The 131,088-nt window shown below is 37.7% G+C and overlaps 7 protein-coding genes, 1 long non-coding RNA gene and 1 pseudogene across 8 annotated transcripts; 4 read left to right on the top strand and 5 right to left on the bottom strand.

The window, feature by feature from the left end:
* Positions 1–3,176: 3,176 nt before the first annotated feature.
* On the bottom strand, positions 3,177–4,178 carry LOC119799305. Its single transcript, XR_005282840.1, has 2 exons — positions 4,134–4,178; positions 3,177–3,352 (listed from the first exon to the last, which is right to left on the bottom strand). It is a non-coding gene; the product is annotated as an uncharacterized LOC119799305 (long non-coding RNA).
* A 2,689-nt stretch (positions 4,179–6,867) lies between these two features.
* LOC119771476 (zinc finger protein OZF-like) lies at positions 6,868–19,898 on the bottom strand. Its single transcript, XM_038267503.1, has 2 exons — positions 19,648–19,898; positions 6,868–8,673 (listed from the first exon to the last, which is right to left on the bottom strand). Exons 1-2 carry the CDS (start codon positions 19,730–19,732, stop codon positions 7,262–7,264), a joined length of 1,497 nt encoding a protein of 498 aa, XP_038123431.1. The 5' UTR covers positions 19,733–19,898; the 3' UTR covers positions 6,868–7,261.
* A 2,447-nt stretch (positions 19,899–22,345) lies between these two features.
* Positions 22,346–34,861, bottom strand: LOC119771472 (zinc finger protein OZF-like). Its single transcript, XM_038267490.1, has 2 exons — positions 34,567–34,861; positions 22,346–24,579 (listed from the first exon to the last, which is right to left on the bottom strand). Exons 1-2 carry the CDS (start codon positions 34,676–34,678, stop codon positions 23,168–23,170), a joined length of 1,524 nt encoding a protein of 507 aa, XP_038123418.1. The 5' UTR covers positions 34,679–34,861; the 3' UTR covers positions 22,346–23,167.
* Positions 34,862–43,599: 8,738 nt separating this feature from the next.
* Positions 43,600–53,862, bottom strand: LOC119771471 (piggyBac transposable element-derived protein 3-like). The gene is made up of 3 exons (XM_038267474.1): positions 53,660–53,862; positions 46,564–47,216; positions 43,600–45,620 (listed from the first exon to the last, which is right to left on the bottom strand). The coding sequence occupies exons 1-3, from the start codon at positions 53,742–53,744 to the stop codon at positions 43,746–43,748; spliced, it is 2,613 nt and encodes an 870-aa protein (XP_038123402.1). The 5' UTR covers positions 53,745–53,862; the 3' UTR covers positions 43,600–43,745.
* A 1,766-nt stretch (positions 53,863–55,628) lies between these two features.
* Positions 55,629–58,281, bottom strand: LOC119771470 (zinc finger protein OZF-like). Its single transcript, XM_038267458.1, has 2 exons — positions 58,109–58,281; positions 55,629–57,077 (listed from the first exon to the last, which is right to left on the bottom strand). The coding sequence occupies exons 1-2, from the start codon at positions 58,218–58,220 to the stop codon at positions 55,750–55,752; spliced, it is 1,440 nt and encodes a 479-aa protein (XP_038123386.1). The 5' UTR covers positions 58,221–58,281; the 3' UTR covers positions 55,629–55,749.
* A 3,111-nt stretch (positions 58,282–61,392) lies between these two features.
* On the top strand, positions 61,393–77,058 carry LOC119771456 (thiosulfate sulfurtransferase-like). The gene is made up of 3 exons (XM_038267431.1): positions 61,393–61,665; positions 68,436–68,868; positions 75,892–77,058. Exons 1-3 carry the CDS (start codon positions 61,513–61,515, stop codon positions 76,188–76,190), a joined length of 885 nt encoding a protein of 294 aa, XP_038123359.1. The 5' UTR covers positions 61,393–61,512; the 3' UTR covers positions 76,191–77,058.
* A 6,757-nt stretch (positions 77,059–83,815) lies between these two features.
* On the top strand, positions 83,816–91,549 carry LOC119771466 (annotated as a pseudogene).
* A 1,263-nt stretch (positions 91,550–92,812) lies between these two features.
* LOC119771451 (SUMO-conjugating enzyme UBC9-like) lies at positions 92,813–102,632 on the top strand. The gene is made up of 7 exons (XM_038267416.1): positions 92,813–93,120; positions 93,369–93,456; positions 93,585–93,668; positions 96,567–96,639; positions 97,362–97,471; positions 99,535–99,614; positions 101,472–102,632. The coding sequence occupies exons 2-7, from the start codon at positions 93,391–93,393 to the stop codon at positions 101,533–101,535; spliced, it is 477 nt and encodes a 158-aa protein (XP_038123344.1). The 5' UTR covers positions 92,813–93,120; positions 93,369–93,390; the 3' UTR covers positions 101,536–102,632.
* A 10,423-nt stretch (positions 102,633–113,055) lies between these two features.
* Positions 113,056–122,254, top strand: LOC119771442 (interleukin-2 receptor subunit beta-like). The gene is made up of 10 exons (XM_038267405.1): positions 113,056–113,368; positions 114,786–114,878; positions 115,017–115,152; positions 115,282–115,348; positions 115,543–115,636; positions 115,750–115,895; positions 118,396–118,561; positions 118,634–118,739; positions 118,831–118,900; positions 119,533–122,254. Exons 2-10 carry the CDS (start codon positions 114,788–114,790, stop codon positions 120,292–120,294), a joined length of 1,638 nt encoding a protein of 545 aa, XP_038123333.1. The 5' UTR covers positions 113,056–113,368; positions 114,786–114,787; the 3' UTR covers positions 120,295–122,254.
* Positions 122,255–131,088: the final 8,834 nt, after the last annotated feature.

Here is a 131,088-nt window from a genome sequence, read left to right as displayed (position 1 = left end):
TTTCTGTGAGTGCTCCTATTTTGGCATCAGAGTGAGCAAGGTTTGTACCAAAAGTGAGGACATTTTGCTAGTCCTCACATTTCTAACAATGGTAAGGTTAAGGACTAAGGTATTAACTGAGTTCAGGTTTAGGTTAGATTTAGGTAGCAATAGTAATTATTAGGTTTATGGTTATTGTCAGAAGAAGGAGTATGTGTGTTTGGGGTGGCTAGGATTTATTGTCTCTATTGAACCATATGCTCATACCAATATGCAGTTTCAATTTTTTTGTCGCTTTTATTCTATTCCAAGTTGTCATCATAGGTATTCTCTGTAAGCTTTGAAATTCTTAATATTATACATTTTTTATAACAAAGGTCTTTTTTTGATCTAAAAGTAATTCTAATAGCATAGTTATTTTTACATGGCCAGCATTGTGAAGTCACTGATGGAGAGATTAACAAATCTCCAAATGCCTCCAACCTCCAACAAAATTAGTAACATACAAATCCTGGGGCTTGATAATGAAGTCTTCTAGGAAAATATTAGAAAACTAAGAAGGTCCCTTGTTTTTGTTGTTCACTGGAGACATTTAGATTTAAAATAAAAAGATGAGCATGAGAAAAGGGTTTTGAATACCTGCTGACAGGAAGACTAGAGAGCTTTCTATAAAACAAAGGCAAGCCATTGTAAGGGTAAAAAAAATAATTAAAATAAATCGGAAGCATTCGACAAAAACTGAGCACACAAAGGCAATGTAGAACAATTTTTCTTTTAATTTTTCTTATTCATTCATACATAATATTGCAACATGACTGGCTTTTGCATCAGACTAGAGTTATTTAAGTGGAGCGATACAAGATGGCTTCCTGTGTGTTTTTGAACTCATATTATATGAAGGTGCAGAAAGGCATTCCCTCCTGGAACTAGTCTATCCCATTAACACTAGCCTTTTGAAACCATGCAGAGAACGGTCCGAGCACGGTAGCTGAGATAACTGTTAAGTATAAATGGAACTCAAGTGAACTGGACCGGGCGGAACCGAGCTGTGCTAAATCTATTACTAGTTCAGAAAGGCTCTGCACGGTTCATCTGTGGCTAGTTTTTTTTTTTTTTTTTTTTTTTTTTTTTTGTTAATAAGCCGTATAAGTGGATGTCCTGTTATTTTTTTAGAGGCTTTGTCAAGCATATTAAAGATGGACATATTGTACTCAGAGATGGGTAGTAACTAGTTACATTTATTCAGTAAATTTTTTTAAATGTATAGTGCAGGATGTTCTTTTCCCGGGTGGATCATCAAAATAATTGATCCTCCTAATTGTCAATGATTCTGGTGATCTGTTTACATAAGGCTGTACTACGTGCTCGTCCACAGCTATCCATCTTTTCCTGTGCATGCACTTTTATATGGTGAGCTACGGTTTCAGCCAGTCATTGAAGCTCACCTTTCTCACCGTACTTCTTTGAAAATGATCTAGAAACATGTAACTCACACAAATGTAAGAAACATGTTACATATAACTATTGACCACTTATTGTTACTCAGTAAAATTTACTGTTTTATAAAAACATTCTACATTTTGCCGCTTTATTTCAGTAAAATCCTCTGGAAACCTCCAACCTATAGCTGCACCTGTCCTCATCTAACCCTGACAGGGTTTCCTTTAATCTAGATAAAAACAGACCTTAGAATTGTAGCATAACCTACCAGCCTCCAGTTTGTTGTGCTCCAGCTCATAATCTTTGTCCTCATCTTTAGTTTCAGAAATCTCTCCCATTGATGCCATCTGCATCTCAGAGATGTCAAGCTGCTGTCTCCACATTTCCCCTCTTCTTAGTTTCTCTTCAATTTTTCATGTAAAGTTTACGAAGCATTTAGAGCTCAGTTTTTATTCTCTCTTTGTGAAATGGAGTTAAATTACTTTGTTCTTCATTAAACATATAAGCAACCTCTGATTGTCACTATCCGATCTGTCCCGGAAGCATGATCCGCACCTCACTTCCGGCTGGAACTTTTACGTTTTTTTGTTGTTGTTTTTTCTGTGCATAAGCGTTGCCGTTGTCGCCATAGATATCCATAATAAAGGCTAGATGTCTCGTCCGCGCTGCTGGCCAATGGGGGTCGACGTCCGCACGTGGCGGCCATCTTGCCACAGGCAGCTCGCTCATTCGTAACATTGTGTTTTAAAGGCGCATGTACTTAAATAACCATAACTTCCTGAATTGTCTAATTGTTTGGTTTGTTAAACAAAAGTCAGACATGTAGTTATGATACTGCGCACTTATGAATAATTATAACCATGGTATGTCATATGAAAAGAACATTGAATAGAACATACAGGTGCAATAAATATACACATGCACAAGGTATTTATGTTAAATCAATATATGCTAATAAAACTCAGTGTACTGAATGGCAACATGATATATAGATATATCTATAGATATCTATATAGATATAGATACCTATATATATAAATATGTGTATATATATATATATATATATATATATATATATATATATATATATATATATATATATATATATATATATATATATATATATATATATATATATATAAATATGTATATATATAAAATTATGTATATATATATTTTAATGTGTGTATATATATATATATATATATAAATATGTATGTATATATACATATATATATATATATATATATATATATATATATATATATATATATATATATATATATATATATATATATATATATATATATATATATATATATATATATATATATATATATATATATATATAAATAAACACTTTTATTTGGGTGTGATTATTTCACAGTCCTAATTTATTTATATTTACATACATACTTTTATAATATGAATATTATTGTTATAATAAAATATGGAATACTGACAGAAAAGGCTTATTGTGTGGCAACCTCTTGGTGTAGAAGCTTAATCCAGGTTTCGAATTAAAGGTAACACTTTGAAGTTTCATGTAGACTATTCGGATTATATATCAGGGGTAATTACACAAAAGTTCCTATTTTCAAACCATTATAAAAGTGACATTTATTTGCTATTAAAATTGGTACAATAGTCCCTTCACAAGTATATATAGATGTAGCATGTTGAAATCCCCACCTACACTACTGTGATGGTATACACATGGAAGACAGAGATTTAAAAAATAACCCAAAAAACATAGCTTGGCTAATGCCCTTTGAAAAGGACGGTTTTATTGAGCTTCTGTGTAATGTACAAGAGAGCGTTGTCCACGAGGCCATCAAAGCGGATAGGAAGGTAGCTGTGGTCATGTACTAGTGCAGGAATGTCAGCAAACGGGGATGGAACATCTTCTCCTCCTCCTTACACATTATATAACCTGCAGAAACAAAAACAAAAGTGACCAACAACAATTCACAGTGTATAAGATTGGTATATCAATATGTGATTAAATTTCAATAATACACATGCCCTTTGAAGATGAGCTGGAAAGTTGAAAATGTTTGGCACAACACCATCTTTAAGTTGTCCAAATGAAACTAATACAAACTTATAAAAGCTTTGAGTCAACAACAATCTTGTAATACTATTATGTCATAGAAAAAGTCTGGCATCTTCCTTTTAATAAACCCAGCAAATTCCTGTAACATAATGTAAGATGTGTTGACAGACCAAATCGATTGGAAATCATGTTAAATTCTGCCTCTTCCACTGATGTAAAGTTGCTGGTTAACGTTAGCAGCTAGCTAGTAAGTTAGGTCTCACTTTGCAGCTTCTTGTTATTAGACAGCTAACGTTAGGCTAATAATGAAAATACAACAACACTCAGATTATTGTTATTAGCCAACTAATAACTACAACCACATCCACAAAGATTGTAATTTACACCAAAGATTAATTGTCATACAATCGTTATTGGTGTCAGTAAAACCTATATAATTGACTAATAATCTCAGCCTTGATAACTTGCGCAAGTAGCCGTGATGCACAACTATGCTGCATGATTAAGTCATTTTTCGACAAGAAAATCTGCAATTTCGACATGTTCAAGCATCTAGAATTATAGCCACGTTCATAATGTTTGTAAGAAACCAAACTGTTTGTAAATCCATCAAGAATTCAGTGAGATAAGAGTATTTGTGTTCGTGCTGATCACTCACCTTACATTAGGTACCACAGAGCACAACAGAAAGCCTGCCTGAGGTAAGATGGCCGCCGGTGATGACGTTTGAGACTCAGCCGTAAGACATCTAGCCTTTATTATGGATATCTATGGTTGTCGCTACCCGATCCGTACCGGTAGCACGATCCGTACCATCAGCTCATTTGCGCCTGCGCGAACAGAATAACTTCCGGGTCGCCAAAAAATAATGTAATTACGGTACTGAAAAAACTTTATTTATATCCTTAAATAATTAAAGAATATTAAACTACATCGTAAAGACAATATTGAAGACTTTTCTGGAAGAAATGGATGCTTTTTAAATTCAATCCATTGTATTGCTTGACGTCATTTTTCTGAAATAAAAATCCAAATTTTCGGGAAATGTTCCCTTATCAATGAAAAACTGCAGGTCACGAAAGGTAGCAAATGAATCCATTGTGGGATCAGTACTGCTGGAGTGCATAGTTAAGTACAGAGTGAATCAAATATTTAACAAATTTAAATATATACGCTGTGTGACGTATATTTGCGCATGCTCAGAGCAGTCAACGTAACTATCACAAGGCGATTGAACTTTTTTATGTATTTCTGTTTTTTTTATTTTTAGAAAATGCAATATTGACGCAAATACAAAGATATACAAAAAGAAACCCATGCCTCTAAAAAATACAAAAGAATAAAAAAAGTAATAAAAAGGCCACTGGAAGTTATTCTGTTTGCGCACGCGCAAATGAGCTGATGGTACGGATCGTGCTTCCGGTACGGATCGGGTAATGACAGCCGTTTTTTGGTTTCACTATCATGTTTCACTGTAGTTGAATGAATAATGTATAATGTGGAGAAAGCAAAAATACAGAAAACCTACGCTTCCGTGTTGTGAGCATGCGCGGTGATGACGTCAGACGAGCTATACATATCGGAGATGACGGAACGTGGCAGGCCGTTTAGATATTTATTAGAAGCCCTGTCCACTCTGTTTTTCCAAGTATCTGTAATTTGTTACTTAACACCTCTGCAGATCACTAAAATAAGAATATTCTTGCTGGTTAAAACTACAGCACTACTACAGCACTACTACTTAGAGCTATAAATATAGAAATCACAAATTACGATTTTTTTTTCCCCATCAAAAATAAAATTTGAGGATGCAGAAAATATGATTGTATAGAAAAAGAAATAAAAATTGTGACCATTAAAATTTTTTTCTACAAATTTATATTTAGACTTCCACAGAGTTTTTTATTTTTAGATAGAAGTGATATTATTTTGGATATCTGAAAGTAACGGCCCAACACACATGAATGGGGAAAAGTGACATAAATTGTATTAGTGAAAATTTCCTTTCGGATGTCAAAAATGTTCATTTTAGAAAGGAAGAATACTATTGTAGTATTGTTCTAATACACATTAGAACAAGCAAATATATGTTACAACATAAACTTAATATGGGTAATTATTTCTACGTATCTTAAATGTAGTTCTTACTAGAATAAATGTGATTCCAGATTACTTAAAAGTTGATATCTATATTACAATTTTGACTAGGAAAATTGTAATTGTGACTAGGTAGAATGCTTTAGTGCAATCAATAATAGAAATGTTATTAGTCATCCTGCCTATTTTATGTTAAAATGGAGCCCTATTAAAATTCAGATGTATAGAATTCTAATTTAACTATTAATAAAAGAAGTAGTTTATATCGACATTTCTATTAGTTGAAATATATTTTTGATGTTCAAAATTGGATTTGTGAATATCTAGAATGTTGTATTTTCTATGTATTGTCATTGTCATTTATGTCATCGTCATAAAGAAAATATTTTTAGAAAGTCTGTGTTTTTAACTGGTGGGAAAAAAAATACCAGGCAGCCGCTCTTCCAGATACTGCTTACCACCATTAAACATTTTAACGGTGCTTAGTGCTAGAACACTCCAGCTTACTTTCATCTCTGACTGAAGCCCATTTCACAAAAAAGTTTAACAAACTCGGACTCAAATCCTCAACCCTGAGTTGATCTAGCCTAAGGTTGGATGCTCTGAGTTTTCATTTTCACCAGCTGCTGTCAGCTAGCTTAATCAACTCTGATTAGGTTCAGAGTTCAGCATGTGCATAAATACTATGGAAAGATATCATCAGTGAAGCAAGTCACCATGACAACAGACAACAGGAAGGGCCTAATTCACAGCAAGCAGCTAGAGGTTTTAATGCATAGTTGAAATAATATTGGAGAAAATGTTTAAAAAGAGCATTAGCACTACAGCTGCAAAGAATAGGGAGAATAGAATTACATTTTTGCAATCTGTGAATTTTAATATGGTAACAGAATCAGAGATTGAGTTAACTCTGTGAAACAGAAAACTCAGTTTTCCCTGATTTCAGGTTTATACAACTTAAGAGTTTTTAGTAAACCTGCTTTGTGAAATGGGCTTCTAGATATAGCCTGATATAGCCTAAGCTGTTCAATTTGTGACTAACCTAACTAAACCTGTGAAAGATTCAGATTTTCGTTCCACCAAACATACTGTCTATGGATCTCATAGTTGGAGATCCTTAACTTTCCCCGTTTCGGATTTCTTCTTGAAGATTATCTAAAATAATTTAGTCCAAATAAAGTTGACAGATTATATAAATTTCTTCTTCAGATATTCACTAATCACAGCCAGGTTCAGCAACAATCTTTATTTTTATTAATTTGCAATAAACATGCATTTCTTTTTAGATTTATTTTGTCATTTTGTAAACACAAGTTTAAACAAAAAGAAATTTTGTTTAGAACAGCTCTCTAGACAATTTCATTTTTTAAAGTAACGCCTTGATAACGTAAGTAGCAGTGATAAAAACAAAACCAAAAACATTGTGATATTAAGTCACTATAACTATAGAGCTCTGATCACCCCATTTCATCCGGTAACTTTGTTAAGCTAATACAGTAAAATGATAAAATCATTGTTTTGTAAGAGAACAGTGCAAATCAAAGACAACACAGGGAATCAACACATGACTGTAAGACTTAATAACCTCTGGAACCTTGGGGTGTAAATACCTCATGATTTAATGTATTTTACATCTTTTTTGATGGGAAACTTTACAAGATTTTTTCTTAAAGTGGCTTTATTGTGTATTCATAGCTTAGCCATTTTTCTTCCTCTGTGGGTTTTCGTGTGTTTCTTCAAGCTTGTGCTTTCAGTAAATCTTGCCCCACAAAGATCACAGCAGAAAGGGTTATGTCCTGTGTGGATCCTCATGTGTGTACTTAGATTTCCCTTTTCACTAAATCTTTTTCCACATATGTCACATGGGAAAGGTCTCTGTCCAGTGTGGATTCTACTGTGCGTCTCTAAATGTACTTTTTGCCTAAATTTTTTCCCACAGTCAAGACAACAGAAAGGTTTATGTCCCGTGTGGGTCATCATATGTTTGGTTAAGGTTGATTTTTCATTAAATCTTTGTCCACACAGATCACAAGAAAAAGGCTTCTGTCCTGTGTGGATTCTTGAGTGCGAGTTCAAAAGTGTTTTTCGACTAAAACTTTGTCCACATAAATTGCAACAAAATGGTTTCTGTCCTGTGTGGATTTTTATGTGTCTGGTTAAACTGTTTTTTAAGCCAAATCGTTGTCCACACAGATCACAACAGAAAGGTTTCTGTCCAGAATGGCTTATCATGTGTATTTTCAAAGACGATTTTTCACAAAATCCTTTTGCACATAGCTCACAAGAAAAAGGTTTTTCTGCTAAATGGATTTTCATGTGTCTGGTTAAATGTCCATTCACACTAAAACTTTGTCCACATAGATCACAGATATAAGGTTTATGTCCTGTGTGGATTTTCATATGTGTATTTAACTTTGTCTTTGTGCTAAATGTTTTCCCACATACATCACAGGTGTAGGGTTTCTGTCCAGTGTGGAGTTTCTTGTGTCTGTTTAAACTGCTTTTTCCTGTCAATAATTTACCACAGTCTTCACAGCTAAACTTTAATCCTGGCTCGACTTCCCTTTGTGAGCCTTCATTTGGGAAGCTTGAAGACTCTGTATCTGAATCGATTGAGTCGTTTTGAACAAAGGGATGAAAAAAATGTTCAATAAACATAGAGGAACTATAAGGTTTGTTCATATTTTCATCCAATGACAATGACTTCCAGTCATTGTCCATGTCCTTAGTCGTTAGCCCAAAGTCTGACAAGTGTTTCAGCTCAGAGACTGAAGGTTTTATATCATTGTCCTCATCCTCCATAGTGTCTTCAGTCTTTAAGTAAATAGAACCATCTGGAATCTCTCTGCCTGTAAACTGGTCTGGATAAAGCTGAGAGAGCCGAGGGGAATGGTTATCATTCACACTGTTATTGAGAGAAGCAGACACTGGAAAGCTGATGGCTTCCATCTCCTCCTTTGCATTGAGCTGCTCTCCCCCCAGACTGACGTAGATTTCTTCCTGTTCCTCCTTTATGTGTTCAGGCTTTGGGTCATTCAGGTGAGCATATGGTCTGTAGTCCACAGGTTCCTCTTCTTTAACAATCACCCCCTGCTGAACATCTGCAGAAAACATTGAAAAGCATAATGCATATTAGAAAGTAAGGCACTTAAACAGAAACAATGTTCTTCAATTATAATTACTTCTCTTATTTTTCCCATTCCTTAATTTTTTTTCTTAAATAACCGTTTTTCACATATCCAGTGATGATGTCTGAACTTATTCAAGCATATAACGCATTTTATTATTGTACTTAGCTTATTCAGAGTTCAGTACAGTGCTAGACCAAGAGTCTAAGAGTCCTTATGAAACTTCATTAAAAATTGTAAAATCGTGTAAAACAGACATGGAGACTTAAAAGGAGGGGAGAAAGAGGGGCATAAACTTAAAGATGTGTGGCAGTATAGAGAAAATAAAACAGCACAAGTAGACAACACAGGAGATATACAGTTAACTCCTAGTCTGCCTCCACACTTGTATGAGATTAGGGGTGGGGGGACACATGCGTTCACTCAGACGACCTGGTGTCCGTGTATAGCCCAGCCTTTAGTTAAATAACATGCTGTTGCACATCTCTGGTGTTTCTTCTATTTTTCACATATCCATTACTGTAAAAATGTCCACAGCTATTATTGTTTTTTTTTACTGTCCAGATACAGAGTATTTATATTGTAAAAATCACTGTACATTAAAATACTCAATTTGCTTTGTTTTTTTTCCTATCTGATATTTATTTTACACTTTCTAAGGTACACAATGTGTGACCACCTCTTCTATAACCTTCTGCTGCTGTAACATCACAGTTTCCTCATTGTGGGACAATAAAGGGAGGTTCTATTCTACTCGATTCTATTCATCAAGATTACGATCATGCCTTCAAGGTTTAATGGAGGATTTTCTTTTTACTGGTGGATCATCAAAATAAAGCCCTATTTACACTACCCTCTGAAAACCGATGCGTGCAGAGTTCAGACTGAGCTTGGATCAGTTAAAGCCAATTTTCGGGTCGATTTTCCAGTCGTGCGAGAATTTTCCGATCGGGCCGACTTTCAGCCTGATCGTGAGTCCTGAGTCATGTAGTGTACAGGGGGTTATGAGCAGTGATTAGTCTCTCACGACCACCTCTTGATCAGGAATCGTGAGATCGGGAGAAAATCAAACATGTTTGATATTCTCCCGACCGTCGTTGGCAAATTGCTCAGGGCGCAAAGAAGGATTCTTCTTTTTATTCTTTCTCTCAGATATAAACATAGCAGTGTGGCAGAAATGCAATGAGTGTAATGCAGTTCTGTCTGTAAAATTGACGAACGGTAGTAGCCACGTTTGTTCAGCCATGACTTTTTTTCAAATACGTCGTCGCCTTTTCTTTTCAGGACTTTCAGCACAAAATTGCACAAATTGCCAAGGCAGCACGGTTCACTATAGTGAGCTTAATATTCCCCTTCTATTTGTTTGGCTTCAGGATAGACGAGTCAGAGCAGCTCCATCTCAGTGTGGAGCTAAGTCCGACGTGGTCTTTAGTCGCACAGTGTGAGCAGGTAGATCGCATCAGAGCGCCGTGCTGCACATCGTGAGCTGTGAGCTCACACTGTACAACTAAACCCTGTGGTTAATCGTACAGTGTGAGCAGCAGCTAAGTTCAACGACTGAAAACAATCGCACAGTGTACGCCCGGCTTAACCACACCGGCCGTTTACACACCACGCTATCACGGTTCCTCTCCTCCTAGAGACGATCTAAGGTACTACTGCTCTTTAGAGGTTAACAAGCAAATCAAACTTGATTTTAGAAAAGTAATACTGCTGAAAAGTAAACCTGTAAAGTAGCTGGATTTAGTTTGTTAGAGAAAGAAAGAAATACTGAAAAGATATAAAATAATCATTAAATACAGAAATAGAAATAAGTAAACCTTCCTTTAGATTTTTTTGAATGATATTACATGTTTAGTATGTATTTTCTTTAGTTATTGCTACAATTTGAGGTCATTGTCAGGTGAAGTAATTTGTTTTCTAAAGTATTGTAAGCTATTGATGGCTACAACCAGCTCTGTATTAAAGTTATTTTGATCATTTAAGCGTAACTTATTTTCAGGTATTTTTAGTGTTTTGTAAGCTTTCGAGTGGCAGTTATCTCCTTAGAAGATACACAAGTGAAGCATTAACAAAGGTAATTTATATAACTGAATTGGGATTTCAGAAAACAATATATATATATATATATATATATATATATATATATATATATACATACATATATACACATATACCGTATTTTCACGACCATAAGGCGCACCGGACTAAAAGGCGCACTCTCAGTTATGTGTCCCATTTCTGTATTTAACACACACATAAGGCGCACCGGACTATAGGGCGCGTTTTTTATATACAGGTACATGTCCTCTCAGGTGGATTTTCTCACTTAAAAACATATTAAAACTACTTTATTCCCACTGATCACAGCAAATAAAGCTGCAAGGTGTATTTATTACAAAGTATTATTAAAACCTGGGAACCTGCCGTGAGAGACACATCGCTGATGACACAGGGCTGTGATTACTCCTCTGATACAGTTTATTGACGCATAAATTAACTTAAAAAATAGGCAGGATAATAATCTGGATGAACTGACTGCAATGATTAAATTTTCCGGTGGGCTTTCTCACTTAAAAAGATTTAGATTATTTAGATGAAAAAACACCTGCGGAGGTGAGTCCTGATGCGCCGCGCGGCCCACAGGCTGCTGTTGAATTAAGTTTTCAGGTAGAAAAATAGAGCGGGAGCAAAACTGAGTATGATTGTGCTTTATTCAAGTATTTATTACAAAGTATTAATCAAACCCCTCAAAGTCCTCATCCTCTGTTTCTGAATTAAACAGCTGCGCTAAATCCGACATGCCAGTTTCCCCTTCTTCTTCGTTTATTGACGCATAAATTAACTTAAAACATAGGCAGGATAATAATCTGGATGAACTGACTGCAATGATTAAATTTTCAGGTGGACTTTCTCACTTAAAAAGATTTAGATTATTTAGATGAAAAAACACCTGCGGAGGTGAGTCCGTATGCGCCGTGGACCAGAGCCTGCTGTTGAATTAAGTTTTCAGGTAGAAAAATAGAGCGGGAGCAAAACTGAGTATGACTGTGCTTTATTCATGTATTTATTACAAAGTATTAATCAAACCCCTCAAAGTCCTCATCCTCTGTTTCTGAATTAAACAGCTGCGCTAAATCCGACATGCCGGTTTCCCCTTCTTCTTCGTTTATTGACGCATAAATTAACTTAAAACATAGGCAGGATAATAATCTGGATGAGCTGACTGCAATGATTAAATTTTCAGGTGGGCTTTCTCACTTAAAAAGATTTAGATTATTTAGATGAAAAAACACCTGCGAAGGTGAGTCCCGATGCGCCGCGGCCCACAGGCAGCTGTTGAATTAAGTTTTCAGGTAGAAAAATAGAGCGGGAGCAAAACTGAGTATGATTGTGCTTTATTCATGTATTTATTACAAAGTATTAATCAAACCCCTCAAAGTCCTCATCCTCTGTTTCTGAATTAAACAGCTGCGCTAAATCAGACATGCCAGTTTCCCCTTCTGCGCTGTCAGAGTCACTTTCCGTGCAGCGCGGCTCCTCAGAAATAATGCCTGCTTTTGCAAAAGCTTGAAGAACAGAGCCAGCAGACACGTTATTCCTCGCTGCTTCTGCTGCACCTGCTGGGTCCGGTTCACACCGATGTCGAGCGGTTGAACAGCGAGCACAGGGTTAATTTGTTTCCCCATGTTTTTCACATCAGCTGTGAGATGGGCACGCATGGAGTTACATATTAATGGTGATGAGTGGAAAAAAAACAGCTGGTCTCCTTACATTCAGCCACTCTTTCATCATCTCCTCAATGAGGTGGTCTCAAAAGTCGCAGTTACAACACACATAGGGCGCACCGCACCATAGGGCGCACGGCACATTTTGAGGGGGAAAAAAGACGTTTAAGTGCGCCTTATAGTCGTGAAAATACGGTACATATATATACACATATACATATATATACACATATACATATATATACACATATACATATATATATACATATATATATACACTCACCGGCCACTTTATTAGGTACCCCATGCTAGTAACGGGTTGGACCCCCTTTTGCCTTGAGAACTGCCTCAATTCTTCTTGGCATAGATTCAACAAGGTGCTGGAAGCATTCCTCAGGGAGTTTGGTCCATATTGACATGATGGCATCACACAGTTGCCGCACATTTGTCGGCTGCACATCCATGATGCGAATCTCCCATTCCACCACATCCCAAAGATGCTCTATTGGATTGAGATCTGGTGACTGTGGAGGCCATTTGAGTACAGTGAACTCATTGTCATGTTCAAGAAACCAGTCTGAGATGATTCCAGCTTTATGACATGGCGCATTATCCTGCTGAAAGTAGCCATCAGAAGTTGGGTACATTGTGGTCATAAAGGGATGGACATGGTCATCAACAATACTCAGGTAGGCTGTGGCGTTGCAACGATGCTCAATTGGTACCAAGGGGCCCAAAGAGTGCCAAGAAAATATTCCCCACACCATGACACCACCACCACCAGCCTGAACCGTTGATACAAGGCAGGATGGATCCATGCTTTCATGTTGTAGACGCCAAATTCTGAACCTACCATCCGAATGTTGCAGCAGAAATCGAGACTCATCAGACCAGGCAACGTTTTTCCAATCTTCTATTGTCCAAATTCGATAAGCTTGTGCAAATTGTAGCCTCAGTTTCCTGTTCTTAGCTGAAAGGAGTGGCACCCGGTGTGGTCTTCTGCTGCTGTAGCCCATCTGCCTCAAAGTTCGACGTACTGTGCGTTCAGAGATGCTCTTCTGCCCACCTTGGTTGTAACGGGTGGTTATTTGAGTCGCTGTTGCCCTTCTATCAGCTCGAACCAGTCTGGCCATTCTCCTCTGACCTCTGGCATCAACAAGGCATTTCCGCCCACAGAACTGCCGCTCACTGGATGTTTTTTTTTTTTCGGACCATTCTCTGTAAACCCTAGAGATGGTTGTGCGTGAAAATCCCAGTAGATCAGCAGTTTCTGAAATACTCAGACCAGCCCTTCTGGCACCAACAATCATGCCACGTTCAAAGTCACTAAAATCACCTTTCTTCCCCATACTGATGCTCGGTTTGAACTGCAGGAGATTGTCTTGACCATGTCTACATGCCTAATTGCACTGAGCTGTCGCCATGTGATTGGCTGCTTAGAAATTAAGTGTTAACGAGCAGTTGGACAGGTGTACCTAATAAAGTGGCAGGTGAGTGTATGTGTATATATATATATATATATATATATATATATATATATTAGGGCTGCAACAACGAATCGATAAAATCGATAAAAATCGACTTTTAAAAGCGTTGGCAACGAATTTAATCATCGATTAGTTGTGTCGCGCGATTAATGCGTCATCCGCCGCCGCCGTCATCCGGGGGAAGAAAAAAAAATATGGCGGAGCGAGTCAGCGCCGCAGTTGCAGTGTTGCCAACTCAGCGACTTTTCAGACCCCTCCAGCGACTATTTTTCAAAAAAGCGACTAGCGACAAATCTGGCGACTTTTTACGGTGTCACTGGCGGCTTTTGCCTGCCGTGGGGCGCCTCCCCCATCCCAACGCCTTTCTCCCTCTCCCACAGGAATCCCTCTCAGCGCGGCAGTCAGAGCCGCAGGATTTTAGTGAGGAGTTTACCCTCAGCGTCCAGACTGCAAATGAAGCACGCATGCGCCGGGATTGACGGCGCAAATTGATCACAATAATTAAAATAGCCTGCGCTTTGTAAAGTGAAAAAAGTGATAACATGCAACTTTTTTCAAAAGAAATTAACATGGCACGGAAGCACCACTGTTATGACGCAGCACCTGAAAAGAAAACACTTTGGAGCCTTCGATGGCAGTGAAGAGAGCTGATCAGCAGGATGAGTAACCATGTTTGTTTGGTTTTAAAGTGGGGAAACGTAAGTTAGTTTCTCAGGTAGCTCATCTGATGCTTTCCTTACCTTGTTAGTAGGTTACAGACAGGGATAAGGTTGGCTACTTATTTTACTTTTAATTTCATTTACATTTGTTTAAGCAGCGTTTATATTTTCTTTATAAATAAATTAACTTGCAAATTATGAGGGCAGGGCTTTTAAAGTTTAAATCTTCTGGCAAAGATAAAGAAAAGAAGATCCTGCAATTTATGGAAGTAAAGCAGAACAAAATCCAGCAAGATCAGTAATATGTCAATTAATTATCTGCCACATTCCCATGTAAATATCTGTCTTTGGAGGATGTGTTTTTTTACCACCCCTAGTTCTCTCATTTTTATTCCAAATACAATTTATAATTTGAATCACAGGGCTATTTTTATCTCTATGGTTCAGTATTTTCTCAAGCAGCAACTTTAACTGCTATACTTTCCTGTCTTAAAAGGCAGAACTCTTCTAGTCTAAAAAAAACTAATTTCTTGAAATGGGGGGACCTATTGTTGAACCCCTTAGGGGCTTTAAAAAACAAAAATGCCTGTCTCTTTTTGCGCTGTATGAACCAAAGTAGCCTATATTTTGTGGATGTACAGCTACATTTCTCATGTAAGTTTGCGTAGTTTTTACACAAACATTTATTTTTCATATTGCACCAGTACAGTTAATGAGCAACCTGTACTTGTGTGCTTGTTTGTTCTGTCTAAAATGTTTATTTTGGAATAAAGAGGTTAATATAAAAATTTTTTTTTTGTCCGATTCATCGATTAATCGAAAAAATAATCGGCCGATTCATCGATTTTTAAAATAATCGTTAGTTGCAGCCCTAATATATATATATATATATATTTTTTTTTTTATTATTATTTATTTTAGGGCTGCAACAACGAATCGAGAAAATCAATAAAAATCGACTTTTAAAAGCGTTGGCAACGAATTTAATCATCGATTAGTTGTGTCGCGCGATTAATGCGTCATCCGCCGCCGCCGTCATCCCGGGGAAGAAAAAAAAATATGGCGGAGCGAGTCAGCGCCGCAGTTGCAGTGTTGCCAACTCAGCGACTTTTCAGACCCCTCCAGCGACTATTTTTTTAAAAAGCGACTAGCGACAAATCTGGCGACTTTTTACGGTGTCACTGGCGGCTTTTGGAGACTCTTACGTGAAAGCATGTATCGTTCCTACTCTTGTCCTCCAGCGGCAGCTGCTGCCGTGGGGCGCCTCCCCCATCCCAACGCCTTTCTCCCTCTCCCACAGGAATCCCTCTCAGCGGGGCAGTCAGAGCCGCAGGATTTTAGTGAGGAGTTTACCCTCAGCGTCCAGACTGCAAATGAAGCGCGCATGCCCCGGGATTGACGGCGCAAATTGATCACAATAATTAAAATAGCCTGCGCTTTGTAAAGTGAAAAAAGTCGTAACATGCGACTTTTGTAAAAACAAATAAACATGGCACGGAAGCACCACTGTTATGACGCAGCACCTGAAAAGAAAACATGTTGGAGCCTTCAATGGCAGTGAAGATAGCTGATCAGAAGGATGAGTAACCATGTTTGTTTCATTTTAAAGTGGGGAAACGTAAGTTAGTTTCTCAGGTAGCTCATCTGATGCTTTCCTTACCGTGTTAGTAGGTTACAGACAGTGATAAGGTTGGCTACTTATTTTACTTTTAATTTCATTTGAATTAGCTTAAGCAGCGTTTATATTTTCTTTATAAATAAATTAATTTGCAAATTATGATGGCAAGGCTTTTAAGTTTAAATCTTCTGGCAAAGATAAAGTAAAGAAGATCCTGCAATTTATGGAAGTAAAGCAGAATAAAATCCAGCAAGATCAGTAATATGTCAATTAATTATCTGCCACATTCCCATGGAAATATCTGTCTTTGGAGGATGTGTTTTTTACCACCCCTAGTTCTCTCATTTTTATTCCAAATACAATTTATAATTTGAATCACAGGGCTATTTTTATCTCTATGGTTCAGTATTTTCTCAAGTAGCAACTTTAACTGCTATACTTTCCTGTCTTAAAAGGCAGAACTCTTCTAGTCTAAAAAAACCTCATTTGTTGAAATGGGGGGGCCTATTGTTTGAACCCCTTAGGGGCTTTAAAAAACAAAAATGCCTGTCTCTTTTTGCGCTTTATGAAACAAAGTACCCTATATTTTGTGGATGTACAGCTACATTTCTCATGTAAGTTTGCGTAGTTTTAAAACAAACATTTATTTTTCATATTGCACCAGTACAGTTAATGAGAAACCTGTACTTGTGTGCTTGTTTGTTCTGTCTAAAATGTTTATTTTGGAATAAAGAGGTTAATATAAAAAAAATATTTTGTGTCCGATTCATCGATTAATCGAAAAAATAATCGGCCGATTCATCGATTTTCAAAATAATCGTTAGTTGCAGCCCTAATTTATTTAATTTTTTTTGGTGCCCTGTCTTCGGCTTATTGTGACAATTTGATGATATCAGCATTTAACAGAGAGACATCTTTACTCCAGTTTGTGTTTCTATTTTTCTAATTACAAAAATAAGAACATGATCTGAAAATTAAGAAGCTCTTTCCTGGTTGTGCAATATCTGTAAGGCCAAAAATAGGAATTGCCAGTTTGTCAAATATAGTTTCAACCTTGATTCATTGTTTAAGTCCCGGCTTTGACGCTGTGCATTTAAAAGGATCTACTGGTCCAAATCATGTTAATATCAACGAGGATCACAAACTCCTTGTTTTTTGGGGTTTTTTTTTATAATGTTTCAAAGCCTCCTTTTATGTTCATTTCAAATTTAATTTAAAAATAATTTATTGACCCAAAAGTGTAACTAACCATTTTATAACTTATCACAAAAAAATTACAAAAATTAGTTTTAGATGTTGATCTCTAAAGTAGTAGATAGTTTTAGCTGTAAGCATGAAGGATCTTTTATAGCCGCCGGCCTGATGAAGTATTTTACTAAAGACAATTGTATGGAGAAAAGATGACACCTTGAGGTTTATACTTAACAGGGGGCCATATGCCCAACTCCACTACTTCCTGAATTTCTGCCAGTTCCTTTGTTTCCTGTCTTTCATTACTGGACAAACTGTTTAATTCAGGTGCATCTGAACTTAGTAAGCATGATGACATTATAATTTTTGATTAACTGCGTGTGCATTGAGACAAAAGGGTATAATTAGAGGAGTAATTCCTCCTGGCAGCAAAGGCAAAGAAGCTTAATACACAATGTATATGGATGACCTGATCCCTTTTACTTACAGAAAACAGGCAAAAGTCCACAGCTGTGTGAAAAGTTTAGTTGAGCTTCAGAAAGATAATAAAAATGAAAAAGATTATATTAATTGGAAGGAGACAAGAGAAACAAGGGGGTCAGTTGAATAAAAGAGAAATCCAGATTTTAGGAGTACAAATGAGGACATCACAGATAAAGAAAGTTACAAAGCGAAACCCCCAAAAGGTCAAGGGGAATTAAACGAGTAAGGTTTTGGTTTTAAAACCAGAAGTTATAGCTTCACTGGCTTACCTGGCAGCCAATTTAAAATAATGATGAAATTATGGAAAATAAAGTTTAATTTTCATTGGGGGAGTCAACATGAAAAAGTACAAAGAGATGTCATATGCAGACCATTGAAAAAGAGGGAGGGCAGTCCAGGCTATTTAAATTAAATTAAAGGCAATGTTTGTGTCGACTATTTTAAAAACCTGTTTGGAGAGCTCCAATCAAGCAATTGGGACATTTTTTGATAGATTTTGGGAAGGGCGTATAGCACAGGTTTCAAACTGGTTCCAGAAAGGGCCGTGTGGCTGCAGGTTCTCTTTCCAACCAAGCAATAGCACACCAGACTCCATTCAAGTCATCATGTTCATATTGGACTCTTTTGATTAGATGACTGGAGTCTGGTGTGCTATTGCTTGGATGGAAAGAAAACCTGCAGCCACTCGGCCCTTTCTGGAACCAGTTTGACACCCCTGTCCTGGAGTGTTGACAACATGGGCTAAACGTCTGAACCTAACCTCTCCCTATTTCACAAAGCAAGTTTTAAAAATCTTCAATCCTCAACTTTGAATTGATCTAGCCTACGGTTGGAAACTGAGATTTCAGTCATATAAAAGCTGCTGTGGGTTAGTTCAACCAACTTTGAGTTGGTCACTCAGAGTGGGGAATGCGTAACTCATATAAAAAGCCATTTTTAGTGGAGCCCCGAGTCAATGAGTCACCAGGGCAACAGACAACGGGAAGTTCCTAAATCCCGTCACTGGATCTAGAGAGGTAAATGCAAAAACACAAAATGGAGAATGTTTTAAAAGACAGAGCAACAGCACTCCAGTTGCAAAGGAGAGGAAGATGACGAATGAGAGGATTGCTCTATGCCAGGTCGTTTTACCATTTATTAAGAGCACTCTCCTCTCTGTTGTTTTATTTGTATCATTATCATCATTAATCATTAAAATAAATTTGATCAAGGTCAAAATTACATTCCTACTTGGAATTTCAATAACAGATTTTCTAAATCACATTTTAGAAGAAACTGATATTCAGATGTAAAAAAACAAAATAGCTTTATTAAATGCGCTGAGTTAAGCTTGACTGAATATATATTTAGGATATCTTAAATAAATTTCTTGAAAGTCAAAATAATAAAAATGATGTTTATTCTTAATCTGTGAAGAGAATTGTTATTGTAATATTCCCATTTTTGTGTTAACTGTTAAATGTTCATGTTTTTGCAATTTATTTTGAAAAAGGAAACCAATAAAACTTTTGAAAATGTCGCTTCTAATCCAAAATGACAGATTTGTTCTGCGTGTTCCCTTCTCCGGCATCGCCGTGTTTACAGGTTAGCTTGTGTCTGTTCCTAACCTCGGGGTTCCACTCACAATATGGCGGACACGGGTCGGCTCAAAGGAGAGATGACGCGTATTGTTTAACAGTTCCATGGTACATTTGGGCTTAAAGAAGTCAATCCATTATTCACCTTATAAACGTACATTTGACATGAAAGCATGCAGATGTAATATGGAAAGGGCAATTTACCAGCTTCAAGGATGTTGTGTTCCGTCTTATATTCTTTGTCCTCCTCTTTAACTGTTTCGGGAATCTCTCCTATTGCTGCACTCATGTTTGCTCTTAGCTTATCTTTCAATGTTCGTTTAACATTTACTAAACATTTGGCGCTCAGTCTTCACCCAAACTCTTAAAAAATACAGTTAAATGATTGCCTTTCTTTACTAAACAGGGAGGAACTCATCTACAGGAGAGCTCTGTCTTCTTCTACTACTCCTTCTTCTTCTGTGTTTTTGTTTCCTTTATTGGCGGTTGGTAAACAACTTTAAAGGTGCATTACCGCCACCCACTGGAAAGGAGTTTGAACCAAATGTCGACCTAAAAAATACAAACAATAGCATAAATAACTTAAAAACCAAGAACAAAAAAAGAGAATCTTTCCTTCTTTTGTATTTTAGTGCTGGTTGGCATTAAAGGACCAACCAGTACTGAGTATAAATCAAGATGGCAGGCTCTGAAAAATAGATAAATATATAAACTTCCTATATTGTTTTAAGTAATCCCAGTTAACCTGGAATAACATTGATAGAACATAATAACATAACATAAATCTATTAACATACACCCAAGTGATTTGGCCTAAAATGCTATCGCTCTTTTTCCTTTTCAAGGTTGCTTATAAATGATGTTCGTTATTTCTGATATTTTCTAAAAATAGACATTACACTCTCTATTGTTTCACCTTTTTCACAAAACTCACACTTTCCTGATCCATGTTTATATGTAAAATTGCATTTCATTCTGAATGTCCCATTCAAAATATATTTATTATTCTTTCCTGCATTATTTTCCAACAGATTCATATCAATTTCATTCTGCTTTCTTTAGCCCTCTTCTCAGCCTTTTTATTTCCTTTAACTCTCATGTGAGAAGATACCCAAAGAAAGAAACAAAGAAACTACTAAATCCATCATCTAGATTCTAGAAAAAAGAAAGACTCCAGTCTGTCCATAAGACAAATTTTTATCACATTGCTCCCACCTTCTGAATAGAGGTGGTCCAGTATTTTCAAATGAAGTGTTAGGTTTATTCTTTATACATGATGTGCATTGTTACTTTGTTAACCAGATTAGACAGAGTAGAAGGCCTTCCTTCACATGGTGGATGTCACTGTGTGTACGGAGGTCATCTAATCAGGACAGCCTTCGTGTCTACACAGGATATGGGCACATCTTGGAGACGGACTGATAAAGGAGCGCCATGTGTAATCCTGCGGTAAAGAGGCAAGATACATAAAGGTCAAGGCATGGATGGCGTGTCAGTTTCTGATACGGACAGCTAACCATCCACCTGATGCAAAACATGGACTCATGAGGAATAGGAAGGAGGGAATGACCTTGTTCGGGGCTCAATCTTTCCCCCGAAATTAGATTTCAGAAGAAACAAGAACAAGCTGAAACCTATTAACATCATGGGAGAAAAAGTCTGGAACACAACTGTTAACCTTGTACAAGAAGGGGCAGAGCAGACTGTAGCTTCTCTGGAAGTTTTTGTCCTTCTGCATTTAATGCACAATGCTACGTATCTTCCAAAGGTCTGTCGTGGAGAGTGTGATCTTTCATCCTCTGGTGACGTAAGGGAGCTAATGTCTTAAAAACAACAAGCTAATTAATAAGGTCAGCTCTGTTCTAGGAACACCTCTAGAACCTCTGGAGATTATTTCACAAAGAAGAATTCTTCATAAAGTGAAGAACATTATGGACAACTGTGACAATCCTCTTCAGAAGATTTGTAAACAACAGCAGAGTGTTTTTAGTCAGAGGCTTCTCCAGATCTGGTGGAAGACAGGCCACTATAGAAGATCCTTCCTGCCTACAGCTATCAATAACTGCAACACAGCTTAAAAAAAATAATGTTTGAGTTACTGCAACATTTAATTTCTCCTTGGGATTAATGAAGTATCTTTTAATAGAATTTACTTAAGAAAAAAGGACAGGTTCTACACTGTACTTAAGTACAAAAGTAAAGTTTTCTGCTTAAAGGTTAAAAAATTACTTTAAAAAATAACATTTTCAAAAACTGTTTTATGTACATACAGTTGGTTAATTTTTCAATTTTGCTCACTGTGTCGGTGGAGAACATGTAAAATACTGAATCGGTCTACTTCTGTTTTTTTAAATTTCAAACAGCATCACTTAGATATAAGGTTGGGTGTATCAGGAAATGATTACTTTTTGAGATCTGGTATTCAGCCCAATTGAAATACATATTAAGACACAATAAACGTGTATATTTAAAATCTAAAAAGGAGGACAGATGGGAAATGTGTTGCATCTCAATGTCTCTTGGCTTCTTGTCTTCATCCATGTCACCATCAGTTGTTTTTCTATAAACAAACTGCTCCAAATGGACAGATTCTCTTCATGCTCTTGATTTTTCCTGTTTTTTTCCAGCTGTTACATCGTGTCATTAATAATTAGGGATGCACAGATCCACATTTCCTTTTCTTTCTGATTCAAATACTTTAGAGATCTACAAATTCCAACACTCTCCTACTAGAGCTTTGTTTGTTTTGGCATTATCATTATGGGTGCCAGTTTTTTAAGAGGTTGTCATAACCTACCTACAAGCAAGAATAATATGCATGAATGCAACTTGAGATTAGTGTAAACCTTCACTGAAGAAGCAATAAGCATTCAGTCTATTTGCTAATTTTTTATTTTTTTTCTCCACGTCAGTGGGGTGTCAGCTTCACGCAGCTGAAGTTCCTCTTATTCGATGATGTGGTCCAGGTTGTATACAGAGTATATCTTAAATGCAGAGCTGTGAACTACCTGCGGAGCTAATGTAAATCACTGCGTCCACCACGTGCTTCTAACTGCACCGTTAGAATGCAAAGGAAGCAGACTGCGCTTAACTCTTAAAGTTTGAAAAATATTGTCCCTTTCTAACAGGTCAGATACTCAGTGGCATCTCCCTCATATCTAGGGGGGGTTGGGCATTATAATTGTTACAAAGAGATTATCTTCATCTTTTCTTCACATAGTCAATTAACACAGTCAGGATCAGCAACACTTTATTTTTTGTAATATGTAATAAACATGCATTTCTATATACAACTCTGATCACTTTATTTCTTTTGGTAATTTCATTGAGTTAATACAGTAAAGTCAGAACAAAATCATTGTTCTGTAAGAGATTAGTACACATAAAAGATAATAGAGAGAATCAACATATGGCTCTCAGTAAGACTTAATAACCTCTGAAACTTCAGGGTGTCAATACTTTATGATTTAAAGGTATAGTGGAGGATGTTCTTTTTCCAGGTGGATCATCAAAATAATTGGTCCTCCTAATTGTCTATCATTCTGGAGATATTTTTATGTAAGACCATCCTATGTGCTTGTCCCGTTTCACTTGCCGGTGGTGAGCCTGACATAGTGGAAAATTTGCAAATCTTCTTTTGGAAAGTAAGCTTGTGTGAACGATGCAAGCAGCTATTTTTAAACAGAGCGTGCACAAGGAGAAACGGTCTTAACTTAAAGTGGCTTTATTGTGTATTCATAGCTTTTTTTTTTCTTCCTCTGTGGGTTTTCATGTGTTGCTTCAAACTTGAGCTTACAGTAAATCTTGTCCCACAAAGATCACAGCAGAAAGGTTTATGTCCTGTGTGGATCCTCATGTGTGTACTTAGATTTCCCCTTTCAGTAAATCTTTTTCCACATATATCACATGGGAAAGGTCGCTGTCCAGTGTGGACTCTACTGTGCGTCTCTAAATGTATTTTTTGACTAAATCTTTTTCCACAGTGAAGACAGCAGAAAGGTTTCTGTCCCGTGTGGGTCATCATATGTTTGGTTAAGTTTGATTTTTCATTAAATCTTTGTCCACAGAGATCACAAGAGAAAGGCTTCTGTCCTGTGTGGATTCTTGAGTGCGAGTTCAAAAGTGTTTTTCGACTAAAACTTTGTCCACATAAATTGCAAGAGAATGGTTTCTGTCCTGTGTGGATTTTTGTGTGTCTTGTTAAACTGGCTTTTAAGCCAAACCTTTGTCCACACAGATCACAACAGAAAAGTTTCTGTCCAGAATGGCTTATCATGTGTATTTTCAAAGCTGATTTTTCAATGAACCTTTTTCCACATAGCTCACAAGAAAAAGGTTTTTCTTGTAAATGGATTTTTATGTGTTTGGTTAAATATCCCTTGACACTAAAACTTTGTCCACATAGATCACAGCAATAGGGTTTATGTCCTGTGTGGATTTTCATATGTGTATTAAAATTTGGCTTTGCGCTAAATATTTTCCCACATACATCACAGGTGTAGGGTTTTTGTCCAGCGTGGAGCTTCTTATGTCTGTTTAAACCTCGTTTTGATGTCAATAATTTACCACAGTCATCACAGCTAAACTTTAATCCTGGCTGGACTTTCCTTTGTGAGCCTTCATTTGGTAAGCTCGGAGACTCTATATCTGAATTGATTGAGTTGTTCTGAACAAAGGGATGAAAAAAATGTTCAGCAAACATAGAGGAACTATATGGTTTGTTAATATTTTCAGCCAAAGTCAATGACTTCCAGTCATTGTCCATGTCCTTAGTTTTTAGCCCAAAGTCTGACAAGTGTTTCAGCTCAGAGACTGAAGGTTTTATATCATTGTTCTCATCCTCTATAGTGTCTTCAGTCTTTAAGTAAATGGAACCATCTGGAGTCCCTCTGACTTTAAACTGGTCTGGATAGAGCCGAGGGGAATGGTTATCATTCACACCGTCATTGAGAGAAGCAGTCACTGGAAAGCTGGTGGCTTCCATCTCCTCCTTTGCATTGAGCTGCTCTCCCCCCAGACTGACGTAGATTTCTTCCTGTTCCTCCTTTATGTGTTCAGGCTTTGGGTCATTCAGGTGAGCATATGGTCTGTAGTCCACAGTTTCCTCTTCTTTAACAATCACCACCTGCTTAACATCTGCAGAAAACATTGAAAAGCATAATGCATATTAGAAAGTAAGGCACTTAAACAGAAAAAATGTTCTTCAACTATAATTACTTCTCTAATGTTCATGTTTTGTTTCCCGACTCCTTACATTTTTTTCTTAAATTACCACATATCCAGTGTCTGATGCTGTCTGAACTTATAAACACAGATAACACATTTTATTATTGTACTTCGCTTATTCAGACTTCAGTGCAGTGCAAGACTAAAGGGCTGGTTATACTCCTGCAGCAGCGTGTTGTAGTGAGCTTGACGCAGACATTTTTGATTTATGCTAAATTTTGAGCATTGTCTGCGCTATATGCTGTGGGTCTAGATACGGCCGAGGCGGAGAGGAAGCAGGGGCAAGTTCGTGCGACAACGGAGGGACATGAGGGCGAAAAATAGTGGGCATTCAGGTGAAAAAAGGGTCCCAGCGTTCTCGCGCACCTCTCTCTTCTAGCTGGTCCAACGTCACGAGTTGTTTTCCGCAATTGCCGTCATACAAACAAATTTAGCTGGCCTCCTGTCTGCGGTCACTAACAAGTTGGGAGATGTGCAGCAGAGTGTCTGCGGAGGGGGCGGGGACGTCTTGTTGTTCACCGCGACACCTACGCAGACAACCTAATTTCGAAGTATAAATCAGCCTTAAGAGTTTAATGCTAAAGTAAAAGCAAAGGCCTGTATCACGAAGCAGGATTACTGGGTTAGTGAGACAACTTCAGGTTTAACCCTGACTTTCCTGTGAAGCTGGATCTTTTATTTTTGTCCTGTTTTGCCAGTTTGGCTCTGGGAAGAGATTTCCCAGAGCTTGAAGATAGTCCAGCAGCTTTTCTTTCACAAGCAGACCATTACTGCCTTTGCCATAAGGTTCCGCTTGATACTTCTATATGAAACTGCATTGAAAATTGTAAAATCGTGTACAACAGACATGCAGAGGGAAAGGGAGGTGAGAAAGAGGGGCAGAAACAACAAAAAGTGCATGAATATAGAGAAAATAAAACAAAACAGAAAATATACACAACAGAGAAGTTATAAATAACACCTAGAATCTGCTTCCACACCTGTATGAGATTAAAAGAACAGAAAACAGGGAACATAAAAGCAAAAATAAGACAAGATGCAACCAAAGTAAAAACCAAAAAAAGCTTCAAGAGCAGGGGCTATCCCATAAATATCCATGTGATTGGAATACAAAATCTATGGCGATTACACAAAATTATTATTCAGGATGGTATACATTTGTAGCTGCAGCTTAGTGTTTAGTATTAGCATGTACCCATGAACACCTGGAACCAAACTTTTGTGGTATGTATGCATGGGCATTCTCATGTATAAAGGATTTACAAAGCTTCCTCATCAGAAAAATATCCTTAAGTGCAGGTTTGGAAGGGCCAGATTTGACCTACAGGTCTCAAGACAGAAAAAGAGGCGATCCCGGCCCCAGATATCTAGTGGCACCCCAGATCACTGGGAAACAAAGAGGGCAGATATAGGGATGGCCGCACCCACCGGCTAAGGGCAGATGAGAGCACCCGAAGCCCAACCCCCGAGGGGCCCAACCCCAGAGGCCTTAGTGCTGAAGTCCCATGGGCTCGCTGCTGTGGGCCGGTCCCGCCCATGATGGACCCGGATTAGAGCTCCGGAGTCCGAGAGCCTGGGGTGCTCCAGCTCTTAGTGGGGACCCCACAGCAGATACAGGTACCTGGCACCTGTTACTGGTGGAGAGCATAAGAAGGGGGGGGGGGAGGTACGCCCTGCTCATAATTGGGACTGAGGATGTTCAGTAGGTGGGGCGGGGGAGGCAAACATCCAACCTTACAATTAAACATAAGTAGACAGAGCCTAACAGGGAATTTTTTTTAACAATATACTTGCAAAAATGAAGAGGGAATTATCCATTGGGGGCCAAAAATGGTAGATGAAACTTACTGAAATGCTCATACAAGCAGACTGGAATATCCATTGTTAGTTGCAAAAGTAAAAACCGCAGGATTCCCTTAAGAACCAAAATTAAATGAAAAAAATCATGGTATTGCAAAACACCACTGTATATTTTTCCCTCAAGGCGCTTTGCTGCCCCCTCAGGATGCTTTGCGGATAACAGAGCAACCCACTTAGAGCAGTAATTATACCAAATTTGTTAAAAAAAGATATATTAACATTTTGCATTTAATATAAAAATACATTTTCGTCTGTCAATATGTTTTATCCAGAACTCCTCAAGTGAACACGTTTAAGTGTTCCCCGGTTAAATTTCGTTTAAAAAAAAAAAACTTTTTAAGGAACCTTTTGCCATTCAGTTATTGATCGATTAATCGGAAAAATACCCAACAGATTAATCTATTTGTAAAATAATTGTTAGTATAGATAGACAGACCTTTCTCTCTCTCTATAGTTTCAAAATCAGTACAGATCTGATTTTTAATAGAATTTTAAATTAATTTTGCTTGGGGCCACCAAAATCCTTGAAATGGCCCTGCCCCAAAGAAACCAGAACAGGTAGCCAACCCGCCAAAGAGCCCACCATGCCTGCAGACAGTCATAGACATTCCAGGCCCCCACATCCATATGGTCCTCTCATACCAGTAGACCCCCCCCCAGGAGAAGTACGACGTGACTACACAGGTGCGGGATAGCCCAAAGCATCCCCCCACCCGACTGCAGGCACAGGCTGCGTGCAGGCTCAGGGCAGGCAGCAAGACAGCATCGGACGACCCACCATGGAGATGATCTTTTAACAAAGATCCTATGTGTGTGGTAGTGTGATAGAGTAGGTGAAGGGAAGCATCGGAGATGGGGAGCAAAGAACTGGGGAACGGGGTTCTCCCAGGGAGCCAGCTCCCTTACTGACCCCAATAGGCACCCTGTTCTCCACCCAACAGATCTGAGGATTGATGTAAATCCTAGAAAAAGCTCACCCCAGCAGCTAATCAGCTGTTCACAAAACAATAACGTCCCAATAAGGTTGAGAACTCTGAGTTCAGTTCCACAATGGCTGCTATGAATTAGTTCAATCAACTCTAAGTAGGTCCATTCAGAGCTAAGCACATGTGTGAGAAGTAAAAACACGGTCGTCAGTTGCGGCCCCAAATCGACAAGTCACCACGAAACCAGAAAATAGTAAGTGCCTATTTCACCCAAGTGGAACTAAAGATTTTAATGAAAACATTGGTGGAAAAAAGGAAAATGTGTTTAAAAGACAAAGAAACAGCACTACAGCTGCAAAGGAGAGGAAGAACTTTTGCCGCTGGACACCGGAACGTCAACTAATCAGAAAAGCTGATGATCTAGGAGCTTTTTTTGGGAGACCAACACTACATGCAAACTTCTGACTATATTGTACACACAGAGTGTATACAAAAAGACATTCTGCATATGAACAATATATAAATATCAAGGGTGTTAAACTCCAAAGGTAAATAAAAAAAGTTGGAACAATAGATTAGTTATGTAGAAGGAAAAGAGCAAGCTCTGATCATTATTGCTTCACTAAAACATGAACTATTGCAAAGTGTTTTAAATACCCAAACTAAATAGAAATGTTAAAACCTGACTAAGAAAAATATTCCATTGTATATTCTGGTTCTTGCAGTTTAACCATAAACCTTTAAAACTCTTTATATTCACTTCCAGCCGCTACAAACGGCAGCTGGAAGTCCCTCAAAGACTGGCAGCAGCTTGGAGCTCCCAGCGGCGATTTCCAGCGCTGCATCCCGGCGGTTTGTTGGAGGTCTGGTGCTCTGAATAAGAACTGCATATTTCAGCAGGACCATAAATCTGATGAATTGACTGCACAGAGGAAGTTGGACTTTCTCGCTTAAAAACATGATACTCGGCGAAGCCAAGCTGCTCTCACAGGGATCCTAAAGCATAAGGCAAGTTAAATTCAATACTTTTTAAGACTTTTTAATGCCACTTGAAAATAAAAATTTAAGACCAAATTCACAAGAAACACAAGAAAAACCTGCTTGCGACAACTTAACCCAAAGGTTTATTTTAACATAAACCACTGCACTTGTATTTCAAATTTTGAAAAACTTCCCATACAGGAAGAAAGCTAAAAACACACAAATGACATATATTTTAACAATTATTTAACTGAATTCACAAACTTTGTTTTAGCAGGGAACAAAACAAATCAGTTTTAAAGCCACAACATAACCAGTGCTAAGTCTTTTTTGGAGCTATTTTTCTTTTTATCGTTTTCTTAGTATGTTTGATTTGGTGATAAGTGAAGGCGTTGCAGAGACAAGGGTGGAACAAAACTGAGAAATACCGGCTGTGTCTCGATAACTCGATTTTGACGCTTTGTGTTTCGCGCTTTGCATGTGCGACTCAACTGCCTTAATTCCCATCGCTCCGAGCTTGAATAATTTTTTGCACAAAATACACTGTGCCTCATGTATGTCCCCTGGTACTGGTTTTAGCCATTGGCTGGATAGCCAATTTCGTTACATTTACACTTGCTCATATTTTCCAGACAAAACGTTAATGGCGCATCTCCCAAATGTCCTGGCCGCAACAACACTTTTATCTACTGGTGGACACTAGTCCATTGTGTTAAAACTTTGGAAAGCTAGTTTTTAACAAACAATAAGCGCCAGAGAGTAGTAAAATGAAAAGTGTTGTTTATTCAGTTAAATATTATATCTCGAATGATATCCTTTGTATAGAAACTGAAGACATTAAGCTATTGTGGAAAATACCAGAACTGTATTAGGATATGTGCTAATAATAAGGTAGACCCTTTGCTTGTCCTTGACAAGCTAAAATGAAAATAATCTTAAGAAAATTGTTATTGCAGGGCTGTCAACTCTCACCCATTGGGACTGAGACTCCCGCTTCTCACTGTCTTCACACGATATCACTCCTTATCTCCATTTTGTCACGCAAACATAATGACGGACATTAAAACTCAACTCCATTCCACTTATTTATATATCAAAATACAATACTGATAAAAATTCAGTCTGCATTTTCAACACAAACATACAGGGACATGCCAGGTTCATCAAGTCCGCATTTTAGCTCCAGCCCACCTTTTCACTGCTCTGAGAGAAGCAGAGCTGGACCTGAGCCAGACATTGAAAAAAGATTTCCTAGCATTTATGATGAGCATTTATATTTGAATTTTATCTTATCTTGTCAGGACTAAGATCACTTTGGAAATTAATGAAGATTTGAAGCAAAGTACTTGATTAAATATGAATCAGCTATACAGCAGCTGGGTTAAATAATCAATGTGGAGAGAGTGTAGGATCAGATCAAATGGTTTGTTTTCTCTACATCTAGAGCTGTTTTGTTTTTTTAAATCAAGATTTAAACCTCGTTTCCTCTAATTTAGCCTCCTGGTTTAGTCCCAGTTTTAGTCCATGTTTTGCTCACAAGTAAAATAATTATTCCTCAGTCTAGTTGAATAATCTCCTGTTGGATTTTAGGACTAATTAAACCAACAATAAATTAAACCAAATTCTTAAAGCTTTCAGATCTGCCTCACAAACCCATAGGAGATCCACAACAGAAAAGAACCATTTTATTTTTCAAAAGATCAGCCACCCAAGAAAAGACCAACCACATAGAGAGAGGATGTGCAGAACAACTCAGTTATCCAGGATTTATAGAGGAGAAACCAGATGGATGTATTTAGGTCCATTAAATATGTTAAAAAAAAACTTAATTTCCATCACATGTACTATAATAAAACATCCACAGAAATAATTTATTGTGTCGTGGTTTTTATAGAATCTACAGCCTCTTAGAAGGTCTGAATTGTCAATTGTAAAAATTTTATAAGATAATGAGTTTAGTTTTTAATCCTTAGCCTATTACCAAATATTCATACAGTGTAGTTTGCACGGGATTCCATTGCAATGGTTCCTGTATTAGTGCCAATAATTCAGTAATAACTCATTTGTTTCACATTGTTTAATTTACTTGAGCTACATAGAATTATTAATAAACACTGTTGTGAAATTCTTAGTTTACAGTAGATGCAAGTATTTTAGTAGGGCCCATACTTTTGGTCAAATTATCTGAAAATCACCAGAATATAGAAAACAATGTATATTTTCTGTGAATGTGTTCCACTTAACTAAGGATCATTTATTTTTCAGTAACAGTAAGTGCGCTTTAAAAATTCCACATTTTGCCACTTTGTTTCAGTTAAATCCTAGAGCTGCACCTGTCCTCAGAGCCTTTCAATCTAACTGTAACAATGGTTGCCTGTCCAAACTATTTCAAAATCTTACTCCAAGGTTTGGTGAAAGATTGTCCGTCCTGTTATTGTAATATTACCTTTTTTGTTTGTTGTCTTTCTGTTAAAGATTCATGTTAGGGCTGCAACAACGAATCGATAAAATCGATAAAAATCGACTTTTAAAAGCGTTGGCAACGAATTTCATCATCGATTAGTTGTGTCGCGCGATTAATGCGTCATCCGCCGCCGTCATCACATCCACTTGACTGAAGCGGGGGAAGAAGAGAAAATACGGCAGAGCGAGCCAGCGCTGCAGGTGCAGTGTTGCCAACTCAGCGACTTTTCAGACCCCTCCAGCGACTATTTTTCAAAAAAGCGACTGGCGACAAATCTGGCGTCTTTTTACGGTGTCACTGGCAGCTTTTGGAGACTCTTACGTGAAAGCATGTATCATTCCTACTAGGGATGGGACAATTTATGAAAACCGTCAGAATCGTTCGGTTCGACTGTCTCGGTTCGGTTCGCGTGTGTTTCGTTCGGTTCATGCGCTGCTCCTTTTTCCTCATAGAGGAAGCGATTACACTCCAGAGCAGAAGGTGGCGGTACTGCGACCAAAGCCAACCGCCAGTAGTAAACAAGAAGAAGAAGAAGCGAAGCAGCTTAGCCGGGTGTAGCAGGGAAAAAAATCAGTTGTTGTGGAGAATTGTGTCGGACTGGCGAGTGGGAAAGAACAGGAGTTGGAAGACGCGCCAGCAGCACTTTATAGGTCTGCTGTATGGGACCACTTTGCATTTAGAGTGACCTACGATGACGGTGGAAAGAAAGTTGTGGATAATAGTGCAACAGTGTGCAAGCATTGTGCAACACGTTTTGTTTATGCTAACAGCAACATGTCATGCTAACCCTGAAATCCCTCATACTCCGCCAGCAACCCCCGCTCCGCCCCGCTGCGCTCCAGACCGGCTGCTCAAAGCAAAGCCTACAGCATCCACTGTGGCTTCGTCTGCTCCCCTCTGAGTTCCTTGGAGATGGTAGAGAGCATGTAACCTGACAACAGCCAGATGCATGCATCTGGCTGTTGTCAGGTTAGAGAGCATGCGCCAGATGATTAAATTCAAAGCAGCAAAACATACGGAAATGATCCAGGGTTTCCGCGGATCATTTAAAATAATTACAATCCATTATTTTTGGGTGGATTTTTTCATTAATTTCATATTTTTTTATGGGATTTCGGTGTAACAATCAACATATATCTAATCGAACCGAAAACGTGACCAGAAACCGTGAATCGAACCGAACCGTGGATTTTGTGAACCGTTCCACCCCTAATTCCTACTCTGCCGTGGGGCGCCTCCCCCCGCTCCCGCAGGAGTCCCTCTCAGCGCTGCAGTCAGAGCAGCAGGATGTTTACCCTCAGCGTCCAGACTGCAAATGAAGCGCGCATGCACCGGGATTGACGGCGCAAATTGATCACAATAATTAAAATAGCCTGCGCTTTGTACAGTGAAAAAAGTCGTAACATGCAACTTTTGTAAAAACAAATTAACATGGCACGGAACTAGGCTTGTCCCGATCCGATCCACGTATCGGATCGGACGCCGATATTGGCAAAAAAATGCGTACCGGCAAAGCATGTAAAAATTCCGATCCAGACTGCCGATCCAGTTTAAAAAAAAAAAAAATCTGGTCCGTATTTTCCAGTTTCGCCGAGTGAAACAATCCATTCCACTATTTTGCGCCAGTGTTCCCCGAATCTGGTCCGTATTTTCCAGAACACCTTCAAAACACCCACAGGTCTTTTTGGGTCTGTCTCCCGGCCTAACCATTAAAACAGGTGAATTGGAAGATAGCGGGGAAAATGTCAGCCGTGTGGGATTATTTTATCCTGCACAATGTGTAGATGGAGACTAGGTGTGGAGGACATTGGGGAGTATAAGGCATTTTTGTGTAACTATTATTTGCACTGATTTTTTTTAAGCAGTGTCTTTTTTCAAGAGTAGAGTCCTGATTCTAAGTTAATAGACTATTTTCCACTCTTGTCTGTTTTGCATTTTTATTAAAACTTACAGTAATATAGCACCTTTAACTGTTTACGGTTTTACTGTTCACTGTGCAATATTAGATTGCTATTCATAATTTTGTCCAGTTTGTGTTTATCTCTTAATAAACAGGTAAGTTTGTTGTTACCAATCATTGTGTTTTATTCAATCTCACCTAATTTAGCTGGCTAGATGTTATCAAGAGTACTAAAACCCTTTTCAACACGAGTCTTACAACTAAGGCTAAATACTTTAACTTAAACTTAAATACATGCTCGGATAGGCTGGTATTGGCCAGTATCGGTATCGGATCGGAAGTGCAAAAACCTGGATCGGGACATCTCTACACGGAACCACCATGTTTGTTTCGTTTTAAAGTGGGGAAACGTAACGTTAGTTTCTCAGGTAGCTCATCTGATGCTTTCCTTACCGTGTTAGTAGGTTACAGACAGTGATAAGGTTGGCTACTTATTTTACTTTTAATTTTATTTGAATTAGCTTAAGCAGCGTTTATATTTACTTTGTAAATAAATTAACTTGCAAATTATGAGGGCAAGGCTTTTAAAGTTTAAATCTTCTGGCAAAAATAAAGTAAAGATCCTGCAATTTATGGAAGTAAAGCAGAATAAAATCCAGCAAGATCAGTAATATGTCAATTAATTAAATGCCACATTCCCATGTAAATATCTGTCTTTGGAGGATGTGTTTTTTAGCACCCCTAGTTCTCTCATTTTTATTCCAAATGCAATTTATAATTTCAATCACTGGGCTATTTTTATCTCTATGGTTAAGTATTTTCTCAAGTAGCAACTTTAACTGTTATACTTTCTTGTCTTAAAAGGCAGAACTCTATTAGTCTAAAAAAAAACTCATTTGTTGAAATGGGGGGGGCTATTGTTTGAACCCCTTAGGGGCTTTAAAAAAAAAATTTCTTTTTTTGCACTTTATGAAACAAAGTACCCTATATTTTGTGGATGTACAGCTACATTTCTCATGTAAATTTGCGTAGTTTTAACACAAACATTTATTTTTCATATTGCACCAGTACAGTTAATTAACAACCTGTACTTGTGTGCTTGTTTGTTCTGTCTAAAATGTTTATTTTGGAATAAAGAGGTTAATATAAAAAATATTTTTTGTCCGATTCATCGATTAATCGAAAAAATAATCGGCCGATTCATCGATTTTTAAAATAATCGTTAGTTGTAGCCCTAGTTCATGTGTTGCAATTTACTTTGGAAAAGAGCGCTTTTAATCCAATATGACAGATTTATTCTGGTGTTTCCTTCTTTTTGGGTCCATACTTGCTGTGTTCTTGTGAGTTGAGAATCAGCCACAGTATGGATCTACCATTGGATCAGTCTCTGTCTCTGCCCCTTTCTGCCTGCTGCAGTGAGGTCCTTCTAAGTTTATCTGACACAACTCGTTAAAACGCCTCATTTTCACATTAAAATCCCTTTTCATAACAATAAATAATAGATAAATTAGATGAAAGTGCTATCGGGTTTTGTTCTGTTAGTTTTACACGGCGATTCCGTGTTTCCAGGTAAGCTTTTGTCTGATCCTAACCTCGGGGTTCCACTCACAATATGGCGGACGCGGGTCGGTTCAAAGGAGAGATGACGCGCATTGTTTAACAGTTACGTGGTACATTTGGGCTTAAAGAAGTTAATCCATTAGTCACCTTATAAACGTACATTTGACGTGAAAGCATGCAGATGTAATATGGAAAGGACAATTTACCAGCTTCAAGGATGTTGTGTTCCGTCTTACATTCTTTGTCCTCCTCTTTAACTGTTTCGGGAATCTCTCCTATTGCTGCACCATGCCACAGTTGGAGCCGCTGCGTCCACATGTTTGCTCTTAGCTTATCTTTCAATGTTCGTTTAACATTTACTAAGCAGTTCGCGCTCAGTTTTCACCCAAACTCTTAAAAAAGGAGGTAAATGATTGCTCTTCTTTACTAAAAAGAGAGAAACTCATCTAAAGGCCTTCTGTCTGTTTCTTCTTCTTATACTACTACTTCTTCTGTGGGGGGTTTTATTGGCGGTCGGCAAACAACTTTAAAGGTGCATTACCGCCACCCACTGGAAAGGAGTTTGAACCGAATGTTGACCTAAAAAAATAACAATAATAAAATAAATCACTTAAAAAACAATAACAAAAAGAGGCCTTCTTCTTTTTTTGTATTTTAATGCTGGTTGGCATTAAAAGAGCAACCTGTTATGAGTGTAAATCAACAAGACAGGCTCAGAAAAACAGATGAATAAAGATATAAACTTCCTATATTGTTTTAAGTAATTCAGTTAACTTTGAATAATATTTATATAACAAAACAAAAACAAATCTTTTAAAATATTTCAAAGTTATTTGCCATATATATATATTTTTTTTTATTAAATCTGTTCTTTCTCTCTGATATTTCCTATCACGTCTGCCCAAAGTTTGTCCTCATGGGCCGCTGTGCAGGTTTTAGAGGTTTCCCTGATTCAGCACAGCTGATTTTCATTTATTGCTGATTAACAGACCTTTGCGTAATGGCAATCATCAGAATCAGCTGTGCTAAAGCAGGGGAAACCTCTAAAACCTGCAGGAGAGCGGCCCTCGAGGACCGATTTTAGGCATTTGGGCTTGTCTAGAAGCCGTCTTTTGTGATTGGTTGGGGTTGTTCATTGATTTCTCACTGTAGAGGGGACCATTAGTTTCACTTCCAGACCTTCTATTTTACTGCTTGCTAAGTGGCTGTTGGGAGATGCGTCAGAAAAGATCTCCTACTGCACCTTTAAGTCACACAACTAGATTGGTTGTTTTTCCATCCTATCTACTTTTAGAATCTATCCAAAATCCCACATCTTGACTGAATACTGAGGCTGTTTAAATGCCTGCTGAAGTTCTTGTGCTTTTTGCACTTCCCGAAGTGGTCACGAGAGGTATCAGGGTAGCGAGACTTCAGACATCATAAATTTTGCCCCTTCCCTAAATAAATAACTTCTCGCGGCTTTTGTGGAAACGCCCCCTCCATTACTGGACACAGGCCTCGAAGCCTGGTTAATTTCTACCAACCTGATAAATGCAGTCCATAAGTGTGAAATATTAGCATCACCCTTAACTGACCACTGTGGCATTTCAATTTCCTTTCAATTTGACAAGACAAAGACAATTCCCTCCTCTTTATGGAAGTTCAATAACAGCCTTTTAGACAATGAGGAATTTTGCAACGAAACAAAAAAATTACTGCATGAAATTAATCAATTAGAAATTTCTCTTTTGAATAAATGGGATTGGTTTAAATTCAAAATTAAAGATATAGTCATTCTTAGGAGTAAACATAAAAAAAAAAAAAACATGACATTCTAAAGGATATGAACAGACTGGGTAAAACAGATTATCTTTAGATGAACAAGCTGAATTTAATAGTCTTTAAACTGAGTTGGAAAATCTTTTAGAGAAAGTAAAAGGAGCATTTATATGCTCTAAAGCCTCGAAGAAGGTGAAAAAAAACACTTCCTATTTCTTTAATCTAGAAAAACAAAGACAAACAAAAAGGAAAATTAATAAGTTACTTATTGATAATATATGTATTGAGAACCAAGATGAAGTTAAAGAGGAAATAAGAAACTTTTACAAAAAGCTATACTTCCAAAGTTTCAGTAGACCATTGTCAAATGTTTTTTGAAAAAACTGGGAAATGCAGGGAAAAAAATCAATGGGGATTTTAAGCAACTTACAGATGACAACCTCAAAATTCAGAGCTAGTTTTAGCAATTGCGAAAATGTCAAAATTAAAATCCTGGAATGGATGGTTCAACAGTAGAGTTTTATATCCATTTCTGGAATGATATCAGACTACTGCTTTATAATGCCCTGCTGGAATGTATTTCATCTGGTCAATGAAAAGAGGTGTTATTACCCCAATTCCAAAGCCCAATAAAGATAAATTGCTGTTAGATAATTGGGAGGCCAATAACAATACTATGTAGTGACTATACATTTCTAGCTCAGATCTACTCTAATAGATTGGATATGGGATTATTAAAACTAGTTGATATGTGTCGATCAGCCTTTGCGAAGGTAGAGTTATACATAACCACACTAGACTAATTATTGACCTATTAGATTATAGAGGCTTTATAACTACAAATAGCTCCACATTGATCTTAGACTTTTCAATGCCAATGCCTTTGACACACTTGAACATCGCTTTTTGCTAGAAACTTTACACTTCCTTGGTTTTGGAAGCAAATTTTGTGGCACAGTTAAAATGCTCTACACTGACATCAGTAGCATGGTCTCTCTAAACCCGGAAATAACTCCTGGATTTGAGATTTTATGCTGAATCAGACAGGGTTGTCCCATTTCCCCAAAGCTTTTTATTTTTGCGACACAACTCCTAGCTTTATCAATTAAAAGCTCCAATGACATACATGGAATCACAATTTTTGATAGAGAATTTAGAATAAGCCAGTTTGCAGATGATACCTGCATCGTTTTAAAAGACAAAGCCCTCAGAACTATTTCCATCTTCTCTGAAGCGTCTGGTTTATCTCTTAACATAGTGTGAACTACTCCCTATTGATAGTCCCGATCCCTCTGTTACCTCAATTAAAGTTGTAACTGAAGTAAAATTTAAAAAACTTAATTAGAAGAGAAGATACAAATATTTCAAATCGTGTTTTAGACATTAAAAAAGCCCTCAGTCACTGTTTAACAAGAGACCTTACTATATTTAGCAGAACTATTCTATCATAAACCGAAGGTATCTCCAAACTGATTTATCCCTGCCACTCCTTGTTCATTTGCTCTAAAAACACGAGTAAAGCAAACACAATAATCTTCCAATTTCTATGGAGGAATAAAACGTGTTATATCAAAAAATCTCAGTTGGTGAAAGAATATGATAAAGGTGGTATTAAAGCTACAGATATTGAATCAATGGTTGGCATCTTCCGAATTAACTGGACCAAATCTTATATGTTGCACCGAATTGTATGAGGTATCACATTCCAAGATCCTTGTTTAATAAATTAGGAGGTTTAGTGTTTATCCTGAAATGCGATTTTGAGGTAAGTAGGATTCCAATTAAGCTGTCCAACTTTCACAAGCAGATTTTGCATTTTTGGAAAATGATTTTCACTCACAGTTTTTCTACCCATAACTCAAACCTATGGAAAAATAGAGTGATAACACTTAATCGTAAATCTATCTTCAAATAGGAATGGTTCAACCATGATATTATTTATGTTACAGATTTATTGGACAGTTACAGCAATATTTTAAATCATTCAAAAACATTTTAAAATATGATGTAAACTGTTCCCTAAGAGAGTATAACAAACTGTGTAAATCGATTCCACTGCCTTTGATTTTACTTTTTTTTTTTTTTTTTACTTTTTTTTACATCTGCTTTTCTAATTGTATCCACCCTTTTTGTTTTTCACAATTCTATGGCTCTTTCTATGTTTGATTTAAACGTTTCTTGACATAAATCCCCTGCTATCTTTTCATGTTAATGGCTTAATAAAAAAAAAGGTACCAGATATTTTTTTTATATTATTTTATTTTTATTTATTTCACTTAAAGTCAACAATAACATATAAAATAAACAAACAAATATGCCAGGGGGTATAAATAATATCACAATAAACAAGTACAGTCAGGAGGAAAGACAAACAAACTTACAAACATATGTGTTTAGGAGTATCATATATATACGTATGTATATAAACACATATACATGCATATACTGTAAAAATACACATATTTTCTACATTGATAAATTGTCCAGAAATTTTAGTTGGGAGCAGATTAAAATAGTTTTCTGAGCCTATTGGTGAAAAGAGGGTTTCATAGTACTAAAATATTGTTTGAGTCCAATTAAATAAACATTCAACATTTTAGTTTGCAGCTGAAAACCAAATAGAAAGTTTTCCCAATGAAGTTGAAAATATCTTAAAATATTTGAATCCACATAGTTGCCAGAGTTTGAGAGTATGAACACAACCAAAACAAATGTGTAACAGATTCTGGAAGAAGATCTCAAAAAGTGCAGTTCACAATAATATCAGATTTTAATTTTTTCAAGGTTTTTCAAGGTCTTTGGCAGGATAAATCCTGTGAATGAGTTTGAATAAAACTTCATTCACCTTGTTAGAGAGGAGATATTGATTAGGTAGCAGCCAAGTATGTTTCCAGGATACAGCAGCTACCAGACGGTTCCGATATGGTACAACAGCAGGAACAGACGCCACCTCTTTCTGAAAGAGGGTTCTGATTGACTTATTGTTCTTATGAAGAGACAAAGTGAGACATATTTTGCCCACAGGAGAGTCCATGGGAGTCAGAGAAGGAGATGAAGAAGAACCGAGTCTTGGCCTCTGTCTGAATAACATGCAGATCCTATTGAAATAGCACCGAAAACCTTTGCATATTCTCCATAAGACATAGGAAGGTTAAATTTAGAGCGAAATCCCTCATAATTCAATGAAGTGCCACTGTTGTCGGACTGCTGATCAACCAGAATAATATCATGACTGAACCATGGATCCAGAAACAGTGATTTTCTCTTGTAGAGGATGTCCTTATTGTTTCATATGAAATACAGGTGAGTAACACCTGTTTAAAAAAAATTATGTATGAGTTACTGCAACATTTAATTTCTCTTTGGGATTAGTAAAAATAGAATTTAAAATAAAATAAAGTTTTCTCCTTAAAAGTGAAAAATAACAGATATAAGGCTGGGTGTATCAGGAAATAAATACTTTTAGAGCTCTGGTATTCAGCCCATTAACGATGCAAATAGAGGTTGTCGTGGGAAAAAAGTATTCAACTATTCATCCTAGTTAAATAAACGGAGATCGATGGATTTCACTCAGTCGGCACATTTATTCATATCTTTGCAAAGAGAGAACAGTTCATCAAACAGCCTTCATGGCATAGCATTCTGCTCTGTTCTGATCTGGGCAGCGTTCGTCCCCCCCTACTTACAACAATGAAAAACAGTCAGTCATAACAAATTACACACACTTTGGTTAACAGTAACATGTTATGAATAAACCTTGAGAAATAACCTGATTTGTTATGGGAAGAAGTTATGTCTGGTCTACAAACACTATCCTGCAGGGAATAATGTGTCCTTGAGAGAGAAACAGACTGAGTGAAAACTTTTATAGTGAGTAAATAGGATAAATTAATATATAATAGAAGAAAGATAAAAATTTTCCGACAAGGTATAATTGAAATAGAACTTAAGACACAATAAACGTGTATATTTAAAATCTAAAAAGGAGGAAAGGTGGGAAATGTGTTGCATCTCAGAATCCGATCCATCATCTGTAATGTCTCTTGGCTTCCTATCTTCATCCATGTTACTTCAGTGTTTATCTATAAACTCTAAATGGACAGAATGTCTCCATGCTCTTAATTTTCCCTCCATTTTGTGCCAGCTGTTACGCCATGTCATTAAGCATTCAGTCTTATTGCTGATTACCGTAGTAGGGTGTCAGCTTCACACAGCTGAAGTTCCTCCTATTCGATGATGTGGTCCAGGTTGTACACACAGTGCATCTGTGAAGAGGACGTGTCTTTTCAAAAATTCAAGAAACTCCCCCACTATACTTTTAATCATGTTTACATAATTTTTTTCTGAGAAACTTACAGTTTAGTAAGTAGTAACGTACAAAATATTGGCTTTAATGTGTATTCATAACTTAGCCATTTTTCTTCCTCTGTGGGTTTTCATGTGTTTCTTCAAGCTTGTGCTTACAGTAAATCTTGTCCCACAAAGATCACAGCAGAAAGGTTTATGTCCTGTGTGGATTCTCGTGTGTACTTAGATTTCCCTTTTCACTAAATCTTTTTCAACATATATCACATGGGAAAGGTCTCTGTCCAGTGTGGATTCTACTGTGCGTCTCTAAATGTACTTTTTGATAAAAAAAATTTCCACAGTCAAGACAACAGAAAGGTTTATGTCCCGTGTGGGTCATCATATGTTTGGTTAAGTTTGATTTTTCATTAAATCGTTGCTCACACAGATCACAAGAGAAAGGCTTCTGCCCCGTCTGGATGACTGAATGTCTGTTTAAAAGTGTTGTTCGACTAAAACTTTGTCCACATAAATTGCAACAGAATGGTTTCTGTCCTGTGTGGATTTTTATGTGTCTTACTGTACTTAAGTACAGTAAAAGGTATCTATAATTTACTCCATTACGTATTTTTCTTCCTACTTCTGACTTCTACTAATTACATTTTCACACAAGTATCTGTACTTTCAATTCCTTCCATTTTTACTCGTTACTCTTGGCTTTGGTTTAATGTTTATAAATATTTATTTCAAGTCATGTGCACCATCCAATGCAAATCATTGGCGCCATCTACATCTAGTGTTATTTGATGAGTCCCATAGCGCAAACACTCATTGGTTAGCTAAAGGACATCATCAGAAGCCAGCAGGTGTTCTTCAGACTGCAAACGTGAATTGTCTATGCCATGCTACAATGTTGAAATGTTTGAAAGGTCAGACACAGGCGAGAGCGTATCGGGAGATGGAGACCAATAAGACCTCCCTCATCCTTGGCCCTATCTCAAAGAATTTTTCAAATAGTCGTAAAATTGAGCTTTCAATTCATATAGTGGTATCTGGCTGTTTGTTTTAAAGGTTACTTTATACTTTTATACTTTAAGTAGTTTTTGGAGTACATACTTTTTCACTTGTACTTGAGTAAAGAGGTCAAGTTGATACTTCAACTTTTACCAGTGTTTTTAAACTGCAGTATCTCTACTTCTACTTAAGTAACAAATGTATGTACTTTTGACACCACTGGTTGTCTTTCTGTTAAAGGTTCGTGATTTGCAATTTATTTTGAAAAAGGAAACCAATAAAACTTTTGAAAATGTCGCTTTTAATCCAAAATGACAGATTTATTCTGGTGTTCCCTTCTCCTTGGTTCCATACTTGCTGTGTTCTTGTGAGTTGAGAATCAGCCACAGTATGTATCTGCCATTGGATCAGTCTCTGCCCCTTTCTGCCTGCTGCAGTGAGGTCCTTCTCAGTTTATCTGACTCAACTCGTTAAAACGCCTCATTTTCACATTAAAATCCTATTTCATAAAGAACAGGTAAATTGGCTGAAAGTGCTATCGGTTTTGGTTTTGTTAGTTTTAGCTTCGGAACTGTTTTGAAGTATAGGCGCTCATTCATCGGTAATGTGTCCTGGTAAATTCCAGATCTTTTTTTCGGGATTTTGACATCTTTTTTCTCTCTACTTCTACGTCTCTTCTTTCAACAACAACGTTGTATCAGAGCTATGTTTACGTTTGCATAGCCGTCAATATGACCGCGACGTCCCACAATGCAGTTATTATTAAACATGTACACAGATGGTTAAAAAAAAATTCAAAGGGAAATGTGGGAATAGGGACAATATTTCCAGAGTTTAATATTGGTAGCAATTATTAGTTTACAGTGGTTGGAGGAGGTCAGACCAGACAGGGTGGTGATTTTCACTGATTCTAAAGTTGCAATAGAAAGCATTCATTCAGGAGGAAATAATAGGGAAGACCTTGTAATAGAAATTCATCAGTTTGTTTAGGTTATTTAGGCATGGAATAGATGCTCAGTTCTGTTGGGTTCCAGCAAACTAAGGGGTGAGAGGAAATGAAATAGCAGACGAAATGGCTAAAAAGGCTTTAGGAAAGCAGAATATAAATCAGATTCCATTTGGGAAAGGTATATCGATAATTAAAAAGAAAGAAACAGAAATATGGCAAAAAAATGGGATGAAGATGAGAAACGGAGAAGATTATATAGGGTTAATAAAAATCTGTAATTGTTAAAAATGATGGAGAAAGAAGCAGAAGGGAAGGGATAATTTATACTAGATTTAAGAACTGGATATACCTACTTGAATGAGTTTTTGTTTGTACTAGGGAAGAAAAAAAATTATTTCTGTGAGGGTTGTGAAAGAAAAGAAAATGCGGATCATGTTTTGATGGATGGCATGAAATAATGCAATGGAAAGAGAGAGAATGAGGAAAGTAATTATGGAAAAAGGGAGTGATTGGAGTATTAAAGGAATTTTAGGGACAGATGGAGATAGGGAGGAAAGTTTGGTTATTAAAAAAACAGTACTCATGTACAGTAGGTGGCGGTATGACATAAAACAAGTGTCAGTTAAAATCATTAAATGAGGAGCTTGTTAAAATGGAGTTCTCCATCGTCTGACACAGTACATAAAGTGTTTTAAAAACCCCACAACTGAATAAAATTCTCCATGTTCTCTGTGGCTCTGTGGAAGTGAAACTCCAGCCTTATTCTGGCTTTATCGTTGCACCTCCACAGGCATCAAGGTGAGTTCCTTCCTGTAGTCTTTCTCTGCGGGACAGGTAAATGGCCATCTTTGCTCCGCTGTTTAAAAAATGTAAAAGTCTGGCTTTTGGCTTATTCCTTCCGTTTTGACAAAACCCCCCTATAAAAACAGGGTTTGTAAAAATGATCCTGAAAAGACAAAAAACTCTTATTAAAAGGTTAAAAATGTTCTTTAGCCAAGTTACGTAAAACTTTTAACATGTTTTCAGACAGATCGCAGAAACGACACTCGTTTAAACCCTCTCAGGCTCAAATTAAGTTGTAGTTGCAGGAATAATCTGATATTTGAGTAGTAATATATAATTCACACATTTTTTTTTTTGAGAGAGACCTTCACATGCAATGAATTCTGGGATGTTGCAGATTTGCAACAATGGCCCGGAATGGTAAATTAACACTGAAGACTGAATCTGATATGAACGTTAACTTTATTTGAATGTCACAAACAAAAAAATTAACAAAACAAAATTCGAAAAAAAAATTTCTCTCACAAAATTAGAGACAACTTTATCTCAGACTTTTTTTCCACCAACATCTCAAAAGGACGTTTTTACAAGTCACTTTGTTGTGTGGTAGTCCATGAAGCAATTGTTGGTCTTTGTGAAGCACAAAAGGACTTTGCACTTCAAGCAGGCCGTTTGTGTGTAGCCGTCCTTGCACAGTCTGCATCGTCCACGTTTCTCAGCATGGGTGGGAAAATGATCAACTCGGTCTAGTCTGACATCAACCGATGGTGCAACGATCCTCTGGAGTGGCGGTGGAGGTGGTTCTGCCTGATGGGGTTCTGGAGAATCTTCCAAAGATGGTCGTCCTCTTTTCCTGCTCTTAAAGTCAGTCTGTTTGCCAACCTTGATGAGGGCATCAGCAACTTGAGCACGGAAGTCAAGAAGCGACATGTGCTTCTTCTCCTGCTTCTGGGTGAGATGACGACGGTAGAGGAGCCAGCCATTAACCAGTGATAGGTCAATCAGGTAGTATAAAATGCGCAGGTACCAACGCCGCGTGCGGATGTCAATGCGATAGAGAGATGCATACATGTCTGCCAAGTCTACTCCTCCCATGAATTTGTTGTACACCTGTACGATGTGGGGTCTGTCCACTTCGACATATTCCTTCTTCTCTTTCAACCACCTTCTGCATCTGTCAACAGGATCAGGGCCTGTGAAGGATGATGCCAGTAACACTGCCTTCTTATCATACCACTTCACGACAGCAATCCCACTGGTCATGTCGTATTTCACTTCATACGCCCCACGCCCACCCTTTGCCAGCTCCTTGTCACTTTTGAGGGTACATCCACGGAGACGGTTCCGATTGATGGTAGCAACTGTTTGAATTCCCATTTTTTTCAGTTCCACAATGAGCTCAGGGGAAGTAAACCAGTTGTTGAAGTAACACCTGTAGTTTAGCCCTTTAGGAACTTCTGACACGAGTCGAAGCACAACTTCACCAGCAACACCAAGTCCACGCTCATTGGTCACAGTCCCTTTTCCAGTGTATACTTCAAAGTCATAGACTAGTCCACTGACACCTGCACGAGTATAGACCTTGATTCCCCATTTTTGTGGCTTGTTCTTGAGGTACTGTTTCATTCCAATCCTTCCTGTGAAGGGGATCATCTGCTCATCAATTGTGTGGTTTTCTTCTGGTTCAACTTTCAAACAGTTGGCACGGACTTTCTCAAGCACTGGTCGCACCTTGAACAGTGGATCGTATCCAGGCTCACCCTTTTGCTTTATGTTGGTATTGTCATTCATATGGATGTATGCTCGCAGATGATCAAATCTCTTACGTCCCATGACTGTTGCAATTGGGTCATAGCGTGTTGCCGTCTGCCAGTACATGCGGTACGATGGCATACGTACTATGGTCATCAAGATGTGTAAACCAATGAATTGCTCCATTTCAGCAGAGGTTGTTTTCAGTTCTGAGCCACTCTTCATATAGGCATACAGGTTAGATTGGTGAGAAATGTGTTCAAACACAGATTTGTCCATGAACTGATCAAAATACCACCTTGGACTTGGGATTTTATCTGGTGGAGTTGAGAACGCAGGTCCTTGGAATGAAGAGTCGATGTCAGCTGCTGGGGGTTTCCTCTGTTTCCAAGAAAACTCTATTTTGACTGGAGCTGGGCCTGGCTGAGGTTCATTGTCATCTGGAGCCTCAATGTCACTGTCTACATGTGCATGATGAATTTCAACATCGAGCTGGTTGGGATAATTTCTTGCTATATCTGCTAGTGGCTCATCCTCATCAAAGCTGGAGTCAGACTCGTAAGCTTTAGGAGTTTCCACAAAATCTGGATCTGCAATTTTATCATCTGAAATGGATTCTGTGTCAGATAAAGCCCCATTGGGAATGCAAACCATCTCAAGAACTTCCTGGACTGAATATAATCTTCGTCGGCTTGCCATAATGCACGGCAAAACCTGTAAAGACAGTATTCTGTCAGATAGTTTGCCAAAAAAAGCTTATACTCAAACAAAGATCTATATGAATACATATGCCATGGAATTTAGGCTCCTACAGTTTTCCTCACTGCACAGTCAAATTAACAACTTATTATGCCATTGCTTTTGATCAAATCTGGCTCTGGTAGTTTGTAGTTTCACTCAAAATTAAACTCTAGTATAAACTGTTGCTCAAAATATAGGCAAACTAGTAAATAAAGCATGTTGCATCCATTGGTACCTGTTTGGGCACACGTTGCGAATCCACAACATTGAAATCGAGATGCCTCTGGTGAAAAACCCAGCGGAGATAAAATGTACTAAATGGCATGTGTCATATCTATACACATATATAATTCATCTTACGTAGAATAGATTTCAAAATAATGGAAATTGGTAGAGATACATGAAATTGGTGCTTAGAAAAGCTGTTTCAGTGACACCAAGGACTCAGTCATGTTGAAAGTGAGTCAGCAGTGCCATCTAGTGAGCTGGAGAGAAACTTTTTGTTGCAAATGCACAACTAAGTCTTTCTGTTGTGCTTGTAACAAAAGCTCTTAAAATATGGATGTGGAGTAATATGCTAAGTTGCATTTAGCTGTTGCAAATCTGCAACATCTGCCTGGAGAGGCTTTAAACTGGCTTTTAAGCCAAACCTTTGTCCACACAGATCACAACAGAAAGGTTTCTGTCCAGAATGGCTTATCATGTGTATTTTCAAAGCTGATTTTTCACAGAACCCTTTTCCACATAGCTCACAAGAAAAAGGTTTTTCTTCTAAATGGATTTTTATGTGTTTGGTTAAATAACCCTTCACACTAAAACTCTGTCCACATAGATCACAGCAATACATTTTATGTCCTGTGTGGAGTTGCATATGTGTATTAAAATTTGGCTTTGTGCTAAATGTTTTCCAACATACATCACAGGTGTAGGGTTTCCGTCCAGTGTGGAGCTTCTTATGTCTGTTTAAACCTCGTGTTCCTGTCAATAATTTACCACAGTCTTCATAGCTTAACTTTAATTCTGGCTGGACTTCCCTTTGTGAGCCTTCATTTTGGAAGCTTGAAGACTCTATATCTGAATCTATTGAGTCGTTCTGAACAAAGGGAAGAAAGAAATGTTCAGCAAACATAGAGGAACTATAGGGTTTCTTCGTATTTCCATCCAATTCCGGTGCTCTGTACTTCCAGTCATTGTCCATGTCCTTAGTTTTTAGCCCACAGTGTTTCAGCTCAGAGACTGAAGGTTTTATATTATTGTCCTCATCCTCCATAGTATCTTCAGTCTTTAAGTAAATAGAACCATCTGGAATCTCTCTGCCTGTAAACTGGTCTGGATAAAGCTGAGAGAGCCGAGGGGAATGGTTATCATTCACACCGTCATTGAGAGAAGCAGTCACTGGAAAGCTGGTGGCTTCCATCTCCTCCTTTGCATTGAGCTGCTCTCCCCCCAGACTGACGTAGATTTCTTCCTGTTCCTCCTTTATGTGTTCAGGCTTTGGGTCATTCAGGTGAGCATATGGTCTGTAGTCCACAGGTACCTCTTCTTTAACAATCACCACCTCCTTAACATCTGCAGAAAACATCAAAAAGCATAATGCTTTTTTAGAAACTAAGGCACTTAAACAAAACATTCTATTATAATTAATTATCTTATTTTAAGAAATATTTTTTTCTCATTCCTTACATTTTTATTTCTTAAATAACTTTTTTCCACATATCCAATGTCTGATGCTGTCTGAATTTATAAACACATGACAAAATTTATTATTGTACTTAGTTGATTCTGACTGCAGTGCAGTGCATGACTAAGAATTAAATCATAAAGAAAAAACAGACGCATGTACCACGAAGCAGGATTACTTGCTTAGTGAGACAACTTCAAGTTTAACCCTGACTTTAAGGTACCATGAAGCTGGATATTTTACTTTAGTCCTGTTTTACCAATTTGGCTCTGGGAATTTCCCAGAGATAGAAGCAGTGTTAATTTGTCAACCAGGGCGATGACGAAAATATTTCGTTAACGCCCCTTTTTTTCGTGATGATAACGAGAAGATGACGGACAAAAATTGTTTCCAGAAAATAAAAATATGATAAAATTAAAAATGATTTTCGTTAACGAGACTAAGACCAGATAATATTTACGAACCATGGATGAATGGACATTAAAAAATGTATTGTTTATAATTAATTTCTAACTGTTAATATAAGCGTTTTTTGAGCCTCATAGAAGATTATGCGTGTTTGCCCTGTTTGTCCCTACACGGCGCCTGTCCCACAGTGCCTCGTGCCGCTCAGTCAGTAGTAGCAGGAGGCTTATACTCTTAGCTCAACTTTGCAGTCATTGCGGATACCGGTGTGCGGTTTGTTGGAGGAGCTGGGAGAAAACAACACCTGGATGGAGCCATTTCGTTTACAACGCAAAGGACGAAACCGGAGGAAGGATGCCACCAAAGAGTCTGCGGCTTTAAAATGGCAGGGAAGAACACAACGAATATCAAGCGACATCTGAGGTGCCAACATGCTGCCATATGGAAGAAGATAAGGAAAAGGTGGGCCTGTAGTAGTAGCAGGAACGGGGGGGTGTGCGGGCGAGCATGCATGTAGATGTGCATGTGCCTTCTTGTGCCTGTATCTCTGTCATAGAAGAAAGATGTTCTACTGATACACTGGATATTAATGGTTTACATTTCTTCATCCCAACCAGATACCTGACACAGTGACACCACAGCCAAATCAGAGGTTGGGGAAGGAAGGGAAGTCTGTTTGAGGAGGAAGACTTTGTGGATATGATGAAACCAGCCGAACAAAAGGTTAATGTGTACAGTGCGATATGTTAAAAAGAGAATCAGAGTGTGAAGTTCTACTATGCACAGTGTTATTTAAATAAAATACAGCAAAAAGAGAAGCAGTGTGTGGAGAATTTTTATTTTGTACAGTGTGACATATACACTCACCGGCCACTTTATTAGGTACACCTGTCCAACTGCTCGTTAACACTTAATTTCTAAGCAGCCAATCACATGGCGGCAACTCAGTGCATTTAGGCATGTAGACATGGTCAAGACAATCTCCTGCAGTTCAAACCGAGCATCAGCATGGAGAAGAAAGGTGATTTGAGTGACTTTGAACCTGGCATGATTGTTGGTGCCAGAAGGGCTGGTCTGAGTATTTCAGAAACTGCTGATCTACTGGGATTTTCACGCACAACCATCTCTAGGGTTTACAGAGAATGGTCCGAAAAAGAAAAAACATCCAGTGAGCGGCAGTTCTGTGGGCTGAAATGCCTTGTTGATGCCAGAGGTCAGAGGAGAATGGCCAGACTGGTTCGAGCTGATAGAAGGGCAACAGTGACTCAAATAACCACCCGTTACAACCAAGGTGGGCAGAAGAGCATCTCTGAACGCACAGTACGTCGAACTTTGAGGCAGATGGGCTACAGCAGCAGAAGACCACACCGGGTGCCACTCCTTTCAGCTAAGAACAGGAAACTGAGGCTACAATTTGCACAAGCTCATTGAAATTGGACAATAGAAGATTGGAAAAACGTTGCCTGGTCTGATGAGTCTCGATTTCTGCTGCGACATTCAGATGGTAGGGTCAGAATTTGGCGTCTACAACATGAAAGCATGGATCCATCCTGCCTTGTATCAACGGTTCAGGCTGCTGGTGGTGGTGTCATGGTGTGGGGAATATTTTCTTGGCACTCTTTGGGCCCCTTGGTACCAATTGAGCATCGTTGCAACGCCACAGCCTACCTGAGTATTGTTGCTGACCATGTCCATCCCTTTATGACCACAATGTACCCAACTTCTGATGGCAACTTTCAGCAGGATAATGCACCATGTCATAAAGCTGGAATCATCTCAGACTGGTTTCTTGAACATGACAATGAGTTCACTGTACTCAAATGGCCTCCACAGTCACCAGATCTCAATCCAATAGAGCATCTTTGGGATGTGGTGGAACGGGAGATTCGCATCATGGATGTGCAGCCGACAAATCTGCGGCAACTGTGTGATGCCATCATGTCAATATGGACCAAAGTCCCTGAGGAATGCTACCAGCACCTTGTTGAATCTATGCCACCAAGAATTGAGGCAGTTCTGAAGGCAAAAGGGGGTCCAACCCGTTACTAGCATGGGGTACCTAATAAAGTGACCGGTGAGTGTATGTTTAAAAGAGAAGCAGTGTGTGGAGAAGTTCTATTATTTAACTGATGAGCTAAACATTGATCTTTGATGCTGTCAGGATGCTTTGCGGATGATTGATAAAAGAGTATATTTCTCTGTGGAGATTTTATACATCTATATCTATCGATCGAGATATATATATATATATATATATATATATATATATATATATATATATTAGTGCTGTCAAAATTATCGCGTTATTAACGCGTTAACGCGAGGCCATTTTAACGGCGATAATTTTTTTAAAGTGAGATTAACGCTATGTGGTTTTATGGTACAATTTTCCAAGTACATCCCGCTGCAGCCTGCGGGAAGGCGGGGCTATTTTCCCCCAGTGTATGCATTTCTCATAGGCTTCAAGAGCGGAGCTCCTCAAGGGAAAAAGACGCTCATACACTGGGTGACGCTAGTGCCTTTTCTTTAAGCCCCACCACCAACAAACAAGTTGAGTGTCTGGTAACTAGTAGCAACCTGAAATACGCTGAGAAAACTGATTACTGAGGTGAAATGGAATCTCGTAGCAGCACTCTTGCCGTCTGTGTACGCAACAGGTCGGTATCGCGTGTGTGTGTGTGTGGGTGGGTGTGTCTGTGTGTGGGTGAGTGGGTGTGTGTTTGTTCTCATTTTTGTTAAGAGGCTGAAAAGTAACTTTCTAGAGAGCATAGACTACCTTCATCTAGTGATGTCGGTCTATTGATTTTGATGTATTGATTGAAAATTGTTCATTATTACCTTGGTTAATTAACATCTAATGTTAACTCTACTAAATTTTATAGCAGTAGGATAAAATGCTTGTCTTTGTTCAAAAGACTGTATTAACTGTAAAGACTGTCTTTTACATCAGCCTGTTTTCAGGGCCTTTTTTTTGCCTACATATTTGTTATTTTTTGCTACATGCCTCCCCATCTTCTTGCCATATGTTTCTATGGCATAAATCAGTATCTGTGACCTGTTTTCATTTTAAAAAAAGAACATTGGCACAAACCTAGCCTGTATGTATTTTTTTGTATGTCATCGAGAGTATTTAAATGATTTTCAATCAGGAAAAAAATGTGCGATTAAAATGCGATTAATCGCGAGTTAACTCAGGCATTGATGCGATTAATCGCGATTAAAAAATTTAATCGATTGACAGCACTAATATATATATATATATATATATATATATATAAACAGGTAGGACCTGTTCATCATCTCATTGGGTTCTTCCTCATGCAGACATTCTGCATATGAACAATAAATAAATATCAAGGGAGTTAAACACTCAAGGTAATAAAAAAAAATTTGAAGAATATATTGTTATGTAGAAGGAAAAGACAGCGAGCTCTGATCATTATTGCTTCACTAAAACACTTTTTTTTTTTATGAACTATTGCGAAAAACTGTTTTAAATACCCAAACTAACAAGAAATGTTAAAACCTGACCAAGAAAAATATTTTATTGTGTATTCTGGTTCTTGCAGTTTTAACCATAAACCTTAAAAACTCTATATTCACTTCCAGCCGCTACAAACGGCAGCTAGAAATCCCCCAAAAGCTGTGAGCAGCAGAGAGCTCCCAGCTGCGATTTCCAGCACTGCATCTCGGGGGTTTGCTGGAGGTCTGGTGCTCTGAATAAGAACTGCATATTTTAGTAGGATCATAAAACTGATGAACTGACTGCACAGATGAAGTTGGACTTTCACTCTTAAAACATGTTAAAACAATTGTTCATATTCATAAAGTCAATAAAGCTACAGAACAGAGTAGATAACCAGAGCCCTGAGCATCCAGAGCAGGACTGCAACTAACAATTACTTTGCAAATCTTGAGGAGTTCTGGATAGAGCATATTGACAGAACAAATTTTTTTTCTATTTATCTTTTTTTACAATTTTGATATAGTTACTGCTCTAAGTGGGTCGCTCTGTCAGCTAAAGGCATGTTTTAAAGTCTCTATACTTCAGTTAACGATTTATGGATTACTAAATTACGATTTAGTAATTACTAAATTTGTTGGTTATTTCAATAATCTATCAATCACGATTAATCTGATTAATTGTTAAAGTCCTAATCCAGAGCTTCAAAACATCAAAGCAACTAGACCACAGCATCTGACCCAGAGTCCTGATTTCTGCATCTGCATTATTTGACGCCCACAATGCCTTTGGTGTAAACGCAGTATAAGAAAAGAAAAAAAGAAGAGCGCACCAGTGAGTAGCGGAGATGTTCTTAGTCCAAATCCGAAAATGTCCACATTAGTAGCTACACATTGCCATTCATTTTTAAGAGGGAATTTCTCACATTTAAAAACCCAGATTTGTTGCGATGGATCAGATAATTTGCGTTATCCCGCAGTGAATTTCAGGCCCTGGTAATCTGAAAGTAATTCCAGTAGTTCTTCATGTACTGTTTAAAATAAATAAATAAATAAACTCTCATATCTTGTTGTCAATTGAGTTTTAGAATTCCCTCCCTATAAACATTTAATTCTCTGTGTTGCGAGAACATACACAAGACAATTTCTCCTGCTTTTTGATTTCTCCAAACAGCATGCCAAACTTTACCCGTTGAGTAGAAACTTCACAACCGAGGCATCAGTGAGAAGCCCAACCTGTGCTCAATACACGCCATCGCATGAAAGAATCTCCAAAAAACACTCTGGTCTTGTTTCTCTCTTCTTAAGGCCTTTCTCTTCTTCTCATACACTTCGTAGACACTTTTTCTCTTACGACCCTCGGCCATTTTCTAAGAACCGCCGTAAGAAAGGCAGGCTTCAAATACTGGCTTAAACCGTAGCTCACCACATAAAAGTGTGCATGCACAGAAAGCAATAATAACCTAGGGACGAGCACGTAGGACGGCCTGACATAAACAAAATCACTAGAATGATTCACAATTAGGAGGACCAATTTTTTTGATGATCCACCCGAAAAAGTACATCCTCCCCTATACCTTTAACATATAAAAAGATTGCATACGGACTGTTTAAAGGAAACTGGGAGAGAAATGAAGTATAGGTCTACACTAATCAGTTGTGTAAAAGATTAACTTTGGAAAGACAAAAAAACAATAACAATCAATAAGTGCCTGAGAGTAGTAAAATGAAAAGTGTTGTTTATTCAGTTAAATATTATATCTCGAATGATATCCTTTGTAAAGAAACTGAAGACATTAAGTTATTGTGGAAAATACCAGAACTATATCAGAATATGTGCTGATAATAAGGTAGAGCCTTTGCTTGTGCTTAACAAGCTAAAATGAATGGAAATCAATGTGAAGAAAATTGTTATTGTAATATTGCCTTTCTTGTTTGTTGTCTTTCTGTTAAAGGTTCGTGTCTTGCAATGTAATTTGAAAAAGGAAACCAATAAAACTTTTGAAAAGGTCGCTTCTAATCCAAAATGACAGGTTTATTCTGGTGTTTCCTTCTCCTTGGGTCCATACTTGCTGTGTTCTTGGGAATTGAGAATCAGCCAGTGTGGATCTGCCATTGGATCCGTCTCTGCCCCTTTCTGTCTGCTGCATCTGACACAACTCGTTAAAACGCCTCATTTTCACATTAAAATCCTGTTTCATTATCATAGAGAACAGATAAATTAGCTAAAGGGGCTATCGGTTTTTGTTTTGTTAGTTTTACACGGCGATTCCATGTTTCCAGGTTAGCTTGTGTCTGTTCCTAACCCCGGGGTTCCACTCACAATATGGCGGATACGGGTCGCTTCAAGGGAGATATGACTAACAGTTACGTGTTGGGCTTAAAGAAGTGAATCCATTAGTCACCTTATAAACGTACATTTTATATGAAAGCATGCAGATGTAATATGGAAAGGACAATTTACCAGCTTCAAGGATGTTGTGTTCCGTCTTACATTCTTTGTCCTCATCTTTAACTGTTTCGGGAATCTCTCCTATTGCTGCACTCATGTTCGCGCTTTCACCCACTCTTCAAAAAGAGTTTTAAATGATTGCCCTTCTTTATTAAACAGGGAGAAACTCATCTGAAGGCTTCTGTCTGTTTCTTCCTCTACTACTACTACTTCTGTCTTTTTTTTATTGGCAAACAACTTTAAAGGTGCATTACCGCCACCCACTGGAGAGGAGTTTGAACCGAATTTTGACCTAAAAACAACAATAATTAATACGGTAAATAACTTTAAAAAACAACAACAAAGGGGCATTATTGTTCTTTTGTATTTTAATGCTGGTTGGCATTAAAGGACCAACCAGTAATGAGTGTAAATCAAGATGACAGGCTATGAAAAATAGATAAATATATTTATATACATTTCCCATATTGTGATTCAGTTAACCTTGAATAATATTTATATAAAATAACAAAATAAATCCATTATTATATAACCCAGTTATTTGCCCTAAAATGTTACAGCTCTTTTTTTTTTAAAGATGTCTTATTAAAACTGTTCTTTCTTTCTGATATTTCCTATCACGTATGCCTAAAGCTTGTCCTCAAGGGCTGCTGTCCTGCAGGTTTTAGAGGTTTCCCTGATTCAGCACAGCTGATTTTCATTGGTCGCTGATTAATAGGCTTTTGCTGAACTGCAATCATCAGAGTCAGCTGTGATGACTAAATGTGGAGGGAAGGTTTAGTGATTAAGTTAGAAAATAAAGCAATAGGTGGAAGAATGTATAACTGGATAGCAACTACTGGAGCAACTAAAATAACCCCAATTGATGCTATTTTAACAGACGGTGGAGAAACTCCTTTATATCACTTTCATTTTGGATCAGAATTAAAAGCCGTAGTGAAGGAAACCCAGCAGCAAGCATAATTAAGAACTGTTGGGAATATTCCAAATTTACAAGAAAGGGCTTTGGCTGGACTGTGAATGAATGGGCAAAAATATATGAGTTGGATGATAAGAAATTCTCTGAAAATAACCCAATCAGTGCTGTACCTCCACGGTTGTTTCCAGAAACAAAAGTTGACTTGAAAATACATGAAATGAAAAGAGGATGGAAACATAATGAAGTTGGGGTTAAAACTAGCACATATTTATAAAAAACAAAAAATGTATCATAGTTATCTAAATATTTACACAAATGATTCAAAAAATTCAAAGGGAAATGTGGGAATAGGGATATTCTTTCCAGAGTTTAATATTAAGAATTTTAGGGACAGATGGAGAGGAAAGTTTGGGTTATTAAAAAAAGCAGCTTTTATTTTTTTACATAACATAAAAATAAAAAATAGAATATAGTAGGTGGATCTATAGAGCTACACATTCATGTACAGTAGGTGACAGTATGCACCTAAAAGCTGTTTGCAATCCACCAATCTAACAACAAAGACTTTTAAGATTTTATTTACACAATTCAAACATGTAAACAATTGACATAAAACAAGTGTCAGTTAAAAATCGCTTTTAAAATAAAAACAAGTGTCAGCTAAAATCATTAAATGAGGAGCGTGTTAAAATGGAGTTCACCATCATAAAATGTACATAAAATGTTTTTAAAACTCAGCAACTGAATAAAATCCTCCATGTTCTCTGTGGCTCTGTGGAAGTGAAACTCCAGCCTTATACTGGCTTTAACGTTGCACCTCCACAGAGCCACGGCATCAAGGTGAGGTCCTTCCTGCAGTCCGTCTCTGCGGGACAGGTAAACGGCCATCTTTGCTTCGCTGTTTAAAAAATTTAAAAGTCGGGCTTTTGGCTTATTCCTTCTGCTTTGACAAACCCCCCCCTATAAACACAGGGTTTGTGAAAACGATCCCAAAAAGACAAAAAACACAAATTAAAAGGTTAAAAATGGTCTTTAGCCTTGCATTACTTTTTTTTTTTAAGTGGAAATGGCGGGTCTTTTAAAAAATTCAAAAAACTCCACTATAGCTTTAATGAAGTTTATATAATTTTTCCTGAGAAACTTTACAATTTGTTTTTTGAGTGGCTTTATTGTGTATTCATAGCTAAGCCATTTTTCTTCCTCTGTGGGTTTTCATGTGTTGCTTCAAACTTGAGCTTACAGTAAATCTTGTCCCACAAACATCACAGCAGAAAGGTTTATGTCCTGTGTGGATTCTCATGTGTGTACTTAGATTTCCTTTTTCACTAAATCTTTTTCCACATATATCACATGGAAAAGGTCTCTGTCCAGTGTGGATTCTATTGTGTGTCTCTAAACCTACTTTTTGACTAAATCTTTTTCCACAGTGAAGACAGCAGAAAGGTTTCTGTCCCGTGTGGGTCATCATATGTTTGGTTAAGTTTGATTTTTCATTAAATCTTTGTCCACAGAGATCACAAGAGAAAGGCTTCTGTCCTGTGTGGATCTTTGAATGTCTGTTTAAATGTGTTTTTCGACTAAAACTTTGTCCACATAAATTGCAACAGAACGGTTTCTGTCCAGTGTGGATTTTTATGTGTCTGGTTAACCCAGCTTTTAAGGTAAACCTTTGTCCACACAGATCACAACAGAAAGGTTTCTGTCCAGAATGGCTTATCATGTGTCGGGTTAAATGTCCATTCAAAGTAAAACTTCGTCCACATAGATCACAGATATAAGGTTTATGTCCTGTGTGGAATTTTATATGTGTATTAAAATTTGAATTTGTGCTAAATGTTTTCCCACATACATCACAGGTGTAGGGTTTCTGCCCAGTGTGGAGCTTCTTGTGTCTGTTTAAACCTCGTTTTCCTGTCAATAATTTACCACAGTCTTCACAGCTAAACTTTAATCCTGGCTGGACTTTCCTTTGTGAGCCTTCATTTGGGAAGCTTGGAGACTCTATATCTGAATCGATTGAGTCGTTCTGAACAAAGGGATGTAAAAAATGTTCAGCAAGCGTAGAGGAACTATAGGGTTTCTTCATATTTCCATCCAATTCCGGTGCTCTGTACTTACAGTCATTGTCCATGTCCTTAGTTTTTAGCCCACAATCTGACAAGTGTTTCAGCTCAGAGACTGAAGGTTTTATATCACTGTCCTCATCCTCCATAGTGTCTTCAGTCTTTAAGTAAATAGAACCATCTGGAATCTCTCTGCCTGTAAACTGGTCTGGATAAAGCTGAGAGAGCCGAGGGGAATGGTTATCATTCACACCGTCATTGAGAGAAGCAGTCACTGGAAAGCTGGTGGCTTCCATCTCCTCCTTTGCATTGAGCTGCTCTCCCCCCAGACTGACGTAGATTTCTTCCTGTTCCTCCTTTATGTGTTCAGGCTTTGGGTCATTCAGGTGAGCATATGGTCTGTAGTCCACAGGTTCCTCTTCTTTAACAATCACCACCTCCTTAACATCTGCAAAAAACATTGAAAAGCATAATGCATATTAGAAAGTAAGGCAGTTAAAAAGACAAAACATTATACATTATAAATAATTCTCTTATTTTATTAATATTTTGTTTCTCATTCCTTCCATTTTTATTTCTTAAATAACCTTTTCCCACATATCCAATGTCTCATGCTGTCTGAATTTATAAACACATGACAAATTTTATTATTGTACTTAGTTGATTCTGACTGCAGTGCAGTGCAAGACTAAGAATTAAATCATAAAGAAAAAACAGAAGCATGTACCACGAAGCAGGATTACTTGCTTAGTGAGACAACTTCAGGTTTATCCCTGACTTTAAGGTACCATGAAGCTGGATCTTTTACTTTTGTCCTTTTTTGCCAATTTGGCTCTAGGAAGAGATTTCCCAGAGATAGAAGATAGTCCAACACAAGTAGACCACTATGGCCTTTGCTATAAGGATTCCGCCTGATACTTCTATATAAAACTTCATTGAAAATTGTAAAATCGTGTCCTCCCCTATAACTTTAACATATGAAAAGATTGCATACGGAGTGCTTAAAGGAAACTAGGAGAGAAAAGAAGTATAGGCCTACTGGTGGATACTAGTCAATTGTGTAAAAAATGAACTTTGGAAAGACAAAAAAACAAATATATCAATACGTGTCAGAGTAGTAAAATGAAAAGTGTTTTTATTCAGTTAAATATTATATCTCGAATATTATCCTTTCTAAAGAAACCGAAGACATTAAGTAATTGTGGAAAATACCAGAACTATATCAGGATATGTGCTGATAATAAGGTAGTTTGTTAGTTTTACATGGCGATTTCGTGTTTCCAGGTTAGCTTGTGTCTGTTCCTAACCCCGGGGTTCCACTCACAATATGGCGGATACAGGTCGGTTCAAAGGAGAGAAGAAGCGCATTGTTTAACAGTTACATGGAATCTGGGCTTAAATAAGTCAATCCATTAGTCACCTTATAAACGTACATTTGACATGAAAGCATGCAGATGTAATATGGAAAGGACAATTTACCAGCTTCAAGGATGTTGTGTTCCGTCTTATATTCTTTGTCCTCCTCTTTAACTGTTTCGGGAATCTCTCCTATTGCTGCACTCTGCCACAGTTGGAGCCGCTGCGTCCACATGTTTGCTCTTAGCTTATCTTTCAATGTTCGTTTAACATTTACTAAGCAGTTCGCGCTCAGTTTTCACCCAAACTCTTGAAAAAAAAAAAAAAAAAGAGTTAAATGATTGCTCTTCTTTACTAAACAGGGATAAACTCATCAGCAGGACTTCAGCGTCCTCTTCTTCTACTACTGTTTCTTCTTCTGTGTTTTTGTTTCTGTTATTGGCGGTCGGCAAAAAACTTTAGGGTTGCATTACCGCCACCCACTGGACAGGAGTTTGAACTGAATGTCGACCTAAAAAAAAAAACAATAATATAATAAATCACTTAAAAACAACAACAAAAAGAGGCCTTCTTCTACTTTTGTATTTTAATGCTGTAATAACATACATCCAAGAGTTTTGCCCTAATTTTTATTAATTCTGTTCCTTCTTTATATTTCCTATCACGTATGCCCAAAGTTTGTCCTCAAGGGCCGCTGTCCTGCAGGTTTTAGAGGTTTCCCTGCTTCAGCAAAGATGATTTTCATTGATTGCTGATTAACAGGCCTTTGCTGAACTGCAATCATCAGAATCAGCTGTGGACCACCATGGTTTGCGAACAGAAAAAACATGTTTTTTTTCTGTTCAAGGACAAAGGGTATGCTGTAACATTAAAATATTGTATTTTCATTTTGCATACACAGAGTCTATACAAAACAAAAGCTTTCATGAGATTTCCATCCCTTATGGTGCAGCACTGATCAAACGTAAACAATGTAAACATGGTGCAAAGAACGCATTGATATGGAAGTTCAGAGCATTAAATACATATGATGCAAATATGCAGTGTTTTGATTTGGTGTTATCAGTGTGATGCAGAGTCTGTGAAACAGACAACTGTCAACAATCTGTTTTGTGATCATTCCAATAGCAACCAAAACATTGAGGCTATCCTAGTTCAGCATGCGCCATCACTTGATGATTATAAAGACTTCCCAGCTATGTCTGTAGAGACGCTTTAACTCAGCCTGACTCAAGAACAGCAAGCATCAATGCAAAATGCAATCCATCAAATTTCTGACCTTAGCACAAAATATCAGGCCTGTTTTACTGCACTTCTCAGTATTATACAATGTCCAGCATGAGACACAAATATCCTCAAAACAAAGCAGGGTCGACTTGGAAAGGTGATTTATTGTATCACGGATCTTTTGAATACCACTTTAACTGCCTCTGCTTTATTCCTGCATTTCAACATGTTCGTGTTACAGAAGTGTTAGAGGAATGGCAAAAGACCACAGTTCTTTGCAAATGAAATATTTTTCCTGTTGGTCTATTACATTTTTAAAGTATCATCAGAAATTTCTGTCAAGTGCCAGTTCACAATTTAAAAAAATCTTAAGACAATGATGAGCCATTAAAGCTTCATGGCTTTTAAGCCACTGTCTTGATGACTAATAGGTTGAACACATTTCTCATATTCTTTCTCTTGGGCCTTTTAACAATGGGGCTAAATACAGAAATTCAAATTGGAAAATTATAACTATTAAGTTGATTTTTTATAAGGTGGAATTTATACATGAACAATCTTTTGTGTCCTATAAAAAACACAAAACAGTCATTTGTTTAAGGCTGCTTCATTCATAACAATGCAACATATTTCTATATAATAAAGATGTTTGCTACAACCACATTTATTCCTTGCTGTGACTTGCTTTGACAATATAATGTGAGTATCAACCACATAGGCAATAATGAGGTTAATGATAATGCTCGCACATGGTAGAAGTGCAGAAACATGAATACAGGCAAAGCAAAACTATTTGTGTATTCACAGTCAGGAATTAACACCAAACACCCTGAAAGGGCCAGGAAGAAGTAAATAAAAACAAAAAAAAGTACAAGTGAAGAAAAGGAAAGAGCTGAGAGCAAATAGTTTGTTCCTTTCTGGAGTAAATTATTTGATCAGAGTCTTGTTCAGTTTAAACAATATTTTATAATATTAGAGTTTGGAGTTTCTGCAGCAAGTGACCTCTGGCATGAATTACTGACATTGGAGAATAGTTGTGTGCCACATAATGGTAAATTAGCCCTATCTGCAATCTCTCTCCATTTGTGAGAGATGCTGATGCTGCAATCTCCACTTATGTGAATGCAATGGGAAATCCCTCTTTGCATTACTGAGCTGGGATTTGTTTCAAAAAGCTGGTTTACTAAAAGCTCTAAGTGGTTTAAACCTAAAATCATTGAAATTCTGTGTTTTCCGTTTCACATAGAGAGTTTATTCATCCTCTGTTTCTGTTACCATAGTAACATCCTACCCAGAGCTAAACAGGTGGTGAGCAGGTTTTCTTCAATAAGCTCAGCGTGTCCTCAGTCTCCGCTTTCCACGTTGCTTTATTTCCTGATTTATTCAGGAGATTTTTTTGTCACAGGTTTTTGCATACAATAAAGAAAATCAGTCACTAAACCGTTAGACACATTAGGTTTTAAAAAACAAATAATTTATGTCTGTTTTATGTGCATCTTATAAGAGAGTGGTCTGCACTATTTATCAGAGAATTCATTATTTGTAGGGAAAGCATTCTACAAGTAGTCTAGTAAACTAGCCCCACCTGCCAGCGGCCAAAATCATTTTTGCCTGCGAGTAAAATACACATTTAATGTCACATTTAGTCTGGTTTATCACGCTATTCTACAAGCACTGGTGGGGATTGTTTTATGTATATTATTTTTTTCTTCTTAGAATTTAAATTAAATGTATTATATTTAATACATAATAATGTATTAATTAACTAATAGAATAGTTAAATAATAAATAAATTCTAAAATTATTATCTAACTAATAAATAAATCAATTATTTATTAGTAGATAGACCATCACAAACAAAATGTAGAACATGTACAGATGAACTATAAAACTTGTGAACGTGAAAGGGAGTATTGGGAAATGCTGGAAATATAAAGGATATTAACCGATTAAATAAAGCATTAATCATTTATCTACAGAATACAAAATAAAAAAAATAGAATTTGATGTACAGTAATGTTACTACACACTCATGTACAGTAGGTGGCGGTATGCATTTTAAAGTTGCCTGCGGTCCGCCATAATAGAAAAGAACAAGAAGAAGACCATCACGAACCTCTCTATACTAGTAGGTGGCGGTAATGCTATTAAAGGTTTGTTGCCAACTGTTGCCAATCAACGAAGAAGAAGAAATTAAGAAAGCAGAAAGAGAGGGGGCCGTGGTGAAAGGTAAAGGACGTGCACTTTAACCAAATGCCGTTAGGTTTAAATTAAATAGCTTCCACATTCACCTGTCCTCCATGGCAGCTCAGCTCCGCGCTGTGGTCTCCTCCCGGTGGTTAGCTAACGCTGTTAAAACCAATCTCCTCGGCCCTAAACTTTGTGTCCTGGATGGATCCTACTTTCCAGTTGGCAAACGGAACCCCAGAACCGAGTTCAACCAGAAACACATCCCGGTGTTATGCCCAAAAGTGCATGCCTGCCGAAATATGCATCCCCAGTCGCGGGAGCGCGCCTCGCTCTGTTGAACTGCATATCGACGAGGAAAACGGATTAAAATATGTTCAATGGAGCTTAGGTTCTTATATTAACGATATAAAAACGTTTAAAAATACCTCTCGTGGGGAAAAAAACTTGTGGTTATTTCGCAGATTAATTTACAAAAGTACGGATTTTTTTGAACAACATTAAATCCAAAGATTTTGACCATGGTACGGCTGATTTATTTGTTGTGGACTCTTGCTATTTGCACACAACACTAAACCGTGATAGCCGAAGTGAGTTTTGAGTTTGCAAAGCTTTCTCTTAAGTGGAAAATCAAACGCGCACCTACAAAGCACAGCGTTCACAGACCAGTGAGATGCGTTCGCTGCGCGTCATTCAGCTATGGTGCATTCTTCTTCTTCTTCTTCTTATGAGATTTTATGGCGGTTGGCAAACTTGTGAAATGTGCATTACCGCCACCAACTGATATGGAGTAAAGCAAGGAAACAGGAAACGATTCACCCCCCCCCAAAAAAAAAAAAAAAAAAAAAAAAAAAAAAAAAATACAATAAAATAACCTGTGTAACTTAAACCCACATAATACTAAATTATACTAAATTACATTTGCCCGTATAATTTTAATTTACTCTAGGTCATCGTACCTCTGCCAGTTTCTGATGGTCCCATTGGTCTTTCCATCATGCTTCCAACCATCTCCCAGTTCATATCTTTAACATCCAGATATTTTTCTGCAGCCTTCACTATTATTTTGATTTTTTCTGTTTTTTTTGTCGTCTGAGCAGTACAATTAATCACTTCCACCATGAAAAGAACAAAATTTGTCTTTTTAACAATTAGTGAGTCTTCATCAATTTTTGGAGATTTCTCTAGAGGTTTGAAATTTGCCGTGTGTTGAACTATAGGTTTGGGTTTTTCTGACTGAGATGGGATCCTTTTTGCAGCTTCAGCATAAGTTATTCCAAGCTCAAATTTCATTTTTTTTATTTCTTCAGACCTTTTGCTTGCTTCACAGCCGCGATAAGCAGCAGTATGTTCTCCACCACAATTACAGCATTTTATTTTAGCTTCTTTTCCACATTTACCATATTCATGTTCTCCTGCACACCTTCCACACCTCTGTTTCCCTTTACAAACTGCTGCAATGTGTCCGAATTTTTGACATTTGAAACATCTCAATGGTGGTGGATTGTAGATTTTGACATTGTAACTGATGTAACCGATGAATACTTTGCTTGGTAATTGCTCTTCCTCGAATTTAATTAGTACAGATAAACTGTCAGATCTTTCTCCGTTTCTTGTTGTTTTTAACCGTTTTACTTCTTTTACTTTTGCACCGCTTATGTTTTCCAGAATCTCTTTTTCAGAAATTTTCAGAGGAACTCCTCCAATGACTCCCCTGCTGATCTTTTTGTTCTCCATTAGGCTGCACTGAACTCTTATCCCGTCAATTTTGTTAATACGTATTGCTTTGCCTTGCTGGGCGCTGTCTCTGCAGTTAATTAGCAGGTCTCCACTGTACAGAATTCTGGCACCTCTGACTTCTCCAACAAGTTTATTGATGGTTTTTGTTAAGTGAACCGGATTCCAGTTTGTAAAAGAGTCTGCCTGATTAACGACTTTGAATATGACTTTGAATTCATTTTGTTGTGCTGTGGAATGTATGGATTGATCATCACTGGATTGTTCTGAACTAGATTCCCCTTTAACTGATCTCTGTTTTTTCCGCTTTTTCTCATTTTTTGATGCTGCTATCTTCCAACCTTCATTGTCACTATTTCCCTCTTCCATCCCACAAGAATCGCTTCCTGTTTCCTCACTACTCACGGCCCAGGACATTTCTCCACAAGCAGAGCAGCTTCAAAACACGCGCCATGCACCAAACGACCAACGTTCCTCCCACCCTCCGTCGAGCCTATGGTGCATTCAGGAGCATTGGAACATTTTAAACTTACAAGAATGAGGCATAAAACAGAACTGTATTTTTACTGAACTGTATTGTATTTTTTTTTTGTTTGTTTATGCACATCTGCTAGCTTTTTATTCTAAAAAATCTATAATATTACAGCAGCAATTTATCAAAGTTTTTCAAAATCCTGTTTAAAAGCTCCAAATGGGGCTTCAGATCATATGAAGCAACAATTGCACTGTCATTGTTTTACAGGGCAGTATTTGCATTTGCTGATCCTTGTACTTAATTACTGATGAATATACAGGAATACAGATGTACAAGTGTCAACTCCTCTGAGATAGCAGGGGATGGAATTTTTGGCAAGGACCTGCCAAAAAATGCATCCCCCTTGTTTTTAACTTAAAAATTGTCCCACACACATGAAATTCACACTGGTAGCTCAGCACACATGTGGAAGCAGGTAGAAATTGAAACATCAGCTACAAATCTATATTTCTGGAAAAAAGCAGGGGATGCAATTTTTGGCAAGGACCTGCCAAAAAATGCATCCCCCTTGTTTTTAACCTAAGGACCTGCCAAAAAATGCATCCCCCTTGTTTTTAACTTAAAAATTGTCCCACATACATGAAATTCACACTGGTAGCTCAGCACACATGTGGAAGCAGGTAGAAATTGAAACATCAGTTACAAATCTATATTTCTGGAAAAAAGCAGGGGATGCAATTTTTGGCAAGGACCTGCCAAAAAATGCATCCCCCTTGTTTTTAACCTAAGGACCTGCCAAAAAATGCATCCCCCTTGTTTTTAACTTAAAAATTGTCCCACACACATGAAATTCACACTGGTAGCTCAGCACACATGTGGAAGCAGGTAGAAATTGAAACATCAGCTACAAATCTATATTTCTGGAAAAAAGCAGGGGATGCAATTTTTGGCAAGGACCTGCCAAAAAATGCATCCCCCTTGTTTTTAACCTAAGGACCTGCCAGAAAAATGCATCCCCCTTGTTTTTAACTTAAAAAATGTCCCACATACATGAAATTCACACTGGTAGCTCAGCACACATGTGGAAGCAGGTAGAAATTGAAACATCAGCTACAAATCTATGTTTCTGGAAAAAAGCAGGGGATGCAATTTTTGGCAAGGACCTGCCAAAAAATGCATCCCCCTTGTTTTTAACCTAAGGACCTGCCAAAAAATGCATCCCCCTTGTTTTTAACTTAAAAATTGTCCCACACACATGAAATTCACACTGGTAGCTCAGCACACATGTGGAAGCAGGTAGAAATTGAAACATCAGCTACAAATCTATATTTCTGGAAAAAAGCAGGGGATGCAATTTTTGGCAAGGACCTGCCAAAAAATGCATCCCCCTTGTTTTTAACCTAAGGACCTGCCAAAAAATGCATCCCCCTTGTTTTTAACTTAAAAATTGTGCCACACACATGAAATTCACACTGGTAGCTCAGCACACATGTGGAAGCAGGTAGAATTTGTCACATCAGCTACAAATCTATATTTCTGGAAAAAAGCAGGGGATGCAATTTTTGGCAAGGACCTGCCAAAAAATGCATCCCCCTTGTTTTTAACCCAAAGATTGTCCCACACACATGAAATTCACACTGGTAGCTCAGCACACATGTGGAAGCAGGTAGAAATTGAAACATCAGCTACAAATCTATATTTCTGGAAAAAAGCAGGGGATGCAATTTTTGGCAAGGACCTGCCAAAAAATGCATCCCCCTTGTTTTTAACCTAAGGACCTGCCAAAAAATGCATCCCCCTTGTTTTTAACTTAAAAATTGTGCCACACACATGAAATTCACACTGGTAGCTCAGCACACATGTGGAAGCAGGTAGAAATTGAAACATCAGCTACAAATCTATATTTCTGGAAAAAAGCAGGGGATGCAATTTTTGGCAGGTCCTTAGGTTAAAAACAAGGGGGATGCTATTTTTTGGCAGGTCCTTGCCAAAAATTGCATCCCCTGCTTTTTTCCAGAAATATAGATTTGTAGCTGATGTTTCAATTTCTACCTGCTTCCACGTGTGTGCTGAGCTACCAATGTGAATTTCATGTGTGTGGGACAATTTTTAAGTTAAAAACAAGGGGGATGCATTTTTTGGCAGGTCCTTAGGTTAAAAACAAGGGGGATGCATTTTCTGGCAGGTCCTTGCCAAAAATTGCATCCCCTGCTTTTTTCCAGAAATATAGATTTGTAGCTGATGTTTCAATTTCTACCTGCTTCCACATGTGTGCTGAGCTACCAGTGTGAATTTCATGTGTGTGGGACAATATTTAAGTTAAAAACAAGGGGGATGCATTTTTTGGCAGGTCCTTGCCAAAAATTGCATCCCCTGCTTTTTTCCAGAAATATAGATTTGTAGCTGATGTTTCAATTTCTACCTGCTTCCACATGTGTGCTGAGCTACCAGTGTGAATTTCATGTGTGTGGGACAAATTTTAAGTTAAAAACAAGGGGGATGCATTTTTTGGCAGGTCCTTAGGTTAAAAACAAGGGGGATGCATTTTTTGGCAGGTCCTTGCCAAACATTGCATCCCCTGCTTTTATCCAGAAATATACACTTGTAGCTGACGTGACAAATTCTACCTGCTTCCACATGTGTGCTGAGCTACCAGTGTGAATTTCATGTGTGTGGGACAATATTTAAGTTAAAAACAAGGGGGATGCATTTTTTGGCAGGTCCTTGCCAAAAATTGCATCCCCTGCTTTTTTCCAGAAATATAGATTTGTAGCTGATGTTTCAATTTCTACCTGCTTCCACATGTGTGCTGAGCTACCAGTGTGAATTTCATGTGTGTGGGACAATTTTTAAGTTAAAAACAAGGGGGATGCATTTTTGGCAGGTCCTTGCCAAAAATTGCATCCCCTGCTTTTATCCAGAAATATACACTTGTAGCTGATGTGACAAATTCTACCTGCTTCCACATGTGTGCTGAGCTACCAGTGTGAATTTCATGTGTGTGGGACAATTTTTAAGTTAAAAACAAGGGGGATGCATTTTTTGGCAGGTCCTTAGGTTAAAAACAAGGGGGATGCATTTTTTGGCAGGTCCTTGCCAAAAATTGCATCCCCTGCTTTTTTCCAGAAATATAGATTTGTAGCTGATGTTTCAATTTCTACCTGCTTCCACATGTGTGCTGAGCTACCAGTGTGAATTTCATGTGTGTGGGACAAATTTTAAGTTAAAAACAAGGGGGATGCATTTTTTGGCAGGTCCTTAGGTTAAAAACAAGGGGGATGCATTTTTTGGCAGGTCCTTGCCAAACATTGCATCCCCTGCTTTTATCCAGAAATATACACTTGTAGCTGACGTGACAAATTCTACCTGCTTCCACATGTGTGCTGAGCTACCAGTGTGAATTTCATGTGTGTGGGACAATTTTTAAGTTAAAAACAAGGGGGATGCATTTTTTGGCAGGTCCTTGCCAAAAATTGCATCCCCTGCTTTTTTCCAGAAATATAGATTTGTAGCTGATGTGACAAATTCTACCTGCTTCCACATGTGTGCTGAGCTACCAGTGTGAATTTCATGTGTGTGGCACAATTTTTAAGTTAAAAACAAGGGGGATGCATTTTTTGGCAGGTCCTTAGGTTAAAAACAAGGGGGATGCATTTTTTGGCAGGTCCTTGCCAAAAATTGCATCCCCTGCTTTTTTCCAGAAATATAGATTTGTAGCTGATGTTTCAATTTCTTCCTGCTTCCACATGTGTGCTGAGCTACCAGTGTGAATTTCATGTGTGTGGGACAATTTTTAAGTTAAAAACAAGGGGGATGCATTTTTTGGCAGGTCCTTAGGTTAAAAACAAGGGGGATGCATTTTTTGGCAGGTCTTTGCCAAATATTGCATCCCCTGCTTTTTTCCAGAAATATACACTTGTAGCTGATGTGACAAATTCTACCTGCTTCCACATGTGTGCTGAGCTACCAGTGTGAATTTCATGTGTGTGGGACAATTTTTAAGTTAAAAACAAGGGGGATGCATTTTTTGGCAGGTCCTTGCCAAAAATTCCATCCCCTGCTATCTCAGAGGAGTTGACACTTGTACATCTGTATTCCTGTATATTCATCAGTAATTAAGTACAAGGATCAGCAAATGCAAATACTGCCCTGTAAAACAATGACAGTGCAATTGTTGCTTCATATGATCTGAAGCCCCATTTGGAGCTTTTAAACAGGATTTTGAAAAACTTTGATAAATTGCTGCTGTAATATTATAGATTTTTTAGAATAAAAAGCTAGCAGATGTGCATAAACAAACAAAAAAAAATACAATACAGTTCAGTAAAAATACAGTTCTGTTTTATGCCTCATTCTTGTAAGTTTAAAATGTTCCAATGCTCCTGAATGCACCATAGCTGAATGACGCGCAGCGAACGCATCTCACTGGTCTGTGAACGCTGTGCTTTGTAGGTGCGCGTTTGATTTTCCACTTAAGAGAAAGCTTTGCAAACTCAAAACTCACTTCGGCTATCACGGTTTAGTGTTGTGTGCAAATAGCAAGAGTCCACAACAAATAAATCAGCCGTACCATGGTCAAAATCTTTGGATTTAATGTTGTTCAAAAAAATCCGTACTTTTGTAAATTAATCTGCGAAATAACCACAAGTTTTTTTTCCCACGAGAGGTATTTTTAAACGTTTTTATATCGTTAATATAAGAACCTAAGCTCCATTGAACATATTTTAATCCGTTTTCCTCGTCGATATGCAGTTCAACAGAGCGAGGCGCGCTCCCGCGACTGGGGATGCATATTTCGGCAGGCATGCACTTTTGGGCATAACACCGGGAGCCTCGTTTTTCGACCTGGATGAATGCTGCGACCAAAGGTTCCGTTCATGGAACATGCTGCCGACCTCCAGCGACTTCTCTCGGTATGTGGGAGACCTCGGCATCGGGAACGACACCCACGTTATCGTCTACGACACCAGCGACTTGGGTTCGTTCAGCGCCCCCAGAGTGTGGTGGATGTTCCGGGTGTTCGGGCACGGCTCGGTGTCGGTGCTGGACGGAGGGTTGAAGAACTGGCTGGCTGAGGGTCACCCGGTGACCTCCGACTGCAGCAAGCCGGAGCGGAGAGACTTCCAGGCGGAGCTCAATCAGTCCTGGGTGAAGAGCTTTGAAGATGTGATGGAGAACATCAAGACCAAGAAGGTCCAGGTGGTGGACTCCAGACCTGCTGGCAGGTTCCAGGGAACCGAACCAGAAGCCAGAGAAGGTGAGAAATGCGTTATTTTACTGGAGTTATGATCGACTAACAAATACGTGCCTATCAAGATAAAGTTAAATAATATTTACTCATATATTCCTCCTCCTTTACCTTGATGCTCTTAATTTAAACCCAGAAACCAACAGATTAATAATCTACATGTGCACAACTGGCTCCAGCTGCTCTATAAATAGATTAGAAGTTTGTTGGAGAACATCTTGATTGAAACCAAATTGTTAATTTTGAAACTGTCATTATTTTTTTCTATTATGTTTGAAATAAACATTTATTATTTTATATTTTAAAATCTAAAAATACTTCAAATAAATCTGACTGTTGGTTTGATTATCTTTATGAAATAATTTTTAATTCTCAATTCAAAATGTCTGGAGCAATGCTACTCCAGACATTTTGATTTAAAAAAAAATATTTAAATTGGGAAAATAAAGTCCTGTGGATTTGGTTTGAGCTTTTTCCCCCGAATATTTGTAAATTGTTATATCAACAATTAAACAGAAAATACATATCATAAAGATCATCAAAGGGGGAAGGGATTATATCAGGTGGCTAAAATATATGATTTCACTCTCATAACTCTAGCAAAAAATTATCAAATTGGGTTTGTTTTTGATGAAAAGAGGAATAAACACAGTTAAAGACTTGCAGGTGAATTCATTTCTTCCCATGTAATGGAGGGGGAACGGATTATTTCAGGCAGCTGAAATATCCATTCTGTCCTCTCCTTCTCCCATATCTTTGGGAAATAAAGAGCAACTGTTTCCAAATTCTCAAAAATAGCATGTAATAGCGTGTCGTATACTAGAAATGTCCATAATCCAGTAATCTGTCATATTTATATTAGAACGGGATTAACTAGATTAGAAAGTCTACAATCTCATCTTTTCATCAACTCTTATTTTTTTGTGTCCTGCTCTCAGCCAGTTTCCTCTTATGTCAGTAATGAAAAATTATAAATACTCACAATGAGTTGGAAAACTTTTTGGTGACTGACTTTTATTTCTGTCAGGTTTAAGTGACAAAAGTTGGAAAAAGACAGATTCTCTTGGCGTTTAAAAAATCAACACAAAACGGCTTCAAAAGGGCCTCGTCTATTTATTTATTTGTTTTACAATTTTGTAAACAGCTGCTGATTAAACTGGATGTTGCAACCGTGACATGATTATAGGAGTTGTTTTAGCGAGAAATCGATCAGAAGCGCAGTAAAAATGGTCACATGTCCACCTGTCTGGCTTAAATGCATGCTCCTGACACAGGGAAACAGAATTTCATACAACACCAGGAGAAAGAACGGCTGGAAGTCAGTCAGAGCTTCACATACATGGGACATCAGTCAGTGTAGCAACAGCTAGTGGTGAAAACTTCTTCTTCTGCATGGGAATGCATGCTGCCACTATCTGGTGAATTGCAGTACTGCACATTTTTGCTCAGATCAGCTCAGAAGCTAGATCCGCGGGCTCTTGGGGAAACATGCGGGCGTGTAGCCCAAGTAACGGCCCCCTAGATCTGCCACTATTATTAATCTGAAAAACAAGCAGATAGAGATGTAAGAAGCAGGATTAGGATTAAAAAAACTAACCCAAGCTATAACCTTCTCACAGACCTGCTCCTAGGGAGAATATCACTCATCAGAACCTCACTGAAGCTTAGAAAGAGCAAAGAGAAAAAAGACAAGAGGATCAAGGAGACTCTGAAGGAGCTGAACAGGTCTACAGTTCAGGGGGAAGAATTTGTTTAAAGCACAATAATTATAATAGTAATGCAGCTTATAAAACCTGACCTTTAATGTGGGGCACCAATAAAGAAAAACCTAAAAAGTCAAATTTTTAGTTTGCTAAAGGTGCAAAGGGGAGAATGCAATCATGTTATGACAATATAGTTGCTTTGGTCGACACGCAAAACTATATGTGGCAGAAAGTCAACTGTGTATCAAAGCAGGCTCAGTGAAACATGGTGCTTCTTCAGCAGTGACAGATGGAGACATAAAAGTAAGAAATGATCACAATTTAAATCACATTTGTGCTCACAAAATAGGAATTTTATTTTCTTCCTTTGACCTTAATGGGGGATTTTTATGTTTTTACTCCCTTTTCCTAAATATGTGTGTACAGGTGCTGGTCATAAAATTAGAATATCATGAAAAAGTAGATTGATTTCAGTAATTCCATTTAAAAAGTGAAACTTGTATATTATATTCATACATTACATACAAACTCATATATTTCAGATGTTTATTTTGTTTAATTTTGATGATTACAAATGACAACAAATGAAAATCTCAAATTCATCATATCAGAAAATTAGAATATTACTGAAGACCAATAAAAACAAAGGATTTATAGAAATGTTGGCCAACTGAAAAGTATGAACATGAAAAGTATGAGCATGTACAGCACTCAGTATTAGGGCTGGGTATTGTTAAAAAAATTTCGGTTCCGGTACCAATACCGATACCTTCACTTCGATACCGGTTCCTGAACGATACTTTTTTCAATACCAGTTTTATAATATCAATTCGAAAAAAAAGAAAATTACACAACATAAAAAAGTACAAATCTTGAGTTTTATTTTAAGCTCTGTTTTTCCATTTACATTTTTCCTCTTACATAAAAAAAATAAATAATTCAGTGTCTAATATTCACTGTTACATTGTGAGGACCTTTTTACTTAGCAGTTTTCCTTTAGAAAAATTACCATGTCTGACAAACAAGCCCGTTGAATGGGATCCTACTGACAGCGCACCGCTGGTATGGGGGGGGTCTGAGCGGCTCCGACAGAAATATTGAAGGCAGGATGAACTGACTGCACTGATTACGTTTTCAGGTGGATTTTCCCACTTAAAAACATAATAAAACTACTTTATTCCCACTGATCACAGCAAATATAGCTGCAAGGCAAATAAAGGATAGAGTAGCTCCGCCCAACGCGCGTCTGACCCACTTTGCGACCGCGCAGCCAGAGCAGCAAAGCTTCTTCAGCAGCGCGTCAGAAGCTGGTACAAGCAGCAAAAATGAAGCAGCAGACGAGATTTTGCTGCTCTTGCTGCGTCCAGTTTGAAAGCAGCATGATTCACTCCGCTCTGGCTTTGCTCTGCCCACGGGCTGCTGAGAGGAGGATGGTCGCGCTGGCTGCGGTCCGCTCTTCTTGCAGTCAAACACAGAGCGACTTTCTGCTCTTAAATTATTTCCGTGCACGATGTATTGCATTGTGCACTATTAGCATCAGTCTTAATAAAGTGAAGCCGCACTTTTGACCTGGGGGGCATTTTAAAGGAGTTCCGCGACGCTGCAACCAGTTCACAAAAGATACACATGAACCCTGGCTGTAGGCGGGACCACCTGTGTATTTTTCCTGGATGACGCAATCACCTTAAGTGTTCCAGCCAATCACCGAAACTTGGTACCGAAAGACGAGGCATGTTTCGATACTCTGTAGAACCGAAGCATTTCGGTCGGTACCATAAAAGTACCGAAGTTCGGTACCCAGCCCTACTCAGTATTTAGTTGGGCCTCCTTTGGCCTGTATTACTGCAGCAATGCGGCGTGGCATGGAGTCGATCAGTCTGTGGCACTGCTCAGGTGTTATGATAGCCCAGGTTGCTCTAATAGTGGCTTTTAGCTCTTCTGAATTGTTGGGTCTGGTGTATTGCATCTTCTTCTTCACAATACCCCATAGATTTTCTATGGGGTTAAGTTCAGGAGAGTTTGCTGGCCAATTAAGAACAGGGATACCATGGTCCTTCAACCAGGTACTGGTAGCTTTGGCACTGTGTGCAGGTGCCAAGTCCTGTTGGAAAATGAAATCTGCATCTCCAAAAAGTTGGTCAGCTGCAGGAAGCATGAAGTGCTCTAAAACTTCCTGGTATGTGGCTGCGTTGACCCTGGACCTCAGAAAACACAATGGACCAACACCAGCAGATGACATGGCACCCCAAACCATCACTGACTGTGGAAACTTTACACTGGACTTCAAGCAACGTGGATGAAGTGCCTCTCTTCTTTTCCTCCAGACTCTGGGACCTTGATTTCCAAAGGAAATGCAAAATTTACTTTCATCAGAGAACATGACTTTGGACCACTCACCAGCAGTCCAGTCCTGTTTCTCTTTAGCCCAGGCAAGACGCTTCTGACGCTGTCTGTGGTTCAAGAGTGGCTTGACACAAGGAATGCGACAGCAGAAACCCATGTCTTTCATACGTCTGTGTGTGGTGGTTCTTGAAGCACTCACTCCAGCTGCAGTCCACTCTTTGTGAATCTCCCCCACATTTTTGAATGGGTTTTGTTTCACAATCCTCTCCAGGGTGCGGTTATCTCTCTTGCTTGTACACTTTTTTCGACCACATCTTTTCCTTCCCTTCGCCTCTCTATTAATGTGCTTGGACACTGAGCTCTGTGAACAGCCAGCCTCTTTAGCGATGACCTTTTGTGTCTTGCCCTCCTTGTGCAAGGTGTCGATGGTCGTCTTTTGGACAACTGTCAAGTCAGCAGTCTTCCCCATGATTGTGTAGCCTATAGAACTAGACTGAAAGACCATTTAAAGGCTTTTGCAGGTGGTTTGAGTTAATTAGCTGATTAGAGTGTGGCACCAGGGGCCATCAATTTTGAACCTTTTCACAATATTCTAATTTTCTGATATGATGAATTTGAGATTTTCATTTGTTGTCATTTGTAATCATCAAAATTAAACAAAATAAACATCTGAAATATATGAGTTTGTATGTAATGTATGAATATAATATACAAGTTTCACTTTTTAAATGGAATTACTGAAATCAATCTACTTTTTCATGATATTCTAATTTTATGACCAGCACCTGTATATATACATGGGGTGGGGTTGTATGGACCTAATATATAACTTAAATATGTTCCTTTCTTTTCATAAAGGCCTCAAACTTCTGTGCCTGTCGTTAAAGGAGGGTCATTTATTAACAAGCAGCTGTAGATCTACATGAGTAAGTCAGATTACCTACTGGGATATTTTATAATTAGTAATGGTCATCTTCAAATAAACTAGAATATAAAACAAAAAACACAACTGTGCAATTAAAATGTAAACAGATAAGATGCAGAGCAAATGTAACAAAAGGCTGACTTGCTCTTTGCAAATTGTTTTCACTGAAGCACAGTTCAAATGTGCTTGTTCCTGTGCTCCTAAACCAACATATGATCCTTTGGACAAGTGACTGAATATGTAAATCGACTGGATTGAATTAACTGAATTCCCTCCTTCTGAAGGTGTTTAGTTTAGTCTAAAATAAGGAAAAAAATGGTAATAAAATGCACTCTGTCAGCAGTTTCTGGTTTTAGTGATTTCCTCTGGCAGGTTGCCAGGTTCTCATTGCAACTGAAAAATCAATCCAGCATCGCTCTCTGCACCAGGGGTCTGCAAGTGGCTTTTTAAAATATCTAAAATGGCTCTTAATTAGGGATGGAACGGTTTATGAAAACCGTCCGAATCTGTCCGATTCGCGTGTGTTGCATTCGGTTCATGCGCTGCTCCTTTTTCTCATAGGCGAAGCGATTACACTCCAGAGCAGAAGGTGGCGGTACTGCGACCAAAGCCAACCACCAGTAGTAAACAAGAAGAAGAAGAAGCGAAGCAGCTTAGCTGGGTGTAGCAGGGAAAAATATCAGTTGATGTGGAGAATTGTGTCAGAATGGCGAGTGGGAAAGAACAGGAGTTGGAAGACGCGCCAGCAGAACTTATAGGTCTGCTGTATGGGAGCGCTTTGCATTTAGATTGACCTACGATGATGGCGGAAAGAAAGTTATGGATAAAAGTGCAACAGTGTGCAAGCATTGTGCAACACGTGTTGTTTATGCTAAACTCAAAACATGACCATAATAGATTTTCCTAACAATCAACATATACCGAACCAAACCGAAAACCGTGAGCACGAAACCGTGAGCCGAACCGAACCGTGGATTTTGTGAACCGTTCCACCCCTACTCTTAATAGAGGCTTAAAATGATAAAGAACCAATGTTATTCAATCACAAATACCAACCTGGTGTGGTGCTGAGGAAAACCCTTCACTGTGAGCTTTTGTTTTTAGTTTGTCAGCTGCTGCTGACTGGTCTGCCTATAAATCCACATTTTGTCACTAGGGATGTATTTGGCTTTGAGCTGTGGATCCTCAAAAGAAGCAATGCGAGATCACTGGTAGATGGATCCGTTAAAATGTATCATTGAGGTAATCCACAATGGTGGCATTGATGGATTTGTACAGCTCACCACCCCTTTTATAGATGCCTGGAGCCTAGTGCTAAACATAAAGAATAGAATAGAAAATCCCTTTATTGTCCAACAATGAGAAAATTCTGGTGTTTACAGCAGCAGAAAAAAAGATTTTACATAAAACGGTCACACAAATTTGGACCTATAAAAAATGTATAAGAATAACATAACAAACAATAAAATACTGCACTTTTGAACTGTTTTAACAATATAAATACTGTGCATCTGGAGAATAAATAACCAATATACAGCTATGGAAATTTGTTTACAGTAATGAATATTTGAAAAATAGCAGCATCAGAGATGTGCAACATGACAGAAGCATGTTATTTAAATGATTAAGATAGAAACTGTATGAATGTAACAATTTATTGAGGTTTTTGGGATCAGTGGCTGTTATAGAGTTTTACAGCTGCTAGGAGGAAGGATCTGTGATAACGCTCCCTGGTGCATTTAAGGTGCAGCAGTCTGTCACTGAATGAGCTCTCCAGTTCTGCAACAGCTTCAAGCATGAGGTGGGAGACAATGTCCAACACAGATGTTAATTTAGTTAGGATCCTTTTGTTTCCCACCTTCTGCACTGAGTCCAGAGGGCATTCAGTCACAGAGCTGGTCTTCCTGATCAGTTGACTAGCTGCATTCTCTCAGCTACAGATAAGCCACTGCTCCAACAGACAGCTAAATAGAGTGGCTTATCTGTAGATGAGAAACAAAAGATGTTCTGTAAGAGACGACGCAATCATTGACAGTGTTCACCTTCTTCCTCCCTTTTCAGGTGTTCTTCCTGGACATTTCCCAGGGGCGATCAGCGTACCCTTTAAATCTTTCCTGGATTCCTCTGGAAAGTATCACAGCACTGATACCTTAGCCAAACTCTTCAAGGAGGCTGGAGTGGATGTGGAGAAACCGCTCTGGGCTTCCTGTAGTTTGGGAATCACAGCGTGCCATGTCATTCTGGCTGCTCACCGGCTTGGACTCTCTGATGTGGCTCTGTATGATGGATCCTGGACAGAATTCTTTAAAAGAGCCCCTCCAGAGTACATCATTTCAGAGGGGGCTGGAAAGAAGGTTTGATGTTTTCCTGGCTTCCCCCTGGACTATACAAACAAGAGAGCCTTTAACAGAATGGTTTTATTTTTTAATCTAATATAGCTCTATTTAAATGATGGGATTGGAACTTTTTAATGAATGTTAACAGTAAATGAATCATTTGTTTCTCAGTTTCATTTAACAGTGAGGGTGATTCTATATCTTTTTCTCTACAGCTATAAAAATATCTTGTTTCAATGGATCTGAACTTTGAGTCTTACACTAAATTACAGTATTATTGAAGTTAATTTATTTCAGTAACTTAGTTCTCTAAGTTAAAATATAGATTAATTACAGTGTTATTTTTTCATTACTTGATTTCTATAACCGATATTTTTGCACTTACAGCTGAAAATGTGAAATTTAAACTAAAATATTAAATCGGAGAAATAAAATCAGCAATTCAATACAGAAATGTGGCAATAATGAAAACTATGTTAGAACCTGCTTACTTATTTGGAAAGTAAACTTTAATAAAAAAAAAATGCAGGTTTTTCTAACATCTGTTTTCAGTTGCCTATAATGCAGCTCTGTCAGGAGTCTTTTTCTGTGCCTTTTATATGAGCCTCCTAATTCACTACGGAGTATTCTTTAATTATATAATAAAAAGTGTTTTATAGCTTTTTGATTATAGGATGAAATCTATATTTCTAAAGGTGCTGTGTTCTGCTGGAACAAATGTAAGCAGATCAAAATAGGAATCATGGTGGGATGAAGAAAACCAGCATATAAGCTTGATAACTACATGGAAATGAGATGCATTTTAAGGGTTCTGTTGATAAACCACTTCATCAAGGTTATTGTAATTTTAAATTGTATTTAATTCAATAAATACATTGATATCATTAAAGTTTTTAACTTGAATGTTTTTTTTTTTTCTTGTCCAGCACAATTAATTGAAGGACTTAAGTCATTTCTTTGCCAATTGCAAGTAAGTCTGAAGACTAAAAAGTCCTAGACCAGTGATTTAAAATTTAAGTCAACACGTCATATTTATCTATCCTTGAATCATTACTTATTTTAAGGAAAGAAATTATTCTGATTGATGTTTGTTTTATGTCATTTTGTGTGATAAAAGTTTGGGGCATCAACTCTTCACAAACAAATATGTCCAAGTCAAAATTATATGTATGTTTTTGCATAACCAGGTCAGGTCTCACAGCATTAACCTTTGACTAGAGCCAAGTAGCATTGGATAATGGCTCAATATCAGTATTGGGGACGCAAGTTATCGATTCATGATCTGAAGTTGATGGATCTTATCGATCGACTGCAGATTGATAGGAGGCTTTTGTTTAAAACTGTTTTCTCTTGTATCAAGAGGATCTTTACATACGATGAGGGCAATATGTAATATTAAAGAAATGAAATGCATCATTTTATTCTACTTATTGTGCCAGCTGTAATAAATACCAACTCAACAAACAAAAATGTTTTCTCACACATCGTTAAACTGGATATATTTAGAAGATATAGCAAATCAGGAACCTAAGTTACTAAATACAAAACGATTGGTAAAATATGGAGCACTTCTCACTTCCAATGTACAGAGATTTTAAACCACCCTTTAAAGGCAGGATATATATCTCTGATCTGCTGTCAGACTATTTACCACTTTATTTCAATTAAGTGGAATGTAGTTTTGATGTAGATGTTTTTATGCCTATCCAGCATTCAGGAGAGACTTTGCGCTGCAAGCAAAGCTTTTAAACTTTAAATGTGAGCCATTTAGGTGATATTTTAAGGAGTCTTCCAAGTATTTATATTTTCAACTGGACAATCTTTCAATCTGACAGTTTGCACTTTAAGGGAAGATATCCACCCAATATGAAAAGAACAACATAAATGGAAGTGGGCTTAGTTAACAAGAAAAACAAGAGATGGGTGGAGAGGAGAAGGAAAAGAACAAAAAAAAAACAAAAAAAACATTATCTTTATTCGTCCCCCGTCATGCTCGTATAAAAGCCTGGTGAGAACACTGCAATACAGTCTAACATATTTAATATTCATTATTTGATTGTAAAGAACTGTATTTTTCACTATTAAAGTCTTTATAGATGAGTTTTTTTTTGTGTGTGGTCAGAGTTGAGGTCCAATACCAACACCTCATTAGACTCTCAGCTGGCATCTTCAGTCTTTGTGAACGCAGTGTAGGAAATCCACCTATTAAAACTAACAACTTTGAAAAATTCTAATTTCTGAATCAGATCTCTCATTCTGCACATCCAGAGCCCTCCAAGTTTCTCCAGCATACTCCCTGTCTGCTTTAGGTGATGCCATTTCAATAAAGTGACAGAAAAACACACATGATTTGCCTTATAAAACTGCACCTTACAAAACTTAAACATACACAAGTTCAAAAATGTTTTACTTTAAACAAATCATCAAAAGAGAATAGTTATTTATCAATGCTAATTTTTAAGGGCCTTGAGGGATAAAAAAAAAATATACACTAGCATCACTTATTATATTTCTGATTGTGATTCTGTACTCGACCAGCAGATAGTTTCATGAGCCCACAAAGCTCCTAGGAATTATCCCTTTGTTGAACCAATGCCCTCTATTCACACCTCCACTACTCCCTGAACATAAGGCAGGACCTGTCTTTCATTACTGGATGAAGTGATTAATCCAGTTCATCTCTCTCAACTTGCCGTAGTTACTTTCGAGCGTAATGGGCGATCTCGCAATCGCTAGTTTGTTGGCTCTGCGCTGCCGTAGCGCAAAGATGTCTGCCTCCATGGCTGCGAGACCCGCTCCTATGTAATTATAAATAACGAATTCTAAGGCAACGCAAATAAAAAAGGTTAAGAGACTGAGCTCGTAGATGATGATAAATAACATAGTTATGTATAATATATTACATTTCTGACTGTATATCCCTGTAATTATTACACACTGTAGCTTTAAGTTCAGGTAGTAGTGGAGTTGTGCATAGAGCCCATAAACTAAAGACGTTCAATGCCTCATGAGGCCTCATCTCACTATCCCTATTATCAAGGATAACTTAGTTGGTAGTTGGTAATCCTGGGTGAGATTGTACAAAATGACAGTTTAGGTCAGAGAATGGGTCAAGGGCGTAGGTTTGAATAGTCTGATGTCATTGGTCCTATGCAAAAATATGCATTGTCGTTTTTTTATGTTTGACGTGAAAATCAGGGTGTATTTTGTTTAAAGAGAAAAGCAGCATTTTTGCTACATGTGTACAAATTTTATAAGCGCTACACACACTAGATGCTGTTTATCCACATTTGAAGCATCACTGGCTCCGACAAACGTGGAATTGGACTTTTTTCAACTTTGAAAAGGTTTGCATTTGAAATTACCAGCGACTAAGACAGAAAGTAAATTTGTGCTTATTTAACAAAATATAGTCTAAATATTCATGTTATATGTGGATTTATCTGGGTTTTTTTTTCTTTTGCAAGATATACAAATGTGCAGAGGTAAACCGAGGTAAACCCACTCTTATCTTGTAAATATTCTCTCTGTATCATGAAACAAAGCAAAATAATAGATTCAAGGGACCAATGGCATAACGACACAACAATTATCTGGGTGGGCCCCATATGAAGTACAACGCTGGATTACCCATAATTCCAAGTCGTAGTGTAAAAAATAAAACACTCATATACAACGTTCTTTTAAGATCTTTATTGCGGTGTGAAACATATTTTATGAGCGTATTTTTTACCAAACGTCCAATGAACTATACACAGTTATTAACTTAGTAATTAAAAGTACCACTATTGGTGTCGTGTTTAAAAGGCTCACCATCCTGTTGAAATCTGGCATGTGTTGGGGTATAAATAAGGTCCGGTCAGTCATCTTAAAATCAGGTGAATTTTAAGAGGAATTTTTCGCACCATTACATCTGCAATCAAACGTCCTAGTCCACAATTGCGAAGGGGCCCTACAAGGTGTCAGTGTCGGGTCCCCTAAGAGGTCAGGGGCCCCTAAGCAACTGCAGTCTCTGCTTACTGATATTTATGCCATTGCAAGGGACGCCAAATAAATGTATTGTATTTACATGAGCAGTGGAACTGACACTGAGCATTTAGAATATTAATTTCACTCTACAAGTCATCTAGGCTATAGTTACTCTATTTAACCCATATCATGTATTTTATCTTGGGCTGAAACAATTCATTGGAATAATCAATTATTGAAATGTCAACAAATTTAGTAATCGATTAATCATTAACTGAAGTATAGAGACTCTAAAACATGTCTTTAGCTCACTGAGCAACCCACTTACAGCAGGAATTATACCAAAATTGTAAAAAATATATATAAACATTTTGCTTTTTAGTTTAAAAATGTTTTCATCTGTCAATATTCTCCATCCAGAACTCATCTACTGCCGCAACAAAGCTGTATTGTAAATTATAAACATGTTATTCACATCTAATTGTTGGTAGGGACATGTCCCTGTGGTCCCTATGCAAACCTGTTGAGGTTGTTATTGGCCTGCAATACTCGATACTGGCCCATTCCTCTGAAAAGGCAGTCGTTAAAGGAGAAGTTCGGTTTTTTACACTTTAAGCCCATTTTCTGTAGTGTCCAGGATGAAATCGAATGATCGACACCAAAATTTTGACAATTGCTCCTGTCTCTGCTTTTTGGCTCATGCAGAATCACCCCCTGGCTGCTTTAGAATGGCTAGCATAGAGCATGTCCGATAATGTCCTTAAAACAACCTTAAAACGTTCTTTTTTTTAAATATGCTACTCACCGTGTCGTCAGCGCTGTTCAATGACGTTCCAAAAAAAGTTTCGTAAAGAAAAAACGTTCCTGTAGTGTTTTATTTAGCATTTTGTAAATCCCATTGAGTTCTGTAGGAATAGTCAATATTCCGCTGCCACCGGAAACGGAAATGGGGCCTGTTTACACAGTTGTAGTCTTTTCGCTTCACTCTGTGTACTCCGACGTCGAGGTGCTAACGTCTCTGTTAAACACTTTAAAAAACTCTGAAAATGGAATACGAAAGGTGGATTCTTGATTCTCGACGTCGGAGTACACAGAGTGAAGCGAAAAGACTACAACTGTGTAAACAGGCCCCATTTCCGTTTCCGGTGGCAGCGGAATATTGACTATTCCTACAGAACTCAATGGGATTTACAAAATGCTAAATAAAACACTACAGGAACGTTTTTTCTTCACGAAACTTTTTTTGGAACGTCATTGAACAGCGCTGACGACACGGTGAGTAGCATATTTTAAAAAAAGAACGTTTAAGGTTGTTTTAAGGACATTATCGGACATGCTCTATGCTAGCCATTCTAAAGCAGCCAGGGGGTGATTCTAAATGAGCCAAAAAGCAGAGACAGGAGCAATTGTCAAACTTTTGGTGTCGATCATTCGATTTCATCCTGGACACTACAGAAAATGGGCTTAAAGTGTAAAAAACCGAACTTCTCCTTTAAGGGTCATTGTTGGCCCACCTTTCTGCTTTTCTTTAAAATGTGAACATTCTGGTCCTCAAACGAATGTCCTTTGTCCTTAAGGTCCAGGTGGACAGAAGAGTCTTGTCTGGAGGAGGTAGCTCGTCTGTGTTTGGCCATGCGACTTTGGGGAGGTTGTTTGGTTTTTCCAATATAAAGATCAGAGCATTCCTCAGTGCATTGAACTGCATAAACCACTCCGTTAATCTTAGGTTTGGGTTTATGATGCACTAGCCTCTGTCTAAGGGTCTTGTTTGGTTTGACATGTACTGGGATTTGTATTTGGAGAAAATCCTCTGAAGTTTTTCAGAGACTTCGGCAACATATGGGATGGAGATGTTTTTGCGTTTAATCCTCTCACTGTAATGTTCTGCTGCGTGGCTACTGGATTTCCTTGCTGATTTTCGAATTGAGAAAGCTCCCTGGATGGGAAGCGAAACGTCTTCAAACTTGGAAAACAAAGTCCAGTAGTTTCTTTTTTTTACTTTTTGGAATGACTATGACCTGGATGACCGAGAATCTCCACTAAAATGGATGTTAACTTTTCTGATCTGAAAAAGATTACAATTTCTGTCAAAACCTGTTGCCATATCTCATGGTTATTTAATGCATATTCATTATGAAGAGTTATTTAAAGAGTTTGTCCCACTTGATCTCTTCTCAGGAAGAGGAAAAGAACCAGAGAGAGAAAGCTTCAAGGTGTAAAAACACACAGCTTTCATTAACACCTTGGACACTGAACCCCTGTCTTCAAAGGTGGTGCTGGAGGGAGTGCTTAGGATATGCTGTTTCCACACATAAAACATTCGCTCATTTTATGCACAAATATAGGGTCCGGTGTGTTTATAGTCATGGTTTATGTGGCTGTTAAATTCTTTAAAATTCTGTTGATGGCAACCATGTTACTAAAAGAAATACAGGCAAAATGTTGCCACATGGTCTACATCCTGGCTGCTGGCTATATTCGTTATTTCTTTCATGTCCTTTCTTTACTCAGCTAGGCTCTTCAAACAATCTCCAAACTATCACTATGTCCTAATCCTAAACTGGAAGCAAAAATATGGAAGCCCGTTTCTGCCACATTAAACAAAAAAACATGCCAAATAGAAAGTCATGAGATTCAAGGCATAATTTCGACTTTCAAAGGCATAATTATGAGATGCGAAGTTTGAAGGCCGAGTTTCTTATAATTATGACTTTAAAAGTTGGAATTATGACTTTGTGTCTCATAATTACGATTTAAAAGTTGGAATTATGACTTTGTGTCTCATCATTATGACTTAAAGTTGGAATTATGACTTTGTTTCTCATAATTATGACTGAAAGTCGGAATTATGACTTTGTGTCTATGACTTAAAGTTGGAATTATGATTTGTGTCTCATAATTATGATTTAAAAGCTGGAATTATGACTTTGTGTCTCATCATTTTATAATTATGACTTTAAAAGTTGAAATTATGACTGTGTCTCATCATTATGATTTAAAAGCTGGAATTATGACTTTGTGTCTCATCAATATGACTTAAAGTTGGAATTATGACTTTGTGTCTCATCATTATGAGTTAAAAGCTGGAATTATGACTTTGTGTCTCATCATTATGAGTTAAAAGCTGGAATTATGACTTTGTGTCTCATAATTATGACTTTAAAAGTCGGAATTATGACTTTGTGTCTCATCATTATGACTTTAAAAGTCGGAATTATGACTTTGTGTCCCACAATTATTATTTAAAAGCTGGAATTATGACTTTGTGTCTCATCATTATGACTTAAAGTTGGAATTATGACTTTGTGTCTCATCATTATGATTTAAAAGCTGGAATTATGACTTTGGGTCTCAAAATGATGACTTTGGGTCTCGTAATTATAACTTTAAAAGTTGGAATTATGACTTTGTGTCTCAAAATGATGACTTTGGGTCTCATAATTTGGACTTTATGTCTCATAATTATGACTCTAACTTGAAATTATGACTATAAATCTCCTAATTAAAACTTTGTATCTCATGATAATGACTTTGGAAGTCGAAATTATAACTTTTTAACTCATAATTATGACTTTCTATTTGGCATTTTTTACTTTCCTGTAACGGATTTCCATAAGAAAGCCCAGGTCTTTTAAAACTCGAAAGCAATCTGCGGTTATTGTGATCCAGTTGATCCGGTCAGGTGGCAGGGCTGCTTCATCTCATCCTTATTATATCCGCCCCTAAATAAACCAGGCCTCCATACACGCTTCGCCCCCTCCACCACTGAACACACACCTTGAAGCCTCGGCTCACCTCCTAACATCCCTCCAATCAGCAGCAAACCCCGCAGCCTGAACCCACCTGTCCTCCATGGCAGCTCAGCTCCGCGCTGTGGTCTCCTCCCGGTGGTTAGCTAACGCTGTTAAAACAAATCTCCTCGGCCCTAAACTTCGTGTCCTGGATGGATCCTACCCACCGGGAGCCAGAGAGGAGTTCAACCAGAAGCACATCCCCGGAGCCTCGTTTTTCGACATAGATGACTGCTGCGCTAAGAGCTCCCAGTATGACCACATGCTGCCGACCTCCAGCGACTTCTCCCGGTATGTGGGAGACCTCGGCATCGGGAACGACCGCCCCCAGAGTGTGGTGGATGTTCCGGGTGTTCGGGCACGGCTCGGTGTCGGTGCTGGACGGAGGGTTGAAGAACTGGCTGGCTGAGGGTCACCCGGTGACCTCCGACTGCAGCAAGCCGGAGCGGAGAGACTTCCAGGCGGAGCTCAATCAGTCCTGGGTGAAGAGCTTTGAAGATGTGATGGAGAACATCAAGACCAAGAAGGTCCAGGTGTTGGACTCCAGACCTGCCGGCTGGTTCCAGGGAACCGAACCAGAAGCCAAGGAAGGTGAGCTGCGCAAGAGGGCATCACAAACAGAAAATCTTTTTTTTTTTTTTTTTTTTTTTTTTTTTTTTTTTTTTTTTTTTTTTTACAGTGTCCTGTCTGGCAAGGTGGCAATAAGAATAATTGTCTTGATGCCAAAAGGAGCCCAACAGATTTTACTTTCACAAGTGTAGCGGTATCGCAATTGCCATACCGCTCCACTTGTTTCATGTATATAAATTGCTTTATTATAATTATGCAGGGAGTTTTACAGTTCATATGGACACTGCAATGTAAGTAGAGCAGAAAAACAGAAGAAGAAGAAGGAAAAAGAAAAAGAAAAAAACAGGACAAAAGATGAAAGAAAGAGGAGATAGGAAGGAGACAATGACAAAACATTTTCAGTCTGCTTCAACACCTGTAATGAGATGGAGAAAAAAAAAAAAAAAAAAGAAAAAAGAACAGCACAACCAAAAAACATGGTACGAGATATACAATAAAGCAAACACCTTGAAACTATCACTAAAGTAATATTATTAAGTCTGACATGTACTCTGTGTTACCTGAAGATATGAATGTGGGGTTTCTGTTTGGAAGTGAATCTCTAAGTACCTGAAGCCTAGCACCTGTAGTTGTTTGTGAGGGTGAACTTGTGCATGTAAAGTTTTAACCATAGAAAAAAATGCTCAATAGTGGTTGTGGAGAGCCGGAGAGGCACACCCCCCAGAGCACTGAGTCCAGCGCCGGGAGACCCAAAGCCCCAGGCGCCCAAGGGGACCCCAGAAGCGAAGGCACCAAGGCGGGGCCAGCCCCGGAAATCAGACCCCACCAAGGCAGGAGGAGAGACAGCCACGAGGAAGCCCCCCAGCCAAACAGAAAATCTTTCTGCAATAATCTCAGTATAAATCCAGATGTTTCTTTAAAGAACTGAATACAAAGGGCCAGGCAAAAAAAAAAAAAAAAATATATATATATATATATATATATATATATATATATATATATATATATATATATATATATATATATATATATATATATATATATATATATTATAGTATATATTATAATTAAAAATAATATTAATTATATATATTATTTTTAGTTTTAATATTATGAGTATACAGTTGTAATATTACGAGAATAAAGTAATCGTACCACATCCTATTTAAGAAAGAAACCTTTGAGCTACGATCAGCAGATGATGGCCAACCAGCTCCACTAATCATCACCCTGAACTCCCTGTGACGTCATGCTGCTGGGCTAACAGATTTCCTTATTCCTGAAACCAAAGTATAACAATTTAACATGATGTTCAAAATTCCTCATTTTAATTATGACTGTGCTTCTTTTAAGAGTTCTTAGAAAAATAACACTTTATTCTCATAATGTAACAACTTTATTCTCGAAATGTTGAAACTTTATTCTCCTAATATTAGGACTTTATTCTCGTAATATTTGGACTTAATTCTCGTAATATTATGAATTTATTCTTGTAATGTTATGACTATTCTCGTAATATTAGGACTTTATTTTCATAATATTACAACTTTATTCTCACAATATTAAAACTTTATTCTCTTAATATTAGGACTTTATTTTCGCTTTATTAGGACTTTATTCTCGTAATATTACAACTTTATTCTCATAATGTTATGACTTTATTCTCATAATTTTATGACTATTCTCATAATTTTATGTCTATTCTTGTTGCGACTTTATTGCCGTAATTTTAAGACTGTATTCTCATAATAGAAAAAAAATCTCTGGCATGGCTCTAATGCTCTGTCGTAGGCTGAACAGCATTAGGAAGATCAATATTACATTTTAAGAGATGTTAAACCAGACATCACCAAAGTCGATCCTCGAGGGCCACTGTCCTGAAGGTTTTAGAGGTTTCCCTGCTCCAGCACAGCTGATTTACATTGATAGTTGATTAACAGGATTCTGTTGAACTGCAATCATCAGAATCAGTTGTGCTAAAGCAGAGAAACCTTTTAGGTAGCCAACAATCAGAGCTGGGAGTGACACTGTGCTGTTAGCCTTGCCTCTAAACGGTTGTTTCTGTTTTTTTCACAAAGGAATGTTTAAAACTTGTCTCCATAACAGTGGTGGACAAAGTACTCAAAAGTAGTACTGGAGTAAAAGTACTGATACTCATTTGAAATCTTACTCAACTAACAGGAAAGGTTAGTCAGCCAAACATCTACTCAAGTTAAAGTATTTAAGTACTCACTTTTGAAAATACTTACATGCATTTAAAAGTACTTAAGTATTCAAAAATACAAATTACATTTTCTAATATTGCTACATTTCTGTGTAATTTTCAGAGTAATGTTAAAGAACCCTCTGACTTTCAGAAACCACTTGATGTATTGATGCGTAGAACGACCTGCTACAGATACTACACCACCTGTAACCAACTATTATGATTATTATTTCTTATTTTAAAACAACGCAAAAACAAAAAAGCAGTGTCTTGATTTTTCTCAAACTATGGAACAGTTCATGATTGAATCTATTAGCAAAAGGAAACCACAACTCTGCCCGGAAAACTCATCCTACTAAGTAACTCGGCCACATGGCAACAACAACAGTTTCTCAGATTTGTGAAACGTCATGCAAATCTCTTAGACAGTGGTGTCCAAATTCATTTCTAAGGGCTGCTATCTTACATGTAGAAATTGCATTTCAGCATTTAAGGAACAAGTAACTAGCAGCTTCCTCTAAATGTAGTCTAGTAGAAAGTACAATATTTGACTGAAATGTAGTGAAAGTTATAGGTAGTCCCACAAAAAATTATTCAAGTAAAGTAAAGATACTGAAAAAAATTACTTAAGTATAGTAATCAAGTACTTTGTAACTTTCCACCACTGCTCAATACAGTGAATTACCTCACAAATGCCTCACAATCAATTGTTCCCATTGGTATAATTTCTTTTTTTTGGTCATATTATAAATCTGACGTAATTCCATCTATGTTTCTTTCATCACATCCTTACCTTCACACACATTGGTCAGTTTCGTGCTTCACCTTGTAGCACGTTTCAATGGTCGCTATTGTTCTGAACTGGGCTCTTTAATGCATGAGGGAATGTTCTCAGAGTAATACAAACAAGTTGAAAACATCTTTAAGTATTAACAGAATGTATTCCAGTTCATGTTTAACAAAATCATTGTTTCATCCATTACAGAAGATCATTTACCTCAGGCCTACTTTTGAGCTTTGCTCTTTAAAACATCAGTGGCCCGAGGTTTAGTCCTCCCACCTATTTATACTAAAGGAATTCCATCTTGGCATATTCTGCATTTAAATGGTTATCTATGATCAAAAGAAGACTTACACAAAAATCCGGTTATACCTGGGTCTGCTCAGATGTTTACAACTGCTACCTGCAGCTTCCCCCAAACCACAAAGTTTCCAAATAAGATAATAGCAGAAATGTATAGGTCATTTTACACAGATGAGAATTTTACAGAGTAAGAATTTCCCAAAATGAGGTGGATGTTAAGATGTTAAAGCATTGGAATGTCCATCTTGCTGACTTGCAAGTTTCCATGTCAACACAGGCGTGAACAGAGATATAAAACAGGAATTTGGCCAACCCAGAGTGAAACTGGCTCCAGGATGTCACTGATGTACAATAGGCAGTAAATTCAAACAGAAAATAAATTTACTTAGATCATCAGTATTAGATCATACCTTTAGGACCTTATGGAGTGTTTGTACTTACTGAGTGGAATAAAGTGCTTTCTGCATCTTTATTTTCAACAGCGTAAGATATAGAATATTTCAACTTTCTATTCTGACATTTATGCAGATATGAATGCAAAACGATCAATTGAATGGAGTCTAGTAAAAAATTATTCCACTGTAGGGGTGTAATGATTGAATGTTTACACAATGGATCAACTTCTACGGCATCGATCCAACCACATCCATCTGTGCTTGGCAAATTATTTAATATAAAATATATATATATGGATATACCAGATCTGCTCAGGTAGTCAGTTCTGCACGGACGATTATTTTTATACTATATGACTGGCTGAACGTTGCCACATTGACATAAAACCTTGGGTCGGCAGGACATCGATTATAACCTAATCGAAGCCGAGTCGAGATCATCTGTACTGTTAGTGACATCATTTCTTATGACTGATAAAGTTTTACCTGATTGATAATAAAATGGAAACATATCTGTTTATGATGGACTATGTCACTGGCATAAAGGGCAAAGCTGGATAGCTCATTAGCTAGCTGTGTTCAGTAGCTAACAGGTGTTAATAGAAAAAAATCTATGTCTTATTTAACAAGAATATGAAATTCAATATTCCTCATTCAAGAAGAATCTTATTTTACATTTGCTAGGGAGAACGGTGTTGCCAATATTACTGCCTGTTCTGGTCACACAGGATTTCACCACTTAAAGCCTACAAAAAGCTGTGAAGGTTTTTCCACACACAGTTTATTAAAAGCAAGTTGCAGACAGTTTTAAGTAACAGTATTAAGTTTAAATAAAAAGGGAGTCTAAGGGAGTCTGGCTTCTCTTCAATCAATAATCAACAACCGCTCTCACCCAGACACTGTGTAGCCTTGTTGGTGGGGGAAGGCTGAGTGAATACTAAGTAATAATAAGTAAGTAATTGAAAATAAGCACTCATGTGAAAATATTATGAAGGGATTGTATAGGAAATCGATTTTTCCAACCACAGAGTTTAGGCTCTTTTAGCTCAGTCAGTTAGCCATATAAAAGGTATAGAGGACAATCTTTTATTTCTGGGTGGATCATCTAACTAAGTGTTCGTCCTAATTGTCAATCATTCTGGAGAAATGTTTACGTAGGGTCATCCTACATGCTTGCTCCGTTAGCTATCTTTTTCTGCACATGAATCGTATCGAATCGTTCTATATGAACCAAAATCGCCCATAGTCAAATTGGAAACCATCAGTCTTGATATGAATGGGAAACTTTTTTTTTACATTTTAGGGGAATACGCCTTATGTCCAGATGGTGACGGTAATAAGACGCACATAACAATAAAAATTTTTTTTTTATCAAGCTGCGCTCAACTCAGCAGGGAAAGTGTAAATAGTGGTTTCATTTTTTTTATTTTATATCAACCTGGATCTGGCCAGAGTTGTTCAGCTTCATGATTTCTTTACAACAACTGCAAATCTCTACAACAGAAAACTTTATTTGTCAAAATATTGTGTATCAGAAAAACAATAAAGAATTAGCCTTGTGATAAATCTTAAACAATATTGCTAATATTTAAAAGGCTTATTCCATTTGTTAACTACTGAAAAATAGTTTTGATTTAATGCCTCCATATAAGCTTAAAATGTGTAAACAATCCAGCAAGAAATATTTGCATTTACATTTCCTGGTCTATTAACATATTATGATCTGGTTCTTGCAGTTTTGCCCAGCCCGGCAAAAAGAAGCGTCACAACGCTGCGGCAGCCACTAATTGAGCTCGGCCCTGCTGCGACGGGCAGCGGGAAACCCCTCCACTTAACTGGCCAAATTAAGGCAGTGCTAGTGACGGTCTAGTGGCTCCCTGAGCAAGACCCTTAACCCCTGATTGCTCCCCGGGCGCCACACAATGTTGGGCCACTGCTCCCCAAGGGGATGGGTTAAATGCAGAGAAGTAATTTCTCTCTGGGATTATTAGAGTATATAAAAAATAAATAAATAAATAACTTTGGATTCCCTTTGCAACTGCTTGTACATTTCAAAGTAGGCTAATAATTTAATTGGCAATGAAATATTCAGCGATGCTAATTGCATAGATAAACACTAGAGGTGGACTTCCTCACTTAAGGACATCCAAAATCTACTTTTTATAAGAAAAAAAGTAATGGTAATGATAGATTTTTGCTTTCCCCTCCTTACTGCACCTGGTGATGCAATGGCATGTCTTGCTGCTCACAGCCCCATCCCATTAACAATCTCAGGGAAAGCTGAAAGGTCCTATCTTTTATCAGACACTGAAGTCCCTAGAAAGTAAAGTGAAATTAGCCAGGTTTATTTGTGTCAAAATGCATCCAGGTTGTCAATAGTGCTCTCCACATGCAATTGAAAGGGGACTATATAAGTTCTCCCCCCATTCCATTGGAATTGCTAAGGAGAATTTGCAAAAACTAGCCATCTAAGTGGTTAGAGCTGGTGGAGAGATGCCCTACAAAACATGCATCTGAAATAGCATTAAAAACTTATTCCACTCTTTCTTATTTTTTAAAATTGACATTTTTTCATCCTTTTTACCCTACACCATGATAACAACACCAGCTAACCCAGTGTGTTAAAGCTGATGAAAGCCAAACAAAAGCGACTACTACTGGATTACAGAAACATCATCACTGAAAATTAATATTAGCACTTTTTTTATCTATCTTCCCTTCTCAGGTGTTCTTCCTGGACATTTCCCAGGAGCGATCAACATACCCTTTACATGTTTCCTGGATTCCTCCGGAAAGTATCACAACACTGATACTTTGGGAAAACTCTTCAAGGAGGCTGGAGTGGACCTGAAAAAGCCGCTCTGGGCTTCCTGCAGTTTGGGAATCACAGCGTGTCATGTCGTTCTGGCTGCTCAGCGGCTTGGACTCTCTGATGTGGCTCTGTATGATGGATCCTGGACAGAATTCTTTCAAAGAGCCCCTCCAGAGTACATCATTTCAGAGGGGGGTGGAAAGAAGGTTTAATGTTTTCCTGGCTTCTCTCTGGACTGTACTTTGAATGCACCACCAAAACTTAATTTTGTCATTTTATAAGAAGTTTAGTTGGCAAATAAGATGATTTATGGCTGAAATATCTTACTTCGAGTGGATAATATCTAATTATCTTATTTTAAGGGCAAAATAATTAATTCCTTTGCAGAAGTAAGTAATATAAGTTCATCAAGTCATTAGTTATTAAGGGTAGTATTTTTCATATCAACTTGTATGGCATCCTGTTCTTTATCAACAGGGTTCAATGTGAAATTGGCCTACCCTTTTCAGCTGATATAGCATCACCTCTTCCCAAAAGAATGTGAGAAGTGGTGCTGTGTTTTGCTGGAAAGATGTAGGCATGTCAGAATGACATTGATACATGTTTAGGTGAAGGAAAACCAGCAAATAGGCTTAATTTCTACATGGAAATAAGATGATTCTCAATGGCGCTGCTGCAGAATTTTTTATTTTTTTGCCAAGAGTATCACAGCTCTTGTTACTCTAAATGGTGTGTAATTTCTTAAAGTAGTAAAATAAATGTAAGCAAATGTGTTCAATCTGTTGTTTTCCTCTTTATCAAGCATGACCACATATGCCATTCTGAATGACTAGGAGGAAGGAATTAGCATGAATCCCAAAGCACTTCTCTAACCCATTCCCTATTTGGGAGTGTTGGCCTCTGAGCAGGTTGCAAGTACCTGGTTTGAATCCCACTGCCTCCACTCTAGGTTCCTGACCTTTACCCTTAACCCCTGTCCCTTAACCTTTTGATTGGGCCGCATAATGGCAGCTCACAGCTCCCCAAGGGCATGGGTTAAATGCAGAGGTAAATTTCTCCAATGTGAGATCAATAAAGTTGAATTATAAAAGTTACAATTATAAGCAGTCTACGCACATATTACCAGTAAAACAATTCCATTCCCAGGATATTTTATGTTCGAAAAGTTTGAATTTAAACCTGAGCTGCAGTTTAATTGCAGCTCCTCCAGGGTTTCCATGGACTTGTGTAGTGTAGATCTCCTTGCATAACCTGTTGCCTTATAAGTATGGTCATGTCTAGTTTTTGCAGACAGATTTGCCAAACTTGTTGCACTGGGGCACAGACGAGAAAGAATGGGTTTTATGGTCCGGGCAAAAACAATGGGTCATTTTATGGAATTATAAAATACAACAATAATAAAAAAAGAACAAAGATCATCCTGTTACATAAATGTGTGCCACACCTTATGCAGATAATTTGTTGGTCTATTGCATATAAGCTTAACAAAACATATTATGTTCTCCTACAACTTGACAAAATGTGAGGAAAAATAATAAATTGGTGGGTTTGTTGAGGGAGATATTAAATATATTTCCCCTGACTGTATACATTTTTACTCACTAATTTAATGAAATGATTGAGAAGCTTTAGACTAACTGTGTTGAAAACAAACATTAAACCTACATTTATTAACAGATTATCTTTTTAGCAGGTTTGTTTAAAAGCATTGTTCAGAAATTGTACATTTTTCATTATATTTTAATGAGAGGGCGAAAAACTACAAAAAAAGATGGTGGGCAGTCTGTCCTTATCACTGCCTGAAGGTCCTTAGGAAATAAACAAATTGGGGTCCTTTCTTGCTGAGGGCTAGCTTATAAAACGGGGTTTTAGAGCTACATGTTTTAATACGTTTAAAATTTCCCTTGTAAGCTACCTATTAGCTATTCGATAATTACAAAAGGAGTTTTTTTCTGTTTGCTTTTATGCCTCAAGTGGCGCTGAAGAAGTGTGCCTAAGCGTTGAACGTTGTTTTTATCTTTCGGTTTCAGTCGCAGCGGAGCTAAAGCGTTAGCATCATCCCAGCTAACAAACTATCCCCATCTCCAGAATAACACCTTCTGTGATATTTCTTCATAAAAATAAGACGTAAGTTTGATAAAATAATGTCTCTCAATAGTTACACTAGTATTAGTTCTCTACCGTTGAAGTTGTTGTTTTGGTTCTTTAAAACGTTTAACAAAACAAGCTAGCTCATTTATGTTTACTTCAACTATTCCATAATAAACTCACGGTCAGATAATCTATATTCTGGTAATTATTTTGGTTACGACTGTACAGAAACATCACGAACACCTAATGATTGAATAACGGTAATGGTTTTATTTTTCCACAAGGTGGCGTTGATGAGCAATAATCATGTCTGGCATTGCTCTCAGCAGACTGTCCCAGGAGCGCAAAGCCTGGAGGAAAGACCACCCATTTGTAAGCAGCAACAGGCTGGACCGCACACTTATCACATATTTGCCTCCTTACAGCAATATGATCAGATGATCCATGTATGTAATGAGATATACGTTGACCATGACGTCTCGCTTTCTTTAAAACAACAGGGCTTTGTTGCTGTGCCCACGAAGAACCCTGATGGAACCATGAATCTAATGAACTGGGAATGTGCCATCCCTGGGAAAAAAGGGGTGAGAGTCATAAAGAATTTATACCCCTTAAACTTTCCCTACTTTGCCATATTCCTTCCAGAAACCTGTTTTGAAAGCATTGTATGTGAAATATAGATCAATAATAAGTAGGAAACAAATCTGCAGTGGAATGACAAATACAAATATCGTATTTTACAAGTAAGCAATTTATCCATGTGTGCAATTTGTGCAACACACTACCTCAAGAGACAAAGTATATTAGTAAGAAGCTGTAGAAACATCTGAAATAGGTGAATTTCTTAAAAGGATAAAAAGTAAAACTACAAATCTGGCGTATTATTTTTAAAGCGTGAGTACGCACTGAGCAGGGCTGGAAACTAGAGTAGGCTGACTTCCAAACAAATGTTGTGATCTCTTTAAAAAAAAAAAACAATCTTAGCATGAAAATGTACGGTCCCTCACACCAAGTCAGACCCACATGTACAGGGTAGACAGGTTTATATTCGGCTTAAATTCAAGAAAAAAGTCCACACAAATTTGTACGTTTCCCTTTATTCCTCTATCAATGACCAACAGGGTGAGCCATACCACAGATTAATGTGTAAATGTGACAAGGTATGAGATACTCAAGCGGATTATCTGTTATCTGTCCATAAACAATTGATGCTTTAGCTATAACTGACATGTTCTAAATTGTAGAATTAGATGGTAATGTTTTTTCAGAGATTAACAAGAATACCTACTATGATAGTGGGTTTATGAACAAATTAAACTCCACAGAGCATCCCTCTTGGATCTATGTGCTTAACTGGCTCCAGTATTGTACAGACTGACCTGCTAGACCCACACTATCTCTGTTCAAAACAGGTATTACAAATGAGATTTATGTGCACATTTAAAAAAAGGGAAGTGTGCATGGTTCTAAAAAAAAAGATAAAAATATAAATAATCAATAGAATTAAATTTATATATATCCATTAATAATAGCTATAAATTTGCATGGTTAATATGGTTGAAAATTTAACATGGGTTCTTGCTGCAGTCCGTTTTTAAAGACCCAAAATAATTTATCTCCAATAATAAATTTTATAGAATTAAACTCTCTTAGATCTGCTTTTACCAGCACAAATTCGCAAGACTTGAGATCGGATTAAATACAAACTTATTTCAGATTTTTTATTTTTTTTTTTAAAATAATTGGAGAACAGTTTTTAATTCTTTATGTTGGTTTTTGGATAAAATCCAAATAGATTTGTTGTCTTCAAGGTTTAAATAGGCCGCTAACGGAACCGTTGTAGAGGCAAAAACTTGGGCCTGGTAGGAGAGGCCATGGAGATAGACTATCAGCTGGCCTCAAAGCGATTTCTGGCAAACTGTCCGGCGCCTCCAGAAGGGGAAGCAGTGCTTTGCTAACACTGTTTTTATTGGGAGTGTAGCGGTGCTGACTCTGATAAAGAACATCTTTGGACGGGGTAAGAAGTTCTTTGATGGTCTCCTCTACCCGGCTGACTTGTTTTCCGTTGTGGAAGAGCTGGTTGCTCAGCTGGATTCGTTCGTCACCAAAGCTGAAGTCATCGAGATGGTCAGAAAACTCCACAGTGGCAAGGCTCTGAGGGTGGAAGAGATCCACCCTGAATATCTTAGAGCTCTGGATATTGTCAGGATATCATGGCTGACACGTCTCTTAAACATCTGAGACAGTGGCCCTGGATTTGCAGGGGGTGGTGCTTCCCCTGCATAATAAGCACGACCACAGGGTGTGTTCCAGTTATGGAGGGAACACACTTCTGAGTCTCCCTAGGAAGGCCTATGAGGAGAGAGGAGAGTCTGGCTGATGGCCGGACCTCGGCTTCAGGAGAAGCAGTGCAGTGTTGGTCCTTGCCGTGCTATAACCTGCAGATTCTCTGCAGTGTTTTCGAGAGCGCTTTGAAATTTGCCCAATCAGTCCTATCTGTTTCGTGGACCTGGAGAAGGCGTTCAACATTATATATTTGCCGGCATTAGGTCAGACTTGTTTCCGGTCCAGAGAACGCCTGGTTTGGTGGACCTGCTTTTTTTCCAGATGATGTGGTTCATGGAATGGATAGGCGGTGGCAAACTACTCTGTCAAGTCTGAAGCCTTGGTTCTTAACCAGGAAAAAGGTGGACAATCTGAAGGGAATATGTCTCTGGGGTGGAGCGGGGGTCTCCTGACTGATGGATCTGGGCTGGCCTGGGAGCGCATCGGGTTTCCCCCCGGCAGAGCTGGACGAGGTGTCTTCAGAGAGGGAAGCCTGGCAGTCTTTGCTGACACTGCTGCCCTCACAGAAGAAGACAAATATGAATAGTTTATTTTTCAAAAATGCTTAGTTTCAGTTTAGTTGTGGGTTATAGCTTTAGTATTTTATGTAACACAAACAACATAAGCAAGCAAAAGCAAAATAAAAATCTATGATAAGGACAGACCAACTACAGCAACACAAATGACCTGATTGCTGTACCTGCCATCTGCTGGCATAATGTGGTACAACAAAAGAAAGCAAAAAACTGGACCTTAACTTAACATATTAATGGATTATGATAAAGACACAAATAGAAACTAAGCTGATTCTCTCTTAGAATTTAGCATTTCAGTTAGTTTTTCAAGGTTTAGTTTTCATTTTTATTTCAATTACCTAAAACAAAATAAACACATTTGATTAGGTCAATCAATGTCCATAGAACACAATGGTTTTTGTAGGTGTGACACTGAATACATGACAATTGTTAGAGCTTCACCATTCTACTTTGGGTTTTTTCCTAACAGCTTTCACATTTGTGTCCAACAGTTTAAATTTTATACTATTTTATATTTTATTTCATTTCTGCCTACAAAATAACAATAACAGGTAATTAGCTGCTCAGTCCACCTTTCATGGCTGCTTCATAAAAACTCTCTTTTACTCTTTCATCCCTCAGACTTTGTGGGAAGGGGGACTTTACAAGCTAAGAATGCTGTTTAAAGACGACTACCCGTCCTCTCCACCCAAATGTGAGTTGCTCTCTTCTTCCTACTTTGTACATAGAAGCTGTCATGTCAAATGAAGCAAATAAAGATTGAGCCATCTATTTAAAATGGAAGCAGGAAGAGCTCAGGAAATAATAGTTCTGGCCACAAAAGCCTGTGTATAAAGTGTAACTGTTGCACTACCTTGTGCAAAACGCAAACCTTACATGAAACAGGTGTTGTTTTCTTTTTTATATGTAATTATGATAATATAAGGTTTCACAGCCTTTCTTTCAGAGTTATATAATGGTATGGGATAGATTTGTAGAATTTCTACTCTCCAAGGTTTTTAAATGGAGTTTATTTTGATATTGGAAGATGCACGGTGTGTTTAGAGATGTTACAACTCTTTATTGAAGAACTCGGACCCCTTTAACATTTTCTCACATAGCAGCCAAAAACATTAATGCCATCTTAAAGGTATTTCATGTGGTGGATTGACACAAATATGCTCCTAATTTTATCTGTGAGGAAGAGAATGCTTCCTCTCTTTAAACCCCAATAACAGCTATTGATGTTTGTGGTTTTTAAAACAACAAAATAGGGGTATGAGGGTTTTTGAAAGGCTCTTTTTACAAGTTTATACGACTTTGTTCTTATAGATCCTCTCGTAATATTGAATTTCTCCAATACTACATTGATTTTAGTGACTCCATTTAGCATTTCACCTATTTTTTTTTACTTTATTTCTAATGTTGCTACTCTAGGCAAGTTTGAGCCACCGATATTCCACCCAAACGTCTACCCATCCGGCACTGTGTGTCTGTCCATCCTGGAGGAGGACAAAGATTGGCGACCAGCCATCACCATCAAGCAGGTTTGGACTCTTGTGATCTCACATTTGGCTGAAGTTCTTATCTGTTGAGATTCAGTGCTGGGACTGATGGGGCTATGCTTCCTACTGCATAGATCTGGACCACATTTTACCAGTTTTGCAGATATAACTAATTCTAATAATGGAGTTTAATTTAATCCAGTGTGTTCGTGACCTTTTATTAATCAGTAGCTTGACATGCAGAGAAGGAAAAGACTTGAAATCAAACCACCAAAGCTTCAGTATCCAGTTTGGTGTCCTTCTCTACATCTGAGCTGCATGGTGCCTCAACCATCCAGTTTCTAAAAAAAAGAATCTGCTCCAGTACAAACTGAAAGAACCAATTGAAATTAGCACTGATTAATAAACAAATAGCCTTTAACTAAACACATGAAATGTAACCATTATGGGACACTTTCGAAGCCATCATCTTAATTGCTAAAACCAGAGGTGTGACGTAACTAGTTACATTTACTCAGTCACAGTTACTTGAGTATATATAAATATATACTTTTAGGAGCAGTTTTAGTGCAACATTAGTTTTAATTCTCATTGAGTAGTATCTTTATAAAATACTGCCATTCTGCCTTGAGTAAAATGCTTGGCTTCTCCGTCATACGTAACTTCTCTGAATAATAAGCAAGCTTGTTAAAAAAAAAAAGACAAAGACACACAGTTAATGTTTATGTCAAAATTAGTCTTTTTTTTTTTAGCTTATCTATACCTACCGTAATGCTTGGAGTAAATATTTTCACTGAAGCTGTCAGTTTCATAAGTTTTATGGTTTAAAGAAAATCCGTCTGAAAAAATGTACTTCCTTCTGCAATAATTATTTTTCAGTAACATTATTTGTTTGCTTTACTTATTTCATTATAATCTTTAAAATACTAGAGTTTGCACAAACTTAAAATTTAGATCTGGCTTTACTACATATTCTTAAGTTTTACATGTTATAATGAGCTACTACGGGTATTGATTTGGGTAAAAATATAAAGTAGTGTTACTCTTGAGTGTTACTCTTGAGTGCAGTTTCTTTGTGTGCTCTACCCACCTCTGTCTAAAACCCATTTGCAACTCAGGTGCACAAGTATGCTGCAGTTAAAGCATAAAATTATGTGAAACAAATGGTATAAATTAAGGTACCCCCTGTTTTACCTGATGCACTGTATTAATTTTCTTAAACCCTGCCTTTATTAAAGTTTTTTTTGTTTTTCGTGTTTTACTCTCTTGCTGTAGTTCTGCACAAATGTTGCGCTTATGATGCTTTTAAATAGCAATTTTTATTTATGCTAAATTAAGAAATTAGGAGCAGTGCTAAAAAGATGAGCAGAAATGATGCAACATTATTTGACTTCTGTCCTTGAAAACACTTTTTTTTTTAACTGTCGCTCGTCTTTTATTAACCACCTATAGAAGAAGGCTGCTCAGTACAGCCAGTCTAGCACAGTGAAGTGCATTAGTCTTGGTACTAAAGCAGGTAAAGGTCAGCTCTTCAGTTGGCTTTACAGTACAGAGCAGCTTCTCTGTCTGCACTGATGATAAAACCTGCTGCACTAGTGGCACTTTGGTTTAGTCAGAAAAAATATATATTTTTATTTTTTATTAATTACAAAAACTTATACTTATTTTTACTTTTATGGAAGTGATTTCAGGTTATGTAGGTGTTTATCTCAAACTGGGAATTTTATCACACATTGACTCTAAGCTGCAACAGGTACCTTAAAATAACCAAAAAAACAAAAATTACCTTAGCAGTAAGAATATGAAATAAATTAATCATAGTTTGTCAGTCAGCAGAATAGACATAAGCTTAATACTGGTTTTAAAGCTAACATGTTCAAACATTGGTTAAGTGTGGCGGTAGCTAAGAGAAAGGGGAGCCACCAGGTCAAGGGCTAAACTTATGCAGCAGTAAGGATGGAAATCCCCCTTCAGTCTTAACAAAACGCACTGTAGCTCTGTTTTCTGTGTATTTGTCTAAGTTTTATCATGCTATAAAACAAAACATGTTTTTTGATTATGTAAGGAGTCCAGAATTAAAGCACTACTTGAATATTTTTGTATAGATCCTGTTGGGTATCCAGGAGCTGCTGAATGAGCCCAATATTCAGGACCCAGCACAAGCAGAAGCTTACACAATCTACTGGTGAGTACCTGCCTGTACAACTCAACCTGCTATAAAGTGGTCGATAGTTTAGATGCAGTAACCATGGGAATCCTTTTGGGCTTCTAATCCTTTGCGTTATTTAAACTGATAGATAACATAAAACTTTGATATGGCTTAAAAACCAGTGTTGTTGTGTCCTTGGGCAAGACACTACACCTGCATTACCTACTGATGGTGGTCAGAGGGCTCGATGGCGCCAGTGTACCGCAGCCTCACTTCTGTCAGTGAGCTCCAGGGCAGCTGTGGCTACAATGTAGTTTGCCACCATCAGTATGTGCATTAATGGGTGAATGACTAAATGTAGTGTAAAGTCCTCTGAATTGAAAAAGCTTTTTATAAGTACTGGCCATTTACCATTTAAAAATAAAAAATTAGGTGGACAAGGTCCAGTTTGTTCATGCATTCTTAGATTAATCTCCACAAAAACACACAACCATGCACACATTTACTCCTAAGGACAATTTAGAGAAGCCAATCAACCTAACAGTCATGTTTTTAGACTGTGGGAGGAAGCAGGAGTGCCCGGAGAGAACCAAAACAAGCAAACTCGATGCAGATGTTGACTTTGAAGCTGATGGATTGTTTTTGATCAGCAACCTCTCACTTCTATCTGGATTATTAAGGAGAATTAAAAAGAACTTTTCTCCCTGTATCCTGTAGTCCCGGGGATCCCAAAGTAGGGGTCACGAGACACCAAGTAGGACGTCTAAGATTGTTTTCACAAATAGTGATGTGATCTTTGAGTTATATGAAGGACAAAAATACACAATAATATACATAGATGTACCAACCATAATATAACTAGATGTAATGGTTATTTATATATAAAAGACATAATTTAAATATTAAACATATCTTTAAAATTTAAAATGCACAATTAAATAATAAAAAGGTTATGTAGAAAATAAAATGTTATAAAAAATGGATATGATTTCTATATATTTATAAATGAATATAAAATGAAGTAATTATATGTGCTTTAGAGTGTCTTTTATTCTGTTGCTTTGGTATTTATGGGGTTACAGGCTGAAATATTTGGGATCCTCTGTTATCTAGATGCTGCCTGCCTGCCTTCCTTGTTGCTGCTTCCTTCCTTCTGTTCTTTCCTTCATTTGCTCTCTTGCTTCATTTCTTACTTGTGTCATTGCTTTCTTCCTTTTTTGTTCCCCTCTTCCCTTGCTTCATTTTCTTCCACTTTCCTTCTTAGTGCTCTTACATCCCATCTTGCTTCCTTCCTTTTCTTGTACCCTTTTTTCTTTCCTTCCTTGTGTCCTTTCTTCCTTTTTTGTTGCCCTTGATTCGCTTCTTGTGTCCTTAGTTTGGGTCTTCTTACCTTCCTAGTCTTCTTACATACTTCTTGTTTCCTTTATCCTTAGCTTTCTTCCTTGTAGTTTTTTCCTTCCAGCTTGCTTCCTTTCTTGTGACCTTGTTTCCTTTCTTGCTTTATTATTTTTGTTTCATTGCTTCCTTCCTCTTTTTTTCTTGTCCTTGCTTCCTTTCTTTATGTTCTTACGATCCTTCACGTTTCATTCTTTCTTTGCTTCCTACCTCTTTTGCCCTTTCTTTCTTTCTTTTTTTTTTTGTGTGACATTGCTTCTTTCCTTCTCGGGTCCTCCCTCCCTCCCTTAATTTCCCAAACACCCTAACTGTAGAAATATATACCTTACATGTAAGTTCTTCCACGTCAAATTCCATTTTAAGATAAATCCGAGGAATAAAGTCAGCATCCTTACTAGCAGTGAGAGCATCTGAACCTCTGAAACTGACCCTGGAGTTGAGTAAAAGGCGGAGGCTAAAAACCTTAATATTGTTTTTTTTTTTTTTTATGTTTTCCAGTCAGAACAGGATGGATTACGAGAAGCGGGTCAGGGCACAAGCCAAGAAGTTTGCCCCCACATAGAGTGGATAAGCCTGGTTAGAGGAGGCCGGCAGCAGCTGAAGGACCACTCCAATAAGAATCTGTTTAGAGTATTATTACACTGTTCATCAGGTGAAATGCAAACATTTTTTCTTTATCCCTTTTCAAACGCTGAAAGCTTAACAGGACTCTGATTGTACATTCGTTTATGCATTTTAGATGCATTCGTATTACAGCGGATGCTAAACTTCCTCATTCCTTCCCTGAATACTATACAAAGTGTCAACAGGCTGTAAAATAAGAATCCATGTCTCGGTTTTCTGTGAAACCCCCAGTTGATTGCAGTAAAGGACAATATTTTACACACTGTGCTTTCATCCAACCATCGGAGCTCAGAATCCGTGTGCTTATGTTGGTTAGTGTGACTGCAGCTGGAGCTAAGGCTGCTGAACAGTAGGAGCTGCTTTGTAAACACCCATTAGGTGTAAGTCAATTAAAGAAAAAGACAATCTGTATATTTGACACGAAATTGGTTCTGAAGGAAGTTGTTATCTACTAGTTCAGTATATTTAGGTTCAGGGAGAGCATGAAGGGTCAAGCCTTTGCTCCACACACTCCTGTTATTCCAGTTTAAGATGCTTAGTATTTAGATTCTTATCGTGAATCCAGCTGAAAGTAAAAATGTTTAGTAACGGTGAAAAAAATCATCCACCTGCAATATCAAGGTGTTGTCCTCTTCCAAAGATACCGAAGCTTCATGTAGGTAAGCTCCATTGTGAAAGCAAGCAAAGCGGTGACTGTTAATCGTTGGCCCCTTTCACTCGGTCGTTTTGAACCAATGACTTCCACGTCTCCACGAACAAGTCCAGCAGGCTCTCAGGAGCAGAAGGATCCTCAGTGGAATAGCCTCTCTCCAGCAAAAGCGAACTGAAGAAAGTGCACTTGTTAACAAACCGAGGCCTGAGTTTTTTCTGTTTTGTTTTTTTGGCCTCTTAACTAAATGAGTGCATGTAAATAATATAAATAACAAACTGTGGAAGTAATGTTTTATATTATTTTAGCTGGATGTATGTGGTATTGTTGTAAGAAGGGGAAATAAAAAATGTAAAATTGTCAAATAAAGAGAAAATAAGAACATGTGAATGTTTCTATGGAGTGTTTTATGGAGTGAAACAAGGCTTTCAGATTTCTTGCCCTACAGAGCCATTCCAAAGTATTGCAACCATCTTGCTATGTTAGAACAACTCAATTCAATCACTTTTAATGGGAGGTAATGCAAGCTGTGCACTAAAATGAGGCAAAAAAAATAAAACATTTAAAAAAGAAAGAATGAAAATGCTAATTCTATCAGTTTTTAGCAGTTGCCACCCTTAAAGTACCGTACATCATATCGTCATATCTTTTAGATATGACGACATGATGTACTTAGAACAGCTTTTTCAAATATTTTAAATATTAATATCCCATTGAAGAAAAAGTTTTTTGTTAATGCCTCTTCTTCTCTATTCTAAAGTAGAGGGCTAAAGGGCTGGAATGAGAAAGTCAGCGTCTTTTTCTTAAATGTCACCAAAATTGAGAGCCTCTCTGATTTGAAAGCTGATTGTTTTTAAAATCTTTTTAGTTGCATTAATTTTTCGGTTCAATGCCAAGTGTGAAGCAGCCAGGAGAAAGTTCTGTTTCTTCAAGTGCAAGGCCATGGTTCTCAACCGGAAAAAGGTGGCTTGTCCCATTCAGGATGGAAAAGAGTTTCTGCCTCAAGTGGAGGGATTGAAGTACGTTGGGGTCCTGTTCGGTAGTGGGGGGAGAGTAGATTTACTGGTCAGTCTACGGATCTACCCTCGCCTATGGTCATGAAATCTGGATCATGATCGAAAAAACGAGTTTCTGGAAAGAAGAGGCTGAGATGAGCTTTCTCTGCAGGGTGGCTGGGCAATCCCTCAAAAGAAAGGGAGAGGAGCGGAATAGAGCCTCTTTTCTTTCACTTTGAGAGGAGTCAGCTGAAGTGGCTTGGACATTTTTAGGTGGCACCCTGAGGAGCTGTTCCCGGCATGTCTCAACGGGAGGAGGGCTAGGGGACGACCGAGGACACGCTGGAGGGACGATGTCTCTGGCTTCCCTTAGCAGAGCTTGAGGTGTCTGGGGAGAGGGAAGTCTGCTGAGACTGATGCCTCCCTCATCCTTGGCCCTATCTCGAAGAATTTTTCAAATAGTCGAAAAATTGAGCTTTCAATTCAAATAGTGGCACCTGTTTTTTTTTTTGTTTTTTTTTTTAAGGTTACTTTGTACTTTTATACTTTAAGTAGTTTTTGGAGCACAAACTTTTTCACTTTTACTTGAGTCAAGAGCTCAAGTTGAAACTTCAACTTTTACCAGAATATTTTTAAACTGCAGTATCTATACTTCTACTTAAGTAACAAATGTGTGTATTTTAGACACCACTGGTAAACAGGGCTGTAGACGACCTGATCAGATGAGGACAAAACATGCCCCCCCCGATGAAAAAAGAAATGGTTAAAGAATATCTCCTCTCTAAGACCTGCCACACCCTTTAGAACCTGCTGCTGTAACTGCAGCGTGTTTTATTTTTTGGTTTATTTTTAGCCTGCAAGTAAACCTAACGTAATGCTTAAAGCTGCTTTGTGCAACATTCTAAAGAAATATAAAACATTTAGCACCTTTTGTTTTTTCTTACACCTCCAGCGGTTTATCATCTCGATATGACCTCAGTTGACCAAAACAACATGAAACCAATGTAAAAAAAACATGTTTTTTCCTCCTTTTCCTACCCAGTTGCTATGCAGTGGTTGTTCACCTATTTTTTTTTTCAACACATCTATCTTTGTGAGATGTGCTGGTCTTTTAGTAGAGACAAAATAAACCGTTCCAAATATAGGGGCGACAATACCTTTCTAGAGACTTTATTGGAGCAGTGAAGACAAACTTAAAGCAATGCTTACATAACAACCTGCAATCTTATAACATCTTAAATCCCCTTTTTTAATTGAATCCCAGCGAAACACAGGAGACCTTTTTGGGACCGGTTTAAAGGTTGCTCAGTGATTCAGAGAACACATTGCTTTTGTTTCCTTTTCATGATCCACAGGTTGTTTCTGAGCTCTGTAAAGTTTTGCCATAGCTAGAAACATGCAAGTAAACCATTGCCTTTGTGGTTATTATTCAGAAAGAAGCCACAAAGCAGACAGAAATAAAGCTTATTACTGTCTTTTATTATTTGTTAGCTCTCTACTGTACAGATATTTTTAGATCTAAGGGAAAATATTCCAGAACATTACAATATTTTTCTTTTTTAATGTTTTTTTTGTACTTTTACATTCTTTTTATATTGTCTTTTTATATATATATATATATATATTTTTTTTTTTTTTTTTTTTTTTTTATCTGTAATGGCATCTTGTTTTAACCCTTCGCACTCTATATAAGCTACTGGAACCAAAAATTCCCTGAAGGAGTAATACCAAGGGATAAATAAAGTTGAGTCTAAGTCATGTTATGTATCTTTAAGATCCTTAAATGGATCTGGAATTGTTGCTTGAATTGAATGGTAAACTACCATTCGATATGCCTTATAATACATAAAAGGAGTGTATAATTATGTAACTAGTGCTATGCAGAAGAGATGTGTGTAAACATTTTTTTCAAACTTTTTAAAAAAGATTTAATGGGCAAGTAGAGGTTAAATTGTCGATATTCTACAAGCAAATTCAAGTAAAGTAATTTTTCAACAAAATTTCAGACTTTTAATACAAACTATTAAAACTAGCTATTTGTTGTTGTTGTTTTCACTGCGAGGGGTTGGTGTCCTCCGTTACGTAGCAAATAGAGGCCATTCTAGTCAGTGTGGTGAGTCACATTAGCTTAGTCACTAAGCTAATGGGAATTACCCCTGCAGTTCCACTAAGGCTTAGTGGAATTGCAGGATGACAGACAGGTAGAGATGTGGAACGAGTCTGTCTATTGATTGGTGATGGAGCAGAATGCATCATTATTTATGAACTAGATGAGCCAGAAAAGAAGTCTGATGTGGGAAAATCTACTTTAAGGTTTTCCAAAAAAGTAAAAAAAAAAATCCACTGGAGTTTGTTTCCAAGTTTGAAGATATTTTGCTTTTTTAATTCAAAACGTCAGAATTAGCATTAAGGTCGTAACTTTATAGAGTGGACCAAAACAAAGCCTTTTCTTGGCTTAGAAAATATGCAAATTGAACCGGAATAAAGGGTCCGCCCCTGGCGGCCATGTCACACCTTGTCGATTTAGCCAGCGTATGCCTGACGTCCCAGAATCTTCTAAAATGCCGGCATACACTGAAATTTCTATGTATTTTTATTTATCTTTTTTTTTTCAATTTTGGGCACATATATGGTGTATTCATGATGAGTCAGCAGCAGAACTTACAGTTTCCTCCTGTGAACCTCCTTTAATACCAAAAAGCTGCCAATACACCATTATACAGTAGCTGTAAGTTAGAAATACATTCAGTGGTCGTCTGGAACACCTCAAACATGATATGCATTGGAGATAAGTTCTCGATAAGCAGAGATGGCAAAAGTACTCACTTTCCGTACTTGAGTAAAAGTACAGATACTTGTGTTAAAAAATACTCTGGTAAAAGTGGAAGTACTGATTAAACTTCTTTACTCAAGTAAAAGTAACAAAGTACAGGCTTGTAAATTTACTTAAAGTATAAAAGTAAAAGTAGAAACCACTTTTTTCATGCCGTTGCCTACATTTTAAATGGATGTCTGCCAATAGGACTAGATCTCCGTTGTGTTCATTTTCAATCATCTCGTCGTCCATGCTACTATGCTAACGCCACCGCCACCAAGCTGCAATGATTTGCCGCCAATGAATACCGCCGAATCTGTCGATTCATCTTGTAGTGGTGCGTCAAATGCAACGTAGATTCCCATCCAATTAGATTGAATTTGGTATTGATGACGTGAAAAATAATAACGGTAACTCCATTGAAATGATTCAAAGCTAAAGTAACGAGACAATTTTTAAAAATGTAAGGAGTAGAAAGTACAGATATTTGTGTAAAAATGTAAGGAGTAGAAGTAAAAAGTCGCCATAAAAATAAGTAGTAAAGTAAAGTAAAAATATCAGAAAAATCTACTTGAGTACAGTAACGAAGTATTTGTACTTCGTTACTTCCCATCTCTGTCGATAAGTCATACATAAGTTATGCACAAGTTGCTGATTTTGGATAAGCTAGACACCACACCAGAGCATGCTCAACATTTGTCGACATGCTTGCTGTATGTCGACGTGTGCCAGCATGCTTCAGTGTGCAAAACATACCCATAACTTATCCAACGTAAGCCAGTATTTTTGCCAGATTTTTCAAATGTCAGGCATAGGCTGGCTACATCGTCAAGGTGTGACATGGGCTGTAGGAATGGGGAGTCGTTTGGGTTTTCTGTTAGCCAACAATACCCAATTCTGGTCTATGCCTATGAAAAAGGGGTTGTTAGGGGCAATTGTCGGCCTGGCTGAACAGGAGAGATATTTGCTGAAACCTAAGGCCATCCCCTCTGTTTAAGGTTTTTTCTCTTAACATAAATGGCTTCTTTCACACCACCTTCCAACCACCTGTCTACTTTAAGGTGAAATGAGCAGAGGAAAATTCCTCTTTCATTTCATACAGAAAGAGAGGAGATATTAATCCTTAAACTGACATGAAATGAGGGTCATGGTGACTGTAATGAAATGTTTACACATACTTTTCAAGGGTTTATAATTCGTCCTGTTATGATTAGACATTTCTGATGGGCTATGATTTCTTGGTTAATGTCAATTTGTCATTATAAAACATTTTTGGGGTCTGTTAGTGTTAAGTGGTCATAACACAATCGTTTTAAACAGTTTCAACTCTGCATTTTGTAATTTGCAAAATGACATTTATTTACCAGTCATGAACATTTATAAAGACTCCATGTTGATGACAGGTGTTACGTTTATGACAGTGTCATATCAGTCTAACTGACAACGCTTCAAATTGCAAGCTCTCCTCCATTTGTTTACAACGTAAAAACGGTCACTATGGTGTCAAAAGCTAAAACATACTTTCATCAATCCATGCAGCCAGGTGTGTCTTTGTTTGGCATTCATCTATAGAGTGAATTACAGGAAAAAGTTAACCAGTTTGCTTCATCTTTAAAATCCAGTAAATGAAAAGGAAGAGGGAAGAGTTATTTACCAGAAGCTGAAACGACTTTGAAAGGAAATGGAAAAAAAAAAACTGGTGAAACCACAAAATGAGGTCCGGCTTCCTAGCTCAGCACCAAGGCACACACTTAGGCTGTATGGTTCACGCTGTGTGTTAATTTGGACACTCATCACTGGTGTGGCAGAGCTGTGCTCTGTGTGGGCGTGGGGGATTCTGTTCATGTTGCCTCTTTAGGACCTTTAGGTTCTTTCTGAAGACGGATCTTGCAAAGTCTTTCTATAGTCAGGGTTTGGTTTAAGGGCTGAGGTGTGAACTGCACTGCGATGGAGTTAAGAATATGTGGCTAGACACTGGAGTTGTTCTTATAAAAGCAAATAAATACAATGTCCTAGGACTGATATAAATGCAAACTTCTTAAAGGAAAAGTCCGGTCACATTCAGAATACAAACTTCTGAAAATACTTCAAGAATTTGATTATTATTGCTTAAATTCAAAGTGTTTTTGATTAAGAGTAATTTCATGCAAAGCAGAGAGTTAAAGATTAATGACATGTTTTCTCTCTGGCAGAAGTTCAATGGCAAATCCTCCCTGTTCAAGTTGGCAATCCAACAACGAACCTTTGGAGGATCATGAATCAGAAAAGTAAAATAACTATTTTTTTTTTTTCATTTTTACCCGATGTATTAAAACCCCCAACTGCCATGCATGTGGGCATCGTCAGCTTAACTATAGCTCTCGTGAATAGCAATGATGAAGTTTTTTCGAAATCTTAAATAATTGTTGATTGCAGATGTGTCTATTAGTTCCTTTTAGATTTTGCTTGTAAAGCGGGGAGAATGGCGGTAAGCTTACCGCACCGTGAAGTCAATGCCGGAAGATGTCAGGAGTAAGGTGTTACTATATATGGGCAAAAATCGCCGGTCCCGAACTCAGTGATATTGTTTTTATTTTTTTACTGATTAAAGCTAAATTCATTAAATCACAGCAAACGCATTAGCTTTAGGTGTAAATAATGACCCATTGGTTATTCCTTAATGACCGGACTTTTCTTTTAAAACATCACTGACCTATGATTATCCTAATCAAGCCAACTACAGCTTTAAAAGGATCATTTTACACTCTTATAAATAATTTTCCTCTTTTTGCTTAGTTTTTTTAATTTAATTTAATTCAAATAAAACATAAAAGAAAAACCATTTTCACAGTTTTGACTTGCTGTTCTTTTGCATTTAAAGGGTGAATAGAGTTATCCGGGTTTTAACTCCATGAGGCTGCACGGTGATGCAGTGGGTAGCGCTATTGCCTTGCAGCAAGAAGGTTCTGGGTTCGATTCCTGAGAAAGTGGATGGATGGATGGTTTGATTAAACTGAAGAGGAGGACAAATCACTAATAACAGTGTTGGGATATCATGAGGGAAAGGAGAAAGTGATTAAAACAATCAGAAAGATTCACTCTTAGGGTTGAATGAAACATGAATTGTTTGTGAAACCAGCAAAGGACATGGAAAAGCATATCGAAATAAAGCCATTTTTGTTATAGATAAGGTCAAATTTAGCAAATTGAATGGCAAAACCTTATTTTTACATTTTGATAGTGAAGGGGAATAACAGGGGAAAGTACCTAAATCCCCCATAGTAGGCTCAAGAAAAACTCTTGAAGAATACAAACATCTTCCGTTGGAGTTTACAATGAAGAGTCCATCTGGATCAGTTAAAGTTGGCTTTAAACCACAGTCTAACTATCTAGGTAAGACTTAATGTACTTTTTTACTCTCTCTTTTAGTTTTGAACTTTTTTCCCATGTTCCAAGCATCTGGTGGTTGACTAAAATAGGTCATATTGACCACGCAGATGTCCCAGCTCTCACTCAGCCTGCAGAGTGGAGCGTTTATTTCTCAGTGTGTGACATGTAGAGCAGAAAAGGGGGTGGTTTTGACAAAAACCACAGAAACTGATCCATTCTTTAGCACGTAGATAAAGAGGGTTGAGGGAAGTGTGTGAAGTTGGGTTCAACGTCATGCACAAACTGTCGAAATCGACATCCAGCTGATGAGCTTCCTCTGCATTCAGCAAAACAACAGAAGCATCTTCTCATCATTTAAAACCCTGCAACATTCTGACCATTTCTAGTAAATATGTGTAGCTGCGCTTTTCTAGAACAGTGATGTCACACCAAACATTTCAATAACTTTTATTGGAGTATGTTTATTCAGTTGAGGGGAATAAATATCTTAAAAATTTATTTATTTTTATTATTTACATTTATAACCACCTCTACAGTTTCTTTTATAGTTTTCATAAAACCAGAACACCATACCAGAAAAATGCCCCAGTCAGATATGGTGGTGGTAGTGTGGTGCTCTGGGTCTGATTTGCTTTTTCAGGACCTAATCGGCTGAAATAAAAGAAAAATTAATTCTAACCTTAGGCAGAAAATCCTTACGGAGAATCCGACCTTAAGCCCGAGCTGGGATTGAAAAAAAGACAAAATTATAGTTTTGGAAATGAAATCTGATTGAAATTGAAATTGAAAAAGACGAACAAGAGCCGCCAAAATTCATCCACGGCCATGTAAAAGTCTCTCTGATGGATAGTTATCGCAACATTTGAAGGAAAATAAGTAAAAGAAGCAGAAAGTGTAAAGGCAGGGTGGTGAAGCTGGACCACTTCACCGAAATACGTACTGTAAGAAATCTCTTATAAGTAAATTGAATGAACAAAAAAAAAAGAAAAGACTTCAGAATGTTTATTGTTTTGTTTTCGCTTACATATCTCTTCTCAAATTCAGAAAAATAACTTAGATTACATAAAAGGACTGATTCCAGTCATCCCTTTTAGAAGAGCTTATGTCAATGATTGTTGCGCTGGGTAGTTAACGTCATTCTCCTCATCCTCCTCTTTTCTTACTTCTCATCCCTCAACTTTTTTTGTCAAAGAGATGACGAATGTCTCCACATTTAAATTTCTTTTTCATTCGGATCTGCAATGTTTAAGAGTTAAGATTTGGAAGAAAAAAAGCCCATTTATTACTGCAAGAAGTCTTTAGCAATATGAAGCAGGAAATTGTTGATCACATTTACATTTATGCGTCCATCTAGAAATCTTCCTGAACTTGTTACTATGGCTGCAAATGTATTACATTCACTTTCTGTTTTATATATCATGCAAAACTTATATTTTAGAATACATAATATATATTTATTAAATCATTCATGTTTAATTTGAAGGTTTTTAGCAGCTTTTGGATAAACAATTACAAGTATTTGAACTAAATTAGGATTGCAGGACAGCAATCCTAATTTTGTTAACCTAACCATTCTGTTTTTGACAGTGGGAGGAAGCAGGAGTACCCAGAGAGAACCCCTGCATATACAAGGAACACATCCAGTCTCCATGAAAAAACCCCAGTCTGCTGCCTTGGATATTTTTCTTTTTGAAGTAATATAATCATTTGAAAACCATTATTTTCTCTTTGTTTCTTTTTGTTCTGCTTAATTTTTCCTCCCTCTCCTTCAGCCCGAGTCGGAGGCATGGCTGCTAACTTATCCTGCGTTCTCAGTTACTTTTATTTCTTTTAACTCTGGACCTGGTGGGCGTCAAGTGTTACAACGGACTCTGTTTAATGTGCAGCTTTCTGCGTCACAGGATATTCAGCTTAGTCGCTTCAGGTCCCACTTTACAGGAACTGAACATATTTTACAGTTTACTTCTCTATTTGATGAGTCATTAAACGACGTATGAGAGAAAGAACATGTTTAGCATCCGTTTCTCATAAAAGCTTGAATTAATCAGATGATGTCTATATAAAGTGGAAGTTGTTTGCTTCTACAGAGCCCTTGCAGAATGAGCGAAGACAGGGTTGTTATTGTTCTCACCTCTTCCCCACTGCACCCACCGCACATGCATTCATAGTTATGGTCGTCTTAGTGGCTTTCAGCTTTAGCAGAGTGAAATCTGACCTTTCGGGGAGCGTTGCATGCTCTTGTTTTTGCTCTTGCACCTTTCTGCCCCCCCCCTCAGCACGTTTAGCTGTTGCCCACAGCTGCATAACTGCAGGAACACCAGCCTCTGGTCCCGCATACCCACTCAGTCAGAAAAATCTAGTAAACTGCTGAGATCAGACACTGAATGTTGCAACAGTTTCTGCGTTGTAAACATAAATGCCTTGTGGTTTATACGTTTACACTATATGGCATATGGAGGCGTGTTTCACAATGGCCTTTCTCTGAACTTTTTTGCCAGAGATGATAACTACAATCTTATCAAACCATTTCTGTGTCACATTCTCTTCGTCTTTCTGTTGACATTTTGTTGCCAAGCCAATGAACTTGTGTTGAACAATACTGTCACCAAACCATTTCACTTTCTCGCTCTATGACATTTGTTATGCAGATATTCCTAGATTATGTAAATCAATCCTAATAAATCTATAACATTAGTAGACTCAGTTCATTTGAAAAACCTATTGCAGCCCCTTACATCAGTCCTTATGGTGGCACGTTAAAACCACAAACTTTGGCGTATTTAAGGTATATGTTCCAAAATCGGCTTGTATAGAAGTTCCTACCGTCTTTCAACTTATGAACTCTGACCAGATTTTGTGTCCCAAGTGAGGAACTGATGCTGCGCCCCTGTTTTTTGCTGTTTGTTAACTCATATGGAGCAAAACAGCTTCTTCTGTTTCTTTCATAAAGGAAAAAAACTATGGAGTTCAGAACTAATCGTTCCTAAAAAAAAAACATTTTCAGACGTTTCTCTCCTTAAGGCTATATACTTTTGTAAGGCTATTATGTTGTTAATGTATAGGATTTTATTTCTCTCATATTTTCATTTTATTTCTGTCGTAATCAGGTGAGGCATTTTAGGTTCACACTCTATCAAATGGACACATCTAAAGACCTGTTGCTTTGTTAAAATGCTTTCTGTCCTCTGGTTAACCAGAAGGCTTCTTTCTTAACTGTCAGTCCATTTTCCTCCCAGAGACAGAGTTATGTGCACCTGCAGTGGTTGTGGCCATCACAGCAGCATTTTGTTTTTTTTCTTTTGTCTTTACAGACTGTGTGTGTTTCAGAGAGAGATAGAGATATCTTATTTTTATGTACTCCCCCCATGATTCTAAATCTGGTAGCTTTAGCCTCTCCACTCCTTTGAATCAGCTTTTTTAAGCTGGGTTTCATCCATGCAAACCACTTCATAGGGCTTTAAGTTTCTATGCATAAACCCCCTTGTTTTACGCTGCAATTGAAACAGGATGTGGTGTTGCTTTGCGTTTCTTCCTTCAGTATAATTATTACAACCTTAAAGCATGTGATTGGGCTCAGGTATGGTGACTGGCTGCTGCAGGAGACGATGAGGAGGAGGCACCCTGCAAGACAGATAGCCCCCGATGCTCGGCAGCACCTCTACCAACTCGGCCCGTCCCCTCTCACTATCACTCACCGCTGTTGAAGCTTCCTGTCAAACCTGCAAGCTGTGGTTTCAAATGGAAAATGTCACTGGGCACTTAGAAGAAAAAAGGGGCGAGAATAGAGAGAGAGTAGACGTCAGATGTGCTGAAGTAGAGAGAAAGAGAAGAGACGAGAGAGAGAGAGAGAAATAAAGGATATCTAATCAAATCATCAGGCCGGAGGAGGAAGACGTTAAGATGTCATTCATCTCGCTGACCACCTGCTGCCAGGACACATGAGGTAATTTATTCTAATCTGCTAAGAAAGTATCAACTACCTATTATACAAAAAGAAAAATAAGCGTTTTTTGGTACAGATTTTTTAAATAGATGCAAATAAAATACTTAATATCCTTCTAGCCTTTAGGTTATAGATTTTCTCATAACTATGAGATAACTCAACTCTTTCTGCTTGAATTAAAGTGACAACCGACAGGCAGACTTTTAATAAAAGTCTTATCTTGAACTATATCTCTAAATGACTTTGATTTTTAGTCTTTTTTATGGTGCATAAATTCAATTAATTTATACTGGCAATAAGAAGCTATTTCAAATATCAATTTTATTACAACAAGTTTCTCTATAAAGGTTTAAATGGACGTTTACATACACTTATTGGCCTATTCTAATCAGCTTTGACTCTCAGAGAGTCAAAGATCTGAACTTTTCTTTAATTTAAATATGTTTCAGACAATCCGGTTGAATAACTGTGTGCATAGATCCTGTAACGCAAACATGGTTATAATTATGTATATATTTAATTCGATAACTGTCATAACCCTTAAGTTAATGACAAACTACATATTTTATAACAATTAACAGCCTTTAGGTGAAACTCCTTCTGGACACCTGATCCCTCTTCAAGCCAGAAATAGTTTTAATTTCTTGTTAATTATGCAATAAGCCTGAGTTTAAAGCAAAAGTTAAGACCATTCCAGAGACGTCATCCTTTTAAACCCTTTTTTGATGAATGTTTTAGGAATCTTTGCATTGAAGCTTCACTCTGACACCGACCGTCACCTCTGGTTTCTGAAAAACCCAGGAACCACTCAAGCTCAGAATCCCAACATCAATGTTGTGGACTGCTCCAGTTTAAAACCTTTAATTATATTTGCAGCTTTCCATTCTGGGGAAACATTTAATGGTCAGATGGGTCTTTTAAACTTGGCACCACCTCTAATGCATGGTGTTATTGGTATCATACTGAGGGTCTGCTGGACTTTGAACGGTACAGCTTATTTGGGACCCAAATTGTTGATTGCTGGTGTTTTAGCCTTTATATTGAATTCTGTAAAGATGCGCATTCAACTAACTCCAAATAAAAGTTACTCAAAGAATTCCTTAATTTAGGATTAATTGAATTTTGATCCATCCGACCAATTCTAGCCTGAAGATGGGTTGGATCATATACATCATGAAAGGCATCATACCGAGACTCTATATTCACCTTTTTCATTCAAAAGTACAGTGGTTCTTGTCCTCTGCTACCCTCTTAGGATGACTGTTTTCACTCACTAAAACTCTGCTTTGTGGCAATTTTGGTGGGAGGGGGATTCGGTTTCAACTCTCAGGTTTCAGAACACAAGTTAAAGAAGGAATCGTTGAGCATTTTCTCGTTTGGTTCTGTTTGCATTCATCCGATTTCTGCCTTCGTACAGACATGTTGCTAGCTGGTGAGATGCTTTGGTGCCTGTGCATCCTGCTGGTTCTGCCTTTAGTGCATCCAGCTCACATTTACAAAGACCCAACTGGTAAGTCATGCACAGTGATAAATAAAACCTAATCATTGCTTGTTTTTGTTTGAAAAAAATCCAAAGAAATATGAAACTGGTTCTCTATTTTGCGCACTGTCTTTTTAAGTACTTGTCTCCCTGTCTGTTTTTTTTAAGAACTTCATTGCGTAAACGACTTTGTAAACAATGTCAGCTGTACTTGGACCGGATCTTGGGTTGATTCCGCTGAGGACTGTTTGATTTCAGCAGAGAAGGAGTATACTAATGAAAACTGGGAGCTAATAATAATCACGTAAGATGTGACAGATATTTTCATTGTGCCTGCCAAAAGAGTTTTTATTTTTATTTTTTTATTAAATCAATAAATTAAACTTCGATGAACCTGTTAGCTCTATGCTTATTAGTATTTTCTCTTTTTCAGCCGAACCTGCAAACTGGAAAAGCGAAAAAAATCTTCTCTGGGCTGCAGTGTTGTCTTTGAAAACACAGTAAGTCTGTAAGAGAGTGCCTTCCAACAGTCCTCACACCCCTTAACTTCATTTAGTCTCCCTGCATGTTATGACCAGCTCAAAGTGGGACACCTTTTAACAGTTATGCAAAAGTTTGTATTGATGCATTCAATAAAACAGACCTACGTTCTATCTGGTTTACTAAAAGTTTTTTTTTTCTGGTTTTGATGCAGCGCTTTGTTGGTACTGAAGTTATGCCATCCATATGTTTATTGTGTAATGGGACACTGGTGAAAGAAATTAAAAAATACGAGCCTGCAGCACACAGTGAGTTACATTGCCTCTCTAAGCTTCCTTATTGTTGCATTCCAACTTTAAATCCATAAGTGTTTGCATGATGGATTATTTAGCCTTCTTTCCTTGAATGTGCATCCAAACAGTCAAAATGCATCCTCCAAGAGCTCCCCAGGTCAACAAAACTTCCAATTTCACCCTGATATCATGGAGTCTGGGGGAACCTGTTTCAAGATATTCATTTGGCTTCAGCTACCAGCTTCAGATCAAACAGAAGGAACAGCAGTGGGAGGTGAGAATATTTGCACATATTTCAAATTAACCTCCCAAAACCCATTCATAAAGTCAAATGAAAAAAATAAATAAAAATAGAGCAGCTTTTGATGTGGTTGAAATGTGACCTGTCCTGGTCACAAGCTGAGGTAATAAAGGTTTAATATCACTGTTTTGCTTTTACTTTAGGTTTGGCTAAGTGCACAGTGTTTTGCTTTGATTGGGACAAGAGTAAACATTATTAGATTTCTGGCTTTAAGATAATCAGGAGCAACTGAAAGTAAACAATCAAAATTTGATATAAATTCAACATTAGATTTCTTAAAACTAATATTTTAAGTCTCTTGATTCATTGAAATGAACAACAAGAAAACTCAAACTTTTCTTTATTTCATCTCCCCTATATGTTCCCTGTTAAAACCCGTTTTGCTGCAGCTTCCCGTTCACCCAGGCAGGTCTCCTGTATCGTCCTTTTTTTGCCCCGAACTAGCAGCTTAACCTGTTTGCCCTGAAACAGCGGCTGGAACTCAACAAATTTTGGATCATTGTGAGAATTTATTCTCCGTATTGCCAAAAGATGTACAGTGGAGCTTTGGGTGTCATGTTATCCTGCCACCCTGCAAGAGAAATTCATTAGTTAATCAAGCATCTTCATTCTAGGTTCTGCAGTTACTTAAGCTAAATAAATAGATTTTGGTCTAAAGATCTTATCCATAATATGAAGTATAATCATAATTTTAACATTAAGACTGTTAATAATTTATCTAAATCTACTTAATCTGTGTGCATTAGTTGTATGTTTCATAAAGCAGAGAAAATAAAATGCATAATTACAACACTGAATATCTTATGTGGATTTGAATCATTATAATAATCAATCAACACTTTAATAGAATTCATAACAATATCGTTTCACGATTAGCTTAGAGAAGAGACAGAAATATATGATAAAGGAAAATATACATTTCTTAAAGGAAAATCCTGAGAATATTTAGATTATGTCCTGATTAAAGGGCTAAATTTATCAGATAATATCAGTGTTTTTCTTTCCTAAAACTTTTTACTTTTTACATATTTTGGGATTCTGAATACCTTAAGGATAATTTAAAGGAGGTTTGGAGATTTAACTTAACAGTTTGTTACATGAACTGGATCTGTTTGCTTTCTAAGGTTCTGAGAGACAACACGTTTTGTGAATCAGAGCTACATAAATAAAAATCTAAACTCTGAAAGGTTCTGGCACCAGAAAATATCCCTAGATAAAATGAGGCGCTGTTTTAGTTCCTTTTATAACTGCCTATTGTCACATTTATTTATTTTTAATGTTTATTTCAATCTTTGAATAATGATATAAAAACTTTGGATAAAATTCAAAGGCATATTAGCAAAATATCTTGAGTTTAACAAACCAGCAAAATCATATGTGTCTTTGTTTTATTTTAATCCTATGTCATAAATACAAATTTGCTTTATTTATAAGAAAGATGATCCAAGGAAAGTTAGAAGGGAACGAACAAAGCTACATGCCTGTAGTTAAAAGAGAGGCAGGGTAGAACCTGCACACATCAATCCATCAGAAGGACGATTTCCCAAAATGTTATTATTTCTCAGTTCAATTTACAAAAGTTTAATGACAGCAGCTGTTGCTTCCACTTGTAGTTAAAGTCGTAGGTAAGTGATAGTTAAATATAAAATAATTCTGGCTTAAATATGTATACAAACGTACTCTTTATCAGACAAAATTGTCCCAAAAGCTAGAAAATTTGTGTTTAAAAAAAATCCTATCTTAAAATCTGTGGGGGGGTTTTCTGTTATCTTATGCAGGCCAGTTAATTATACGTCAGCCTGAACACCTAAATTTGGCCAATCATATATCAATGGTCATCTGTCAATCTAATTTTTTCGGTCATAGCATCTTGATTCATATGTTGCAGCTAATATACGCAACAGTTGAAATAAGTAATAAGAATCATTTACTTTAACATTGAGTTTCGTCCCAGTGTTCACGGGGACTGACGTCTGCATCTTCGGCAGGCGTAGAGCTAACAGAACTGGCAGTGTTGTGAGGCAAGGGCTCAAACATGTACAGCTGTAAGCCTTCTACACCAAACCAAGCTTCTGCCGACCTGGCGTCCTTTTCCACAACATCTTCATCCCGCTTTCCTCCTCTAAATAAAACATGTATGATGGAGGAGATTCATCCATGACCTCTGACACCAAACTCTTCACCTCTTGCATGTTTCCTCTGTCCATAGCGTTCCTTGACAGTGTCGTTTCTAATTGCTACTTGGTCCCAAATTAATGTCCCATTAGAACCCTACTACCCTACTACGACCAATCACATTCACTTTATTCACTCGTGTAAAGTCGGGCACGACTCGGGAGGATTCGGAACTGCATCCATTAGAACAACCGCTTCCCTATAACTAAACTAAAATAGTGACCGTGTGTTTATTGTGATGAGATGGGGTAGTTATTGCATAGCTCCTCTGTAATCTTGTTAAACCCTCTTTCATTAGAACTCTGCAAAGCTTTACACAGACAAGAAAGAGATGAAGGTGAGCGATGGGGAACTTCAGGGCCACCTGGAAGTCAGAGTCAGAGTCAAGCCACTCAAGAGGAACAACAGCCATTGGAGTGAGTGGAGCGGGACAACATCATGGCAAGAAATAGCAGAAAAGAAAGGTGATTCTTCTAACCTAAAAGTTTCAGCTTGGTAAAATTCCTGCATCTTACTGGATTATTTTTGTTTTTTAGACTCAACACCAGAGCAGAACCCCGTGAGGTGGATCTTACTTCCACTCAGCTTATGTCTCATCATTGTGCTTGTGCTTGCCCAATTCAAGAGCTGCAAGACCCTGGGGTAAATATTTCTAAATAATCAAGCATCCAGATTATGTGTGTGTTTGCAGGTGTTTACCCCCCTAGCTAATGCTGTTCTTAACCTCTCACAGGCTGTTTAAAGGGAAGCAGATATCAAACCCGTCGGAGTACTTCCACTCTGTCCACCAAGGAAATCTAAAAGTAAACCTCATGTCCTTGTTACAATTGGATAGAATACATCCTAAGATGTTTCATATTTCATCGATGCTAAAACCATAAACTTTAATGTATTTTATTGGATTTTATGTGACAGACTAACTCAGTTTTGATGAAATGACACTTCTTCAGCCTCTAGAAAGTTTTCTTCTATTATTGCTCAGGAAGGGAAACTTGCTCCCTGCATCACGCTGCCTCCACCATGTTAAACTATGAGCAGTGAATGTGGTGGTGTGCTGTGTTAGTTAGTCCCCATATGGAAGGCAAAAGTTTAGTTTTAGCTTAATTTAATCTGATGTCTGCTGTGTCCCATTCATGCCATTTAGTAAACCTTCGATTCATCTCTTTTTCAACCTTTATAATAAGTAAAATAAGGGTGCTGAATGGGTATGAATCCAAATTATTGTAGATCTTCATTTATACAAATAAACAGAAAATAAATTTCCCTTTTATTTACCTTTAAAGTAGACGTGTTGATCACATGGAATATGAGTTGAATGCATTGAGCTTTGTGGTTGTAAAAAAAGAAAGGAGAGATGATATTTTTCATGAAACAATCGTATAATTGTTTAGAATTATAATTCCTAAGAATGAACCTATCTTTGTTTTTTTTTCAGGAATGGCTTAATCCCCTCTCTGGAACCCAATCCTTCTTTGAACCCCCTCCATGCGACCAGTTCTCACATGTTGAGGTCTGTGAGGACTGGAACGAGACGGCGCCCTCCTCATCTCCAACTTCAAGCTCCAGAACCGCCTTTTTTCACTTCCAAAGATCACAAACCTCGTCCTTAGAAACCAGTGACATGCCTTACAACTCTTCATCTTTTTCCACATTCTCAAACAAGGGCTATTTCCTGTCCAGCTCCTCTGGGGACTCAGCTGGGGCCAACCCCAACCTGACTTATTTCACCTATCAAGACAATTTTCAGAACCTTCCCTGCATTCCCAACTTCTCCCTGTGCGATCCTCTCACTCCATATCCTGAATATGAAAGTCTGAACAGGCAACCAGAGAGTCCTGACTCTGGTTTTGGCTTCATGAAGGAAGATGAAATGAAAGAAACAGGAGTTATTTGCAAGGAAGGGAAAGAGGTTCTGAGTGATGGTAAACTTCCTTCCCCTCTCCTCCTCCTTATTCCTCTTCAGTTGCCTTCTCGCCCCCCTTTCTCTCCACCGGCCACTCCTGCCACTTTAATAAAGCCGCCTGAAAGCCCTCAGATGGACGTGGCTGAGATAGATACAGGCACCAGCACTAGCTTGGCTGCTCAGCCTGTTTCTGGAGCCATGAGCAGGTCCTCCTCTATGCCAGTGGAACCCTACGAAACTGGCTATATGACACTTAAAGAGCTGCAGATGACATTCAGCAATAAGTCCATCTAAAACCTTTTGACCTGATAATAGGAGCTTAACCTACTGGTTGGAGGAATTCATGAAGTGTTCTGAGCAGAATAAAATATGACAATAAAAAGCTGGAAGAAGAAGAAAGAAAGATGAAAATACAAGAAAAGGCTTAGTATGTTTTTTTTAGAAGTTAAAAGATAAAATATGAGAATGTGACTTATATTTTATTAGCTACAAGTTTCAAAAGAAAAGTTGAAATCATTTCTAAACAATTGTGCATCTTCTGCTCAAATAACACGTGAGAGTTTTTTAAACAGACATATAGCCAGCAGACATTCAAAGCCAGATGACTGTGAGTTGTTTGGGAGGAAAGTCTGAGGGAAAAGATGTTGTGCTTAACTCAAGTCTCTCAATTTAGCGGGAATAAACCCACAACTGACAAAACTTTATATGTCCCACTCATAACCAATGGTGACAAAATTTATGTTGAAACAGTTACTGATACTATCCCCTCCTCCGGCGGTTCATGCTTGCACAGCCATTTTTAAATTTACAATGCTTTCAAAGATTTATGCTGTATAGATTATCTATAGGATCAAACATATCTGAGTTTTGTCTAAACAACCTAAAGTCATAATCTCTGAAGATAATGTAAGCTTTAGCGCTCTTTATTTTAGTGTTAAACTGCTGTGCAAACAAAAAATTGCACTTGTAAGAAGTGGTGGGGATCACCCTAGTTTAATTAGGTACTTTGTGAGTGTTATAGGCTTCTACCATTGAGATTTGGGGAGAGTAGATTAGATTCATTTAGTCTTTTTCAAAGGCAGTCATGATTTGTAACAGCACTGTTTACATATGTCAGGCATAATTTCCATGTGAAGATGATATAGGCAAAGGAGAAGAGGAAGGATCTGTACGGATCATGTGAAAGAGAACACAAATAATCAGTATCTAACCCCTATAAGAGATACTCCTCCCACTATTTTGCAGGTTCTGATGATCAGCATCATGCTTATTCCTGAAGGAAAACAGAATAAATGAATTGTGCCTGCTGGTCTGCTCCTTTTACATAAACAACCTGCAGTGATTGGAAGATCAGCTTTGCGTGTGCTGCCAAGTTTGCATGTGTTTTTATACATATAAAGCTTTAGTAAGTCAACTCTAAGCATTTTTCACCCCATATAGTAAAGTTCAGGTAGAGAGAAATACTGTGCTGACTGCTCAGGCTCCCGTTCTCTCAGTGTCACACGACCTGATATGTGAAGCAAAAGCTAAATTTTGTGAAGCAGTAGTTTTTCTGTACATTTCGTCTGTACACAATTATTACTCCAGGGGAACATGTTATAATGCATAATGTCAAGAAGTGATATCAAAACAGAATATGTTAATGCTAGCTGAATGCTACAGCTGAATTTTCTGTAGAAAAACTGAATGATGATGAGCAAGACGTGAGTCTTTTAAAAGACTTATCATCTTTTCCAGAGGATGTGTTTATTATAGCTGTCTTGCAGAATCTCAGGTTAAAGTAGAATCTCTGTAGCTTTCTAGAAATGCACATTTATAAGACTGCAGCATCAGTGCAATGCGATCACATTAACAATTTAGACCAGGTAGTACTTATGAAGCATAATGCAAAGACATTTGATTTTGTTTTGGACTCCTCTAAACATGTGCAAATGACCCAGATTTATTTGGGGGACAAACAAATTCCCTGTTGTGACATCCCTAAGTTTTTTTTCTGTGAGCTTTTTCAAAAATATACAACACAGATGAGGTGATTTAAAACTTTTTTCTCTCGAATGATGAGAATGTTTTAAATATGGTGAAACCCTAATAAATGAGCTGCTAGAAGCTGCATAGATGAGAAGGGAAAAGAACGCAGACTAATCTGTGCTAGGTTACCTTCACTGCTAATGTTTTACTACCGGTACAAATTGTTGTTTCATCTGCTGTAATTTAGCATTAGTTGTCAACATTTATCCTCTAATAAAGACATATACAACCATTGGATGTCAGTTTACTCAGAGTTAAAAATGGTTTATGCTCTTAATTTCTGCTTCTTGGCCACCAGAATACATATCTTTAAGCGAGTAAATATTGAACAAATAACTGCTTTGCAGACTTTATTTCAAAGAGCAGTCACTGCTCCTCCAAATTCAGAATATGTGCCTGAAACACCTCCTCCAGGAGTCAGCCAATGGAACGGCCAAGGATATGCTGGATGACCTACGTCTTTTGGTGTCAGGGGTCCACATACACCTAGGAATCTCTGCTGTCCTGCTGATGACGTGTGTAGGAGTGAAACAACTTTTAAATTACAGAATCCTGTCAAGCAGTCCAAGGCAGGAACAGAATTAATGAACAATGAGACAAACACCATTACTTAGCCATTTTCTATTACCTCGGCATCTCTTTAACAAAAGGTTGCATCCTGCAATTCATTAGCATGTATATACTGTACGTAGATTCCTTGTACTTTAAAGTGATACAGTCAGTGTTAGAAAACTGTGCTCACTCTGTAAAGAAAGTTCCCAAATTACTAAGAACCACTAGGGTTGCATATTGTTGGGTTATAGGGTGTTAAAATTTTAAAAACAGTAAAGAGAAGTTTCCATGACATACCTTCAGAAGAAGTAGATTTGAGCAAACTTTGCAACTAGACACTAATAAGTGTCGCTGAGGAAACACAAGCCAAGATTTGTTCCAGTCACTTTATTAGCCATATGGACATTTAAAAGAAAAAGTCAATGCAGCTTTAAAAATGCAAGTAGAACAGAGATGTCTAATTATTACATCCTGCAAACATTTTGGTAAAATATTCATATGTTAAATTTACATCCATTTAAATTTTGAGACCATAGATAAAACAATATATTTGCATATAAAACTGATATAAACAAGTATCAGTTGCTTAGGTTAAAAAAATCTTGTCAGGCTCCAGCACTTGACAGGGCCTTAGCAAACGAAAATAATGAATAAATTAAAAATAAAATGCTCAGCAATGCCACCATTAATCATGTTTGTTTCATCGAGAAATATCCTTTTGTTAAGGAAAGCTCTGTGTTTACACCTCAAAACTTTCTCTCTCTGGTTCTGTCGGATTTTAGGATTTTACTTGTATGGAGAAACATTTCAGTAGATGTGCTACAGTCAGTGTGCGATGAATAAATTCTTTGCTCAGTGGATGCCTATTTCAAATTTTGCTATCAACACCATTCTAGATCATTTCTGACACATTAGTTAAACTTAGAACCTGAAACCTGCTGAAAATTCCCTCCACTCGTTATTTTAACATTTATTGTCCCAGACTTATGAAATTAGTACCACAATCACAGAGAGCAGGTTTGATTATGTGGAGAAACTTGCATAATTGTAAATGATTATTTCTCAAACTAAGAAGGGGAGGGAGATCTCAGCAACTTAGAACCTGGAACCTGCGAGAGATTCCCTCCCATCCTTATTTTCACATTCCCTCAATCAGTTGTCTTTGCCGCTTGGCCGTGATGCTGTTCAGAACAGGGCTACTCGTAAGCGTACAGCCTGCCAAATGGTGAAAGGGCAATATTATTGCCATTACTGTTAATATATAGAAGACATTTACACATTCAGTGATAAAATGTCACAAGGGATGGTATACGGTGATGGTCATTTAAGAAGGGGGATGATTTTTAAGACATTATCGATGGAGGCTCAATCCTTACATTTCAACAAGCGAAAAGCAAATATGGGATCACCGATAAGGTCACTTTATTTTGTGTAACTTAAATGACTTAACTGGTGGTCTTGCTGTATCTCCCATAGAATCCCTTTTGCTAAAGAGTATGCATTTTAAATCTTTTTCGAATGTATGTATAAAATCCGCTGTAATCTTAATGTAGATAATTCTCTTAAAGTAAAAAGCAAAATGGAATCTGACTTAAGGACAGTAAAGTCTGAGGACTGAGATGCTCTGTGTGGCCAGCCCTCCAGGGCCATATTGTCTAACTTTGCATGGTCAAACCTTTCGGAGCTCTGTAACAAATGTCAATCTGATGCAGGGCCATTTATTCATTGTTTATGGAGCTGTTCTCATATCCAACAGTTTTAGAGTATACTTGTTCAAGAGTTAAGTCTAATATTTAAGTGTCATCTACATCTGAGTGCAAGGATTTGCCTATTAGGACTGGAGGATGACCTGCCAGTCGGCTTTCGCCACAGAGACCTTTTACACATTCTGCTGCACTGTGCCCAGAAATGTATCTTGGCCTATTGGATCACTGAAAAAAAAACCAGGGGCGGGGCTAGATGGGGGGCCAGGGGTGGCCATGGCCACCCTTAGCCAATCATTGGCCACCCATGTGGCCACCCCTACCATTTTTCCCTCAGTAATACAGTACTCTCAAGTGGAATATTCAAAACAATTACATATTTCATATATTAACATTTACTGACAACAGAAACGCTGTGGTTAATTATGCACATCAATGTCATGATATTAAAGATAATAGGTACAGAATTCATGCTTTTTCAGAACTACATTTTGAGTTATATGGGGTAAAGAGGAAATGATTTCTCTCCTAGTCATATAGGAGCATTTAGTGAAATCATAGATAACTATATTATTAAAAATGTATAAAATAATCAATTTATGTACATATTAGTACTTGTAAATAAAATTTTTTGGCAGAATGATTATTGATAAAAGTAACTAATGACAATGGAAAAGATGTTCGCCCCAGAACTGAAACCTGAAAGAATTGTCCACTATACATTTTATCTAGGACGATGTTTAAATATATGCGCCTATTTTTTTTAGCAAAGGCTGTAGGAAAGAATATTTTTTCTTTATTTAGAAAAAATGGACGTTGTGCTCATTCATTTCCCTGTTGGAAAGTGTAGATTGACCCAGTGGTTCTAGTGCCTATCTGCTTTCGGCCACCTCTCAGGGTACATCGGTTGTTGCCTGGCTACCCTTATAAAAATTTTCTGGCTACGCCTCTGAAAACCCTCACACTAAATCAGTGGGAAAAAACTGTGACTGGTATCATTACATTTCAGGCTTTTTTTCATTTAAGGACAAACCCTTTGTATTCTATCGGACCTTGGACCCATTTCTGGACAACTTTGATGTCGCCACATGTCGCAGGTTGAGGTATGGGCTTATGGACCTGGCCTGGGAAAAAGACCCAAGGGTATAGTGTGACAAGCTATCATATTGGCGTAGATATTATTTAATATTTTTTTGGTCTCCCTGATTACTTGATTGTTTTGATTTTGTTCTTTTTTTATATTTGTTTTATTTTTTATTTATTTATCTTTGTTTTGTATATATTTTTTACTATGTTAGGCCCGAATGTCTGTATTTGTTATGCACTGTGCTTTGTTTGCCTTTGCTCCTATTGCTTCTGCTTTGCAAGAAAAAGTTTAGCAAAAACAAAGCTGGAAAAAAAAAAAATCCTAACCCTTTCAATATGGTGTATTTCTGAATCAAACCTGGTTTCAGTCTTATCCATTGTTTTCTTGGTAACAAACGTTTAAATGTATGCACAGAAAGTTCAGCTTTCACTTTACAAGAACTTAATATGTTTCCAGACAAGGTTCTGGGAGATTCTGGCTATGTGTGGATGTTACACATTTTGTCAAAGCAGAATACTTGTAGAACCAAACCGGAACACGTTGGAAGTTATTGCAGCTCCTTCGCTGATGCTTTTAGCTTCAAATCCAGCTCCAGATCAGGTTCTATTTACTCCTATCATTAATGTTAGAGAACGGTCTAGTTCTCGCAACATCACTGTTTTGATTGTATTCCTGTATACCAGCATCACTATAATATTTATATCATACAGATTGTGTTATGCTCTTGTTTGCCAACAGCCTCCTCTTTATAGATATATTTATTGTTCAGTTGCAGGATTTGTGTTTCGTTAAAGGGGGTGTTTGTGAATCATAATTTTTTTCTTAATGGGGTTGAACTTTTAAGAGGGGTAAAACACAGATTTCTTCTTTCTATAGGCAAACCTGTGACTTTCAAAGGGTTTTGATAGCGTGAATATCAACACCACATCATTGCTCCACGAATTAGTCATGACAGACGTGTGATTTCTTATCACTAGCACTATCTACACAACTGCTTTATTCCAGAAATTCCCACAGAAGCATTTCGGCACCAAAGTGAGCGTCGTCCAAATTGATCTGCTGTGAGGACAAAGGAAAGTGCTCCACTATGTCATTACATTTAGGTCGGCAGGAGGAGCAGATTCTGTAACAAACTGCTGATTTTTTACTAAGCCACTGAGGTCATGATGTATGTATTTTCACTCCTCCTCTCTACACATGCAGCATGTTTCCGTTGCTTTCAGTGAAATCTGTACAGAGACCAAACAAAATAAAGGCTGTGTTGGAAATGGGTCACCCTGTGACTTCCTGTGTTGTTGTGGAATAAGGGGCTGAGGGGTGGGCAAGTGTTGAGAGCGAGTGTGGGAGAGCTGGGTGAGTGTTTGAGTGTGCGTGTAGCGTCTCAGTGTTTACATGTCCTGTCAGGTGGTCCTGGCGGTGTATGTGTGAGTGAGCGTATGTATTAGAGTGTGGTTTGACATTTAACTCTGACACAACTAGCGACATCCGCTCACTGGCAGTTTATCATATTTAGCCATGTAACTATGTAAACACTTGAGATGTTGCCTATCATCAAAATTTTCCCCCTTTTTTTGCACGACACTCCCGAACACTAGCTCTGTCAGGAGCTCCCCATTAAATCTGTCTTTTATGTTGGATGTGCAAATTGATTTATTTCTTTTTCTCTATTTTCTGTTTTGAACATTCAGGTTCAAATATTTTACCGTTTAATCAACTTAAATTAAAGAAATTTCTCAGTTTTGTTTGAAAATCGCAGGTTCAGCAGCTGAAATTAAAGTTGTTTCGATCCTGCAAATATCCCTGTGAAAACAGAAATCCCTTTCAGCTGATGTCGATACTAATTAGTTACAGTCACTTAAAGACATTTATCTTGGTAAGTTTATTTTTGGGCTGAAACGATTAATCGGATTAATTGTGATTAATCAATTATTGAAATAATCATCAACTAATTTGGTAATTTATTAATTGTTAACTGAAGTATAGAGACTTTTGTATTTATGATTTAAAAAAACAATTGTCTGTGAATATGCTTTATCTAGAACTCCTCAAATGGAAAAGTTTTGGTTTAATTCTGCAAAAAAATCTTCTTCAAGGAACCTTTAATATCCAATTATTTATTGATTGGTCAAAAAAATAAGTGAGAGATTAATCAATTAGCAAAATGATCGTAAGATGCAGCCCCAGGAGTTTTGCTAACTGTGTAAAATGTCTGGCCACGGAGAAACAGCTCTTCAGAAAAGAGGTGAAGTTACAATAAACTGTAAATATTGTTGCTAGCATTTCTTTATCCTTTGCTAAAATAAATGCATTACCAACTAGAGAGATTTGTTTTGTAAGTTTACCTTAATAAAGTTATTTGGAAAAGCATTTCCTCTGCCTGACTTTATTTATTATTTATTTATTTAGTAAACATGTCTTTATAATACCAGATTTGTAAATACCTGTCTGTCTGATTACATCATTGTAAATATATTTATTTATCCTATTATGTTATGGTCCAATAATTAATGCTTGAGTAGCCATTTTACCCAGTAGTTTTTCCTCTTACATTGGTATCTCTTGGGTCATTATTTTCACTTTTACTTGAGTGAAAACATATTAAAGTAGTGCTACGCTCCATTTAGTGAAACGTCTCCCTTTCAGAAATGATGTTCATATTGACAGGTACTGAGGCTGCTGCAATGGGCTATATCCAGGTGTGTCTGGCTGGGCTGTTGTCATCGTAGTTACTGAGGTCAGACACACCTGGATTAATCAGTTTATCCATTAATAAAAGATATGAAACAAAGGAGCTGGCTGAAGTTCAGGAAGTAGTAGTTAAGCATTAGGGATGGAACGGTTTATGAAAACGGTCAGAATCGTTCGGTTCGACTGTCTCGGTTCGGTTCGCGTGTGTTGCGTTCGGTTCATGCGCTGCTCCTTTTTCTCATAGGCGAAGCGATTACACTCCAGAGCAGAGGGTGGCGGTACTGCGACCAAAGCCAACCACCAGTAGTAAACAAGAAGAAGAAGAAGCCAAGCAGCGTAGCCGGGTGTAACAGAAAAAAAAATCAGTTGTTGTGGAGAATTGTTTGGGTATGGCGAGTGGGAAAGAACAGGAGTTGGAAGACGCGCCAGCAGCACTTTATAGGTCTGCTGTATGGGACCGCTTTGCATTTAGAGTGACCTACAATGACGGCGGAAAGAAAGTTGTGGATAAAAACAGTGTGCAAGCATTGTGCAACACGTTTTGTTTATGCTAACAGCAACATGACCAACATGTCAGGCTAACCCCGCAAATCACACATACTCCGTCAGCGCTCCGCTGCGCTCCAGACCGCCTGCACAAAGCAAAGCCTACAGCCTCAGCTGTGGCTCCCGTCTGATCCGCTCTGAGTTCCTTGGAGATCGTAGAGGGCATGCGGGAGATGATTAAATTCAAATCAGCAAACATGCGGAAATGATCCAGGGTTTCCGCGGATTATTAAAAATAATTACAATTCATTAATTTTTTTTATTTTTTCATTAATTTCATTAATTATTATGGGCTTTCGGGGTAACAATCAACATATACCGAACCGAACCGAAAACCGTGGATTTTGTGAACCGTTCCACCCCTATTAAGCATACACCCCATTCTGGAGGCACTGCAGAGATCTAGAGGCTGGGTAAGAAAAATCTCCGTGCCAGACGTTTTGGTTGTGCGTTTGCAAATCGGCTTTTTGTGAAATAGTAGAAAGAAGTGAATCATTATTAAAAGAACAAGGAAAATAATCCATAAGAAGTCCCGTTATTAGATGTTTGTGTAGAGGACTGTTCCAAGATGTGGAAGAAGGTTCTCTGGTTGGGTGAGACCTTTAACTTCACTCCAAACAGTTTCAACTGGGATAGAGGGGCTGGTAGGAAGGGGAGATGAATGGGGCTAAATACAGGTTGATCCTGGAATAAAACCTCTCAGAGACTGCAAAAGATTAAGACTAGACAGAATTCATCTTGCATTAACACAATGACCATGGACTAACACCTAGAGCTGGGATGTATTTATATAAAGGCATGCAAATGAGTCAGAATGACCAAGTCCAGAAGGATAAATGACAAAATATAAAAGACTTTTAACAAATACAATGCATTAAAATAGATCAGAGCAAAGTAGATAAAGAAGCTCAGGGGTTGTTTTGGACCGGTGTGAAACTACAAAGCACAAAGACTTAGCCGGACATGAACAGTAAGAGAAACCACAGCGAGAAGAGGGGCCACAACAACCACAGGGGACAAAATGTTTCTTACGAACACCCATGTCCATGAAAGTTAGGTACAAAAACATTCAGAATTGCTAAAAAAAAACAAAAAAAAAATGGGTGTGAGTGTTTTTTTCAAGCATCTTAAAAAATATGCAGGCCGAGAGAAATCAGACATAACGTTCACACCCGCGCTTTGTTTTTTTTCCTGAGAGGAACCACAAAAATGCTTTGAGGTATGAAGTTTAAACTCACCTCTGCCTTTTTCTCCGTTTGAATGCACTTCCTTTCTAATTATGTGAATGTCGATCAACTTTTTGTGAAGAAGATATGAGAGTGGGGTTGCGGTCGAGGGGGAAAATATCTTCATTTCAACACAAAAATCTCAAACATTTGAGATGAACAGAAGAGGGCAAATATCTGATCTGATCTTAACCACAGTCCCGAGTTTTGCTCTTTTGCTTGATTTGGTTACATGAACCTAAAAAGATTCAGTTGTGGTGGAGAAGTGTAAGGCATCACACCAGGTGTTTTGTGACAGAAATAAACTAAAGAGTGCCAAGGAAGACAATATGCTGCTTGAATACAAATAGAAGAACACCTAAGGAACATCAGGGGAAAACTAATGCTTGACCTAAACAAATCAGAAAAACTAGATGCAGCACTGCAAAGCTAATCTTCTCTCCCGAAGATTTAGAAGATTAAATAATTTATGTTGGCTGGAATGATGTAACAACATATGAGTCCAACTCATCAGGTGCAACCATGCCACACTGCCAGGACCCACTGCTTTTTGAGCAGGAATCAGTTCATAAAATGAGTATTTCTCTGCAACCACAAAGTCAATTTGAATAAATTTGGTGTCCAATTAAAGAAAACACTTTTAAGATTGATGGAACTGTGTAAGTATATGTGCAAGTATATGTGTTACTGATACAGAGTAAATGAAGACGGCACAAATTTCAAACCTTGCCTAAATAAACACATTTTTAGCATCAGCAACTCTCTGAAATGATGCTTTAGGACAGGGGTAACCTATTAAAAATCTGCAGGGTCCGAATAAGGAACATCATCAACCAGTAAAGGTCTGGAGACATTTTTAAATATGATCTGTTACTTTTAACAGAATTTGACACTGAACACATTAAGAAAATTTTTTTTCAATTTTTTAAAATCTCAAGTGTTTTTTGAAGTAGAGAACAAAAATCATTCAGTTTGGTATATAGACAATTTCCTGAATCACATGTTTTATAAAACACCTGAACTGACCATTTGTTTTTTTTTTTTTTCTTTTTATGGCTCGATGAGAGCCGTGGGCTTTACATTGCATTACAAGGCTTTAAACCAGGGTCTGAATGGAGACAAAGCCATTCTAAAGCACATATCATTTTGCTCCTGGATCCATATTTACTTTTGATTATGTTCATGGTGGAGAATCCTGCTTCACAGCAGCAGGTTGAGCCAAACATACTCAAAATGTGCAGGGTCATCTTTGGGCATG

Source organism: Cyprinodon tularosa, unplaced genomic scaffold, assembly GCF_016077235.1.
Source record: "Cyprinodon tularosa strain WSP-4 unplaced genomic scaffold, ASM1607723v1 ctg118, whole genome shotgun sequence".
NCBI lineage: Eukaryota > Metazoa > Chordata > Actinopteri > Cyprinodontiformes > Cyprinodontidae > Cyprinodon > Cyprinodon tularosa.
The sequence above is the reverse complement of the archived record's forward strand: the minus strand, read 5'-3'. Positions and strand labels throughout refer to the sequence as shown.

What these genes read in the sequence shown, in the direction of transcription:
- LOC119771451 (XM_038267416.1), top strand. Translation starts at nt 93,391, where the DNA reads ATGTCTGGCATTGCTCTCAGCAGACTGTCCCAGGAGCGCAAAGCCTGG. An exon ending in CCATCCCTGGGAAAAAAGGG is followed by an intron (nt 93,669 to 96,566) that starts GTGAGAGTCATA and finishes TTCATCCCTCAG; the next exon opens with ACTTTGTGGGAAGGGGGACT. An exon ending in CAGCCATCACCATCAAGCAG is followed by an intron (nt 97,472 to 99,534) that starts GTTTGGACTCTT and finishes ATTTTTGTATAG; the next exon opens with ATCCTGTTGGGTATCCAGGA.
- LOC119771476 (XM_038267503.1), bottom strand. Translation starts at nt 19,732, where the DNA reads ATGAGTGCAGCAATAGGAGAGATTCCCGAAACAGTTAAAGAGGAGGAC. An exon ending in ACACAACATCCTTGAAGCTG is followed by an intron (nt 8,674 to 19,647) that starts GTAAATTGCCCT and finishes TGTTTTCTGCAG; the next exon opens with ATGTTCAGCAGGGGGTGATT.
- LOC119771456 (XM_038267431.1), top strand. Translation starts at nt 61,513, where the DNA reads ATGGCAGCTCAGCTCCGCGCTGTGGTCTCCTCCCGGTGGTTAGCTAAC. An exon ending in AGTTCAACCAGAAACACATC is followed by an intron (nt 61,666 to 68,435) that starts CCGGTGTTATGC and finishes TTGGGCATAACA; the next exon opens with CCGGGAGCCTCGTTTTTCGA. An exon ending in CGAACCAGAAGCCAGAGAAG is followed by an intron (nt 68,869 to 75,891) that starts GTGAGAAATGCG and finishes CTCCCTTTTCAG; the next exon opens with GTGTTCTTCCTGGACATTTC.
- LOC119771442 (XM_038267405.1), top strand. Translation starts at nt 114,788, where the DNA reads ATGTTGCTAGCTGGTGAGATGCTTTGGTGCCTGTGCATCCTGCTGGTT. An exon ending in CATTTACAAAGACCCAACTG is followed by an intron (nt 114,879 to 115,016) that starts GTAAGTCATGCA and finishes GTTTTTTTTAAG; the next exon opens with AACTTCATTGCGTAAACGAC. An exon ending in ATACGAGCCTGCAGCACACA is followed by an intron (nt 115,637 to 115,749) that starts GTGAGTTACATT and finishes GCATCCAAACAG; the next exon opens with TCAAAATGCATCCTCCAAGA.
- LOC119771472 (XM_038267490.1), bottom strand. Translation starts at nt 34,678, where the DNA reads ATGTGGACGCAGCGGCTCCAACTGTGGCATGGTGCAGCAATAGGAGAG. An exon ending in ACACAACATCCTTGAAGCTG is followed by an intron (nt 24,580 to 34,566) that starts GTAAATTGTCCT and finishes TGTTTTCTGCAG; the next exon opens with ATGTTAAGCAGGTGGTGATT.
- LOC119771470 (XM_038267458.1), bottom strand. Translation starts at nt 58,220, where the DNA reads ATGTGGACGCAGCGGCTCCAACTGTGGCAGAGTGCAGCAATAGGAGAG. An exon ending in ACACAACATCCTTGAAGCTG is followed by an intron (nt 57,078 to 58,108) that starts GTAAATTGTCCT and finishes TGTTTTTTGCAG; the next exon opens with ATGTTAAGGAGGTGGTGATT.
- LOC119771471 (XM_038267474.1), bottom strand. Translation starts at nt 53,744, where the DNA reads ATGAGTGCAGCAATAGGAGAGATTCCCGAAACAGTTAAAGATGAGGAC. An exon ending in ACACAACATCCTTGAAGCTG is followed by an intron (nt 47,217 to 53,659) that starts GTAAATTGTCCT and finishes TGTTTTCTGCAG; the next exon opens with ATGTTAAGGAGGTGGTGATT. An exon ending in GGAAACCCTACACCTGTGAT is followed by an intron (nt 45,621 to 46,563) that starts GTATGTTGGAAA and finishes CTGTCTTTACAG; the next exon opens with GTTTTGCCGTGCATTATGGC.